Below are 143,126 nucleotides of genomic sequence, written 5' to 3' on the forward strand. Positions count from 1 at the left end.
TATTTAACCAGGTAGGCTAGTTGAGAACACCTTTATTTAACCAGGTAGACTAGTTGAGAACACCTTTATTTAACCAGGTAGGCTAGTTGAGAACACCTTTATTTAACCAGGTAGGCTAGTTGAGAACACCTTTATTTAACCAGGTAGGCTAGTTGAGAACACCTTTATTTAACCAGGTAGGCTAGTTGAGAACACCTTTATTTAACCAGGTAGACTAGTTGAGAACACCTTTATTTAACCAGGTAGGCCAGTTGAGAACACCTTTATTTAACCAGGTAGGCTAGTTGAGAACACCTTTATTTAACCAGTTAGGCTAGTTGAGAACACCTTTATTTAACCAGGTAGGCTAGTTGAGAACACCTTTATTTAACCAGGTAGGCTAGTTGAGAACACCTTTATTTAACCAGGTAGGCTAGTTGAGAACACCTTTATTTAACCAGGTAGGCTAGTTGAGAACACCTTTATTTAACCAGGTAGGCTAGTTGAGAACACCTTTATTTAACCAGGTAGGCTAGTTGAGAACACCTTTATTTAACCAGGTAGGCTAGTTGAGAACACCTTTATTTAACCAGGTAGGCTAGTTGAGAACACCTTTATTTAACCAGGTAGGCTAGTTGAGAACACCTTTATTTAACCAGGTAGGCTAGTTGAGAACACCTTTATTTAACCAGGTAGACTAGTTGAGAACACCTTTATTTAACCAGGTAGGCTAGTTGAGAACACCTTTATTTAACCAGGTAGGCTAGTTGAGAACACCTTTATTTAACCAGGTAGGCTAGTTGAGAACACCTTTATTTAACCAGGTAGGCTAGTTGAGAACACCTTTATTTAACCAGGTAGACTAGTTGAGAACACCTTTATTTAACCAGGTAGGCCAGTTGAGAACACCTTTATTTAACCAGGTAGGCTAGTTGAGAACACCTTTATTTAACCAGTTAGGCTAGTTGAGAACACCTTTATTTAACCAGGTAGGCTAGTTGAGAACACCTTTATTTAACCAGGTAGACTAGTTGAGAACACCTTTATTTAACCAGGTAGGCTAGTTGAGAACACCTTTATTTAACCAGGTAGGCTAGTTGAGAACACCTTTATTTAACCAGGTAGGCTAGTTGAGAACACCTTTATTTAACCAGGTAGGCTAGTTGAGAACACCTTTATTTAACCAGGTAGACTAGTTGAGAACACCTTTATTTAACCAGGTAGGCCAGTTGAGAACACCTTTATTTAACCAGGTAGGCTAGTTGAGAACACCTTTATTTAACCAGTTAGGCTAGTTGAGAACACCTTTATTTAACCAGGTAGGCTAGTTGAGAACACCTTTATTTAACCAGGTAGGCCAGTTGAGAACACCTTTATTTAACCAGGTAGGCCAGTTGAGAACACCTTTATTTAACCAGGTAGGCCAGTTGAGAACACCTTTATTTAACCAGGTAGGCTAGTTGAGAACACCTTTATTTAACCAGGTAGGCTAGTTGAGAACACCTTTATTTAACCAGGTAGGCCAGTTGAGAACACCTTTATTTAACCAGGTAGGCTAGTTGAGAACACCTTTATTTAACCAGGTAGGCTAGTTGAGAACACCTTTATTTAACCAGGTAGGCTAGTTGAGAACACCTTTATTTAACCAGGTAGGCCAGTTGAGAACACCTTTATTTAACCAGGTAGGCCAGTTGAGAACACCTTTATTTAACCAGGTAGGCTAGTTGAGAACACCTTTATTTAACCAGGTAGGCCAGTTGAGAACACCTTTATTTAACCAGGTAGGCTAGTTGAGAACACCTTTATTTAACCAGGTAGGCCAGTTGAGAACACCTTTATTTAACCAGGTAGGCCAGTTGAGAACACCTTTATTTAACCAGGTAGGCTAGTTGAGAACACCTTTATTTAACCAGGTAGGCTAGTTGAGAACACCTTTATTTAACCAGGTAGGCTAGTTAAGAACACCTTTATTTAACCAGGTAGGCTAGTTGAGAACACCTTTATTTAACCAGGTAGGCTAGTTGAGAACACCTTTATTTAACCAGGTAGGCTAGTTGAGAACACCTTTATTTAACCAGGTAGGCTAGTTGAGAACACCTTTATTTAACCAGGTAGGCTAGTTGAGAACACCTTTATTTAACCAGGTAGGCTAGTTGAGAACACCTTTATTTAACCAGGTAGGCTAGTTGAGAACACCTTTATTTAACCAGGTAGGCTAGTTGAGAACACCTTTATTTAACCAGGTAGGCTAGTTGAGAACACCTTTATTTAACCAGGTAGGCTAGTTGAGAACACCTTTATTTAACCAGGTAGGCTAGTTGAGAACACCTTTATTTAACCAGGTAGGCTAGTTGAGAACACCTTTATTTAACCAGGTAGGCTAGTTGAGAACAAGTTCTCATTTGCAACTGCGTCCTGGCCAAGATAAAGCAAAGCTGTTCGACTCATATAACAACACAGAGTTACACATGGAGTAAACAAAACATACAGTCAATAATACAGTATAAACAAGTCTATATACGATGTGAGCAAATGAGGTGAGATAAGGGAGGTAAAGGCAAAAAAGGCCATGGTGGCAAAGTAAATACAATATAGCAAGTAAAACACTGGAATGGTAGATATGCAATGGAAGAATGTGCAAAGTAGAAATAAAAATATTGGGGTGCAAAGGAGCAAAATAAATAAATAAATTAAATACAGTAGGGAAAGAGGTAGTTGTTTGGGCTAAATTATAGGTGGGCTATGTACAGGTGCAGTAATCTGTGAGCTGCTCTGACAGTTGGTGCTTAAAGCTAGTGAGGGAGATAAGTGTTTCCAGTTTCAGAGATTTTTGTAGTTCGTTCCAGTCATTGGCAGCAGAGAACTGGAAGGAGAGGCGGCCAAAGAAATAATTGGTTTTGGGGGTGACTAGAGAGATATACCTGCTGGAGCGCGTGCTACAGGTGGGAGATGCAATGGTGACCAGCGAGCTGAGATAAGGGGGGACTTTACCTAGCAGGGTCTTGTAGATGACATGGAGCCAGTGGGTTTGGCGACGAGTATGAAGCGAGGGCCAGCCAACGAGAGCGTACAGGTCGCAATGGTGGGTAGTATATGGGGCTTTGGTGACAAAACGGATTGCACTGTGATAGACTGCATCCAATTTGTTGAGTAGGGTATTGGAGGCTATTTTGTAAATGACATCGCCAAAGTCGAGGATTGGTAGGATGGTCAGTTTTACAAGGGTATGTTTGGCAGCATGAGTGAAGGATGCTTTGTTGCGAAATAGGAAGCCAATTCTAGATTTAACTTTGGATTGGAGATGTTTGATATGGGTCTGGAAGGAGAGTTTACAGTCTAACCAGACACCTAAGTATTTGTAGTTGTCCACGTATTCTAAGTCAGAGCCGTCCAGAGTAGTGATGTTGTACAGGCGGGCAGGTGCAGGCAGCGATCGGTTGAAGAGCATGCATTTAGTTTTACTTGTATTTAAGAGCAATTGGAGGCCACGGAAGGAGAGTTGTATGGCATTAAATGTGACACCAGGAAACGACATGTGATACCAGGAAACTACACATGACACCTTGAAACTACACATGATACCAGGAAACTACATGTGACACCAGGAAACTACACGTGAAAACATTTTGAGCTAGACAATAACCTCCCGGGGACCATGACACATCGTTCTGAGGATGTCTTCAAATCGTCTTCGGGGACGTCCCTGGAGCAAAACGTGACACCTCACAAAGCTGTAGCCTACATCGTGTAGTATTACAATGACTATCTACTGGACTCCTCCACAGTGTGTCTGGTGCTACAGATCCCTGAAGAGGGACTCCGGTGGGAATCTGACATCTTACACCTTAATGAGCTCAAAGATACTGTAGCTATCACTCGAAGGCCCTGGGCCAGAACTCCTCACGGGCCCTGTATCACATCTGTGTGTGTGGGTTAGTTTAGGATTCACATATGGTGTCCAGACTCCACTGCCTCTCTCCTCTCTTCCCTCTCCTCTGTCCCCTCCTCTCTTCCCTCTCTCCTCTCCCTCCTCTCTCCCTATCTTCCCTCTTCTCTCTCCTCTCTCCCCTCTCCTTTCTTCCCTCTCTCCCTCTCCCCTCTCTTCACTCTCAGTCTCCTCTCTTCTCTCTCCCTTCTCTTACATCTCCTCTCTCTCTCTTCTCTCTCCCTCTCCCCTCTCTTCCCTCCCCTCTCTTCCCTCCCCTCTCTCCCTCTTCTCTATTCCTTATCTTCCTGTCTCTCTATCTTTCTCTCTCCCATGAGACATAATCACACAGAAAAACTGTGAATACTATAGATGATGGTGACAACGGCGATGATGATGATGATGATGACGGTGATCTTCATCTCTCTTTCAGACTGGGAGGAGGAACAGGTCAGCAGTCCTAACATCCTGAGGCTCATCTACCAGGGTCGTTTTCTACATGGAAATGTCACACTAGGAGGTGAGAGCTCACACACACTCACTCACTCACACACACACAGTCACACTCACTCACACACACAGTCACACTCACTCACACTCACTCACTCACTCACTCACTCACTCACTCACTCACTCACTCACTCACTCACACACACACACACTCACACACACTCACTCACACACACAGTCACACTCACTCACACACACAGCCACACTCACTCACACACACAGCCACACTCACTCACACACACAGTCACACTCACTCACACACACAGTCACACTCACTCACACACACTCACACTCACTCACACACACACTCACACTCACTCACTCACACACACAGTCACACTCACTCACACACACAGTCACACACAGTCACACACACAGTCACACACACTCACACACACAGTCACACACAGTCACACACACAGTCACACTCACTCACACACACTCACACTCACTCACTCACACACACACTCACACTCACTCACTCACACACACAGTCACACTCACTCACACACTCTCACACTCACTCACTCACACACACACTCACACTCACTCACTCACACACACAGTCACACTCACTCACACACACAGTCACACACACAGTCACACACACTCACACACACTCACTCACACACACAGTCACACTCACACACACTCACACACACAGTCACAGTCACACACACAGTCACACACAGTCACAGTCACACACACAGTCACATTCACACACAGTCACACTCACACACACAGTCACACACACAGTCACACACAGTCACAGTCACACACACAGTCACACTCACACACACAGTCACACTCACACACACAGTCACAGTCACACTCAAACACACAGTCACAGTCACACACACAGTCACACACAGTCACACACAGTCACACACAGTCACACACAATCACACACACAGTCACACACAGTCACAGTCACACTCACCCACACAGTCACAGTCACACACACACACACAGTCACTCAGCTGGAGCAGTGTTGGGAAGCTGGTGTGTGTCTCCATGTAAGTCTCTGTTCCCCCTAGACTCCTGTCTCTGTTCCCCCTAGACTCCTGTCCTGAACAGAGAAACAGAGGACCCTCAGGCCTCAGGACAAGAGAGGAGAGAGGGAGAGAGGAGAATGGAGAGAGGGAGAGAGGAGAGAGGAGAGTGGAGAGAGGAGAGTGGAGAGAGGGAGAGAGGAGAGAGGAGAGAGTAGAGGAGGAGATAGAAGAGAGGAGAGAGGGAGAGAGGGAGAGAGGAGATAGAAGAGAGGGAGAGAGGAGAGAGGGAGAGAGGAGAGAGGAGAGAGGAGAGAGGGAGAGAGGGAGAGAGGAGAGAGGGAGAGAGGGAGAGAGAGGAGAGAGAGGAGAGAGGAGAGAGGAGAAAGGGAGAGAGGAGAGGGAGAGACAAACTTGCTTTGACTGGACAGGGTGGAGAGGAGAGAGGGAGAGACAAACTTGCTTTGACTGGACAGGGTGGAGAGGAAAGAGACTGGGCAGGAAAGGGAAGCACTGTGTTTGTGTTTGGGTAGACCTCAGACAGTGTTTACAGGAGGGGAGAGAGAGGGAGGGAGGGAGAGAAGAGAGAGGAGAGAGAGAGAGGGAGGGAGGGGAGAGAGAGGGAGGGAGGGAGAGAGGAGAGAGAGGGAGGGGAGAGAGAGGGAGGGGAGAGAGAGGGAGAGAGGGAGAGAGGAGAGAGAGGGAGGGGAGAGAGAGGGAGGGGAGAGAGAGGGAGGGAATGAGAGAGTGGTCAAACAAGGGAGACAGGGAAGGAGAGTGGGAAGGAGAGAGTGGTCAAACAAGGGAGACAGGGAAGGAGAGAGGGAAGGAGAGAGTGGTCAAACAAGGGAGACAGGGAAGGAGAGAGGGAAGGAGAGAGTGGTCAAACAAGGGAGAGAGGGAAGGAGAGAGGGAAGGAAAGAGTGGTCAAACAAGGGAGAGAGGGAAGGAGAGAGTGGTCAAACAAGGGAGAGAGGGAAGGAGAGAGTGGCCAAACAAGGGAAAGAGGGAAGGAGAGAGAGAAGGAGAGAGTGAAGGAGAGAGTGGCCAAACAAGGGAGAGAGGGAAGGAGAGAGTGAAGGAGAGAGTGGCCAAACAAGGGAGAGAGGGAAGGAGAGAGTGGTCAAACAAGGGAGAGAGGGAAGGAGAGAGGGAAGAGCAAGTGTTTGTTAGGCTGTTACCTTTCCTGTGGTTCCAAACTGTCTGTCGGTCTTTTGCTGCACTATGGGAGATACACAGCACATCTTGATAAATGGGTGGACGGTGTGTGTGTCTGTGTCTGTGTGTGTGTGTGTCTGTGTGTGTGTGTGTGTGTGTGTGTGTGTGTGTGTGTGTGTGTGTGTGTACTGATACTGTACTATGTCCTCAGTCATTTAAATCTCTCATGAAATAGAACACCTGGTCTAGACTTGAACACGGGAGAGAGAGAGTTTGAGAAAGAAGGAGGGGGAGAGGGACTGGAGGGAGAGGAGACTGAGGTGCAGATTATTCTGTTGAGAGTATATGAGAGTTAACGTCCTGACCTCATTTTGTGGGCAGTGTGTCTTCTCTTGAGAGCCAGGTCTGCCTACGGCGGCCAATAGCAAGGCTATGCTCACTGAGTCTGTACATAGTCAAAGATTTCCTTAATTTTGGGTCAGTCACAGTGGTCAGGTATTCTGCAACTGTGTGATCTCTGTGTAGAGCCAAATAGCATTCTAGTTTGCTCAGTTTTTTTGTTAATTCTTTCCAATGTGTCAAGTAATTCTCTTTTTGTTTTCTCATGATTTGGTTGGGTCTAATTGTGCTGATGTCCTGGAGCTCTGTAGGGTGTGTTTGTGTTTGTGAACAGAGCCCCAGGACCAGCTTGCTTAGGGGACTCTTCTCCAGGTTCATCTCTCTGTAGGTGATGGCTTTGTTATGGAAGGTTTGGTAATCACTTCCTTTTAGGTGGTTGTAGAATTTAACAGCTTTTGATCATTAGTGGGTATCGTCTCAATTCTACTCTGCATATATTATTTGGTATTTTACGTTGTACAGAATTGCCTTACAGAATTCTGCGTGCAGAGTCTCAATTTGTTTTTCGTCCCATTTTATGAATTCTTGGTTGGTGAGTGGACCCCAGACCTCACAACCAGACCTCACAACCATAAAGGGCAATGGGCTCTATGATTGATTCAAGTATTTTTAGCCAAATCCTAATTGGTATGTTGAATTTTATGTTTGATGGCATAGAATGCCCTTCTTGCCTTGTCTCTCAGATCGTTCACAGCTTTGTGGAAGTTACCTGTGGTGCTGATGTTTAGGCAGAGGTATGTATAGTTTTTTGTGTGCTCTAGGGTAACGTTGTCTAGATGGAATTTGTATTTGTGGTCCTGGCGACTGGACCTTTTTTGGAACACCATTATTTTGGTCTTACTGAGATTTACTGTCAGGGCCCAGGTCTGACAAAATCTGTGCAGAAGATCTAGGTGCTGCTGTAGGCCCTCCTTGGTTGGTGACAGAAGCACCAGATCATCAGCAAACAGTAGACATTTGACTTTAGATTCTAGTAGGGTGAGGCCGGGTGCTGCAGACTTTTCTAGTGCCCGCGCCAATTCGTTGATATATATGTTGAAGAGGGTGGGGCTTAAGCTGCATCCCTGTCTCACCTCCCGGCCCTGTGGAAAGAAACGTGTGATTTTTTTTGTGCCAATTTTAACCTCTCTCTCTCTCTCTCTCTCTCTCTCAGCTCTCTCTCTCTCTCTCTCTCTCTCTCTCTCTGCTCTCTCTCATAATATATTAGCAAGATGACCATAATGATATATTTGCATTGTAATAAGTATTTGTCTGTTGACTAACCTTTCTATCTTCCTCTCCTTCTCCCTCTCTTTATCTGTCCCTCTCTATCTCTTTCTCTCCCCTCTTCTCCCTCTCCCACCTCCTCCCCTCCTCTCCTTCCCCTCTCTCAGCTCTCAAATTACCCTTGGGAAAATCCACAGTGATGCATTTAGTTGCCAGAGAGACATTGCCCGAGCCAAACTCCCAAGGTAACAGGCTTTTCATTCATCTCTCCTGCCAGACTTTCAGTCATCCCTTGTTCCTTCCCCTCACTGGTCCCTTACGGGGACTTTCACACGCTAAAACTCTGATTAAATGCAGGACACTTACTTCCTTTATGAATGGCCAACACATTTAGCCTGTGCTTTGTATCAGCGTTAGTTTTGCCTACAATATAATACTACTTCCTGTTCCTGTAAGGATGTACCAGGAAGACATTACATTAGTTCATTTAGATAGACCTATGCGGTGATATACTTTAGGTAGAAGATTCTCTGTCAGTAGCACCTTGTGTGGAGAATGTAAAATGACATGTAATTACGTGACTTCTTTGAAATGTATTGTTACTGCTACTGTGTTACTGCTACTGTGTTACTGCTACTGTGTTACTGCTACTGTGTTACTGTGTTACTGCTACTGTGTTACTGCTACTGTGTTACTGTGTTACTGCTACTGTGTTACTGTGTTACTGCTACTGTGTTACTGCTACTGTGTTACTGTTACTGTGTTACTGCTACTGTGTTACTGCTACTGTGTTACTGTTACTGTGTTACTGTGTTACTGCTACTGTGTTACTGCTACTGTGTTAATGCTACTGTGTTACTGCTACTGTGTTACTGTGTTACTGCTACTGTGTTACTGTGTTACTGCTACTGTGTTACTGCTACTGTGTTACTGCTACTGTGTTACTGTGTTACTGCTACTGTGTTACTGCTACTGTGTTACTGCTACTGTGTTACTGTGTTACTGCTACTGTGTTACTGTTACTGTGTTACTGCTACTGTGTTACTGTTACTGTGTTACTGTGTTACTGCTACTGTGTTACTGCTACTGTGTTACTGCTACTGTGTTACTGTGTTACTGCTACTGTGTTACTGCTACTGTGTTACTGCTACTGTGTTACTGCTACTGTGTTACTGTGTTACTGCTACTGTGTTACTGCTACTGTGTTACTGCTACTGTGTTACTGCTACTGTGTTACTGTGTTACTGCTACTGTGTTACTGCTACTGTGTTATTGCTACTGTGTTACTGCTACTGTGTTACTGCTACTGTGTTACTGTGTTACTGCTACTGTGTTACTGCTACTGTGTTACTGCTACTGTGTTACTGTGTTGCTGCTACTGTGTTACTGCTACTGTGTTACTGCTACTGTGTTACTGTGTTACTGCTACTGTGTTACTGTGTTACTGCTACTGTGTTACTGTGTTACTGCTACTGTGTTACTGCTACTGTGTTACTGTGTTACTGCTACTGTGTTACTGTGTTACTGCTACTGTGTTACTGCTACTGTGTTACTGCTACTGTGTTACTGTGTTACTGCTACTGTGGTACTGTGTTACTGCTACTGTGTTACTGCTACTGTGTTACTGCTACTGTGTTACTGTGTTACTGCTACTGTGTTACTGCTACTGTGTTACTGTGTTACTGCTACTGTGTTACTGCTACTGTGTTACTGCTACTGTGTTACTGCTACTGTGTTACTGTGTTACTGCTACTGTGTTACTGCTACTGTGTTACTGCTACTGTGTTACTGCTACTGTGTTACTGCTACTGTGTTACTGTGTTACTGCTACTGTGTTACTGCTACTGTGTTACTGCTACTGTGTTACTGTGTTACTGCTACTGTGTTACTGTGTTACTGCTACTGTGTTACTGCTACTGTGTTACTGTGTTACTGCTACTGTGTTACTGTGTTACTGCTACTGTGTTACTGTGTTACTGCTACTGTGTTACTGCTACTGTGTTACTGTGTTACTGCTACTGTGTTACTGCTACTGTGTTACTGTGTTACTGCTACTGTGTTACTGTGTTACTGCTACTGTGTTACTGTGTTACTGCTACTGTGTTACTGCTACTGTGTTACTGCTACTGTGTTACTGCTACTGTGTTACTGTGTTACTGCTACTGTGTTACTGCTACTGTGTTACTGTTACTGTGTTACTGCTACTGTGTTACTGCTACTGTGTTACTGCTACTGTGTTACTGTTACTGTGTTACTGCTACTGTGTTACTGCTACTGTGTTACTGTGTTACTGCTACTGTTTTACTGTGTTACTGCTACTGTGTTACTGTGTTACTGTGTTACTGCTACTGTGTTACTGCTACTGTGTTACTGCTACTGTGTTACTGTGTTACTGCTACTGTGTTACTGTGTTACTGCTACTGTGTTACTGTGTTACTGTGTTACTGCTACTGTGTTACTGTGTTACTGCTACTGTGTTACTGCTACTGTGTTACTGTGTTACTGCTACTGTGTTACTGTGTTACTGTTACTGTGTTACTGTGTTACTGTGTTACTGCTACTGTGTTACTGCTACTGTGTTACTGCTACTGTGTTACTGTGTTACTGCTACTGTGTTACTGTGTTACTGCTACTGTGTTACTGTGTTACTGTGTTACTGTGTTACTGCTACTGTGTTACTGCTACTGTGTTACTGCTTCTGTGTTACTGTGTTACTGCTACTGTGTTACTGTGTTAATGCTACTGTGTTACTGCTACTGTGTTACTGTGTTACTGCTACTGTGTTACTGTGTTACTGCTACTGTGTTACTGCTACTGTGTTACTGTGTTACTGCTACTGTGTTACTGCTACTGTGTTACTGCTATTGTGTTACTGCTACTGTGTTACTGCTACTGTGTTAGTGTTACTGTGTTACTGCTACTGTGTTACTGCTACTGTGTTACTGCTACTGTGTTACTGTTACTGTGTTACTGCTACTGTGTTACTGCTACTGTGTTACTGTGTTACTGTGTTACTGTGCTACTGTGTTACTGCTACTGTGTTACTGTGTTACTGCTACTGTGTTACTGTGTTACTGCTACTGTGTTACTGCTACTGTGTTACTGTGTTACTGCTGCTGTGTTACTGCTACTGTGTTACTGCTACTGTGTTACTGCTACTGTGTTACTGTGTTACTGCTACTGTGTTACTGTGTTACTGCTACTGTGTTACTGCTACTGTGTTACTGCTACTGTGTTACTGTTACTGTGTTACTGCTACTGTGTTACTGCTACTGTGTTACTGTGCTACTGTGTTACTGTGTTACTGTGTTACTGCTACTGTGTTACTGTTACTGTGTTACTGTTACTGTTTTACTGCTACTGTGTTACTGCTACTGTGTTACTACTACTGTGTTACTGTGTTACTGTGTTACTGCTACTGTGTTACTGTTTTACTGCTACTGTGTTACTGTTACTGTGTTACTGTGTTACTGTTACTGTGTTACTGTGTTACTGCTACTGTGTTACTGTGTTACTGTTACTGTGTTACTGCTACTGTGTTACTGTTTTACTGCTACTGTGTTGCTGCTACTGTGTTGCTGTTACTGTTTTACTGCTACTGTGTTACTGTTACTGTGTTACTGCTACTGTGTTACTGCTACTGTGTTACTGCTACTGTGTTACTGTGTTACTGCTTCTGTGTTACTGTGTTACTGTGTTACTGCTACTGTGTTACTGTTTTACTGCTACTGTGTTACTGGTACTGTGTTACTGCTTCTGTGTTACTGCTACTGCGTTACTGTGTTACTGTGTTACTGTGTTACTGTGTTACTGCTACTGTGTTACTGTTACTGTGTTACTGTTACTGTTTTACTGCTACTGTGTTACTGCTACTGTGTTACTGTTACTGTGTTACTGTGTTGCTGTGTTGCTGCTACTGTGTTACTGTTTTACTGCTACTGTGTTACTGTTACTGTGTTACTGCTACTGTGTTACTGTTTTACTGCTACTGTGTTGCTGCTACTGTGTCGCTGTTACTGTGTTACTGCTACTGTGTTACTGTTTTACTGCTACTGTGTTACTGTTACTGTGTTACTGCTACTGTGTTACTGCTACTGTGTTACTGCTACTGTGTTACTGTGTTACTGCTACTGTGTTACTGTGTTACTGTGTTACTGTTACTGTGTTACTGCTACTGTGTTACTGTTTTACTGCTACTGTGTTACTGGTACTGTGTTACTGCTTCTGTGTTACTGCTACTGCGTTACTGTGTTACTGTGTTACTGTGTTACTGTGTTACTGCTACTGTGTTACTGTTTTACTGCTACTGTGTTACTGCTTCTGTGTTACTGCTACTGCATTACTGTGTTGCTGCTACTGTGTTTTACTGTGTTGACTCGATTTGTGTTCCTTCTGAGGTCTGACCGTGTGTTGACCGTGTGTTGACCGTGTCCTGACCGTGTCCTGACCGTGTCCTGACCGTGTCCTGACCGTGTGTTAACCGTGTCCTGACCGTGTCCTGACCGTGTCCTGACCGTGTGTTGACCGTGTCCTGACCGTTTGTTGAGCGTGTCCTGACCGTGTGTTGACCGTGTCCTGACCGTGTCCTGACCGCGTGTTGACCGTGTCCTGACCGTGTCCTGACCGTGTGTTGACCGCGTCCTGACCGTGTCCTGACCGTGTCCTGACTGTGTCCTGACCGTGTGTTATTGTGTTCCTCCTCAGGTCAGAGAAACAGAGAGAAGACTGGAGAGAGTAACTGCTGTGTCATCCTGTAAATACCCACCTCCCTCCCTCTTTAATCATCCACCCTGGATCCAACCAACACACTGGATGTCCTGCAGTCTCTCTATCATGCTGACACACACACACACACACACACACACGGTCTCCTGTGTATAGAGAAGATTCCCCCTCTATCACTTCTGTCCTTAAATCTTCCACTAGTTCATGGATGGATTAACTACTGTTTTATTACCCCACCAAGGTTCCAACCAATGACTGACTAACAAACAAACCAACCAACCAACCAACCAACCAACCAACCAACCAACCAACCACCTTGTTGTTGTTTGGCCATAATAACATGCTGTTGACTGTGTTTTGACAGTCAGTCCTTTCCTCCTTCTGTCAGATCGCTCATCCTTCCTGAACTAGGAGAAGCAAGACAGAATGTCCCTCCTCCATCTTCCCTTTTCTCCCTGAACGAGGGGACTATGAACTAGGGGAAAGAAAGACAGAATGTCCCTCCTCCATCTTCCCTTTTCTCCCTGAACGAGGGGACTAGGAACTAGGGGAAAGACAGACAGAATGTCCCTCCTCCATCTTCCCTTTTCTCCCTGAACGAGGGGACTGGGAACTAGGGGAAAGACAGACAGAATATCCCTCCCTCTCTTTTCTACGACCAAAGCGTAGGGTGTCGATCAAAAACGCCTCTTTTGAACCATTGGGTAAAATAATATGTTAATTGTGTAGATAATCCTCTAAGAAAACCAATACTCCAATATTCCATGTCTCTATCATGAGCCGTTTAAAGGTTATTGCACTTTTTTTTACCATGGTAGGATGGTCAGAATTAGGGTGACTAAATCAACAGAGGCCAGAGAAACAAAAGGGGCCAAAAAAATCCTGAAAATGTCACAACATGGCGTCAGCTCGATGCTGTCTGAGAATGAAGGCTACCTGACAGACTCACTTTTCCCCTTGAACTCATCTTTCTCTCTCATCTGCAGGACATAAAACAATATACAATTCAGATAGATATCTGTTTAGAGATATGACGTGTAGTATTTTCATATTTTAGTGTAACGCTTTTCATATTCATTCTAAATTTCTCTTCTTAAAAAATAAATAAAATGTTTTTTAGAATATTTTTCACAAAACCAAACGAGTCTCTGAAATGTCAACGGAGCTTTTTTTTTTCAAATCTTTTTTGACATTTATTTCACGTCTAATTCATTTTTTTTCTCGACCTGTAGAAACAACTTGGTAGACGACAACGACCACAACATTTTAAATCCTCAGAAGTTGTTACGAGAAACCTTGCACCTCTATGTCGGCAGAGTGCTTATTATCGGATGGATTAGGCTACAAAATCAGACTTAAAAAAATAAAATATATAATATATATATATATAATGAGCGATTCAGAACATGGATAATCATATTTGTCCTGGTAAAATGTATTTTATAACATAAGGAAGTGAATTTTTATTTCAAATGATCAAAAAGTGTGTTTGGACACTCTTCATAGTGTAGTTATCAGTCTTGAACTCTAAGATAAGGTAAAGAAACCATTCTGGAATAAATAATTATTTTCTTCCAAATCTCCTTTCTCCCTCCTCTCTTCTTCAGCCATTTTTTTTTAACAACACTGAACGCATGTGCCCCCTTAACCTCTGACCCCACGCCATCCCCCCGCCCCCTTAACCTCTGACCCCACGCCATCCCCCCACCCCCTTAACCTCTGACCCCCCGCCATCCCCCCGCCCCCTTAACCTCTGACCCCACGCCATCCCCCTGCCCCCTTAACCTCTGACCCCACGCCATCCCCCCGCCCCCTTAACCTCTGACCCCACGCCATCCCCCCACCCCCTTAACCTCTGACCCCACGCCACCCCCCCACCCCCTTAACCTCTGACCCCCCGCCATCCCCCCGCCCCCTTAACCTCTGACCCCACGCCATCCCCCCGCCCCCTTAACCTCTGACCCCACGCCATCCCCCCGCCCCCTTAACCTCTGACCCCACGCCATCCCCCCGCCCCCTTAACCTCGGACCCCCCTCCGCCGCCCACCACATCGAAAACCTGTAAAAAGAAAATGTTATTCTATTTTATATTTTTCCAATGGGATTAATATAAAAAATATATATATATAAAAAGAAGTTACCATATGTGTAGAATATATTTAATATGAATGTTATATTGAACAAGTTGAGGCCTATAGATCCAGTATGTTGATACAGTATCTTAGTGTCTGTGTGTACACCATGGGTTAGCTAGCTAGCTTTCTAGACAGTGGTTCAAACCGTTACCTTGGTGACAGGGTCTGCGTCCCGCCCCCCTCCCTCCGATTGGCTCCCGTTTTCCATATATAGTGCACTACTTTCAACCGTGGCCCGTAGAACCTGTGATAGGCTAGCGTCCTGTCCAGAGGGTGTACTTGTACATCAAGCTACCTCACGCTCCTGTCTTATGGGCTTTTCTAGCTCAGACAAGGCTACTTACTGACATAGGGACCGGGGTCCAAAGTAGTGCACTATTTAGGGGAAATAAGGTGCCAATTTAGGACGCAGACAACAAGCAGCAGAACAGAACCATCCTCCTAATCATTGACGTACAGAATTATTGTAAACATGTTATACTTCTCATTTTATTTTCTGTTTTTATTTTCAAATGTTCATAGTTTAATATAATCCTTATTTTTATTTTTAATTTTTATTTTTTTTGCTTTCTTGCAGCACTAGGTCTTAAAGGATACGTCCCAAATTGTATCATATTTCCCTGCATAGTGCACTACCCATATGGCTCTGGTCAAAAGTAGTGCACTTCGCAGGTGAATAGGATGCGATTTGGGACGTAGCCCAAAGAGTATAGTTTCTCAGCGATCAGAGTTTCAAGCTTGTACAGTGATAATATCAAAAATCATTTTTCAAACAGATTGTAAATAATAGTAATCTAGATGCTTCTTCTCTCTTGACCTTCTATACTTCACATGGAATACATACATCTGTCAAACAAATAAAGATGATTGAAAGTGCATCTGGTTTGATTGATTGATTGATTGATTGATTGATTTTAATTTATTTGATCGTTAAAAGTACAAGGTTTCTCCAGCCGGCGACAACGGTACGTCACAGGAGGCTGGTGGCACCTTAATCGTGGAGGACGGGGCTCGTGGTAATGACTGGAGCGGAATGGGTGGAATGGTATCAAATACATTAAACACAGGAGGTTGGTGTCACCATAATCAGGGAGGACAGGGCTCGTGGTAATGACTACTCCAGTACTACTCCAGTCATTACCACGAGCCCTGTCCTCCCTGATTATGGTGACACCAACCTCCTGTGTTTAATGTATTTGAATGGGTGGACTGGAGGACAGGGCTCGTGGTAATGACTGGAGTGGAATGGGTGGAATGGTATCAAATACATTAAACACAGGAGGTTGGTGTCACCATAATCAGGGAGGACAGGGCTCGTGGAAATGACTGGAGTGGAATGGGTGGACTGGAGGACAGGGCTCGTGGTAATGACTGGAGTGGAATGGGTGGAATGGTATCAAATACATTAAACACGTGTTTCTGATGCCATTCCATTCGCTCCATTCCAGCCATTATTATAATCCGTCCTCCCCTCAGCAGCCTCCACTGCAGTACATACATACAAAATGATGGAGGTTGAAAACACGATAACATGCTCAATTTAAAAACAGCGACAGTATCCTCATTTAGAACTATAACAGCAGAACAGAGGTCTCTGTTTAATAAGGGTCACCTCGAGAGACAAAAACACTAATCACACCGACATGCAATTTCTCAGATATGTTTTACGAGACTCCTTAGAGCTATTCTCTGAAGACAGTTTTCAGGTAGCTTGGTGACCCATTCAGTTAGCTTGGTGACCCATTGAGGTAGCTTGGTGACCCATTCAGGTAGCTTGGTGACCCATTCAGGTAGCTTGGTGATCCATTCAGGTAGCTTGGTGACCCATTCAGGTAGCTTGGTGACCCATTCAGGTAGCTTGGTGACCCATTCAGGTAGCTTGGTGATCCATTCAGGTAGCTTGGTGACCCATTCAGGTAGCTTGGTGACCCATTCAGGTTTCTTGGTGACCCATTCAGGTAGCTTGGTGACCCATTCAGGTAGCTTGGTGACCCATTCAGGTAGCTTGGTGATCCATTCAGGTAGCTTGGTGACCCATTCAGGTAGCTTGGTGACCCATTCAGTTAGCTTGGTAACCCATAGAACTGCAGCAGAGTATCTACAGGGAACAAAGTTAGTCGAGCTCCCTCTATTAGGGTACTGATGGGTGTCATTTATGCAACTCAAATAATAATAATAATAATAATATAATATATATTTAGGGCAATGCCGTGAAAGATGTTGTTGGTAATGCCCTCAACATAGTCTGGGTGACCCTTGGTTCCACCTTGAGCCATTTACTACATTAATCAAAGTGAGAGGGTTCAAGATGATTACAGGGAGTGAGTTTCAGAATAATCCTGACAAATGCATTCTGAGAGGTCTGGAGCTCATTCTTCATACCTTAGTGGGGGGGGGGGGGGGGGGGGGGGGAGACCTCTGTACCAAGAGTCACATGTATAACCACATTGACACTACACAAAGGGCCCTTGCCAGTGTCGGTGACGTTTGTCTATCCAGGAATCTAGACTTCCTAGCCAGAAACGTTCGTTTTTTTTAGTTGACCTCGGGGAGAGCTTTTAAGTCCGTACTTTTTTAAGGCCTACCTCGCATCCCAGGTATCCCAGGTAGCTCAGCGTATCTTTGGCAGTAACCACTGTGTCTCCCACCTTGACATAAAAAAAACGGGGATCTTCCAAGTTTGATCTTGGATCCAAACAGGATCGATCCGGTTTCTCCCAGGTGGCTTATTCATGTACTAACATTTAGAAGATCCGCACTTTTTCCAACCAAATGCATTGTGGGACGCAAGAGGCACAGCATCATCGACGTAGAGAAACAGGAACAGGCTGCTTTCAAGTAATTGATGTACAACCGGAAGAGGATGGGGTCCCATGTACGCTACCTTGTGGGATCCCATAGGTTATGGTTCTGGGTTTTGACAGAGGCCTGTCCACATCCACCCGTTTGATTAGGGCCCGTGAGATACTATTTGACCCACCCCGGGATGGCTGAGTTGTTAAAACACAGGGCTTGTAGTTTGAACAGATAGATGTATTACTTTACTGCAAAAGGGTCGACAACCCCTCTTCCTGGAGTGTCGCAGGTCCTGCGGGAGATTTTTTGTTCCAACACGTCGCCACACCTGACCAATTGATCTAATCGATCAGTTCAGTTGCTTGACCTCAATTTAACACAGCTGGTCTTCTAGGTTTGATTAATCCCCCCAAAAAACATGAAGTGGCTGCGGTGATCCAGGATCAGGGTTGCCTGGTTACCCCTTAATCTACCGTGTCGAAAGCCTTATGGAGATCTAGAATAGGCATTCCAGAACTCCCCCCCCTCCCCTCCACATCCACCTATTTCCTTATATGGTCAGTTAGGTGGAGTAGGTGTCTGTGGAGTGGATGACTTCTGTGATCATTACTCCTTACACAGAAAGTACATTGTGCCTTGTTACTTACACACACACACACACACACACACACACACACACACACAGCCCTCTGTTCTCCTGTAGTGCCACATGGGGAGCGGACAGACAGAGACACGGAGAGAAGGGATTGGTCCTTACAGTGACAGTACTACCACTCAGTACACCAATGTGAGTTTGTGCGGTTACATTACCCCAAGCCCAGCACAACAACAAAGGACTGTTTGTGATATTACACCATATTATGTATATTACACTGGCCTAATTTACTCTGTTTTAGAGCCCAAACTGGTCTAATTTACTCTGTTTTAGAGCCCGGACTGGCCTAATTTACTCCTGTTTTAGAGCCCAGACTGGCCTAATTTACTCTGTTTTAGAGCCCAAACTGGCCTAATTTACTCGGTTTTAGAGCCCAAACTGGCCTAATGTACTCTGTTTTAGAGCCCAAACTGGCCTAATGTACTCTGTTTTAGAGCCCAAACTGGCCTAATGTACTCGGTTTTAGAGCCCAAACTGGCCTAATGTACTCGGTTTTAGAGCCCAAACTGGCCTAATGTACTCGGTTTTAGAGCCCAAACTGGCCTAATGTACTCTGTTTTAGAGCCCAAACTGGCCTAATGTACTCTGTTTTAGAGCCCAAACTGGCCTAATGTACTCGGTTTTAGAGCCCAAACTGGCCTAATGTACTCGGTTTTAGAGCCCAAACTGGCCTAATGTACTCGGTTTTAGAGCCCAAACTGGCCTAATGTACTCTGTTTTAGAACCCAAACTGGCCTAATGTACTCTGTTTTAGAGCCCAAACTGGCCTAATGTACTCTGTTTTAGAGCCCAAACTGGCCTAATGTACTCTGTTTTAGAGCCCAAACTGGCCTAATGTACTCGGTTTTAGAGCCCAAACTGGCCTAATTTACTCTGTTTTAGAGCCCAAACTGGCCTAATGTACTCTGTTTTAGAGCCCAAACTGGCCTAATGTACTCGGTTTTAGAGCCCAAACTGGCCTAATGTACTCGGTTTTAGAGCCCAAACTGGCCTAATGTACTCTGTTTTAGAGCCCAAACTGGCCTAATGTACTCTGTTTTCGACATTGTAGAGGTTAAAGGTCAGCTAGTGACCTTCAGTGAACATCACCCCATTGTGATGACCATAATAATGTCATCATTGTGATGACCATAATAATGTCATCATTGTGATGACCATTAATAATATCATCATTGTGATGACCATAATAATGTCATCATTGTGATGACCATAATAATGTCATCATTGTGATGACCATAATAATGTCATCATTGTGATGACCGTAATAATGTCATCATTGTGATGACCATAATAATCATTGTATAGCCGATGTTATCCAAGGCAGTGAACATCAGACTATTGACTGGTAATTTTTCAACCTGACGTGCCCTTTTCTAATTGTCCCTGAGGTGATAAAAATGGTTATATATTCTAATGCAATTGAATGCATGAAGCTAATATGGGACTTTCAGTCACATGGGCCTTCTGAACCACTTTCCTATGGTAAAAGTCGTTTACATGTACTTAACGGGATAGTTCACCCAAATCCCTGTCAGCAGTCTATGGACGACGGCAATCCATGCTTTATTTCTTGTTTTCCTGGCACTGTTTCCAAATGCTAACGTTTTAGCATTTGTGGCACAAATCCAATGCAAGTCATGCTACCTGTGATAGCACTTTTGGCACATCATGTCCAAATCATCTATAGTGGATTTAGTTTGTGTATACAGGTAACTAACTGGTGGGAACACTAAAAGTTAACGTTCTCTGTCCTCTTCTCTGTCCTCTTCTCTGTCCTCTTCTCTGTCCTCCTCTCTGTCCTCACCAGCAGCATTCACAGGAGTTGCACTGTAGAGGTATCTGGCGCCATCTTCTGGCTACAACATGGCATGACTCTGGTTAAGAATAAATAAAAGACCAGCAGAGGGCTTTTTAAATTAGTTTTGTATGGAGGTAGAGTGTAGCCTCCTCTGTTTATTAGACATTATTCACACTGACAAACTGAAATGGTCCACACACACAGCGTGGTGAAGAAGGCGCAACAGCGCCTCTTAAAACTCAGGAGGCTGAAAAAATGTGGCTTAACACCTAAAACCATCACAAATTTTTACAGATGCACAATTGAGAGCATCCTTTCGAGCTGTATTACCGCCTGGTACGGCAACTACACCGCCCACATCCGCAAAGCTCTCCGGAGGGTGGTGCGGTCTGCCCAACGCATTACCAGGGGGCAAACCTTCCTCCCTCCTGGACACCTACAGCACCTGATGTCACAGGAATGCCATAAAGATTATCAAGGACATCAACCACCCGAGCCACTGCCTGTTCACCCCGCTATCATCCAGAAGGCGAGGTCAGTACAGGTGCATCAAAGCAGGGACCGAGAGACTGAAAAACAGCTTCTACCTCAAGGCCATCAGACTGTTAAACAGCCATCACTAGCACATCAGAGGCTGCTGCCTACAGACATAGATTATGAATCACTGGCCACTTTTAGAAGTGGATCACTAGCCACTTTAATAATGTTTCCATATCTTGCATTACTCATCTCATATGTATAAACTGCACTCCACACTATTCTACGGTATCTTAGTCACTTTTAAATTGTGTTTACATAGTACATCACCCATTTCATATGTATATATGGGGCAGCAGGGTAGTCTAGCGGTTAGAGTGTTGGACTAGTAACCGGAAGGTTGCAAGTTCAAATCCCCGAGCTGACAAGGTGAAAATCTGTATGAGGTTCCTAGGCCGTCATTGAAAATAAGAAGTTGTTCTTAATTAACTGACTTACTTAGATTTACGTGTATTTTGGGGTATATGTTAGATATTACTGCGCTGTCGGAGCTAGAAGCACAAGCATTTCACTACATACGCAATAACATCTGCTAAACATGTGTATGTGACCAATATTTATTTATTTATTTCAGATTAAACATAGAAGTAGAGTGTAGATTCCCCTGTTATACATGATCCATACTGGTTAAGAGTCAATATGGAGGTAGAGTGTAGATTCCCCTGCTATACATTATCCATACTGGTTAAGAGTCAATATGGAGGTAGAGTGTAGATTCCCCTGTTATACATTATCCATACTGGTTAAGAGTCAATATGGAGGTAGAGTGTAGATTCCCCTGCTATACATTATCCTTACAGGTTAAGAGTCAATATGGAGGTAGAGTGTAGATTCCCCTGTTATACATTATCCATACTGGTTAAGAGTCAATATGGAGGTAGAGTGTAGATTCCCCTGCTATACATTATCCATACTGGTTAAGAGTCAATATGGAGGTAGAGTGTAGATTCCCCTGTTATACATTATCCATACTGGTTAAGAGTCAATATGGCGGTAGAGTGTAGATTCCCCTGCTATACATTATCCATACTGGTTAAGAGTCAATATGGAGGTAGAGTGTAGATTCCCCTGTTATACATTATCCATACTGGTTAAGAGTCAATATGGAGGTAGAGTGTAGATTCCCCTGCTATACATTATCCTTACAGGTTAAGAGTCAATATGGAGGTAGAGTGTAGAGTGTAGATTCCCCTGTTATACATTATCCATACTGGTGAAGAGTCAATATGGAGGTAGTGTGTAGAGTGTAGATTCCCCTGTTATACATTATCCATACTGGTGAAGAGTCAATATGGAGGTAGAGTGTAGATTCCCCTGCTATACATTATCCATACTGGTTGAGAGTCAATATGGAGGTAGAGTGTAGATTCCCCTGTTATACATTATCCATACTGGTGAAGAGTCAATATGGAGGTAGAGTGTAGATTCCCCTGTTATACATTATCCATACTAGTTAAGAGTCAATATGGAGGTAGAGTGTAGAGTGTAGATTCCCCTGCTATACATTATCCATACTGGTTAAGAGTCAATATGGAGGTAGAGTGTAGAGTGTAGATTCCCCTGCTATACATTATCCATACTGGTTGAGAGTCAATATGGAGGTAGAGTGTAGATTCCCCTGCTATACATTATCCATACTGGTTAAGAGTCAATATGGAGGTAGAGTGTAGAGTGTAGATTCCCTTGTTATACATTATCCATACTAGTTAAGAGTCAATATGGAGGTAGAGTGGAGATTCCCCTGTTATACATTATCCATACTGGTTAAGAGTCTTAAGAGTCAATATGGAGGTGGAGTGTAGAGTGTAGATTCCCCTGTTATACATTATCCATACTGGTTAAGAGTCAATATGGAGGTAGAGTGTAGATTCCCCTGTTATACATTATCCAGACTGGTTAAGAGTCAATATGGAGGTAGAGTGTAGAGTGTAGATTCCCCTGTTATACATTATCCATACTGGTTAAGAGTCAATATGGCGGTAGAGTGTAGATTCCCCTGCTACACATTATCCATACTGGTTGAGAGTCAATATGGAGGTAGAGTGTAGATTCCCCTGCTATACATTATCCATACTGGTTAAGAGTCAATATGGAGGTAGAGTGTAGATTCCCCTGTTATACATTATCCATACTGGTGAAGAGTCAATATGGAGGTAGAGTGTAGAGTGTAGATTCCCCTGCTATACATTATCCATACTGGTTGAGAGTCAATATGGAGGTAGAGTGTAGATTCCCCTGTTATACATTATCCATACTGGTGAAGAGTCAATATGGAGGTAGAGTGTAGAGTGTAGATTCCCCTGTTATACATTATCCATACTGGTGAAGAGTCAATATGGAGGTAGAGTGTAGAGTGTAGATTCCCCTGTTATACATTATCCATACTGGTTGAGAGTCAATATGGAGGTAGAGTGTAGAGTGTAGATTCCCCTGTTATACATTATCCATACTGGTTAAGAGTCAATATGGAGGTAGAGTGTAGATTCCCCTGTTATACATTATCCATACTGGTTGAGAGTCAATATGGAGGTAGAGTGTAGAGTGTAGATTCCCCTGTTATACATTATCCATACTGGTTAAGAGTCAATATGGAGGTAGAATGTAGATTCCCCTGTTATACATTATCCATACTGGTTAAGAGTCAATATGGAGGTAGAGTGTAGATTCCCCTGTTATACATTATCCATACTGGTTAAGAGTCAATATGGAGGTAGAGTGTAGATTCCCCTGTTATACATTATCCATACTGGTTAAGAGTCAATATGGGGTTAGAGTGTGTCATCGTCAAACTTAATGATGGTGTTGGAGTCATGCCTGGCCGTGCATACATGAAAGGCACTTTTCTGCATTTGCTGTATGATCGATGAGAAACTCCATATTGCAAATGTACGCTCCCTTACTAGATGTCCGCGTTTGTAGAATTCGCCGATGGCGGGGGAGCTTGCACCGGGGCCAGATCTTCCGGGAAGTCATCGAACGGAGTCTTTCGGACATTCGGTTTCCGTTTTATTACATTTTCAAATTCTGGTCATTTTTCCGCTCTCCTGGTAAATTCCACCATATAGCGAATGGAATCTTATTGCAAATGTACAAAACATCACCAATCACGACATGGCCATTTCTCCTAAATGGAAAAGACTTTGAAGACGAAACTTGGTGAGCATAGGTTTGGCATAATGGGCAGTTGGCCCAGAAACAAGATGGCGTCGAGTCCTCAACGCTTTTTGAGTTAACGCCATTTTTCTGGGATTAAAAGTCAAAAACGAAAATAGAGCACTAATTTGACTGCTTCACATCAAAGTACATGAACCTACGGTGCCAGGAAAAAATGAACCAGCCATTTATCTATCATAATTTAAGAGAAATCATACAATGTACAATTGGTGATGCTCAAAACAATGTGTTTTTGTTCCAAAAAGTTACAGATCCAGATTGATTCTTGATTCCTGGAGCAACCGGAAGTGGTTAAATTCACACTAACGGTGTTTTGATATACCCAACCTGCAGTTTGTGAAAACAATGCCTTCAACCCTGTGTAAATCAGTCAATTCTTAACGTCAAGAGTTTAAACTCAGGATTCTGTAAAAGCCTACCCCAATGAGGATATGTGTTTACTTTCAGCTTCCTGTGCCAACTGGAAGTGCCTTAAATTGGGGACATAGGAGCTGTTTCGAAGGGTTAAAAATGTCACATCTTTCCAAAACTTCATACGTGTGATTAGGCAACCCTCATGAACTGTAAATCAGTCATTTCTCCCAACAGATGTCAAAGAAAAAACACTCTCTCACACACCACACACACACACACACACACACACACACACCAAGGATGGAGAGACATGGTGCGGGGCTTAAACTTGTTATGGCTGCAATCCCACTACCGGGATCGATATGACAATTACCAGTGAAAATAGAGGGCGCCAAATTCAAACCACAGACATCTCATAATTACAATTCCTAAAACATACATGTATTTTGTATAATTTTAAAGTTAATCTTGTTGTTAATCCCACCAAAGTGTCCGATTTCAAATATGCTTTTCAGCAAAAGCACTACAAACGATTATGTTAGGTCTCCACCAAACCACAATAAACACAGCCATTTTCCAGCAAAATATAGCATTCACAAAAAGTGGAAATAGAGATAAAAGTAATCACTAACCTTGAATTATCTTCATCAGATGGCACTCATAGGACTTCATGTTACACAATACATGTATGTTTTGTTTGATAACGTTCATATTTATATAAAAAAATCTGAGTTTACATTGGCGCGTTAGAGAGTGGAGAGTCATTTATTAACAGACTCTCTTATCCAGAGAGACTTACAGTAGTGAGTCATTTAGCAGACTCTCTTATCCAGAGAGACTGACAGTAGGGAGTCATTTAGCAGACTCTCGTTGGCGTATTAGATTCACCAGTTCCAAAAACATCAAGTGTGTAACGGCTGATTTCTTCCTCTGAAGAGGATCGGACCAAGATGCGGCGTGGTAGGTGGTAAGTGTCCATGTTATCATAAGAAAAACTCAACATGAACACAAAATATAAAATCAATAAATGTGAACAAACCGAAACAGTCCCGTAAGTAGTAGTAAGAAGGATCGGAGGACCAATGCGCAGCGTGGTAAGTGTTCATTATATTTATTTATAGCCCAGAACACTAAATAATAAAACAACAAAGAGAACGAAATGAAACCGAAACAGTCCTGTACGGTGCATACATAAAACACAGAACAGAAACACCCACGAAACACAGGTGGAAAAAGGCTACCTAAGTATGATTCTCAATCAGAGACAACTAATGACACCTGCCTCTGATTGAGAACCATACCAGGCCAAACGCAAAATACAACATAGAAAAACACCCAAACTCACTGCCCACCCAAACTCACGCCCTGACCATACTAAAATAAAGACAAAACAAAGGAAATAAAGGTCAGAACGTGATAGTACCCTCCCCCCCAAAGGTGCGGGCTCCGGCCACAAAACCTGAACCTATAGGGGAGGGTCTGGGTAGGCATCTGTCCGCGGTGGTGGCTCTGGCGCGGGACGTGGACCCCACGTCAACATAGTTTTGGTGCGCCTCTTAGTCCGCCTCCGTGGCCGATCTTGGACTGGGGACCCGAGCCACGGGTACCGAATGAATGGTAGACTCCGGCGGTGCCGGAGTGAAGGGCGGCTCTGGCAGCTCCTGGCTGACTGACGGCTCTGGCAGTTCCTGGCTGACTGACGGCTCAGGACAGACTGGCGGCTCTATCCTCTGTTTATTACACAGTATCCTCTGTTTATCATACATTACCCTCTGTTTATCATACATTATCATCGGTTCATTATACATTATCATCTGTTTATCATACATTATCATCTGTTTATCATACATTATCCTCTGTTTATTATACATTATCCCCAGTTTATAACTCATTATCCTCTGTTTAGCAGACATTATTATCTGTTTATCATACATTATCCTCTGTTTATTATACATTATCCTCTGTTTATTACACATTATCCATACTGGTTGAGAGTTAATCAGACAGCACAAATTAACTGGCTTTTAATTTTTTTTATTTACTGTTTGTTATGATACTATAAAATACAAATAAATGCCATTTTCAGAATGTCAAGTGCCATCTCTCCATCACATCCAGCAACGAGACCACTCAGTAGACGACGCAAGTCATATTTTAAAGATGAAACAGACATATATTTTTATACAATGATACAGAACCACGTGTGTGTGTGAGTCTCGTCTAGTGATAACAGCTACAGTTTTGAGTTGTCTGTTATATTCATAACCTGTTATAACCCTGAAATAACATGTTATATCTCTGAATGAACAGGTTATTACCCTGAAATAACATGTTATATCTCTGAATGAACAGGTTATTACCCTGAAATAACATGTTATATCTCTGAATGAACAGGTTATTACCCTGAAATAACACGTTATATCTCTGAATGAACAGGTTATTACCCTGAAATAACATGTTATATCTCTGAATGAACAGGTTATTACCCTGAAATAACATGTTATATCTCTGAATGAACAGGTTATTACCCTGAAATAACACGTTATATCTCTGAATGAACAGGTTATAACCTAACCCCTCATCTATTGATGACAGGCAGAATGTTGTTCTTCCAGCCCTGTCCCCAGCACCCCAGGATGGCTATCCTACTTGTATTATAACCTGTAATAACCCTCAGTGTGTGGTATCTCATCTCGTGATAACAGCCACAGTGTTGGGTTTACGCGGTTCAGTCCGGCTATTCCCCCAACGCTGTCTCCATCGCCCCAGGATGGTTTTGATCTCCTTGGTCCTGAAACAGTAGATGAACGGGTTGGCCACCGGGGGGAACAGGCTGTAGAATAGAAGGACCACTTCAGAACAAGTTGACTTTGTCAAAACAAATATTTTTTCCTTTATACAACCCCCCTTGAGAAACACTAACACACCCCTGGAGCAGGTTTATTGTCCTTTTGATTCTAACGTAAATGGGTATTCTGCCCTTTTCCCCAACCCTAGAAACATGGCGCACCTCTCTAATCTGTGGTCTACTTACCTACAGATGAGGCTGAGGCCGACGCGGAGATCAGGGGTAATTGTCAGGTTGGGCATGTAGGGCGTGGAGTAGACTATGAAGCGGGGGATGTAGTAGATAAGAATGAGACATCCCTGAGTACCACAGGTAGAGAAGGTTTTCCGTCTGCCCTGGGATAGAGAGGAGAAAGTTGGAGAAAATCGCTCAGTGGGTTAGGGTTAGGACAGAGATATGCAGTGGGTTAGGGTTAGGACAGAGAGACCCGGTGGGTTAGGGCTAGGGCAGAGAGACCCGGTGGGTTAGGGTTAGGGCAGAGATATGCAGTGGGTTAGGGTTAGGACAGAGAGATATGGTGGTTTAGGGTTAGGGCAGAGAGATATAGTGGGTTAGGGTTAGGGCAGAGAGACCCGGTGGGTTAGGGTTAGGGCAGAGATATGCAGTGGGTTAGGGTTAGGGCAGAGAGACCCGGTGGGTTAGGTTTAGGGCAGAGAGACCCGGTGGGTTAGGGTTAGGGCAGAGAGACACAGTGGGTTAGGGGTTAGGACAGAGATATATAGTGGGTTAGGACAGAGAGATATGGTGGGTTAGGGTTAGGACAGAGAGATGTAGTGGGTTAGGACAGAGATATATAGTGGGTTAGGGTTAGGACAGAGAGATGTAGTGGGTTAGGACAGAGAGATGTAGTGGGTTAGGACAGAGAGATGTAGTGGGTTAGGGTTAGGACAGAGAGATGTAGTGGGTTAGGACAGAGAGATGTAGTGGGTTAGGGTTAGGACGGAGAGATGCAGTGGGTTATGGGTTAGGGTTAGCGGAATGGGCTAGGGTTAGGGGTAAGGTTTAGGACAGAGTAGTTGGAATTAGGGACACAGGCAGAGACCCCCCCCCCCCCCTCCAACCCATACACATCCAGCCCCACCTTCCACACACACTGTATCTGACCTGTGCGTTGGCCATGCGCATCACGGTGACGATGATGCTGATGTAGGAGAAGATGATAAGGGAGAGGGGGACGAGGAGGACAAACATGGCCAGCCCATAGGAGCTATTATTGATCGCCACCATGTTGGAACAGGACAGCCTAGTCAGTGCTATAGCATCACAGTAGGCATGGAGGATATGGTTGGGACCACAGAATGACACTTTCTGGGAGATAAAAACAAACAAAGTCATTGTCAATGTCAACCCGGCCCAGATCCCAAAGTGCACCGTAGGTTCTAAAGATCAGGTCAACGCAACGCCTTCTCTGGTCTCTACTCCTCCCGGTACCGTGTCTGAGACACCGAAGCCTCTCACCATTAGCTCTGACAAATTGAAAACCTTAGTCATTGGCGACTACATTACCTGCAGTATTAGACTTAAAACGAATCATGCAGCGATCATACACTGTTTTCCAGGGGGCAGGGCTACCAACGTTAAGGCTAATCTGAAGATGGTGCTGGCTAAAGCTAAAACTGGCGAGTGTAGAGAGTATAGAGATATTGTTATCCACGTCGGCACCAACGATGTTAGGATTAAACAGTCAGAGTTCACCAAGTGCAACATAGCTTCTGCGTGTAAATCAGCTAGAAAGATGTGTCGGCATCGAGTAATTGTCTCTGGCCCCCTCCCAGTTAGGGGGAGTGATGAGCTCTACAGCAGAGTCTCACAACTCAATCGCTGGTTGAAAACTGTTTTCTGCCCCTCCCAAAATATAGAATATGTAGATAATTGGCCTTCTCTCTGGGACTCACCCACAAACAGGACCAAGCCTGACCTGCTGAGGAGTGACGGACTCCATCCTAGCTGGAGGGGTGCTCTCATCTTATCTACGAACATAGACAGGGCTCTAACTCCCCTAGCTCCACAATGAGATAGGGTGCAGGCAGGCAGCAGGCTGACTGAGACATGGCTTAAGCCTGATGAATTTACTGTGTTAAATGAGGCCTCGCCTCCTGGTTACACTAGTGACCGTATCCCCCGCGCATCGCGGAGGTGTTGCTAACATTCACGATAGCAAATTTCAATTGACAAAAAAAAAACTTCAATATTCACGTGAAAAAGTCCACAGACCCACTCCAAAAGGCTTTCGGAGCCATCATCGACTCAGTGGGTTTTGTCCAACATGTCTCCGGACCTACTCACTGTCACAGTCATACTCTGGACCTAGTTTTGTCCCATGGAATAAATGTCGTGGATCTTAATGTTTTTCCTCATAATCCTGGACTATCGGACCACCATTTTATTACGTTTGCAATTGCAACAAAGAATCTGCTCAGACCCCAACCAAGGAACATCAAAAGTCGTGCTATAAATTCTCTGACAACCCAAAGATTCCTAGATGCCCTTCCAGACTCCCTCCACCTACCAAGGACGCCAGAGAACAACAATCAATTAACCACTTAACTGAGGAACTCAATTTAACCTTCCCCAATACCCTAGATGCAGTCGCACCCCTAAAACCAAAAAACATTTGTCATAAGAAACTAGCTCCCTGGTATACAGAAAATAACCGTGCTCTGAAGCAAGGTTCCAGAAAATTTGACCGAAAATGGAGCTCCACCAAACTGGAAGTCTTCCGTCTAGCTTGGTGCAGTATCGAAGAGCCCTCACTGCTGCTCCATCATCCTATTTTTCCAACTTAATTGAGGAAAATAAGAACAATCCAAAATGGTTTTTTGGTACTGTCGCAAAGCTAACTAAATAGCAGCATTCCCCAAGAGAGGATGGCTTTCACTTCAGCAGTGATAAATTGATGAACTTCTTTGAGGAAAAAGATGATGATCATTAGACAGCAAATTACGGACTCCTCTTTAAATCTGCGTATTTCTCCAAAGCTCATTTGTCCTGAGTCTGCACAACACTGCCAGGACCTAGGACCAAGGGAGACACTCAAGTGTTATAGTACTATATCTCTTGACACAATGATAAAAATAATCATGGCCTCTAAACCTTCAAGCTGCATACTGGACCCTATTTCAACTAAACTACTGAAAGCGCTGCTTCCTGTTCTTGGCCCTCCTATGTTGAACATAATAAACTGCTCTCTATCCACCGGATGTGTATCAAACTCACTAAAAGTGGCAGTAATAAAGCCTCTCTTGAAATAGCCAAACCTTGACCCAGAAAATATAAAAAACTATCGGCCTATATCAAATCTCCAATTCCTAATTCACTGTCTTCCTGAAGACAAACAATGTATACGAAATGTTTCAGTCTGGTTTTAGACACCATCATAGCACTGAGACTGCACTTGTGATGGTGGTAAATGACCATTTAATGGTGTCAGACCGAGGCTCTGCATCTGTCCTCGTGCTCCAAGACCTTAGTGCTGCTTTTGATACCATCAATCACCACATTCGTTTGGAGAGATTGGATACCCAAATTGGTCTACATGGACAAGTTCTGGCCTGGTTTAGATCTTATCTGTCGGAAAGATATCAGTTTGTCTCTGTGAATGGTTTGTCCTCTGACAAATCAACTGTGTATTTCAGTGTTCATCAAAGCTCCGTTTTAGGACCACTATTGTTTTCACCTCATAGTTTACTTCTTGGTGATGTCATTTGGAAACATAATGTTAACTTTCACTCCTATTCGGACGACACACAGTTGTACATTTCGATGAAACATGGTGAAGCCCCAAAATTGCCCTCCCTGGAAGCCTGTAAGTTAGTGGATGGCAGCAAATGTAAAAGTTTTAAACTTGGACAAAACAGAGATGCTAGTTCTAGGTCCCAAGAAACAAAGAGAACTTCTGTTGAATCTGACAATGAATCTTGATGGTTGTACAGTCATATCAAATAAAACTGTGAAGGACCTCGGCGTTACTCTGGACCCTGATCTCTCTTTTGACGAACATATCAAGACTGGTTCAAGGACAGCTTACTTCCATCTATGTAACACTGCAAAAAAAAGTACAAATACGTTTGATTGATTGATTGATTGATTGAATGATTGATTGATTGATTGAATGATTGATTGATTGATTGAATGATTGATTGAACGATTGATTGATTGATTGATTGAATGATTGATTGATTGATTGATTGATTGAATGATTGATTGAACGATTGATTGATTGATTGATTGAATGATTGATTGATTGATTGAATGATTGATTGAACGATTGATTGATTGATTGATTGAATGATTGATTGATTGATTGATTGAAGGAACAACTCCCTCCCCTGGGACGCTCGCATCGATGAGGCAGAGTCCATTCGGTGTTGTGATTCTGAACAATCAGAGATTCAGCAACAATAATTATAGGTCTGACTATGTCTGACAGAGCTCATAGGCCCATCCTCCCCTGGGACGCTCGCATCGATGAGGCAGAGTCCATTCGGTGTTGTGATTCTGAACAATCAGAGATTCAGCAACAATAATTCTAGGTTTTCTATTTTCTATTCTATGTTTTGAGATGTTTTGACTGATGTTACGTCCATGCTAATGTGGCTGAAATTCTCTAGCTAGCTATCCAACAAAACTGTAGCGATGTATTTGAGAGACAACAATTGTTCATTTATGTGAAATTCATTTGGAGACTAAATCTAGTTTCCCTAATAGTGGCACACATGCATAAAACAACCAAGCCATCAATATCATGACAGTACCCTGCTGAAGTCTATGGTGACGATGCCAGGTGCCACTTGGGCTGATATCCAGGAAAAGACTGTTAGACCACTCATTGTCCGGTTGGTCATCAACATAGGATATCTGGAGAGGAGAGAGCAGGGGACAGAGGGAGAGAGATAGGAGGTATTGGGGAGAGAAGAAGAGAGAGAGAGAGAGAGAGAGAGAGAGAGGGATGGGGAGAGGGGGAGAGGGGGAGAGAAGATGAGAGAGTGAGATGGGGAAGAGGAAGGTACGGGGGAGAGAAGAAGACGGGGAGAGAGAGGGATGGTGAGAGGGGGAGAGAAGATGAGAGTGAGATGGGGAGAGAAGAAGAGAGTGAGATGGGGAAGAGGAAGGTATGGGGGAGAGAAGAAGAGGGGGAGAGAGAGGGATGGTGAGAGGGGGAGAGAAGATGAGAGTGAGATGGGGAAGAGGAAGGTATGGGGGAGAGAAGAAGAGAGAAAGTGAGAGAGGGATGGGGAGAGGGGGAGAGAAGATGAGAGAGTGAGATGGGGAGAGAAGAAGAGAGTGAGATGGGGAAGAGGAAGGTATGGGGGAGAGAAGAAGAGGGGGAGAGAGAGGGATGGTGAGATGGGGAGAGAAGAAGAGGGAAAGAAAGAGGGATGGGGGAGAGGACCAAAAAAATAATTAATTCTCCCATTTCACTTGTATGTATTTTTCATCAATGACATCATAACTCATATTAATGAGATATTGTTGTTGTTACCTGATAGCCAGGTACCGGCCCATAGCCATGGTTATCATGATGAGAGGGTTAAGGTTAGGGGTAGGGGGATTAGGGGATACCTAGTCAGTTGTACAACTGAATGCAATCAACTGAAATGTGTCTTCTGCATTTAACCCTCTGAATCAGAGAGGTGTGGGGTGCTGCCTTAATATAGATCTATGTTACCTGAGAGGGTGACATATTGCCAGGTACCGGTCCTTAGCCATGGTCATCATAATGAGAGAGTTAGGTTTAGGGTTATATAGATCTATGTTACCTGAGAGGGTGACATATTGCCAGGTACCGGTCCATAGCCATGGTCAACATAATGAGAGAGTTGAGCGTTCCAAAATAGTGGATCATTTGTTCCTGGAACATACAGGTATGGAAGGAGATCCTCCCGTCGTTCCACCACCACCGAGCTATCAGATTGGGAAGGGCCACTGTGGCAAAACCTGGAGAGGTGGGAAGGGGAGAGGAGAGGGAAGGAGAGGTGGGAAGGGTGGAGGAGGGGGAAGGAGAGGTGGGAAGGGGAGAGGAGGGGGAAGGAGAGATGGGAAGGGGAGAGGAGAGGGAAGGAGAGGTGGGAAGGGGTGAGGAGGGGGAAGGAGAGGTGGGAAGGGGAGAGGAGAGGGAAGGAGAGGTGGGAAGGGGAGAGGAGGGGGAAGGAGAGGTGGGAAGGGGAGAGGAGGGGGAAGGAGAGGTGGGAAGGGGAGAGGAGGGAGAAGGAGAGGTGGGAAGGGTGGAGGAGGGAGGAGGAGAGGTGGGAAGGGTGGAGGAGAGGGAAGGAGAGGTGGGAAGGGGTGAGGAGGGGGAAGGAGAGGTGGGAAGGGGAGAGGAGGGAGGAGGAGTGGTGGGAAGTGGAAAGGAGGGGGAAGGAGAGGTGGGATGGGGAGAGGAGGAGGGAGGGTGGAGGAGACCACATTAGACTATTGAGACACAGACAGGTAGGGAAGGAGATCCTCCCGTTGTTCCACCAGTATCGGATTATCAACGTGCAAACACCCCTCCTGTGGAAACACTCGGGACCTAGAGTTGTAGCCACTGACTCTAAGAGGGAAAATAGACACAGCGACCCTGTTAAAATTCTCATTACCTTCAATGGATGGGAGTAATCACTGATTAAAAATAACACATTTGTAGATGACTGTGACGACAGAGAGGGACTCTCCACGTGATTAAAGGAGGCAGGTATTGGGACACATTTTAACAGCACACTCTTTCTCTCATGAGCTCGCCTCTCTCATTGATGTCTGTGCCCAGCGAGACACATTTATACTCCCTCAGCAGTCACATTGGGGAAGGAAGGAGCAAGACAGAGTTCACATTTAAAAAGAACAGACATTCTAACATGACTCCTATATCTGACAGAACCAGGCTGAGTATCTTACCTATATCTGACAGAACCAGGCTGAGTATATGACCAATATCTGACAGAGCCAGGCTGAGTATCTTACCTATATCTGACAGAACCAGGCTGAGTATCTTACCTATATCTGACAGAACCAGGCTGAGTATATGACCAATATCTGACAGAGCCAGGCTGAGTATCTTACCTATATCTGACAGAACCAGGCTGAGTATCTTACCTATATCTGACAGAACCAGGCTGAGTATCTTACCTATATCTGACAGAGCCAGGCTGAGCATGATAATGTACATGGGTTTCTGCAGGCTGTGCTCCAGGGCAAACAGCACCACCAGCAGGAAGTTCCCCACCACCGTGGTCACATAGACGCAGAAGAAGAACCAGGCCACCAACTGGAAGAAGGATGGATGGAGCCCCGGGAAGCCCACGATCACAAACTCTGACACACGTGTGTAGTTCTCATCTACCTCAAACATACTGTATTGGGGAAGGTGTGGGGGTGGGGGGGATGGGGAGAGACAAAATCAGAGAGAAAACCTCTCATACATGAAAGATAGAGACACTAAAGCCGGTCCTGAAATGGTTAATTACTCATCTAAAATAGTTTCAGCTGCAGGAGAGAGAGAGAGAGAGAGAGAGAGAGAGAGAGAGAGAGAGAGAGAGAGAGAGAGAGAGAGGGAAAGAGTGAGGGAGAGGGATGTTGAAGACCCTGTTTGATCTCTCTCCATCCTTACCTCCCATGCAACATACATGAAGTGACACAAATATAAAGAGCCAGTCTACATCTCTCCATCCTTACCTCCCTCCCAACCAGAGCCCCCAGAGGTGTGTGCTGTGTCCCGTTCTGTACCTCCCAGCCTTATACCCAGCATGCTCTTTTGACAGGACAGCCAACAGCCAATAAAAAACCTGCCCTCTGCTGATGTCACTGTTGTTACTCCACTCATGTCCCTCACAGATATCCCTGGCCATCCCTCTCTAGGGCTGGGCAAGTCTTCTCTATCTAAACAGATATGGTGTAATGTGAACACGGTGTAATGTGAACATGGTGTAATGTGAACACAGTTTTAATGTGAACACGGTGTAATGTGAACACGGTGTAATGTGAACACAGTGTAATGTGTAATGTGAACACAGTGTAATGTGAACACGGTGTAATGTGAACACGGTGTAATGTGAACATGGTGTAATGTGAACACTGTGTAATGTGAACACAGTGTAATGTGAACACAGTGTAATGTGAACACGGTGTAATGTGAACACGGTGTAATGTGTAATGTGAACACAGTGTAATGTGAACACGGTGTAATGTGAACATGGTGTAATGTGAACACTGTGTAATGTGAACACAGTGTAATGTGAACACAGTGTAATGTGAACACGGTGTAATGTGAACACGGTGTAATGTGTAATGTGAACACAGTGTAATGTGAACACGGTGTAATGTGAACACGGTGTAATGTGTAATGTGAACATGGTGTAATGTGAACATGGTGTAATGTGAACACGGTGTAATGTGTAATGTGAACATGGTGTAATGTGAACACGGTGTAATGTGTAATGTGAACATGGTGTAATGTGAACACGGTGTAATGTGTAATGTGAACATGGTGTAATGTGAACACGGTGTAATGTGTAATGTGAACACGGTGTAATGTGAACATGGTGTAATGTGTAATGTGAACACAGTGTAATGTGTAATGTGAACACAGTGTAATGTGAACACAGTGTAATGTGAACACAGTGTAATGTGTAATGTGAACACAGTGTAATGTGAACATGGTGTAATGTGAACATGGTGTAATGTGAACACAGTGTAATGTGTAATGTGAACACTGTGTAATGTGTAATGTGAACACGGTGTAATGTGAACACGGTGTAATGTGAACGCGGTGTAATGTGAATACAGTGTAATGTGAACACAGTGTAATGTGTAATGTGAACACGGTGTAATGTGAACACGGTGTAATGTGAACATGGTGTAATGTGAACACAGTGTAATGTGAACATGGTGTAATGTGAACACGGTGTAATGTGAACATGGTGTAATGTGTAATGTGAACACGGTGTAATATGTAATGTAAACACAGTGTAATGTGTAATGTGAACACAGTGTAATGTGTAATGTGAACACGGTGTAATGTGTAGTGTGAACACAGTGTAATGTGAACACAGTGTAATGTGAAGACGGTGTAATGTGTAATGTGAACACAGTGTAATGTGTAATGTGAACACAGTGTAATGTGAACACAGTGTAATGTGAACACAGTGTAATGTGTAATGTGAACACAGTGTAATGTAAACACGGTGTAATGTGAACATGGTGTAATGTGAACATGGTGTAATGTGAACACAGTGTAATGTGTAATGTGAACACTGTGTAATGTGTAATGTGAACACGGTGTAATGTGAACACGGTGTAATGTGAACGCGGTGTAATGTGAATACAGTGTAATGTGAACACAGTGTAATGTGTAATGTGAACACGGTGTAATGTGAACACGGTGTAATGTGAACATGGTGTAATGTGAACACAGTGTAATGTGAACACGGTGTAATGTGAACACGGTGTAATGTGAACATGGTGTAATGTGTAATGTGAACACGGTGTAATATGTAATGTAAACACAGTGTAATGTGTAATGTGATCACTGTGTAAAGTGTAATGTGAACACGGTGTAATGTGTAGTGTGAACACAGTGTAATGTGAACACAGTGTAATGTGAACACGGTGTAATGTGTAATGTGAACACAGTGTAATGTGTAATGTGAACACAGTGTAATGTGAGCACAGTGTAATGTGAACACGGTGTAATGTGTAATGTGAACACGGTGTAATGTGTAATGTGAACACAGTGTAATGTGAACACAGTGTAATGTGAACACGGTGTAATGTGTAATGTGAACACAGTGTAATGTGAACACGGTGTAATGTGTAATGTGAACACGGTGTAATGTGAACACGGTGTAATGTGTAATGTGAACACGGTGTAATGTGAACACGGTGTAATGTGAACACGATGTAATGTGAGCACAGTGTAATGTGTAATGTAAACACGGTGTAATGTGTAATGTGAACACTGTGTAATGTGTAATGTGAACACAGTGTAATGTGAACACAGTGTAATGTGAACACGGTGTAATGTGAACACAGTGTAATGTGAACACAGTGTAATGTGAACACAGTGTAATGTGAACACAGTGTAATGTGAACACGGTGTAATGTGTAATGTGAACACAGTGTAATGTGTAATGTGAACACAGTGTAATGTGAACACAGTGTAATGTGAACACAGTGTAATGTGTAATGTGAACACAGTGTAATGTGAACACGGTGTAATGTGAACATGGTGTAATGTGAACATGGTGTAATGTGAACACTGTGTAATGTGTAATGTGAACACGGTGTAATGTGAACACGGCGTAATGTGAACGCGGTGTAATGTGAATACAGTGTAATGTGAACACAGTGTAATGTGTAATGTGAACACGGTGTAATGTGAACACGGTGTAATGTGAACATGGTGTAATGTGAACACAGTGTAATGTGAACATGGTGTAATGTGAACACGGTGTAATGTGAACATGGTGTAATGTGTAATGTGAACACGGTGTAATATGTAATGTAAACACAGTGTAATGTGTAATGTGAACACAGTGTAAAGTGTAATGTGAACACGGTGTAATGTGTAGTGTGAACACAGTGTAATGTGAACACAGTGTAATGTGAACACGGTGTAATGTGTAATGTGAACACAGTGTAATGTGTAATGTGAACACAGTGTAATGTGAACACAGTGTAATGTGAACACGGTGTAATGTGTAATGTGAACACGGTGTAATGTGTAATGTGAACACAGTGTAATGTGAACACAGTGTAATGTGAACACGGTGTAATGTGTAATGTGAACACGGTGTAATGTGAACACGGTGTAATGTGAACACGGTGTAATGTGAACACAGTGTAATGTGTAATGTGAACACAGTGTAATGTGAACACAGTGTAATGTGAAAACGGTGTAATGTGAACACAGTGTAATGTGAACACAGTGTAATGTGAACACAGTGTAATGTGTAATGTGAACATGGTGTAATGTGCAATGTGAACACGGTGTAATGTGAACACGGTGTAATGTGTAATGTGAACACGGTGTAATGTGAACATGGTGTAATGTGTAATGTGATACAGTGTAATGTGAACACGGTGTAATGTGAACACGGTGTAATGTGTAATGTGAACACGGTGTAATGTGTAATGTGAACACGGTGTAATGTGAACATGGTGTAATGTGTAATGTGAACACAGTGTAATGTGAACACGGTGTAATGTGAACACGGTATAATGTGTAATGTGAACACGGTGTAATGTGAACACGGTGTAATGTGAACACGGTGTAATGTGAACACAGTGTAATGTGTAATGTGAAGACAGTGTAATGTGTAATGTGAACAGGCTCTTATTTAGAAGACATTTTCATACAACCCCAACCGTTGGACCTCTCCCACTACATTGGTGGCAGCGGGGTCGATCCCTCCAAGAGTCTCAGGAAGCATTAGAGAATCGTGTACATGTTTGGAGCTTGGTGCACAGCGATGGCTAAAGGGCCAATCTGTAGTTCAAACAATAATGAAGTGCCAACCCCACCACATGTTTTGATAAACAGCAGAGGGATGGGCCTGGAGAAATACAACCATTCTCAAATTCCTAGACAGAGCCGTAATGGAAATCTGCAATTTAGTCATTTGGGGTATTACCGCCAGTAAAATACTGCAAAAAATGTTTTACTGCAGCGTACGGTAAATGATGGTGTATTGTGGGAAGGTTTTGTGGGCTGGGTTTGTATTTGTATTTATTTCCCTAACCCTTTATTATTGATCAATAATTCTGATTCGGACGATTAGTGATTATTTTCTATTTAACAGGCACTGTCATTTGTTTGGGGATGAATCACTGTGTGAGTCTTGGGTCCAAGGGGGGATGGTATAAAGGCAGAAAAATGACTCGCCTAAGTTTGTAAATATGTAAATTATTTTTGTTCACTTGTAAAATAAGATAAAAGATATGTTAGTAATGGTTGACAGCTACTCCAAATGTATTAAAGCCTTCCCACCGTGGGAAGCCCAGGCCCGTCGACCTGACCTTGGACTCTGATGACCCCGCAGACCTGACCTTGGACTCTGATGACCCCACAGACCTGACCTTGGACTCTGATGACCCCGCAGACCTGACCTTGGACTCTGATGACCCCGCAGACCTGACCTTGGACTCTGATGACCCCGGAGACCTGAACTTGGACTCTGATGACCCCGGAGACCTGAACGTGGACTCTGATGACCCCACAGACCTGAACGTGGACTCTGATGACCCCGCAGACCTGACCTTGGACTCTGATGACCCCACAGACCTGACCTTGGACTCTGATGATCCCGCAGACCTGACCTTGGACTCTGATGACCCCGGAGACCTGAACGTGGACTCTGATGACCCCGCAGACCTGACCTTGGACTCTGATGACCCCACAGACCTGACCTTGGACTCTGATGACCCCGCAGACCTGACCTTGGACTCTGATGACCCCGGAGACCTGAACGTGGACTCTGATGACCCCACAGACCTGACCTTGGACTCTGTTGACCCCGCTTACCTGAACGTGGACTCTGTTGACCCCGCCCACCTGACCTTGGACTCTGATGACCCCACTGGACTGAAGAGAAGAAGAAGAGGACATTAACGTTATGGGGTTTTCCCCAGGTCAAACACTGTCTTACAATTAACTAGTGATGTCTCTGTACTACAGAACGTGTCAGATTGTAGGGTTTGTAGACTGTCACCAGACAGAACGCATAACTCGTCGATCCTTGTCACGGATTGGCTATTGCAACAGATGACTACACCGGATTCCCCTCCTATCAGCTAAAAACAAGAAAAAGCTGCTCCAGTGAGCATGCGATCACCAACACTGGACCATTGAGGAGTGGAAAAACAAACCCTGGTCCGACGAATCCCATTTCCTGTTGCATCACGCTGATGGCAGAGTCAGTGTTTGGCTTAAGCAGTATGAATCCATCCATGGACCCATCCTGCCTGATGTCTGTCAACGGTACAGGCTGGGGGCGATGCAGTACCACCGTCAAATCTGCAATAACTGCATAATGCCATCGCGTCAGCATAGAGAAACATCCCTGTGGAGCATTTCCTACTTGTAGAATCCATGCCTCGAAGAATTCAGGCGGTTCTGGAGGCACAGGTGGGTCCGACCCGGTATTATTTTTTATTTATTTTTTTCATATTTTTTATTTATTTTTTATTTAACCTTTATTTAACCAGGTAGGCTAGTTGAGAACAAGTTCTCATTTACAATTGCGACCTGGCCAAGATAAAGCAAAGCAGTTCGACACATACAACGACACAGAGTTACACATGGAGTAAAGCAAACATACAGTCAATAATACAGTATAAACAAGTCTATATATGATGTGAGCAAATGAGGTGAGATAAGGGAGGTAAAGGCAAAAAAAGGCCATGGTGGCAAAGTAAATACAATATAGCAAGTAAAACACTGGAATGGTAGATTTGAAGTGGAAGAATGTGCAAAGTAGAAATAAAAATAATGGGGTGCAAAGGAGCAAAATAAATAAATAAATAAAATAAATACAGTAGGGAAAGAGGTAGTTGTTTGGGCTAAATTATAGGTGGGCTATGTACAGGTGCAGTAATCTGTGAGCTTCTCTGACAGTTGGTGCTTAAAGCTAGTGAGGGAGATAAGTGTTTTCAGTTTCATAGATTTTTGTAGTTTGTTCCAGTCATTGGCAGCAGAGAACTGGAAGGAGAGGCGGCCAAAGAAAGAATTGGTTTTGGGGGTGACCAGAGAGATATTCCTGCTGGAGCACGTGCTACAGGTGGGTGATGCTATGGTGACCAGCGAGCTGAGATAAGGGGGGACTTTACCTTGCAGGGTCTTGTAGATGACATGGAGCCAGTGGGTTTGGCGACGAGTATGAAGTGAGGGCCATCCAACGAGAGCGTACAGGTCGCAATGGTGGGTAGTATATGGGGCTTTGGTGACAAAACGGATGGCACTGTGATAGACTACATCCAGTTTGCTTAGTAGAGTGTTGGAGGCTAGTTTATAGATGACATCGCCGAAGTCAAGGATCGGTAGGATGGTCAGTTTTACGATGGTATGTTTGGCAGCATGAGTGAAGGAAGCTTTGTTGCGAAATAGGAAGCCGATTCTAGATTGAATTTTTGATTGGAGATGCTTAATGTGAGTCTGGAAGGAGAGTTTACTGTCTTGCCAGACACCTAGGTATTTGTAGTTGTCCACGTATTCAGTCAGAGCCATCCAGAGTAGTGATGCTGGATGGGGGGGCGGGCAGGTGCGGGCAGCAATCGGTTGAAGAGCATGCATTTATTTTTATTTGCGTTTAAGAGCAGTTGGAGGCCACGGAAGGAGAGTTGTATGGCATTGAAGCTCGTCTGGAGGTTAGTTAAGACAGTGTCCAAAGAAGGGCCAGAAGTATACAGAATGGTGTCGTCTGCATAGAGGTGGATTAGAGAATCACCAGCAGCAAGAGCGACATCATTGATTTATACAGAGAAGAGAGTCGGTCTGAGAATTGAACCCTGTGGCACCCCCATAGAGACTGCCAGAGGTCTGGACAACAGGCCCTCCGATTTGACACACTGAGCTATATCAGAGAAGTAGTTGGTAAACCAGGCAAGGCAATCATTTGAGAAACCAAGGCTGTTGAGTCTGCCAATAAGAATGTGGTGATTGACAGTCGAAAGCATTGGCCAGGTCGATGAATACTGCTGCACAGTAATGTCTCTTATCGATGGCGATTATGATGTCGTTTAGAACCTTGAGTTAAGGATCTTGAGCGTGGCTGAGGTGACCAGCTTGGAAACCAGATTGTATAGCGTAGATGGTACGATTGATTGAAAATGGTCAGTAATCTGTTTGTTAACTTGACTTTTGAAGACTTTAGAGATGCAGGGTAGGATAGATATAGATCTGTGGCAGTTTGGGTCTAGGGTGTCTCCCTCTTTGAAGAGGGGGATGACCACGGCAGCTTTCCAATCTTTGGGAATCTCAGACAATACAAAAGAGAGGTTGAACAGGCTAGTAATAGGGGTTGCAACAATTTCGGCAGATAATTTAAAAGAGAGGGTCCAGATTGTCTAGCCCGGCTGATTTGTAGAGGTCCAGATTTTGTAGCTCTTTCAGAACATCTGCTATCTGGATATGGGTGAAGGAGAAATGGGGGAGGTCTGGGCGGGTTGCTGTGGAGGGTGCCGGGCAGTTGACCGGGGTAGCGGTAGCCAGGTGGAAAGCATGGCCAGCTGTAGAGAAATGCTTATTGAAATTCTCAATTATAGTGGATTTGTTGGTTGTAACAGTGTTTCCTAGCCTCAGAGCAGTGGGTAGCTGGGAGGAGGTTCTCTTATTCTCCATGGACTTTACAGAGTCTCAGAACTTTTTTGAGTTTGTACTGCAGGAAACACATTTCTGTTCGAAAAAGCTTGCCTTAGCTTTCCTAACTGCCTGGGTATATTGGTTCCAGACTTCCCTGAAAAGTTGCATATCACGGGTGCTATTCGATGCTAATGCAGAACGCCACATTAGATCGGTGTACCTGATAAACTGTCCGGTGAGTTTATATATTCACTCCATATTGTACATTGTAATGCCCAGGGGGTAGTGTAGGAAGAGGTCAGACGCAGGAAACAGAGGGTTCAGAGTAGCGATACTTAGTTATTCACCACACAGGTGAAAACGACACCACTCAAACAAATGCCCCAAAACACAGGGGAACTAAACAGTCCCGAACACGTACAAGTAAAACCGTGACTTGCAGGCATGTAGAGAGTACACATAAAACAATCCCGCACACCCAGCAGGCGGGCCGGCTGGATAATAAAGCCCAACTCATCAACCTAACTAAACACAGGTGTAACTAATAAACAGACAAGGGGGAGGGAGAAAAGGATCAATGGTAGCTAGTAGGCCGGTGACGACGACCGCCGAGCGCCACCCGAACAGGAAGGGGAGCCACCTTCGTTAGGAGTTGTGGCATACATCATCTACTGTAAATGTGTTTATACTTCCTGTTTACTCTGCATAATTGCTCTGTTTTTTCTGCATATACTGAATGTGGATTAGGTGTCAACTCTTCGTCTTTCTATTCTGTCTGTTTATTGTGTTTATTTATTGTTGTCAGCATCATTTCTCCGTGTCAAATTCCTGGATCATGTAAATATACTTTCTGGAAAAAGGTCATTCTTATTCTGAGACTGTAAGACTATCACACAGCTGCCGCCAGTGTAGCGAGTGAAGAATAGCAGTTGGAGATCTGGGCGGAGGTCACTGTGCTTCAACAACTGGAGATCTGGACAGAGGTCACTGTGCTTCAACAACTGGAGATCTGGACAGATCTGGACAGAGGTCACTGTGCTTCAACAGCTGGAGATCTGGACGGAGGTCACTGTGCTTCAACAGCTGTAGATCTGGACGGAGGTCACTGTGCTTCAACAGCTGTAGATCTGGACGGAGGTCACTGCTTCAAAAGCTGTAGATCTGGACGGAGGTCACTGTGCTTCAACAGCTGGAGATCTGGACGGAGGTCACTGTGCTTCAACAGCTGTAGATCTGGACGGAGGTCACTGTGCTTCAACAGCTGGAGATCTGGACGGAGGTCACTGTGCTTCAACAGCTGGAGATCTGGACGGAGGTCACTGTGCTTCAAAAGCTGTAGATCTGGACGGAGGTCACTGTGCTTCAACAGCTTGAGATCTGGACGGAGGTCACTGTGCTTCAACAGCTGGAGATCTGGACGGAGGTCACTGTGCTTCAACAACTGGAAATCTGGACGGAGGTCACTGTGCTTCAACAGCTGTAGATCTGGATGGAGGTCACTGTGCTTCAACAGCTGTAGATCTGGATGGAGGTCACTGTGCTTCAACAGCTGTACATCTGGACGGAGGTCACTGTGCTTCAACAGCTGTAGATCTGGACGAAGGTCACTGTGCTTCAACAGCTGTAGATCTGGTCGGAGGTCACTGTGCTTCAACAGCTGGAGATCTGGACGGAGGTCACTGTGCTTCTGTTTGCTCTCTGGGATCTAGGTCAGTGTATAGGTCAGGGTCAGGGTCTAGGTCAGGATCTAGGTCAGGGTCTAGGTCAGGGTCTAGGTCAGGGTCTAGGTCAGGTTCTAGGTCAGGGTCAGGGTCAGGTTCAGGGTCATGGTCAGGGTCAGGGTCAGGGTCAGGTTCAGGGTCTAGGTCAGGGTCAGGGTAAGGGTCTAGGTCAGGGTCTAGGTCAGGGTCAGGTCTAGGTCAGGGTCTAGGTCTTAGGTCAGGGTCTAGGTCTAGGTCAGAGTCTAGGTCAGGGTTTAGGTCTAGGACTAGGTCAGGGTCTAGGTCGGGGTCTAGGTCAGGGTCTAGGTCAGGGTCTAGGTCAGGGTCTAGCTCAGGATCTAGGTCTAGGTCAGGGTTTGGGTCTGGGTCTAGGTCAGGGTCTAGGTCTGAGTAAAGTTCAGGGTCAGGGTCTAGGTCAGGGTCTAGGTCTGAGTCTAGGTCAGGGTCAGGGTCTAGTTCTAGGTCAGGGTCTAGGTCTAGGTCTGAGTCTAGGTCAGGGTCAGGGTCTAGGTCTAGGTCAGGGTCATGGTCAGGGTCAGGGTCAGGGTCTGGGTCTAGGTCAGGATCTAGGTCAGGGTCTTAGGTCAGGGTCTAGGTCAGGATCAGGGTCTAGGTCTGGGTCTAGGTCAGGGTCTAGGTCTGGGTCTAGGTCTGAGTCTAGGTCAGGGTCAGGGTCTAGGTCAGGGTCTAGGTCTGAGTCTAGGTCAGGATCAGGGTCTAGGTCTAGGTCTGGGTCTGTCAGGGTTAGGGTCAGGGTCTAGCTCTAATTCAGGGTCATGGTCAGAATCTAGGTCAGGGTCAGGGTCAGGGTCTAGGTCTAGGTCAGGGTCATGGTCAGGGTCTAGGTCAGGATCAGGGTCTAGGTAAGGGTCTGGGTCGGTGTCAGGGTCTAGGTCAGGGTCAGGGTCTAGGTCAGGGTCTAGGTCAGGGTCAGGGTCTGGGTCTGGGTCTAGGTCAGGGTCTAGGTCAGGGTCAGGGTCTAGGTCAGGGTCAGGGTCCGGGTCTGGGTCTAGGTCAGGGTCTAGGTCAGGGTCAGGGTCAGGGTCTAGGTCAGGGTCAGGGTCAGGGTCTAGGTCTGGATCTAGGTCAGGGTCTAGGTCTTGGTCAGGGTCTAGGCCAGGGTCTAGGTCAGGGTCAGGGTCTAGGCCAGGGTCTAGGTCAGGGTCAGGGTCTAGGTCAGGGTTAGGGTCAGGGTCTAGCTCTAATTCAGAGTCATGGTCAGGGTCTAGGTCAGGGTCAGGGTCAGGGTCTAGGTCTAGGTCAGTGTCTTGGTCAGGGTCTAGTTTAGGGTCAGGGTCTAAGTCAGGGTCTGGGTCAGTGTCAGGGTCTAGGTCAGGGTCAGGGTCAGGGTCTAGGTCAGGGTCAGGGTCAGGGTCAGGGTCAGGGTCAGGGTCAGGGTCTAGGTCAGGGTCTAGGTCAGGGTCAGGGTCTGGGTCTGGGTCTAGGTCAGGGTCTAGGTCAGGGTCAGGGTCTAGGTCAGGGTCAGGGTCTGGGTCAGGGTCAGGGTCTAGGTCAGGGTCAGGGTCTAGGTCAGGGTCAGGGTCTGGGTCTGGGTCTAGGTCAGGGTCTAGGTCAGGGTCAGGGTCAGGGTCAGGGTCTTGTTCTGGGTCTAGGTCAGGGTCTAGGTCAGGGTCAGGGTCTAGGCCACGGTCTAGGTCAGGGTCTAGGTCAGGGTCAGGGTCTAGGTCAGGGTCAGGGTCAGGGTCTAGGTCAGGGTCAGGGTCAGGTTCAGGCTCAGGGTCTAGGTCAGGGTCTAGGACAGGGTCAGTGTCTAGGTCAGGGTCAGGGTCTAGGTCAGGATCAGGGTCTTGGTCAGGGTCTGGGTCTAGGTCAGAGTCTAGGTCAGGGTCAGGGTCAAGGTCTATGTCATGGTCAGGGTCAGGGTCAAGGTCTAGGTCTGGGTCTAGGTCAGGGTCTAGGTCAGGGTCAGGGTCTAGGCCAGGGTCTAGGTCAGGGTCAAGGTCAGGGTCTAGGTCTAGGTCTAGGTCTAGGTCTAGGTCTAGGTCAGGGTCAGGGTCTAGGTCAGGGTCAGGGTCTAGGTCAGGGTCAGGGTCTGGGTCTGGGTCTAGGTCAGGGTCTAGGTCAGGGTCAGGGTCAGGGTCAGGGTCAGGGTCTAGGTCTGGGTCTAGGTCAGGGTCTATGTCAGGGTCAGGGTCTAGGCCACGGTCTAGGTCAGGGTCTAGGTCAGGGTCAGGGTCTAGGTCAGGGTCAGGGTCAGGGTCTAGGTCAGGGTCAGGGTCAGGTTCAGGCTCAGGGTCTATGTCAGGGTCTAGGTCAGGGTCAGGGTCTTGGTCAGGGTCTGGGTCTAGGTCAGAGTCTAGGTCAGGGTCAGGGTCAAGGTCTATGTCATGGTCAGGGTCAGGGTCAAGGTCTAGGTCTGGGTCTAGGTCAGGGTCTAGGTCAGGGTCAGGGTCTAGGCCAGGGTCTAGGTCAGGGTCAAGGTCAGGGTCTAGGTCTAGGTCTAGGTCTAGGTCTAGGTCTAGGTCTAGGTCTAGGTCTAGGTCAGGGTCAGGGTCAAGGTCTATGTCAGGGTCAGGGTCAGGGTCAAGGTCTAGGTCTGGGTCTAGGTCAGGGTCTAGGTCTAGGTCAGGGTCTAGGTCAGGGTCAGGGTCAGGTTCAGGGTCTAGGTCAGGGTCTAGGTCAGGGTCGGGGTCAGGGTCTAGGTCTGGGTCTAGGTCTGGGTCTAGGTCAGGGTCAGCGTCAGGTTCAGGGTTTAGGTCAGGGTCGGGGTCAGGGTCTAGGTCAGGGTCAGGTTACTGGAAGCATCAAAAGATTATTGTAGCGATCCTCACTAATGAGACACGTTACAATTTCCACCAAGTGTTATATCCATATTGGACCGTGTGTAGCCTGTTTGCCTTTCCCAAAAGTGACCCAGGATCAATGCTCGCCGCCTCCATTCCCTATATTATTTTAATGCTGCGACTCTGTTTCTAGAGAGTTTCAGAACCAGTCTCTCTAATCTCTCTTGTCTTCAGACAGTAGACTGTAAGGTTGATCAGAGAAGGTAACAACGGTGCTATAATCAGTAAGGTGCTACACTCAGACTCAGCCTCGGGTCTGTCCTCGTCAACAACCCAGAGGCTAACATGGGAGCGTAGTAACTTGACACCACAATGATGTTCAGCAGTCTCAGTAATGGGTAAATTATTCACTAGAATTAAGGGAAACTTCTCAGCGATGAGCCATAGAGCCAGAATGGTAGGCATCAGGATGTAAGGTTCAGGGTTGACATAGGCAGCCCTGATTAAGGCTATGTAATCACATTATTGAATGATTGGCTGCCAGCATGGAAGGCTGTCAAAGTCTGCCCAACCAAGCTCAATTCCTGAGAACACTATGAACCAGGAAGCTATTCTAACACAATTGGTCAGGATGCTGTGGTACCTAAGAGGGGTGCTGATGGAGATGGTTCAGTCCAAGGTTATCAGTGACAGGGACAGACACTCTGTGATGTCACCCAGGTGCTAGATGTATATGCTTGATATGCAGGAGTAGTAGGAGATTGTTTTGACTTCGGCCAGCAGGACAGAGATCATGGTGGTGCTGGAGATGGACATGATGGGTGGGCCAGCAGGACAGAGATCATGGTGGTGCTGGAGATGGACATGATGGGTGGGCCAGCAGGACAGAGATCATGGTGGTGCTGGAGATGGACATGATGGTGGGCCAGCAGGACAGAGATCATGGTGGTGCTGGAGATGGACATGATGGTGGGCCACTAGGACAGAGATCATGGTGGTGCAAGTGCTGGACATGATGGTGGGCCAGCAGGACAGAGATCATGGTGGTGGGCCAGTAGGACAGAGATCCTGGTGGTGGGCCAGCAGGACAGAGATCATGGTGGTGGGCCAGCAGGACAGAGATCATGGTGGTGCTGGAGATGGACATTATGGTGGGCCACTAGGACAGAGATCATGGTGGTGCTGGTGCTGGACATGATGGTGGGCCAGCAGGACAGAGATCATGGTGGTGCTTGTGCTGGACATGATGGTGGGCCAGCAGGACAGAGATCATGGTGGTGGGCCAGCAGGACAGAGATCATGGTGGTGGGCCAGCAGTGCCACACCAGAGGATGTGTGATCAGATCTGGTCAACTTAAATAGACCACCATGCTAAGGAAGGAGTGGTGAATAAGATTGGTGCAATCTCAGCTGATGGGTTGGCTGTCTGACCTGGCTTCACAAAATACATTTTCATTGGGGAATATTGGGCCTCTCCAATAACTTGTAGGGATGTAGTACAAGCCTCTAACAGCTGAGAAGCTGTCCTTCTACACAGGTGCCTATGTTATGAGCATGTACAGAAACACTTCTTTTTTTTTAAGTGACCATGGGTCAGGACTTTCTGGTCCCTGTCCTCCCGTTTCACTGCGCTCATGTTATCATCGATACATCAAATCAAATCAAATTTTATTGGTCACATACACATATTCAGCAGATGTTATTGTTAGCGTAGCGAAATGCTTGTGTCCCGAGCTCCAACAGTGCAGTAGTAATTCATAAAATGGGGGAGAAGAGACAGCCTTGTCTAGTCCCACATTTTCAGTAGTTTATTTAGAGAGCTTTGCAGCCAACTACAAGTTGGAACAAACTGGTTGACTTGCATTGGCCTTGTTGTTTAGCCCTTTGACATTAAAACGTTGTAACTCTTCTCTCTCTCATCTCTCTCATCTCTCTCTCTCTCTCTCTCTCTCTCTCCCTCTCTCCCTCTCTCTGTCTCTCTCTCTAACGTTCTCTCTCTCTCTCTGTCCTAATGAGTGCTCAGTAACAAGCAGAGCAGTATTCCCACCTGGTCTAGTGTTCCTGTCAAATTCCTCAGATTCATCGTCAACAAACAGGTGGTCATCAGAGACCTAATTAGAGTGTTGGCACACCTGGGATGGCTGAGTAATCACCTCACCTGTTTACATGTAGCCATGCAGGTGATGATGGAACTGTTGTTGTAACTTTAACTTTAGGCCACAAATTTGGCCCCAACACTTTATGTTTTCACTTCCAATAAAATAAAATTGTATTCGTCACATTCTTTGTGAAAAACAGGTGTAGACTAACAGTGAAATGTTTACTTCCCAACAATGCAGAGAGAAAAAAATAATAACACAAGGATTAAATACACAATGAGTAATGATAAATTGGCCAAATTACTCGGGGTACCAGTTTTCGGTCATTGGAAATGATGGCGGAAACATGTAGATAAAAAAACATGAGCTGGCGTACACCCAGAATGTGGAGGTGCTGACTAACAGCCTATAAACTATAAACTATCAAAATGAAGAAAGGCGCACACTCCGTGTATAAACTCCCAATAATTTAATGTTTTTTACCAACGTTTTCGGCATCCAACATTATGTACCCCCCAAAAAATGTAAGATCAGAGTAAAAAAAAAAACACAAAAAATTAGAAAAATTGATCCGGAGCTCATAAGACAGCTGCAACGCCATCATCTTCTACCATTACAACCATCATCTTCTACCATTACAACCATCATCTTCTACCATTACAACCATCATCTTCTACCATTACAACCATCATCTTCTACCATTACAACCATCATCTTCTACCATTACAACCATCATCTTCTACCATTACAACCATCATCTTCTACCATTACAACCATCATCTTCTACCATTACAACCATCATCTTCTACCATTACAACCATCATCTTCTACCATTACAATCATCATCTTCTACCATTACAACCATCATCTTCTACCATTACAACCATCATCTTCTATCATTACAACTATCATCTTCTACCATTACAACCATCATCTTCTACCATTACAATCATCATATTCTACCATTACAATCATCATCTTCTACCATTACAACCATCATCTTCTACCATTACAATCATCATCTTCTACCATTACAACTATCATCTTCTACCATTACAACCATCATCTTCTACCATTACAATCATCATATTCTACCATTACAACCATCATCTTCTACTATTACAACCATCATCTTCTACCATTACAATCATCATCTTCTACCATTACAATCATCATCTTCTACCATTACAACCATCATCTTCTACCATTACAACCATCATCTTCTACCATTACAATCGTCATCTTCTACCATTGCAATCATCATTACAACCATCATCTTCTACCATTACAACCATCATCTTCTACCATTACAATCATCATCTTCTACCATTGCAATCATCATTACAACCATCATCTTCTACCATTACAATCGTCATTACAACCATCATTACAACCATCATTACAACCACCATCTTCTACCATTAAAATCATCATTACAACCATCATTACAACCACCATCTTCTACCATTACAATCATCATTACAACCACCATTACAACCACCATCTTCTACCATTAAAATCATCATTACAACCATCATTACAACCATCATCTTCTACCATTACAATCATCATTACAACCATCATTACAACCATCATTACAACCACCATCTTCTACCATTAAAATCATCATTACAACCATCATTACAACCACCATCTTCTACCATTACAACCATCATTACAACCATCATTACAACCACCATCTTCTACCATTACAACCATCATCTTCTACCATTAGAATCTGATAGTCACAGTTCCTTCTTGCAGTATGAAGCAGATGAGACATTCAAAGTTGGGCCCTCTTGTGGGAATTGCCTGGGTATATATCTAGAGATAGCTTATACCTTGAAAATCATCAACTGTATCTTGCTCTGTTTAGAGCCAATTGGTTGACCGCTCCATGAGGGGCTCTAGGAGGATCCGTGAGGATTATCAATTCAATGAGAAAGCACTAATCCTGGTCCCTGATGATATTTATTAACCTTAATTAGAGAGGTGGGGGATTCAGGGAAAACCATTAGTCTAATAAATAGACCTCTGAACCAGGGGACTGTAGGTGTTGAGCCCAGGGGGAAAACATAGCTCCATAGCATTACATAGCGTTGCGTAGCATTGCATAGCATTGCATAGCGTTGCGTAGCATTGCATAGTGTTGCGTAGCATTGCATAGCACCTGAACCAAAACTTAGACCACGATACAAAAGTAATTAACTGTGACCTCCAAGTGGGTCCTGACCCATCATTTCTAGCCATGGTTTGGTGTGCAGAAATAGATGTTTAGTAATCAGAACCACTGTATCTAATGTAAATTAGAGACTTTTATTATGGCATCGCCATCTACAATTCATGTTGGGGCTCTTATTCTGAAAAAACCCTTCCCATACTCACCTGCGCGTGACAAGAGATTCACGTGAGAGATGTGTGAGTGACAAAGAAGTGAAGTGAGGAGATAACGTGTCGTTGTGTCGCTACAGTTTGTGCTGCTGCTACTTGGATGGATTAAAATCCATAGAAAGGAACTTGATCGTAACCCAATTCTTTATCATCGGTACCGGAGTGCTTTGGAGAAGGTGATAGATAATTAAGTCAATAAGTTAGGGCTACTAAAGTAGAATAGCTATACTATTCTACACACAGTTTTGGAAGGTCAAAATCCCCACCAGCATTTAGCAGACGCTCTTAATCAGAGTGACTCTCAGGAACTATTAGAGATAAATATCTGTCTCAAGGGCACATTGATAGATTTTTCACCTAGTAGGCTCAGGGATTTGAACTAGCAACCTTCCGGTTACTGGCCCAAGAACCTGGTTCTTGTTTAGGATCTGGTTCTTACCGTTTTTTCCAACTGCTTACACACAAAATCTTTTCATGTCACAGGATTTTTGAAACCTCTCACTCAAAGTGCAAAAACTACACACCAAATATCCAAAACCATAAGCTGTTTCTCTGCCTTGGACTCAGTTGTCAAATGCATGAAACACTTTTTTCAAAACATTACACACAATTCTCTACCTAAAACACAAAAATCTAACAGGAAGTGACTTACTTTCCTTTTCCAAACACAACCAGTCAAAATGCTACACTTATTCACCAGGTCACACACACACTCCTCACATGTGCAAACACTAATAGCTTAACTGATCACTAACCAATCACTGCTTTACTGTAGTATAGGCCTATAAATAGGTCAAAGGTCAGATGACCTGTTTTGAACAATGGATGCCAACAATGGACAGAGAGCAAGAGGAGTAGGAGGGAGAGGAAGAGGAAGGAAGAAGAGGGCGAGGGCAAAGAAGGGAAGGAAGGAGAGCCATCTCTGATGAGATTAGGGCAACACTTGTTGATCATGTGATCAACCACGATTTGACCATGAGAGAGGCTGGACTGAGAGTCCAGCCCAACTTGAGTCGATTTATAGTGGCGTCCATAATTTGAACCTTCAGAAATGAGAACAGGTATGCAACTATCTAATGACTATTTTAGCATTACAGTAATGTACTGTAAAATACGTATGACTGCATAGTATTGCATAAACATTTTGTAACTCTAAGCCATCCATTTACTGCACTGCATTGAATGAATGAGGTTGGTTATCATGCTGTACTACGTGTTGTTGTACATTGTTTACAGTTCCTATGCTGAACACATACTGTGTTTGAATTCTGTACAGACTGGAAAGGCAAAGACATCATGGAGGACGAGGACGCTTGTTTACAGATGTACAAGAGACTGCAATAATAAATATGGTTTTGGCCAACAATGCAATTAGTCATCCTCTATGATAACAATATTGGAGTATTGGAGCTGGATGCCCATGTAATTCACCATTAATTTATTTATGTGGATGAGGTTGGCTTCAACCTCACCAAAACCAGGGGCCGCGCCGCGGAAGAAATGTAATAGGACCGAGGGCAATGACCAATGTCCCTGGACAGCGTGGGGGTAATATAACTATGTGTGCTGCCATCACTCAAAACGGGGTCCTCCATCACAACGCCACACTGGGTCCGTACAACACCGGCCATATGCTCACTTTTCTGGATGCTGCTAGATTGGTGGGTTTATTGGACAATGTTAGTTTTCACCGAGCTGTTCTGGTACAAAACTGGTTTGCCACCCATCCAAAAGTTGTAGTTTTGTACCTACCCCCATATTCACCTTTTCTAAAGCCCATAGAGGAATCTTTCTCAGCCTGGCGCTGGAAAGTGTATGATCACCAACCCTATGCCCGCATGCCGCTTCTCCAGGCTATGTGGGGACATAGAGGTTGTCTCTGGCCAAGGATGGATACTGGGAGATACTTCCCTCCATGTGGGGACATAGAGGTTGCCTCTGTCCAAGGTTGGATACGCCATGCTAGGAGATACTTCCCTCCATGTGGGGACATAGAGGTTGCCTCTGTCTAAGGTTGGATACGCCGTGCTAGGAGATACTTCCCTCCATGTTTGGCAAGAGAAAACGTATCTTGTTATGTGGACGAAGTATTGTGGCCAGACCCAGGCCGGAGAAGAGATGAAGCGTGTTGACATGTGTTTATGGCATTTTGAATGCAGTGTTACATTTTGAAGGTGATATGAGGCATTTTCCATTTTTTGTGTGTGTGCAGTTTGGGAATTGTGTGTTTTGAAAAAAGGAGACAGTTTTGAAAACGTGTGTAAGCAGTGTAAGCAGTTGGAAAAAACTGTAAAGGATCCCTTTATATATAATTTTGTATTTTGTTCATCAGTCCATTGGTGATACCCCCCCCCCATGTCAGCTGTGACGTTTTCAAGATGGAGCTGAACGTGTAATGATGATGAATGGTCCCAACTTCAAACTAGGACTTTATGAGACAAGATGACAATGTTACCATTTATTTATTCTGTCATTGACAGCTACATATATTTTTTCACTTTGAAGTTTAGTAACGATACTAATGCAAGTGGAATACTTTAAGTGTTGTCAGTCCCAGTGTCACCAGTCAGTGTGTAAGTCAAAACAGCAGTTGTCCTCAGCTGACTGTGTGTGTGTGTGTGTGTGTGTGTGTGTGTGTGTGTGTGTGTGTGTGTGTGTGTGTGTGTGTGTGTCCGTCCCCAGCTGTCTACATGGAAACACTCTCTTCAGGTGTGTCAACATATTTTAATTGGCCCTCGGATGACCACCTGTTTGTTAACTCTGAAAACAGTGACATCAGGTGATTTTTTTTGTGACAATGCCAAAGCAAGTAAAAATAAACAGTAAACAAAAGTGAGACAAAACAACATCAACAAAAAAAGAAAGAAATGAAACAGTAACACATTGCACGAATGTTTGAAAAAGATCAAGACATAAATATGGGAGTTTATCAAAATCATCATATATTATCATTGTGTTAGCAATGTATAGTGTGTGCCAATGGCTGTAGTACATATAGTAAGGGGAAGATAAATACACAGATATATAGATAGTATTGACAATGTTGTTTGTGTTCCACTGGTTGCCCGTATCGCATTGCAACAGTCCACAAATCTTGCACACTGTGGTATTTCACCTGATGAATATGCTAGTTTGTCAATGTTTGATTTGGTTTCAAATTCTTTGTGGATCTGTGTAATCTGAGGGAAATATGTGTCTCTAATATGGTCATATATTGAGCAGGAGGTTAGGAAGTTCAGCTCAGTTTCCACCTCAATTTGTGGGCAGTGAGCACATAGCCTGTCTTCTCTTGAGAGCCAGGTCTGCCTTTTGGTGGCCTTTCTCAATAGCAAGGCTATGCTCACTGAGTCAGTACATAGTAAAGGATTATCTTAATTTGGGGTCAGTCACAAGGGTCAGGTATTCTGCCACTTTGCACTGTCTGTTTAGGGCAAGATAGTGTTCCAATTTGCTATGTTTTTGGGTTGATTATTTCCAGTGTGTCAAAGAGTAACTTTTTGCTTTTCATGATTTTGTTGGGTCTAAATCTGCTGCTGTCCTGGGGCTCTGCGGGGTCTGTTTGTGTTTGTGAACAGAGCCCCAGAACCAGCTGGCTGAGGGGACTCTAGGTTCATCTCTCTGTAGGTGATGTATTTGTGATGGAATGTGTGGGCATCGCTTCCTTTTAGGTGGTTGCAGAATTTTAGAATCTATTTTCTGGAGTTTGATAATTATTTTCATTGTTTGGACGTTTGCGTTGGACACAGAGTATAGTGTTTTTTTGCAGAGTCTCAATTTGGTATTGGCCCCATTTTGTGAATTCTTGGTTGGTGAGCGGACCCCAGACCTCACAACCATAAAGGGCAATGGGCTCTATAACAGACTGAATTATTTTTAGCCAGATCCTAATTGGGATGTTGAGTTTTAGGTTCCTTCAGAAGGCCCTTCTTGCCTTCTCTCTCAGATCGTTCACAGCCTTGTAGAAGTTACCTGTGGTGTGGATGTTTAGGCTGAGGTAGGTGTAATTCGTTGTTTTCTCTAGTAATTCTTTGTGGTGTCTAGATAAAATTAGTATTTGTTGTTTTGGATACTGGACCTTTTTTGGAGCACCATTATTTTTGCCTTACTGAGATTTACTGTCAGGACCCAGGTCTGTCAGGGCCCAGGTCTGTCAGGGCCCAGGTCTGTCAGGGCCCAAGTCTGGCAGAATCTGTGCAGAATATCTAGGTGCTGCTGTAGGCCCTCCTTGGTTAGGGACAGAAGCACCAGATCATCAGCAAACAGTAGACATTTGATTTCTGAGTCCAGTAGTGCTGGGTGCTGCAGAATGTTCTAGTGACCAATTCATTGATATAAAGAGGGCGGGGATGCATCTCTATCTCACTCCACGACCCCAAGGAAAGAAATTGGTGTCTTTTTCGCCCATTTTAACTGCACACTTGTTCTTTGTGTACATTGATCTCCTTCCTTCCTTCCTTTCTTCCTTTCTTCCCTCCCATCCACTTCTGTTTACACCACTGAACTAATGAGATATGTCGACGTTAGTATTCTGTAGAGAAGGCGGTATTCTCACAGGTCAGTTTTACTGTATCTGTCATCCTCTGCAGACTGGAGACAGTGTCAACAAACACCCCTCCCTGCCTCCCTCCCTTCCTCCCTCCCTGTGTCATCCTCTGCAGACTGGAGACAGTGGCAACAAACACCCCTCCCTGCCTCCCTCCCTTCCTCCCTCCCTGTGTCATCTTCTGCAGACTAGAGACACAGTGTCAACAAACACCCCTCCCTGGCTCCCTGCCTGCCTCCCTCCCTCCATCCCTCTCCTTCCTTCATCATCTGCAGAGAGAGTTTCTAAGCAGTATGGACAAACAGGTCCTCATTAGGTATCTCATTAGACTGACTGTGTACTCAGTAGGAGACTCGTGTGTTGACATATAGATAGAGGTCTAGTAGTCATCCTCTATGATAACACTGAATAACACAAAGAGTCAAATCTAGGCCTGATCTCTACAATGAGTCGATCTAGGCCCGATCTCCACATTGATTCGATCTAGGCCCACTCTCTACAATGATCTGATCTAAGCCCGATCTCCCCAACGAGCTCATCTAGGCCCGTTCTCTACAGTGATCCGTCCTAGGCACGATCTTTACAATGAATACGATCTAGACCTGATCTCTACAATGATCCGATCCAGGCCCGTTCTCTACCAACGATCCGATCTTTTCTCCAAAATAAGTAGCAGACGATATAGTACAGTGATCGCATACATTTTTAGAATGTGTATCCGCTGTCGGGATCAAGGTCCTGATGATGAGCCAATTAGAAGAATCTGGTGTGTTAGAGCATGCCAGGGAGCAGCTAGCATTGACCTGAGAGCAGACATTCATTACCTGTTTCCTACTTTCTCTCTCCTACCTCCTCCTTCCTCCTCTCCTTCCCTCTCCTACTTCCTCTCTTTCCCTCTCCTACCTCCTCTCATTCTCTCTCCTACCTCCTCTCATTCTCTCTCCTACTTCCTCTCATTCTCTCCCCTACCTCCTCTCATTCTCTCTCACTACCTCCTCTCATTCTCTCTCCTTCCTCCTCTCATTCTCTCTCCTACCTCCTCTCATTCTCTCTCCTACCTTCTTTTTTTCTCTCTCCTACCTCCTCTCATTCTCTCTCCTACCTCCTCTCATTCTCTCTCCTACCTTCTTTTTTTTCTCTCTCCTACCTTCTTTTTTTTCTCTCTCCTACCTCCTCTCATTCTCTCTCCTACCTCCTCTCATTCTCTCTCCTACCTTCTTTTTTTCTCTCTCCTACCTCCCATCTTTCCCTCTCCTTCCACCTCTCATTCTCTCCCCTACCTCCTCTCTTTCCCTCTCCTACCTCCTCTCTTTCTCTCTCCTACCTCCTCTCTTTCTCTAACCTACCTCCTCTCTTTCTCACTCCTTCCTCCTGTCTCAGCTAAGTATACATTATAGCCTATTCAGCCTATGGGGCTGGTACAATGTGGTTCTGAAAAAGTCCTATGACAACAACAGCAACATCAAGGGCAGTCAGCTCTGACATGTTGGTTGTGTTCCCCTGCTCAGACGTTGCTGAAGCATGCCCACTGGGCACACACTGGTTGAATCAACGTTGTTTCTATGCCATTTCAATGAATTTACATTGAACCAACGTGGAATAGATGTTGAATTGACATCTGTGGGATTTTACGCATCAGTTAACCACATCACGTTTGAGGAAAATATTATGATTATTAGAAAGCAAATTACGGACTCCTCTTTAAATCTGCGTATTCCTCCAAAGCTCAGTTGTCCTGAGTCTGCACAACTCTGCCAGGACCTAGGATCAAGAGAGACACTCAAGTGTTTTAGTACTATATCTCTTGACACAATGATGAAAATAATCATGGCCTCTAAACCTTCAAGCTGCATACTGGACCATATTCCAACTGAACTACTGAAAGAGCTGCTTCCTGTGCTTGGCACTCCTATGTTGAACATAATAAACGGCTCTCTATCCACCGGATGTGTACCAAACTCATTAAAAGTGGCAGTAATAAAACCTCTCTTGAAAAAGCCAAACCTTGACCCAGAAAATATTAAAAACTATCGGCCTATATCAAATCTCCCATTCCTCTCAAATGCTAGCAAACAATGTTGCGCAGCAACTCACTGCCTTCCTGAAGACAAATAATGTATACAAAACGCTTCAGTCAGGTTTTAGACACCATCATAGCACTGAGACTGCACTTGTGAAGGTGGTAAATGACCTTTTAATGGCGTCAGACCGAGGCTCTGCATCTGTCCTCGTGCTCCTAAGTGCTGCTTTTGATACCATCGATCACTGCATTCTTTTGGAGAGATTGGAAACCAAAATTGGTCTACAGGGACAAGTTCTGGCCCGGTTTAGATCTTATCTGTCGGAAAGATATCAGTTTGTCTCTGTGAATGGTTTGTCCTCTGACAAATCAACTGTAAATTTCGGTGTTCCTCAAGGTTCCGTTATGGGACCACTATTGTTGTCACTATATATTTTAGCTCTTGATGATGTCATTTGGAAACATAATGTTAACTTTCACTGCTATGCAGATGACACACAGCTGTACATTTCAATGAAACATGGTGAAGCCCCAAAATTGCTCTCGCTGGAACTTGTGTTTCAGACATAAGGAAGTGGATGGCTGCAAATGTTCTACTTTTAAACTCGGACAAAACAGAGATGCTAGTTCTATGTCCCAAGAAACAAAGAGATTTTCTGTTGAATCTGACAATTCATCTTGATGGTTGTACAGTTGTCTCAAATAAAACTGTGAAGGTCCTCGGTGTTACTCTGGACCCTGATCTCTCTTTTGACGAACATATCAAGACTGTTTCAAAGACAGCTTTTTTCCATCTATGTAACATTGCAAAAATAAGGGACTTTCTGTCCAAAAATGATGCAGAAAAATAAATCCATACTTTTGTCAGGGGTTAGACTACTGCAATGCTCTACTTTCTGGCTACCCGTATAAAGCACTAAATAAACTTCAGTTAGTGCTAAACACGGCTGCTAGAATCTTGACTAGAACCAAATAAATTGATCCTATTACTCCAGTGCTAGCCTCTCTACACTGGCTTCCTGGGATAGGGCTGATTTCAAGGTTTTACTGCTAACCTACAAAGCGTTACATGGGCTTGCTCCTACCTATCTTTCCGATTGGGTCCTGCCACACATACCTACACGTACACTACGGTCACAAGACGCAGGCCTCCTAACTGTCCCTAGAATTTCTAAGCAAACAGCTGGAGGCAGGGCTTTCTCCTATAGAGCTCCATTTTTATGGAATGGTCTGCCTACCCATGTGAGAGACATAGACTCGGTCTCAACTTTTAAGTCTTTATTGAAGACTCATCTCTTCGGTAGGTCCTATGATTGAGTGTAGTCTGGCATAGGGGTGTGAAGGTGAACGGAAAGGCTCTGGAGCAACGAACCGCACTTGCTGTCTCTGCCTGGCCGGTTCCCCTCTTTCCACTGGGATTCTCTGCCTCTAACCCTATTACAGGGGCTGAGTCACTGGCTTACTGTTGCTCTTTCATGCCGTCCCTAGGAGGGATGCTTCACTTGAGTGGGTTGAGTCACTAATGTGATCTTCCTGTCTGGGTTGGCGCCCCCCTTGGGGTTTGTGCCATGGTGGAGATCTTTGTGGGCTATACTCGGCCTTGTCTCAGGATGGTAGGTTGGTGGTTGAAGATATCCCTCTTGTGGTGTGGGGGCTGTGCTTTGGAAAAGTGGGTGGGGTTATATCCTGCCTGTTTGGCCCTGTCCGGGGGTGTCATCGGATGGGGCCACAGTGTCTCCTGACCACTCCTGTCTCAGCCTCCAGTATTTATGCTGCAGTAGTTCATGTGTTGGGGGGCTAGGGTCAGTTTGTTATATCTGAGGTATTTCTCCTTTCTTATCCGGTGTCCTGTGTGAATTTAAGTAGGCTCTCTCTAATTCCCTCTCTAATTCCATCTCTTTTTCTCTCTCCTTTCTTTCTTTCTTTCTTTCTTTCTTTCTTTCTTTCTTTCTTTCTTTCTTTCTTTCTCGGAGAAGGAGGACCTGAGCCCTAGGACCATGCCTCAGGACTACCTGGCCTGAACTCCTTACTGTCCCCAGTCCACCTGGCCGGGCTGCTGCTCCAGTTTCAACTGTTCTGCCTGCGGCTATGGAACCCTGACCTGTTCACCGGACGTGCAACCTGTCCCAGACCTGCTGTTTTCAACTCTCTAGAGACAGCAGGAGCGGTAGAGATACTCTGAATGTTCGGCTATGAAAAGCCAACTGACATTTACTCCTGAGGTGCTACCTTGTTGCACCCTCGACAACCAATGTGATTATTATTATTTGACCCTGCTGGTCATCTATGAACATTTGAACATCTTGGCCATGTTCTGTTATAAAATCCACCTGGCACAACCAGAAGAGGACTGGCCACCCCTCGTTGCCTGGTTCCTCTCTAGGTTTCTTCCTAGGTTTTGGCCTTTCTAGGGAGTTTTTCCTAGCCACCGTGCTTCTACAACTGCATTGCTTGCTGTTTGGGGTTTTAGGCTGGGTTTCTGTACAGCACTTTGTGACATCAGCTGATGTAAGAAGGGCTATATAAATAGATTTGATTTGATAGCAATCTGGTGACCGACAACACAGTCCAAAGATTAGTTGATTCATGATTCTGAGCTGGGGAATACAACCGTTTCACTTCACTAAATCTATGTCAAGTATTATTTCACATTTTAGATTTTACAAAACTAACATAATGTAGGCTATTTGTAAAACTAACATAATACATTATTATACGTGTCGTTAGCTGTTTCAGTGTTTCCCAAAAGGTCAACAACATTTAGGTTGTTGTCCGGATTCCTCTAATCAAAGGCTTGATGATGAGTTGATTAGCTGAATCAGGTGTGTTGGTGCAGTAACTAAAATGTGAATCCCTTTGGGATCCCAGGACCAGGATTGGGAACCAGTGATGTAACTCTATGTGTTGTACTAATGACCAACAGGTAATGATGATACAGTATATAAGTCTGTTGTCTCTGCCCAGGTACTCACACTAGACCTGGGCTGTCAGGTCCACCATATCACCTGAGGAGGTGGGTTCAACTTTACATTTACATGATAAACAGTGGCTTTAGTAGTTGATGGAGATGTTGACATTCTGGTATTTAGTTTGATGTCTGAAGTGAGTGGTTTAATTAACTATTTTTTAGCAACTGGTATCAAATGCAGTAACATTGAATACATAAATAAACACAATTTAAATATAATATTAATTAATTTATTATTATAAATTATTTGCAATTTACAATTTTGATGAACTTGGATAATTTCCTTTCTACTAACGATGCTTCAATTATGTTTTTGTCAACAGGTGAAGTAATGTACAGTTTTGAATATACCTTTATTTGTAATAATGTACTCATGGATAATGTATTTCCACAGATTATCACCAGCCAGAGGGAGACGTTAACACCTCCAGTCAGGATGAGTTCCCTGACCTCTGACCCTAACCAGACAGACGTCAACACCATCATCCGACCCCCTTACTTCTTCATCAGTGGTTTCATAGCCATCCCCGACATGAACTACTACTACATCTTCCTCTGTTTAGTTTACATCATCTCCCTGGTAAGGCCGTAGCTCTGGTCCAGGGTGTTACTAACCAGCTCTGGTCCAGGGTGTTACTACCCAGCTCTGGTCCAGGGTGTTACTAACCAGCTCTGGTCCAGGGTGTTACTAACCAGCTCTGGTCCAGGGTGTTACTAACTAGCTCTGGTCCAGGGTGTTACTAACTAGCTCTGGTCCAAGGTGTTACCACCTAGCTCTGGTCCAGGGTGTTACTTACTAGCTCTGGTCTAGGGTGTTACTGACTTAAGAACTTCAATTTTGGGTAATTTCTGCTGTGTGTGTGTGTGTGTGTGTGTGTGTGTGTGTGTGTGTGTGTGTGTGTGTGTGTGTGTGTGTGTGTGTGTGTGTGTGTGTGTGTGTGTGTGTGTGTGTGTGTGTGTGTGTGTGTGTGTGTGTGTGTTGGGTCTAGGTGGGCAACACCTTCGTCATGACTGGCATCTACGTGGACCGCAGTCTCCACAGGTAATCAGACCTCTTTAATCTCATTAACACAATACAGTGTATAACAGCCTTAATTGGACATTCTATCTTATTGAAGTCCCCGTTCCCCTGGACCTCACAGACATGTGTGTGGGAGCCTGCCCTGCTCCCCGTTCCCCTGGACCTCACAGACATGTGTGTGGGAGCCTGCCATGCTCCCCGATCTCCAAATCAAATTTTATTTGTCACATACACATGGTTAGCAGATGTTAATGCGAGTGTAGCGAAATGCTTGTGCTTCTAGTTCCGACAATGCAGTAATAACCAACAAGTAATCTAGCTAACAATTCCAAAACGACTACCTTATAGACACAAGTGTAAGGGGATAAAGAATATGTACATAAAGATATATGAATGAGTGATGGTACAGAGCGGCATAGGCAAGATACAGTAGATGGTATTGAGTACAGTATGTACAAATGAGATGAGTATGTAAACAAAGTGGCATAGTTAAAGTGGCTAGTGATACATGTATTACATAAAGATGCAGTAGATGATATAGAGTACAGTATATACGTATACATATGAGATGAATAATGTAGGGTATGTAAACATTATATTAGGTAGCATTGTTTAAAGTGGCTAGTGATATATTTACATCATTTCCCATCAATTCCCATTTTTAAAGTGGCTGGAGTTGAGTCAGTGTGTTGGCAGCAGCCACTCAATGTTAGTGGTGGCTGTTTAACAGTCTGATGGCCTTGAGATAGAAGCTGTTTTTCAGTCTCTCGGTCCCAGCTTTGATGCACCTGTACTGACCTCGCCTTCTGAATGATAGCGGGGTGAACAGGCAGTGGCTCGGGTGGTTGTTGTCCTTGATGATCTTTATGGCCTTCCTGTGACATCGGGTGGTGTAGGTGTCCTGGAGGGCAGGTAGTTTGCCCCGGGTGATGCGTTGTGCAGACCTCACTACCCTCTGGAGAGCCTTACGGTTGTGGGCGGAGCAGTTGCCGTACCAGGCGGTGATACAGCCCGCCAGGATGCTCTCGATTGCGCATCTGTAGAAGTTTGTGAGTGCTTTTGGTGACAAGCCGAATTTCTTCAGCCTCCTGAGATTGAAGAGGCGCTGCTGCGCCTTCTTCACCATGCTGTCTGTGTGGGTGGACCAATTCAGTTTGTCTGTGATGTGTACGCCGAGGAACTTAAAACTTGCTACCCTCTCCACCACTGTTCCATCGATGTGGATAGGGGGGTGTTCCCTCTGCTGTTTCCTGAAGTCCACAATCATCTCCTTAGTTTTGTTGACGTTGAGTGTGAGGTTATTTTCCTGACACCACACTCCGAGGGCCCTCACCTCCTCCCTGTAGGCCGTCTCGTCGTTGTTGGTAATCAAGCCTACCACTGTTGTGTCGTCCGCAAACTTGATGATTGAGTTGGAGGCGTGCGTGACCACGCAGTCGTGGGTGAACAGGGAGTACAGGAGAGGGCTCAGAACGCACCCTTGTGGGGCCCCTCCGTTACATAATACTTATATTATTATTATGTTACTTATAGTAACATATACTTATAGTTACTTATAGTGAATATAATATAATATAATAGAACCTGTAGTGACGCCCAGCACGTGAACGGTACATTGCTGTACATTGCTGTGTTCAACCTGGACCTCACAGACATGTGTCTGGGAGCCTGCCCTGCTCCCTGATCTCTGTTACATGATATTTATATTAATATTAAAAGATATCTATGTTCTGACCTTGCAGCCCCAAGTACATCGCTGTGTTCAACCTGGCCTTCACAGACGTGTGTGAAAGCACAGCCCTGGTTCCCAAGCTGCTGGATATGTTTCTGTTCAGCAGACAGCTCATCTCCTACGACCAGTGTCTCACGAGCCTCTTCTTCGTCTTCCTCTTCATCACCATGCAGTCCTTCAACCTCACCATCCTGTCCTATGACAGACTGGTGGCCATCTGCTACCCGCTCAGGTCTCAGATAATACATCACATTATTAACTCAATTAAAATAACATTCAGAAACACTATTTAATTTTACCCTTCTGGGATATTTTTTATTTATTTTGAATTGAATAATTTGATTTGACAATTTATTCAAATGTATTTATTAAATGTATTATATAAAAGAAATACGATTTAACATGGATTCACTGCTTTTAAAATCATATATAAGGATATAGTTACCTGACAGGGGAAACACCTTGATCACAAAGGAGGATTACCAGGGTGAGGTTCGGCCACTCTGGTCGTGCTGACCCCTGCAAGTTCTCCAAATGTGGGAATCTCGAACTGAATAATTATATATATGAAAAACATATAAAGACAAATCATATAAAACATTGGCGATAATAACACAATAAAGTCGAACATCTTTTCCCCCACAGAGATGCAATTAAATGACCAGAGGGGCTGTGTCATCAACTCTCAAAGTTCCATTGTAATGTTCTTTCCAGGTACCACATGATGATCACTCACAGGTCCATGCTCCAGCTGACGGGGGCCGCCTGGGCGTTTGCTGTGTTGATGGTGTTGATCTCTGTGTGTCTCATCACCCGGCTCTCTTTCTGTAGGTTAGTATGTAGCGTGTTGTAGTGCACCGACTCCACCGCAAAAGCATAGCTTCTGTGAAGCATAGATTTATCTGTTAAATCACATCAAACTATTGGTTTCAGACGTACGAACCTCCAGTCCAATGACTTGCTGGTGCAAAAAAATCAATTCATGATAAAATACAGTATAGTAGATATAAATATAGTCAAATATAATATATCCTTACGTTGATGAATGCTCCCGCTGTTTTATTGTCAGACTTGATCAAGACGTGCGGGTCAACACCTGCTCTTTCCATGACAGACCAGGTGAATCCAGGTTTAACCTATGATCCCTTATTGATGTCACTTGTTTAAACCTGATATTGATCCCTTCGCGCGCCAATCCCTTTAGCGGGATCGATTTGACAACACCCAGTGAAATTGCAGAGCGCCAAATTCAAACTTCAAGATAACAGAAAATATTAGTGTATTGCATCAAAATAAAGCTTAACTTGATGGGGGCTTGAGTGCGTAATGCTGGGGATCCTGGTGCCTCGAGCTCCAGGTGAGGCAGAGCGGGTGTGACAAGTCACTTGTTAAATCCACTTAAATCAGTGTAGATGAAGGGGAGGAGACATGTTACAGATGGTTTTTTAAGCCTTTAGACAAGCAAGACATGAATTATGTATGTGTGCCATTCTGTGGGTGAATGGGAAATACTAAATATTTAGGTGCCTTTGAACGGGGTAGGTGCCAGGCGCACCGGTTTGTGTCAAGAACTGAAATGCTGCTGAGTTTTTCATGCTCAACAATTTCCAGTGTGAATCTAGAATGGTCCAACACCCAAAGGACATCCAGCCAACTTGACACAACTGTGGGAAGCATTGGAGTCAACATGGGCCAGCATCCCTGTGGAATGCTTTCGACACCTCGTAGAGTCCATGCCCCAAAGAATTGAGGCTGTTCTGAGGGCAAAAGGAGCTTAAACTCAATATTAGGAAGGTGTTGCTAATGTTTTGTAAATTCAGTGCATACCACTTAACTTATTCGACATTTTGATGTGTTACAGCCTGAATTGAAAATATATTAATTTACATTTCTCAACCATCTACACACAATCAGGGATTAAAACCAACATTATTTTCCAAATGTTTTGTTCTGAGCAGAACCACTATTTTTGTTCCGACCAGCAAAACACATTTCTGAAGCAGTTTGATCTCCAAAAAGTTCTGGAATTGTTCCTTTATGTTCCTTTAATAACCTTCATCTTGAATGTGAGAGAAATTCCAGTGGCGGAGGTGTACCAATAGCTGGTCGAGAGTTTTTTTGACACATTTCTGTTGTTCGCTCTAATATCTGGGTAATAACATGGTATATAATGTATTGTATTGTAGGTCTCTGGTGATCAACAGCTACTTCTGTGACCACGGTCCTCTGTTCCGTCTGGCGGCCCCCTGTTCTAATGTGGTCCCTAACATAGCGATGAGCGAAATCAACCCCTGTATAGTTCTCTATCTCCCAATGATCTTCATCATATCATCATACATCTGCATAACACACGCCCTGTTCACCATCACACTGCCCCAGGACAGGTGAGAAGTAATACTGATTGGAATAAGTAAGTCTAGTCAGTAAGTAGACTTGTCCAAGCCAGAACGGCCCATATGCTGATTGGTGTGAGGCCTCAGAAATATGTTTTTAGTTATGGACTTGTTACAGGAATGATAAATGCTGGGAAATATTGAGAATGCAATTAAACTGTATAGATAATCACATGGTGTACTGACACACATTCTCTCCCTCTCTCTCGCTCTCGCTCGCTCTCTCGCTCTCTCTTTCTTTCTCTCTCTATGTCCACCTCTTTCTCTCTCTGTCTCCCTCTCTCACCCTCCACCTCTCTTTCTCTCTCTACATCTCTCACCCTCCACCTCTCTCTCTCTCTCCCTCTCTCACCCTCCACCTCTCTCTCCCTCTCTCTCCCTCTCTCACCCTCCACCTCTCTCTCCCTATCTCCCTCTCTCAATCCACTTCTTTCTGTCTCTCTGTCTCTCTCCCTCTACCTCTCTTTCTCTCACTCCCTCTCTCTGTCCACTTCTTTCTGTCTCTCTCTTTCTCTCCCTTCACGTCTCTCCCTCTCTCTCTTTCTTACCCTCTCTCACGCTCTCTTTCCCTCTCTTTATCTCTCTCTCTGTTCCCCTCTCTGTTCCTCTCTCTCTCTCTCTCTCTCTCTCTCTCTCTCTCTCTCTCTCTCTCTCTCTCTTTATCTCTCTCTCTGTTCCCCTCTCTGTTCCTCTCTCTCTCTCTCTCTCTCTCTCTCTCTCTCTCTCTCTCTCTCTCTCTCTCTCTCTCTCTCTCTCTCTCTCTCTTTCCCAGACTCAGAGCCATTAAGACATGTACCTCACACCTAATACTGGTGGCCATATTCTACCTGCCAATTATTTTCACGTACTCTCTCTACACCATCATACCAACCAACGTCCGCATCATCAACCTCTCCCTGACCTCGATACTGCCACCAATGCTTAATCCCATCATATACGTTCTGAAGACGGAGGAGTTTAAGGTATCAGTCAAGAAGATGCTCAGAAGAGGGGCACAAAGAGCTGTGACGCAGGTCAAACCAACATGAAGTTCTTGAATTTTTTCTCTTAAAAATGATATATTTACAGTGCCTTCTGAAAGTATTCACACCTAACAGCCATTTTCAAGTCTTGGCATAGATTTTCAAGGCGATTTAAGTCTAAGCTGTAACTAAGCCACTCAGGAACATTCACTGTCACCATGGTAAGCAATGCCAGTGTATATTTGATCTTATGTTTTGGGTTATTGTCTTGCTGAACGGTGAATTTGTCTTCCAGTGTCTTTTGGAAAGCAGACTGAACCAGCTTTTCCTCTCGGATTTAGCCGGTGCTTAGTTTCTTTTTATCCTAAAAAACTCTAGTCCTTGCCGATGACAAGCATACCTATAACATGTTGCAGCCACCACCATGCATGGAAATATGTGGTACTTTGTGATCTGTTGAGTTGGATTTACCCCAACCATAACACTTTGTATTCAGGACATAAAGTTAACTTCTTATCCATTTCTTTTTGCAGTTTTACTTTAGTGCCTTATTGAAAACAGGACTCCTGTCTTGGAATATCTTTATTCTGCACAGGTTTCCTTCTTTTCAGGCTGTAATTTAGGTTAGTATTGTGGAGTAACTACAATGCTGTTGATCCATCCTCAGTTTTCTCCTATCACAGCCATTCAAATCTGCAACTGTTTTATGGCAGCTTCCTTCCTCTCCTGCAACTGAGTTAGGAAGAACTCATGTATCATGACACAAGGCAAGACACAGATGCAGACACAGGAGGCAGATGGTTGGATGTTTATTAATCCAAAAGGAGGAGGTGGGGGTGTTGATACACCATCCAAAGTGTAATGAATAACTTCATCATGCTCAAAGGGATATTCAATGTCTTATTATTTGTTAATGTTGATTTTTACAAATCAACAAATAGGTGGTCTTCTTTGCGAGGCATTGGAAGACCTCCCTGGTCTTCGTGATTGAATCTGTGATTGAAAATCACTGCTCGACTGAGGGACCTTTCAGATAATTGCATATGTGGGATACAAAGGTTAGGTAAGCAATCAAAAATCATTTTAAACATTATTATTGCACACCGAGGGAGTCCATGCAACTTATTATGTGAGTTGTTAAGCACATTTTTACTCAAGAACGTATTTGGACTTGCCATTATAAAGGAGTTGAATACTTATTAACTCAAGATATTTCAGCTTTTAATTTGGAATTCATTTGTAAACATTTCTAAAAACATAAATTCCACGTTGACATTATGGGGTATTGTGTGGAGGCCAGTGACCCAAACATCTGAATGGAATCCATTTTAAATTCAGGCTGTAACACAACAACATGTGTGGTAATTCAAGAGGTGTGAATACATTCTGAAGGCTCAGTATATGATGTATATAAGCCTTTATAGCCATTCAATAAATAACATATATCAGTGTGATATCACGGTTTAATGTATTTAATGTGTATTTAGATATAGTTATATTTAGAAGTACTTGAAGTCTCAAATACATTTATATCTCTCTTTTACTATCTCGGTTGCTACTTATATATATTTCATTTTTCGATTGGAAGAAAGCTATGTGTAACTACAGTGGATCTGGCATAGTGAATGATTGCATTGTTGCTTCACTCAATGAAGTGAAGTGGTTTGAAAAACAAGTAAAATATGTACACTATATATAATACTGTACGTTTTCTTTCATTTGTTCTGGATTTTGGGACTATAAAATTATCCCTGGTGGCATGCCTGGTGGAATAAGTGTGTGTGTGAGAGCTGTGTATAAATTGACTATGCAAACAATTTGGGATTTTCCACACATTAATGTTTCTCATAAAAATAAGAAGTGATGCAGTCAGTCTCTCCTCAACTCTTAGCCAAGAGAGACTGCCATGCATAGTATTTATATCAGCCCTCTGATTACAGTTAAGAGCAACATGTGCCGCTCTGTTCTGGGCCAGCTGCAGCTAGGTCTTTCCTTGCATCACTGGACCCCATGACTGGACAATAATCAAGATCAGACTAAACTAGAGCCTGAAGAACTTTCTTTTTGGAGTGTGGTGTTAAAAAAAGCAGAGCATCTCTTTATTACGGACAGATCTCTCCCCATCTTTGCAACCATTGAATCTATATGCTTTGACCGTGACAGTTTACAATCTAAGGTAACACCAAGTAATTTAGTCTCCTCAACTTGTTCAACAGCCACACCATTCATTACCAGATTCAGCTGAGGTCTAGCACTTAAGGAATGATTTGTACCATATACAATGCTCTTAGTTTTAGAGATGTTCCGGACCAGTTTATTACTGGCCACCCATTCCATCCCAGAAACTCTTTGTTAAGGGTATCAGTGACAGCATTAGCTGTGGTTGCTGATGAGTATGTGGTTGAATCATCAGCATACATGGACACGCATATTTTGTTTAATGCCAGTGGCAGGTCATTGGTGAAAATAGAAAAGAGTAGAGGGCCTAGAGAGCTGCCCTGCGGTACACCACACTTTACATGTTTGACATTAGAGACGCTTCCATTAAAGATTTCCCTTTGAGTTCCATTGGATAGATAGCTCTGAATCCACGATATGTCAGAGATTGAAAAGTCATAGCACTTAAGTTTTTTCAACAACAGGTTATGGTCAATAATATCAATGGCTGCACTGAAAACTAACAGTACAGCTCCCAGAATCTTCTTATTATATATTTATTTCAACCAATCATCAGTCATTTGTGTCAGTGCAGTACATGTTGAGTTCCCCTCTCTATAAGCATGATGAAAAGTCTTGTTAATTTGTTTACAGAGAAAACGCATTGTATTTGGTCAAACACATTTTTTTCCAACAGTTTGCTAAGAGCTGGCAGCAAGCTTATATGTCTGCTGTTGGAATCAGTAAAGGCCGCTTTACCACTCTTGGGTAGCTGTTCTCCAGTGGACTCAATAGGCTGAGTGAAGGAGTGGGACTTGTTGAATCAATAGGCTGAGTGAATGAATGGGACCAGTGGACTCAATAGACTGAGTGAAGGAGGGGGACCAGTAGACTCAATAGGCTGAGTGAAGGAGTGGGACCAGTGGACTCAATAGGCTGAGTGAAGGAGTGGGACCAGTTGACTCAATAGGCTGAGTGAAGGAGTGGGACCAGTTGACTCAAAAGGCTGAGTTTAAGGAGTGGGACCAATTGACTCAATAGGCTGAGTGAAGGAGTGGGACCAGTTGACTCACTAGGCTGAGTGAAGGAGTGGGACCAGTGGAATCAATAGGCTGAGTGAAGGATGGGGACCAGTGGACTCAATAGGCTGAGTGAAGGAGTGGGACCAGTTGACTCAATAGGCTGAGTGAAGGAGGGGGACCAGTTGACTCAATAGGCTGAGTGAAGGAGTGGGACCAGTTGACTCAATGGGCTGAGTGAAGGAGGGGGACCAGTTGACTCAATAGACTGAGTGAAGGAGTGGGACCAGTGGACTCAATAAGCTGAGTGAATGAGTGGGACCAGTGGACTCAATGGGCTGAGTGAAGGAGTGGGACCTGTTGACTCAATAGGCTGAGTGAAGGAGTGGGACCAGTAGACTCAATAGGCTGAGTGAAGGAGTGGGACCAGTGGACTCAATAGGCTGAGTGAATGAGTGGGACCAGTGGACTCAATAGGCTGAGTGAAGGAGTGGGACCAGTGGACTCAATAGGCTGAGTGAAGGATTGGGACCAGTTGACTCAATACGCTGAGTGAAGGAGTGGGACCAGTTGACTCAATAGGCTGAGTGAAGGAGTGGGACCAGTGGACTCAATAGGCTGAGTGAATGAGTGGGACCAGTGGACTCAATGGGCTGAGTGAAGGAGTGGGACCAGTTTACTCAATAGGCTGAGTGAAGGAGTGGGACCAGTTGACTCAATAGGCTGAGTGAAGGAGTGAGACCAGTTGACTCAATAGGCTGAGTGAAGGAGTAGGACCAGTTGACTCAATAGGCTGAGTGAAGGAGGGGGACCAGTTGACTCAATAGGCTGAGTGAAGGAGTGGGACCAGTTGACTCAATAGGCTGAGTGAAGGAGGGGGACCAGTTGACTCAATAGACTGAGTGAAGGAGTGGGACCAGTGGACTCAATAGGCTGAGTGAATGAGTGGGACCAGTGGACTCAATGGGCTGAGTGAAGGAGTGGGACCTGTTGACTCAATAGGCTGAGTGAAGGAGTGGGACCAGTGGACTCAATAGGCTGAGTTTAAGGAGTGGGACCAATTGACTCAATAGGCTGAGTGAAGGAGGGGGACCAGTTGACTCAATAGACTGAGTGAAGGAGTGGGACACGTGGACTCAATAGGCTGAGTGAATGAGTGGGACCAGTGGACTCAATGGGCTGAGTGAAGGAGTGGGACCTGTTGACTCAATAGGCTGAGTGAAGGAGTGGGACCAGTAGACTCAATAGGCTGAGTGAAGGAGTGGGACCAGTGGACTCAATAGGCTGAGTGAATGAGTGGGACCAGTGGACTCAATAGGCTGAGTGAAGGAGTGGGACCAGTTGACTCAATAGGCTGAGTGAAGCAGTGGGACCAGTTGACTCAATAGGTTGAGTGAAGGAGTGGGACCAGTTGACTCAATAGGCTGAGTGAAGGAGTGGGACCAGTTGACTCAATAGGCTGAGTGAAGGAGTGGGACCAGTTGACTCAATAGGCTGAGTGAAGGAGGGGGACCAGTTTACTCAATAGGCTGAGTGAAGGAGTGGGACCAGTTGACTCAATAGGCTGAGTGAAGGAGTGGGACCTGTTGACTCAATAGGCTGAGTGAAGGAGTGGGACCAATTGACTCAATAGGCTGAGTGAAGGAGTGGGACCAGTTGACTCAATAGGCTGATTGAAGGAGTGGGACCAGTTGACTCAATAGGCTGAGTGAAGGAGTGGGACCAGTTGACTCAATAGGCTGAGTGAAGGAGTGGGACCAGTTGACTCAATAGGCTGAGTGAAGGAGTGGGACCAGTTGACTCAATAGGCTGAGTGAAGGAGTGGGACCAGTTGACTCAATAGGCTGAGTGAAGGAGTGGGACCAGATGACTCAATAGGCTGATTGAAGGAGTGGGACCAGTGGACTCAATAGGCTGAGTGAAGGAGGGGGACCAGTTGACTCAATAGGCTGAGTGAAGGAGGGGGACCAGTTGACTCAATAGGCTGAGTGAAGTAGTGGGACCAGTTGACTCAATAGGCTGAGCGAAGGAGGGGGACCAGTTGACTCAATAGGCTGAGTGAAGGAGGGGGACCAGTTGACTCAATAGGCTGAGTGAAGGAGTGGGACCAGTGGACTCAATAGGCTGAGTGAAGGAGGTGGACCAGTGGACTCAATAGGCTGAGTGAATGAGTGGGACCAGTTGACTCAATAGGCTGAGTGAAGGAGGAGCGGATTCCAATAACCTTCTTTTCAAAGTGGTTGAAAAAGTTGTCCGCAGAGAGGGAGGGGGCATGGGTTGGAGGATTAAGGAGAGAGGAGGTGGAAGATAGTTTCCTAGTGTTAGAGAAAGTGGCTTTAGCAATGGATACAGAGGAAGAGAAGGTAAAGAAGGGAGTGGAAGGATGTTAGGTCCTCCGGACATTTTCACTCGGCTTCCTGTTCAATAAACTCACAATGAGTTACTCAGCTTCCTGTTCAATAAACTCACAATGAGTTACCCAGCTTCCTGTTCAATAAACTCACAATGAGTTACTCAGCTTCCTGTTCAATAAACTCACAATGAGTCACTCAGCTTCCTGTTCAATAAACTCACAATGAGTCACTCAGCTTCCTGTTCAATAAACTCACAATGAGTCACTCAGCTTCCCGTTCAATAAACTCACAATGAGTCACTCAGCCACGGAGAAGGAAGGGAGGGCAGAGACAGGGGACAGAAAAAGAAACAAAGTAGTGAGACCTGGAGGAGGGTTAGAGTGAGATTAGTAGGAGAACAGAGACCTGGGGGGTTAGAGGGAGATTAGTAGGAGAACAGAGACCTGGAGGGGGTTACAGTGAGATTAGTAGGAGAACAGAGACCTGGAGGGGGTTAGAGGGAGATTAGTAGGAGAACAGAGACCTGGGGGGTTAGAGGGAGATTAGTAGGAGAACAGAGACCTGGAGGGGGTTAGAGGGAGATTAGTAGGAGAACAGAGACCTGGGGGGTTAGAGGGAGATTAGTAGGAGAACAGAGACCTGGAGGGTGTTACAGTGAGATTAGTAGGAGAACAGAGACCTGGGGGGTTAGAGGGAGATTAGTAGGAGAACAGAGACCTGGAGGGGGTTAGAGTGAGATTAGTAGGAGAACAGAGACCTGGGGGGTTAGAGGGAGATTAGTAGGAGAACAGAGACCTGGAGGGGGTTACAGTGAGATTAGTAGGAGAACAGAGACCTGGAGGGGGTTAGAGGGAGATTAGTAGGAGAACAGAGACCTGGGGGGTTAGAGGGAGATTAGTAGGAGAACAGAGACCTGGAGGGGGTTAGAGGGAGATTAGTAGGAGAACAGAGACCTGGAGGGGGTTAGAGGGAGATTAGTAGGAGAACAGAGACCTGGAGGGGGTTAGAGGGAGATTAGTAGGAGAACAGAGACCTGGAGGGGGTTAGAGGGAGATTAGTAGGAGAACAGAGACCTGGGGGGTTAGAGGGAGATTAGTAGGAGAACAGAGACCTGGAGGGTGTTACAGTGAGATTAGTAGGAGAACAGAGACCTGGGGGGTTAGAGGGAGATTAGTAGGAGAACAGAGACCTGGGGGGTTAGAGGGAGATTAGTAGGAGAACGGAGACCTGGGGGGTTAGAGGGAGATTAGTAGGAGAACAGAGACCTGGAGGGGGTTACAGTGAGATTAGTAGGAGAACAGAGACCTGGGGGGTTAGAGGGAGATTAGTAGGAGAACGGAGACCTGGAGGAGGGTTACAGTGAGATTAGTAGGAGAACGGAGACCTGGAGGGGGTTACAGTGAGATTAGTAGGAGAACAGAGACCTGGAGGGGGTTACCGTGAGATTAGTAGGAGAACAGAGACCTGGAGGAGGGTTACAGTGAGATTAGTAGGAGAACGGAGACCTGGAGGGGTTTAGAGGGAGATTAGTAGGAGAACAGAGACCTGGAGGGGGTTAGAGGGAGATTAGTAGGAGAACAGAGACCTGGAGGGGGTTAGAGGGAGATTAGTAGGAGAACAGAGACCTGGAAGGGGTTACAGTGAGATTAGTAGGAGAACAGAGACCTGGAGGAGGTTAGAGGGAGATTAGTAGGAGAACAGAGACCTGGAGGGGGTTAGAGGGAGATTAGTAGGAGAACAGAGACCTGGAGGGGGTTACAGTGAGATCAGTAGGAGAACAGAGACCTGGAGGGGGTTAGAGGGAGATTAGTAGGAGAACAGAGACCTGGAGGGGGTTAGAGGGAGATTAGTAGGAGAACAGAGACCTGGAGGGGGTTACAGTGAGATCAGTAGGAGAACAGAGACCTGGAGGGGGTTAGAGTGAGATCAGTAGGAGACCTGGAGGGGGTTACAGTGAGATTAGTAGGAGAACAGAGACCTGGAGGGGGTTACAGTGAAATCAGTAGGAGAACAGAGACCTGGAGGGGGTTACAGTGAGATTAGTAGGAGAACAGAGACCTGGAGGGTGTTAGAGGGAGATTAGTAGGAGAACAGAGACCTGGAGGGGGTTAGAGGGAGATTAGTAGGAGAACGGAGACCTGGCGGGGGTTACAGTGAGATTAGTAGGAGAACAGAGACCTGGAGGGTGTTACAGTGAGATTAGTAGGAGAACAGAGACCTGGGGGGTTAGAGGGAGATTAGTAGGAGAACAGAGACCTGGAGGGGGTTAGAGGGAGATTAGTAGGAGAACAGAGACCTGGAGGGGGTTACAGTGAGATCAGTAGGAGAACAGAGACCTGGAGGGGGTTAGAGTGAGATCAGTAGGAGAACGGAGACCTGGAGGGGGTTACAGTGAGATTAGTAGGAGAACAGAGACCTGGAGGGGGTTACAGTGAAATCAGTAGGAGAACAGAGACCTGGAGGGGGTTACAGTGAGATTAGTAGGAGAACAGAGACCTGGAGGGGGTTACAGTGAGATTAGTAGGAGAACAGAGACCTGGAGGAGGGTTACAGTGAGATTAGTAGGAGAACAGAGACCTGGAGGGGGTTACAGTGAGATTAGCAGGAGAACATAGACCTGGAGGAGGGTTACAGTGAGATTAGTAAGAGAACACAGACCTGGAGGGGGTTACAGTGAGATTAGTAGGAGAACAGAGACCTGGAGGGGGTTACAGTGAGATTAGTAGGAGAACAGAGACCTGGAGGGGGTTACAGTGAGATTAGTAGGAGAACAGAGACCTGGAGGGGGTTACAGTGAGATTAGTAGGAGAACATAGACCTGGAGGAGGGTTACAGTGAGATTAGTAAGAGAACAGAGACCTGGAGGGGGTTACAGTGAGATTAGTAGGAGAACGGAGACCTGGAGGGGGTTACAGTGAGATTACCAGGAGAACACAGACCTGGAGGGGGTTACAATGAGATTAGAAGGAGAACAGAGACCTGGAGAGGGGTTACAGTGAGATTAGTAGGAGAATAGCCTCTAGTAAAGATGAGGTCAAACGTATTGCCTACCTTGTGAGTGGGAGGTGACTGAAAAAGGGTGAAGTCAAAGAGGCAAGGAGGGGAAAGAGATGTCGGGAGTTTGAAGTCGCCAACGACGAGGAGCGAGGGATCCATCGTCAGGAAATTCGTTTATTAAGGTGTCAAGCTCATTGGGCAACTCTCTAAGGTGACCTGGTTGGCAACAGATGACGATAATGTTAAGCTTGAGTGGACAAGGGACAGTGACAGCCATGGAATTCAAATCAGGAGATGGACAGGTGAGAGAGGGGGAGTAAAGAGTCTCCACTTTGGAGGCATGAGTAGCCCTATGCCATCACCGTGACGACCAGATGCTCTCGGACTGTGAGAGAAAATATCGTCAGATGAAGAGAGAGCAGCTGGAGTAACAGTGTTCTCTGGTGTAGAGAACAGACAAACTGTGGCTTTCAAACCAGGGATTTCTTGGCTAATTAAAGTTAAACAGTATTTCTTCTCATACAGTAGATTAGCATTTATGAACTACACATTGACATATCCATCCCAAAGTGGGATGTGTAAAATACTTGTTGCCAAAGAGAATGTCTTTAAGGCCCGGCTCAAGACTGTACTGTTCAGAAAAGGACCTTTATTAAATCAGCACTCAAGTCCTCCTGATCTGACGACACCTGTATATAGCTTTGTTTGTTCTCTGTGTCCTATGTTCTCTGTGTTCTATGTTAACTCTGTCCTATATTATCTCTGTCCTATATTATCTGTGTCCTATATTATCTGTGTCCTATGTTCTCTTTGTCCTATGTTAACTCTGTCCTATATTATCTCTGTCCTATATATGATCTGTGTCCTATATTATCTCTGTCCTATATTATCTGTGTCCTATGTTAACTGTGTCCTATGTTATGTGTCCTATGTTATCTGTGTCCTATTTTAACTGTGTCCTATATTATCTGTGTCCTATGTTATCTCTGTCCTATATTATCTGTGTCCTATACTATCTGTGTCCTATATTATCTGTGTCCTATATTATCTGTGTCATATGTTATCTCTGTCCTATATTATCTCTGTCCTATATTATCTGTGTCCTATGTTAACTGTGTCCTATACTATCTCTGTCCTATATTATTTGTGTCCTATATTATATGTGTCCTATGTTATCTCTGTCCTATATTATCTCTGTCTTATATTTTATGTGTCCTATATTAACTGTGTCCTATGTTATCTCTGTCCTATATTATATCTGTGTCCTATGTTATCTCTGTCCTATATTATATGTGTCCTATGTTATCTGTGTCCTATGTTCTCTGTGTCCTATGTTCTCTGTGTCCTATGTTTTCTGTGTCCTATGTTCTCTGTGTCCTATGTTTTCCTGATTCATCTAATCAAAGGCTTGATGATGAGTTGATTAGCTGAATCAGGTGTGTTGGTGCAGTAACTAAAATGTGAATCCCTTTGGGATCCCAGGACCAGGATTGGGAACCAGTGATGTAACTCTATGTGTTGTACTAATGACCAACAGGTAATGATGATACAGTATATAAGTCTGTTGTCTTTGCCCAGGTACTCACACTAGACCTGGGCTGTCAGGTCCACCATATCACCTGAGGAGGTGGGTTCAACTTTACATTTACATGATAAACAGTGGCTTTAGTAGTTGATGGAGATGTTGACATTCTGGTATTTAGTTTGATGTCTGAAGTGAGTGGTTTAATTAACTATTTTTTAGCAACTGGTATCAAATGCAGTAACATTGAATACATACATAAATACAATTTAAATATAATATTAATTAATTTATTATTATAAATTATTTGCAATTTACAATTTTGATGAACTTGGATAATTTTCTTTCCACTAACGATGCTTCAATTATGTTTTTGTCAACAGGTGAAGTAATGTACAGTTTTGAATATATCTTTATTTGTAATAATGTATTTCCACAGATTATCACCAGCCAGAGGGAGACGTTAACACCTCCAGTCAGGATGAGTTCCCTGACCTCTGACCCTAACCAGACAGACGTCAACACCATCATCCGACCCCCTTACTTCTTCATCAGTGGTTTCATAGCCATCCCCGACATGAACTACTACTACATCTTCCTCTGTTTTGTTTACATCATCTCTCTGGTAAGGCTGTAGCTCTGGTCCAGGGTGTTACTAACTAGCTCTAGTCCATGGTGTTACTAACTAGCTCTGGTCCAGGCTGTTACTAAATACTTCTGTTGCAGGGTGTTACTAACCAGCTCTGGTCCAGGGTGTTACTAACTAGCTCTGGTCCAGGGTGATACTAACTAGCTCTGGTCCAGGGTGTTACTAACTAGCTCTGGTCCAGGGTGATACTGACTAGCTCTGGTCCAGGGTGTTACTAACTAGATCTGGTCCAGGGTGTTACTAACTAGCTCTGGTCCAGGGTGGTACTAACTAGCTCTGGTCCAGGGTGGTACAAACTAGCTCTGGTCCAGGGTGTTACTAACTACTTCTGGTCAAGGGTGTTACTAACCAGCTCTGGTCCAGGGTGTTACTAAATACTTCTGGTCCAGGGTGTTACTAACTAGCTCTGGTCCAGGGTGGGACTAACCAGCTCTGGTCCAGGGTGTTACTAACTTCTTCTGGTCCAGGGTGTTACTAACTAGCTCTGGTCCAGTGTGTTACTAACTAGCTAGTTGTTCACTTTCCTCAGGAAAGCACACTTAAGGAAACGTAATATAATATACATTTCCATTTTGGGTCATTTCCACTGTGTGTGTGTGTGTGTGTGTGTGTGCGTGTGTGTGTGTGTGTGTGTGTGTGTGTGTGTGTGTGTGTGTGTGTGTGTGTGTGTGTGTGTGTGTGTGTGTGTTGGTTCTAGGTGGGCAACACCTTCGTCATGACTGGCATCTACGTGGACCGCAGTCTCCACAGGTAATCAGACCTCTTTAATCTCATTAACACAATACAGTGTATAACAGCCTTAATTGGACATTCTATCTTATTGAAGTCCCCGTTCCCCTGGACCTCACAGACATGTGTGTGGGAGCCTGCCCTGCTCCCCGATCTCCGTTACGTGATATTTATATTAATCCCGTTACCGGGATCATTTTCGTCAACATCCGCTGAATTGCAAAGCGCCAAATTCAAATTAAATTACTCAAATGTTTTAATTTTCATGAAATCACAAGTGCAATATAGCAAAACACAGCTTAGCTTGTTGTTAATCCACCTGGCATGTCAGATTTCCAAAAAGCTTTTCGGCGAAAGCATACCAAGAGTTTATGTAAGGACATCTCTCTCAGTAGACAAAACATTACCAACAGCTAGCAGCCAAGTAGATTGGTCACGAAAGTCAGAAAAGCAATAAAATGAATTGCTTACCTTTGATGATCTTCGGATGTTTGCACTCGCGAGACTCCCAGTTACACAATAAATGTTCCTTTTGCTCCATAAAGATTATTTTTATGTCCAAAATACCTCCATTTGTTGGGCGCGTTATGTTCAGAAATCCACAGGCTCGAGCGGTCAAGTCCGGGCAGACGAAAATTCCAAATAGTATCCGTAAAGTTTGTAGAAACATGTCAAATGTTTTTTATAATCAATCCTCAGGTTGTTTTTACAATATATAATCGATAATATTTCAACCGGGACTGTAGCTTCTTCAATAGGAGAGAGAGAGAAAATGTCTACTCCAAGCTGTTGCACATGCAAAACGCTGCTGGCACCCAGCCATCCAATGACACGATGTGGCTCATTTTTCAAAATAAAAGCCTGAGACTATGTCTAAAGACTGGTCACGCCATGGGGAAGTCATAGGAAAAAGAATCTGGTTGATGGAGCGAAGGCAGGCTATGGAACAGAGAGCTTTCAGGAAAAACAGAATTTCTGGGTTGGATTTTCCTCATGTTTTCGCCTGCAATATCAGTTCTGTTATACTCACAGACAATATTTTGACCGTTTTGGAAACTTTAGAGTGTTTTATATCCTAATCTGACAATTATATGCATATTCTAGATTCTGGGCCTGAGAAATAGGCAGATTCATTTGGGTACGTTTTTCATCCAAACATCAAAATACTGCCCCCTACACTCCACAGGTTAATATTAAAATACATTTATGTTCTGACCTTACAACCCCAAGTACATTGCTGTGTTCAACCTGGCCTTCACAGACATATGTCTGGGAGCCTGCCCTGCTCCCCGATCTCTGTTACGTGATATTTACATTAATATTAAAGTATATCTATGTTCTGACCTTACAGCCCCAAGTACATCGCTGTGTTCAACCTGGCCTTCACAGACGTGTGTGAAAGCACGGCCCTGGTTCCCAAGCTGCTGGATATGTTTCTGTTCAGCAGACAGCTCATCTCCTACGACCAGTGTCTCACGAGCCTCTTCTTCGTCTTCCTCTTCATCACCATGCAGTCCTTCAACCTCACCATCCTGTCCTATGACAGACTGGTGGCCATCTGCTGCCCACTCAGGTCTCAGATAATACAGTGCCTTGCGAAAGTATTCGGCCCCCTTGAACTTTGCGACCTAATCTTGCACGCCCAATTTTTCAGTTTTTGATTTGTTAAAAAAGTTTGAAATATCCAATAAATGTCGTTCCACTTCATGATTGTGTCCCACTTGTTGTTGATTCTTCTGAAAAAAATACAGTTTTATATCTTTATGTTTGAAGCCTGAAATGTGGCAAAAGGTCGCAAAGTTCAAGGGGGCCGAAAACTTTTGCAAGGCACTGTACATCACATTATTAACACAATTAAAATAACATTCAGAAACACTATTTAATTTGACCCTTCTGGGATAATTTTTTTTTATTTTGAATTGAATAATTTGATTTGACAATTTATTCAAATGTATTTATTAAATGTATTATATTTAAAAAAAATACGATTTAACATGGATTCACTTCTTTTAAAATCATATATAAGGATATAGTTACCTGAAAGGGGAAACACCTTGATCACAAAGGAGGATTACCAGGGTGAGGTTCGGCCACTCTGGTCGTGCTGACCCCTGCAAGTTCTCCTAATGTTGGAATCTCGACTGAATAATTATATATATGAAAAACATATAAAGACAAATCATATAAAACATTGACGATAATAACACAATAAAGTTGAACATCTTTTCCCCTACAGAGATGCAATTAAATGACCAGAGGGGCTGTGTCATCAACTCTCAAAGTTCCATTGTAATGTTCTTTCCAGGTACCACATGATGATCACTCACAGGTCCATGCTCCAGCTGACGGGGGCCGCCTGGACGTTTGCTGTGTTGATGGTGTTGATCTCTGTGTGTCTCATCACCCGGCTCTCTTTCTGTAGGTTAGTATGTATCGTATTGGGTTTAGTGCACCGACTCCACTGCAAAAGCATAGCTTCTGTGAAGTATAGATTTATCTGTTAAATCATGTCAAACTATTGGTTTAATTAAGTGCATTTCAAATTTTACTTTACAGTAAACCAATAACACAAAGGAGATAAACAAACAGAATGTCACGTTGTCGTTGTCATCTGTCAGGTTCTTGTAAAAGTTGATGGCTCAATGTTGTCATGAACTCGGTTCCTCTTCAATGCTAATTCAACAGTAACTAATTCTAACTAACTAATTAACTAACTAACTAACTAACTAACTAACTAACTAACTAACTAACGAACTCCAACAGATAAGGAGGTGAACCTATAGCTGACAACATCTCTAAAAAGGTTTCTAAAAACCCTGGATTAGCAGAAGACAACGTTTCTGTTGTTCTCCTTAATATCTGGGTAATAACATGGTATATAATGTATTGTATTGTAGGTCTCTGGTGATCGACAGCTACCACTGTGACCACGGTCCTCTGTTCCGTCTGGCGGCCCCCTGTTCTAACGTGTTCCCTAATCAGATGATGGCGTTTCTCAACCCCTGTATAGTTCTCTATCTCCCCATGGTCTTCATCATATCATCATACATCTGCATAACACACGCCCTGTTCACCATCACACTGCCCCAGGACAGGTGAGAAGTAATACTGATTGGAATAAGTAAATCAAGTCAGTAAGTAGACTTGTCCAAGCCAGAACGGCCCATATGCTGATTGGTGTGAGGCCTCAGAAATATGTTTTTAGTTATGGACTTGTTACAGGAATGATAAATGCTGGGAAATATTGAGAATGCAATTAAACTGGATAAATTCTCTCTCTCTCTCTCTCTCTCTCTCCTCTCTTTCTCTCTCTCCCTCCCTCCCTCCCTCCCTCCCTCCCTCCCTCTCTTTCTCTCTCCCTCTATTCTTTCTCTCCACCTCTAACTCTCTCTCTCCCGCTCTCTCTCTCTCTCTCTCTCTCTCTCTCTCTCCCAGACTCAGAGCCATAAAGACATGTACCTCACACCTAATACTGGTGGCCATATTCTACCTGCCAGTTATTTTAACATACCTCCTCCAATCCCTCATACCAACCAACGCCCGGATCATCAACCTCTCCCTGACCTCGATACTGCCACCAATGCTCAATCCCATCGTATACGTTCTGAAGACGGAGGAGTTTAAGGTATCGGTCAAGAAGATGCTCAGAAGAGGGTCCCAAAGAGCTGTGACGCAGGTCAAACCAACATGAAGTACTTGAATTATTTTTCTTAACAATAATAATATTTACAGTGCCTTCAGAAAGTATTCATACCTAAACAACCATTTTCAAGTCTTGCCATAGATTTTCAAGGCGATTTAAGTTTAAACTGTAACTAAGCCACTCAGGAACATTCAATATCATCTTGATAAGCCAGTGGATATTTGATCTTGTGTTTTATGGATATTGTAGTTATTATATATATACATATATTATAGTTTTATTATTGTCCAGCTGAAAGGGTCATTTGTCTCCCAGTGTCTGTTGGAAGTCAGACTGAAGCAGGGTTTCCTCTAGGATTTTGCCTTCATCTTTATCCTAAAAACTCTCTAGTCCTTGGCGATGACAAGCATACCCATAACGTGTTGCAGCCACCACCATGTTGGAAATAGGAAGAGTCAGTGATGTGTTGGCTCAACCATAACGCAATGTAATCAGGACATAAAGTTCATTTCTTTTTTTTTCTTTTTTTTTTTCTTTTTTTCTGCATTGGAAAACCTCCCTGGTCTTAGTGGTTGAATCTGTGTTTGAAATGCACTGCTCGACTGACGAACCTTACTGACAGTGTCGGTAGAGAGATTTGGTATATTTACTATAACTCCACGTTGAAAGTTGAAACGCTATTTATCCAAAAGTGAAAATGCTGCCCCCTACACCTTAACAAGTTAAGCACATTTTTACTCCAGAACGTATTTGGACTTGCTATTATAAAGGAGTTGAATACTTATCAACTCAAGAAACTTCAGCTTTTAATTTTGAATTCATTAGTAAACATTTCTAAAAACATAATTCCAATTTGACATTATGGGGTATTGTGTGGAGGCCAGTGATCCAAACATCTGAATGGAATCCATTTTAAATTCAGGCTGTAACACAACAACATGTGTGGGGTGTGAAGAGGTGTGAATACATTCTGAAGGCTCAGTATATGATGTATATAAGCCTTTATAGCCATTCAATAAATAACATATATCAGTGTGATATCACGGTTTAATGTATTTAATGTGTATTTAGATATAGTTATATTTAGAAGTACTTGAAGTCTCAAATACATTTATATCTCTCTTTTGCTATCTCGGTTGCTACTTATATATATTTCATTTTTCGATTGGAAGAAAGCTATGTGTAACTACAGTGGATCTGGCATAGTGAATGATTGCATTGTTGCTTCACTCAATGAAGTGAAGTGGTATGAAAAACAAGTAAAATATGTACACTATATATAATACTGTACGTTTTCTTTCATTTGTTCTGGATTTTGGGATTATCCCTGGTGGCATGCCTGGTGGGATAAGTGTGTGTGTGTCAGAGCTGTGTGTAAATTGACTATGCAAACAATTTGGGATTTTCCACACATTAATGTTTCTCATAAAAATAAGAAGTGATGCAGTCAGTCTCTCCTCAACTCTTAGCCAAGAGAGACTGCCATGCATAGTATTTATATCAGCCCTCTGATTACAATTAAGAGCAACATGTGCCGCTCTGTTCTGAGCCAGCTGCAGCTAGGTCTTTCCTTGCATCACTGGACCCCATGACTGGACAATAATCAAGATCAGACTAAACTAGAGCCTGAAGAACTTTCTTTTTGGAGTGTGGTTTTAAAAAAGCAGAGCATCTCTTCATCTTTGCAACCATTGAATCTATATGCTTTGACCGTGACAGTTTACAATCTAAGGTAACACCAAGTAATTTAGTCTCCTCAACTTGTTCAACAGCCACACCATTCATTACCAGATTCAGCTGAGGTCTAGCACTTAAGGAATGATTTGTACCATATACAATGCTCTTAGTTTTAGAGATGTTCCGGACCAGTTTATTACTGGCCACCCATTCCATCCCAGAAACTCTTTGTTAAGGGTATCAGTGACAGCATTAGCTGTGGTTGCTGATGAGTATGTGGTTGAATCATCAGCATACATGGACATGCATATTTTGTTTAATGCCAGTGGCAGGTCATTGGTGAAAATAGAAAAGAGTAGAGGGCCTAGAGAGCTGCCCTGCGGTACACCACACTTTACATGTTTGACATTAGAGACGCTTCCATTAAAGATTTCCCTTTGAGTTCCATTGGATAGATAGCTCTGAATCCACGATATGTCAGAGATTGAAAAGTCATAGCACTTAAGTTTTTTCAACAACAGGTTATGGTCAATAATATCAATGGCTGCACTGAAAACTAACAGTACAGCTCCCACAATCTTCTTATTATATATTTATTTCAACCAATCATCAGTCATTTGTGTCAGTGCAGTACATGTTGAGTTCCCCTCTCTATAAGCATGCTGAAAAGTCTTGTTAATTTGTTTACAGAGAAAACGCATTGTATTTGGTCAAACACAATTTTTTCCAACAGTTTGCTAAGAGCTGGCAGCAAGCTTATATGTCTGCTGTTGGAATCAGTAAAGGCCGCTTTACCACTCTTGGGTAGCTGTTCTCCAGTGGACTCAATAGGCTGAGTGAAGGAGTGGGACTTGTTGAATCAATAGGCTGAGTGAATGAATGGGACCAGTGGACTCAATAGAATGAGTGAAGGAGGGGGACCAGTAGACTCAATAGGCTGAGTGAAGGAGTGGGACCAGTGGACTCAATAGGCTGAGTGAAGGAGTGGGACCAGTTGACTCAATAGGCTGAGTGAAGGAGTGGGACCAGTTGACTCAAAAGGCTGAGTGAAGGAGGGGGACCAGTTGACTCAATAGGCTGAGTGAAGGAGTGGGACCAGTTGACTCACTAGGCTGAGTGAAGGAGTGGGACCAGTGGAATCAATAGGCTGAGTGAAGGATGGGGACCAGTGGACTCAATAGGCTGAGTGAAGGAGTGGGACCAGTTGACTCAATAGGCTGAGTGAAGGAGGGGGACCAGTTGACTCAATAGGCTGAGTGAAGGAGTGGGACCAGTTGACTCAATGGGCTGAGTGAAGGAGGGGGACCAGTTGACTCAATAGACTGAGTGAAGGAGTGGGACCAGTGGACTCAATAAGCTGAGTGAATGAGTGGGACCAGTGGACTCAGTGGGCTGAGTGAAGGAGTGGGACCAGTTGACTCAATAGGCTGAGTGAAGGAGTGGGACCAGTAGACTCAATAGGCTGAGTGAAGGAGTGGGACCAGTGGACTCAATAGGCTGAGGGAATGAGTGGGACCAGTGGACTCAATAGGCTGAGTGAAGGAGTGGGACCAGTGGACTCAATAGGCTGAGTGAAGGAGTGGGACCAGTTGATTCAATAGGCTGAGTGAAGGAGTGGGACCAGTTGACTCAATAGGCTGAGTGAAGGAGTGGGACCAGTTGACTCAATACGCTGAGTGAAGGAGTGGGACCAGTTGACTCAATAGGCTGAGTGAAGGAGTGGGACCAGTGGACTCAATAGGCTGAGTGAATGAGTGGGACCAGTTGACTCAATGGGCTGAGTGAAGGAGTGGGACCAGTGGACTCAATAGGCTGAGTGAATGAGTGGGACCAGTGGACTCAATGGGCTGAGTGAAGGAGTGGGACCAGTTGACTCAATAGGCTGAGTGAAGGAGTGGGACCAGTTGACTCAATAGGCTGAGTGAAGGAGTGAGACCAGTTGACTCAATAGGCTGAGTGAAGGAGTGGGACCAGTTGACTCAATAGGCTGAGTGAAGGAGGGGGACCAGTTGACTCAATAGGCTGAGTGAAGGAGTGGGACCAGTTGACTCAATAGGCTGAGTGAAGGAGGGGGACCAGTTGACTCAATAGACTGAGTGAAGGAATGGGACCTGTGGACTCAATAGGCTGAGTGAATGAGTGGGACCAGTGGACTCAATGGGCTGAGTGAAGGAGTGGGACCTGTTGACTCAATAGGCTGAGTGAAGGAGTGGGACCAGTAGACTCAATAGGCTGAGTGAAGGAGTGGGACCAGTGGACTCAATAGGCTGAGTTTAAGGAGTGGGACCAATTGACTCAATAGGCTGAGTGAAGGAGGGGGACCAGTTGACTCAATAGACTGAGTGAAGTATTGGGACACGTGGACTCAATAGGCTGAGTGAATGAGTGGGACCAGTGGACTCAATGGGCTGAGTGAAGGAGTGGGACCTGTTGACTCAATAGGCTGAGTGAAGGAGTGGGACCAGTAGACTCAATAGGCTGAGTGAAGGAGTGGGACCAGTGGACTCAATAGGCTGAGTGAATGAGTGGGAACAGTGGACTCAATAGGCTGAGTGAAGGAGTGGGACCAGTTGACTCAATAGGCTGAGTGAAGCAGTGGGACCAGTTGACTCAATAGGCTGAGTGAAGGAGTGGGACCAGTTGACTCAATAGGCTGAGTGAAGGAGTGGGACCAGTTGACTCAATAGGCTGAGTGAAGGAGTGGGACCAGTTGACTCAATAGGCTGAGTGAAGGAGGGGGACCAGTTTACTCAATAGGCTGAGTGAAGGAGTGGGACCAGTTGACTCAATAGGCTGAGTGAAGGAGTGGGACCTGTTGACTCAATAGGCTGAGTGAAGGAGTGGGACCAGTAGACTCAATAGGCTGAGTGAAGGAGTGGTACCAATTGGACTCAATAGGCTGAGTGAATGAGTGGGACCAGTGGACTCAATAGGCTGAGTGAAGGAGTGGGACCAGTGGACTCAATAGGCTGAGTGAAGGAGTGAGACCAGTTGACTCAATAGGCTGAGTGAAGGAGTGGGACCAGTTGACTCAATAGGCTGAGTGAAGGAGTGGGACCAGTTGACTCAATAGGCTGAGTGAAGGACTGGGACCAATTGACTCAATAGGCTGAGTGAAGGAGTGGGACCAGTTGACTCAATAGGCTGATTGAAGGAGTGGGACCAGTTGACTCAATAGGCTGAGTGAAGGAGTGGGACCAGTTGACTCAATAGGCTGAGTGAAGGAGTGGGACCAGTTGACTCAATAGGCTGAGTGAAGGAGTGGGACCAGTTGACTCAATAGGCTGAGTGAAGGAGTGGGACCAGATGACTCAATAGGCTGATTGAAGGAGTGGGACCAGTGGACTCAATAGGCTGAGTGAAGGAGGTGGACCAGTTGACTCAATAGGCTGAGTGAAGGAGGGGGACCAGTTGACTCAATAGGCTGAGTGAAGCAGTGGGACCAGTTGACTCAATAGGCTGAGTGAAGGAGTGGGACCAGTTGACTCAATAGGCTGAGTGAAGGAGTGGGACCAGTTGACTCAATAGGCTGAGTGAAGGAGTGGGACCAGTGGACTCAATAGGCTGAGTGAAGGAGGTGGACCAGTGGACTCAATAGGCTGAGTGAATGAGTGGGACCAGTTGACTCAATAGGCTGAGTGAAGGAGGAGCGGATTCCAATAACCTTCTTTTCAAAGTGGTTGAAAAAGTTGTCCGCAGAGAGGGAGGGGGCATGGGTTGGAGGATTAAGGAGAGAGGAGGTGGAAGATAGTTTCCTAGTGTTAGAGAAAGTGGCTTTAGCAATGGATACAGAGGAAGAGAACGTAAAGAAGGGAGTGGAAGGATGTTAGGTCCTCCGGACATTTTCACTCGGCTTCCTGTTCAATAAACTCACAATGAGTTACTCAGCTTCCTGTTCAATAAACTCACAATGAGTTACTCAGCTTCCTGTTCAATAAACTCACAATGAGTTACTCAGCTTCCTGTTCAATAAACTCACAATGAGTCACTCAGCTTCCTGTTCAATAAACTCACAATGAGTTACTCAGCTTCCCGTTCAATAAACTCACAATGAGTTACTCAGCTTCCTGTTCAATAAACTCACAATGAGTCACTCAGCTTCCTGTTCTGTAAACTCACAATGAGTCACTCAGCTTCCCGTTCAATAAACTCACAATGAGTCACTCAGCTTCCTGTTCAATAAACTCACAATGAGTCACTCAGCTTCCTGTTCAATAAACTCACAATGAGTCACTCAGCTTCCTGTTCAATAAACTCACAATGAGTCACTCAGCTTCCTGTTCTATAAACTCACAATGAGTCACTCAGCTTCCTGTTCAATAAACTAGCAATGAGTCACTCAGCTTCCTGTTCAATAAACTCACAATGAGCCACTCAGCTTCCTGTTCAATAAACTCACAATGAGTCACTCAGCTTCCCGTTCAATAAACTCACAATGAGTCACTCAGCTTCCTGTTCAATAAACTCACAATGAGTCACTCAGCTTCCTGTTCAATAAACTCACAATGAGTCACTCAGCCACGGAGAAGGAAGGGAGGGCAGAGACAGGGGACAGAAAAATAAACTAAGTAGTGAGACCTGGAGGAGGGTTAGAGTGAGATTAGTAGGAGAACAGAGACCTGGGGGGTTAGAGGGAGATTAGTAGGAGAACAGAGACCTGGAGGGGGTTACAGTGAGATTAGTAGGAGAACAGAGACCTGGAGGGGGTTAGAGGGAGATTAGTAGGAAAACAGAGACCTGGGGGGTTAGAGGGAGATTAGTAGGAGAACAGAGACCTGGAGGGGGTTAGAGGGAGATTAGTAGGAGAACAGAGACCTGGAGGGGGTTAGAGGGAGATTAGTAGGAGAACAGAGACCTGGAGGGGGTTAGAGGGAGATTAGTAGGAGAACAGAGACCTGGAGGGGGTTAGAGGGAGATTAGTAGGAGAACAGAGACCTGGGGGGTTAGAGGGAGATTAGTAGGAGAACAGAGACCTGGAGGGGGTTAAATTGAGATTAGTAGGAGAACAGAGACCTGGGGGGTTAGAGGGAGATTAGTAGGAGAACGGAGACCTGGGGGGTTAGAGGGAGATTAGTAGGAGAACGGAGACCTGGGGGGTTAGAGGGAGATTAGTAGGAGAACGGAGACCTGGGGGTTACAGTGAGATTAAGTAGGAGAACAGAGACCTGGAGGGGGTTACCGTGAGATTAGTAGGAGAACAGAGACCTGGAGGAGGGTTACAGTAAGATTAGTAGGAGAACGGAGACCTGGAGGGGGTTAGAGGGAGATTAGTAGGAGAACAGAGACCTGGAGGGGGTTAGAGGGAGATTAGTAGGAGAACAGAGACCTGGAGGGGGTTAGAGGGAGATTAGTAGGAGAACAGAGACCTGGAGGGGGTTAGAGGGAGATTAGTAGGAGAACAGAGACCTGGCGGGGGTTACAGTGAGATTAGTAGGAGAACAGAGACCTGGAAGGGGTTACAGTGAGATTAGTAGGAGAACAGAGACCTGGAGGAGGTTAGAGGGAGATTAGTAGGAGAACAGAGACCTGGAGGGGGTTAGAGGGAGATTAGTAGGAGAACAGAGACCTGGAGGGGGTTAGAGGGAGATTAGTAGGAGAACAGAGACCTGGAGGGGGTTAGAGGGAGATTAGTAGGAGAACAGAGACCTGGAGGGGGTTACAGTGAGATTAGTAGGAGAACAGAGACCTGGAGGGGGTTACATTGAGATTAGTAGGAGAACAGAGACCTGGAGGGGGTTACAGTGAGATTAGTAGGAGAACAGAGACCTGGAAGAGGGTTACAGTGAGATTAGTAGGAGAACAGAGACCTGGAGGGGGTTAGAGTGAGATCAGTAGGAGAATGGAGACCTGGAGGGGGTTACAGTGAGATTAGTAGGAGAACAGAGACCTGGAGGGGGTTACAGTGAGATTAGTAGGACAACAGAGACCTGGAGGGGGTTACATTGAGATTAGTAGGAGAACAGAGACCTGGAGGGGGTTACAGTGAGATTAGTAGGAGAACAGAGACCTGGAGGAGGGTTACATTGAGATTAGTAGGAGAACAGAGACCTGGAGGGGGTTACAGTGAGATTAGTAGGAGAACAGAGACCTGGAGGGGGTTACAGTGAGATTACCAGGAGAACACAGACCTGGAGGGGGTTACAATGAGATTAGAAGGAGAACAGAGACCTGGAGAGGGGTTACAGTGAGATTAGTAGGAGAACAGAGACCTGGTGGGGGTTACAGTGAGATTAGTAGGAGAACAGAGACCTGGAGGGGGGTTACAGTGAGATTAGTAGGAGAACAGCCTCTAGTAAAGATGAGGTCAAACTTATTGCCTACCTTGTGAGTGGGAGGTGACTGAAAAAGGGTGAAGTCAAAGAGGAAAGGAGGGGAAAGAGAGATTTGGGGAAAAATTAGTCGAAGGCAGATGTCGGGAGTTTGAAGTCGCCAACGACGAGGAGCGGCGATCCATCGTCAGGAAATTTGTTTATTAAGGTGTCAAGCTCATTGGGCAACTCTCTAAGGTGACCTGGTTGGCAACAGATGACGATAATGTGAAGCTTGAGTGGACAAGTGACAGTGACAGCCATGGAATTCAAATGAGGAGATGGACAGGTGAGAGAGAGGTGGAGAAAAGAGTCTCCACTTTGGAGACATGAGTAGCCCTGTGCCATCACCGTGACGACCAGATGCTCTCGGACTGTGAGAGGAAAATATCGTCAGATGAAGAGAGAGCAGCTGGAGTAACAGTGTTCTCTGGTGTAGAGAACAGACAAACTGTGGCTTTCAAACTAGGGATTGCTTGGCTAATTAAAATTAAACAGTATTTATTCTCATACAGTAGATTAGCATTTATGAACTACACATTGACATATCCATCCCAAAGTGGGATGTGTAAAATACTTGTTGCCAAAGAGAATGTCTATAAGGCCCGGCTCAAGACTGTGCTGTTCAGAAAAGAACCTTTATTAAATCAGCACTCAAGTCCTCCTGATCTGACGACACCGATAGCTTTGTTTGTTCTCTGTGTCCTATGTTAACTCTGTCCTATATTATCTCTGTCCTATATTATCTGTGTCCTATATTATCTCTGTCCTATGTTATCTGTGTCCTATATTATCTGTGTCCTATATTATCTGTGTCCTATATTATCTCTGTCCTACGTTCTCTGTGTCCTATATTATCTCTGTCCTACATTCTCTGTGTCCTATATTATCTGTGTCCTATTATATGTGTCCTATATTATCTATTTTCAATGACGGCCTAGGAACAGTGGGTTAACTGCCTGTTCAGGGGCAGAACAACAGATTTGTACCTTGCCAGCTCGGGGATTTGAACTTGCAACCTTCCGGTTACTAGACCAACGCTCTAACCACTAGGCTACCCTGCCTAGTATCCTATGTTTGCCTGATTCATCTAATCAAAGGCTTGATGATGAGTTGATTAACTGAATCAGGTGTGTTGGTGCAGTAACTAAAATGTGAATCCCTTTGGGATCCCAGGACCAGGATTGGGAACCAGTGATGTAACTCTATGTGTTGTACTAATGACCAACAGGTAATGATGATACAGTATATAAGCCTGTTGTCTCTGCCCAGGTACTCACACTAGACCTGGGCTGTCAGGTCCACCATATCACCTGAGGAGGTGGGTTCAACTTTACATTTACATGATAAACAGTGGCTTTAGTAGTTGATGGAGATGTTGACATTCTGGTATTTAGTTTGATGTCTGAAGTGAGTGGTTTAATTAACTATTTTTTAGCAACTGGTATCAAATGTAGTAACATTGAATACATAAATAAACACAATTTAAATATAATATTAATTAATTTATTATTATAAATTATTTGCAATTTACAATTTTGATGAACTTGGATAATTTCCTTTCTACTAACGATGCTTCAATTATGTTTTTGTCAACAGGTGAAGTAATGTACAGTTTTGAATATATCTTTATTTGTAATAATGTACTCATGGATAAAGTATTTCCACAGATTATCACCAGCCAGAGGGAGACGTTAACACCTCCAGTCAGGATGAGTTCCCTGACCTCTGACCCTAACCAGACAGACGTCAACACCATCATCCGACCCCCTTACTTCTTCATCAGTGGTTTCATAGCCATCCCCGACATGAACTACTACTACATCTTCCTCTGTTTTGTTTACATCATCTCCCTGGTAAGGCCGTAGCTCTGGTCCAGGGTGTTACTAACCAGCTCTGGTCCAGGGTGTTACTAACTACTTCTGGTCCAGGGTGGTACAAACCAGCTCTGGTCCAGGGTGTTACTAATTTCTTCTGGTCCAGGGTGGTACTAACCAGCTCTGGTCCAGGGTGTTACTAATTTCTTCTGGTCCAGGGTGGTACTAACCAGCTCTGGTCCAGGGTGTTACTAATTTCTTCTGGTCCAGGGTGTTACTAATTTCTTCTGGTCCAGGGTGGTACAAACCAGCTCTGGTCCAGGGTGGTACAAACCAGCTCTGGTCCAGGGTGGTACAAACCAACTCTGGTCCAGGGTGGTACAAACCAGCTCTGGTCCAGGGTGTTACTAATTTCTTCTGGTCCAGGGTGGTACTAACCAGCTCTGGTCCAGGGTGTTACTAATTTCTTCTGGTCCAGGGTGGTACTAACCAGCTCTGGTCCAGGGTGTTACTAATTTCTTCTGGTCCAGGGTGTAACTAATTTCTTCTGGTCCAGGGTGGTACTAACCAGCTCTGGTCCAGGGTTTTACTAACCAGCTCTGGTCCAGGGTGTTACTAACCAGCTCTGGTCCAGGGTGTTACTAACTACTTCTGGTCCAGGGTGGTACTAACTTCTTCTGGTCCAGGGTGTTACTAACTAGCTAGTTGTTCACTTTCCTCAGGAAAGCACACTTAAGGAAACGTAATATAATATACATTTCCATTTTGGGTCATTTCCGCTGTGTGTGTGTGTGTGTGTGTGTGTGTGTCTGTGGGTGTGTGTGTGTGTGTGTCTCTGTGTGTCTCTGTGTGTGTCTCTGTGTGTGTGTGTGTGTGTGTGTGTGTGTGTGTGCGTGTGTGTGTGTGTGTGTGTGTGTGTGTGTGTGTGTGTTGGTTCTAGGTGGGCAACACCTTCGTCATGACTGGCATCTACGTGGACCGCAGTCTCCACAGGTAATCAGACCTCTTTAATCTCATTAACACAATACAGTGTATAACAGCCTTAATTGGACAGTCTATCTTATTCAAGTGTGTGGGAGCCTGCCCTGCTCCCCGTTCCAATGGACCTCACAGACATGTGTGTGGGGGTCTGCCCTTCTCCCCGTTCCCCTGGACCTCACAGACATGTGTGTGGGGGTCTGCCCTTCTCCCCGTTCCCCTGGACCTCACAGACATGTGTGTGGGGGTCTGCCCTTCTCCCCGTTCCCCTGGACCTCACAGACATGTGTGTGGTGGTCTGCCCTTCTCCCCGTTCCCCTGGACCTCACAGACATGTGTGTGGGGGTCTGCCCTTCTCCCCGTTCCCCTGGACCTCACAGACATGTGTGTGGGAGCCTGCCCTGCTCCCCGTTCCCCTAACCCTCACAGACATGTGTCTGGGAGCCTGCCCTGCTCCCCGATCTCTGTTACGTGATATTTACATTAATATTAAAGTATATCTATGTTCTGACCTTACAGCCCCAAGTACATTGCTGTGTTCAACCTGGCCTTCACAGACGTGTGTGAAAGCACGGCCCTGGTTCCCAAGCTGCTGGATATGTTTCTGTTCAGCAGACAGCTCATCTCCTACGACCAGTGTCTCACTAGCCTCTTCTTCGTCTTCCTCTTCATCACCATGCAGTCCTTCAACCTCACCATCCTCTCCTATGACAGACTGGTGGCCATCTGCTACCCGCTCAGGTCTCAGATAATACATCACATTATTAACTCAATTAAAATAACATTCAGAAACACTATTTAATTTTACCCTTCTGGGTTAATTTTTTTACATTTTAAATTGAATAATTTGATTTGACAATTTATTCAAATGTATTTATTAAATGTATTATATAAAAGAAATACGATTTAACATGGATTCACTGCTTTTAAAATCATATATAAGGATATAGTTACCTGACAGGGGAAACACCTTGATCACAAAGGAGGATTACCAGGGTGAGGTTCGGCCACTCTGGTCGTGCTGACCCCTGCAAGTTCTCCAAATGTGGGAATCTCGACTGAATAATTATATATATGAAAAACATATAAAGACAAATCATATAAAACATTGACGATAATAACTCAATAAAGTTGAAAATCTTTTCCCCCATGGAGATGCTATTAAATGACCAGAGGGGCTGTGTCATCAACTCTCAAAGTTCCATTGTAATGTTCTTTCCAGGTACCACATGATGATCACTCACAGGTCCATGCTCCAGCTGACGGGGGCCGCCTGGACATTTGCTGTGTTGATGGTGTTGATCTCTGTGTGTCTCATCACCCGGCTCTCTTTCTGTAGGTTAGTATGTATCGTATTGGGTTTAGTGCACCGACTCCACCGCAAAAGCATAGCTTCTGTGAAGTATAGATTTATCTGTTAAATCATGTCAAACTATTGGTTTAATTAAGTGCATTTCAAATTTTACTTTACAGTAAACCAATAACACAAAGGAGATAAACAAACAGAATGTCACGTCGTCGTTGTCATCTGTCAGGTTCTTGTAAAAGTTGATGGCTCAATGTTGTCATGAACTCGGTTCCTCTTCAATGCTAATTCAACAGTAACTAATTCTAACTAACTAATTAACTAACTAACTAACTAATTAACTAACTAACTAACTAACTCCAACAGATAAGGAGGTGAACCTAACAACAACATCTCTAAAAATGTTTCTAAAAACCCTGGATTAGCAGAAGACAACGTTTCTGTTGTTCTCCTTAAAACCTGTTAAATCTACCCCCACCTTTTTTGAAAATTCTGTTAAAAATCGCGCAACTTTTCAGCGTCCTGCTACTCATGCCAGGAATATAGTATATGCATATGATTAGTATGTGTGGATAGAAAACACTCTGAAGTTTATAAAACTGGTTAAATCACGGCTGTGACTATAACAGAGCGTGTGTTTCATTGAAAAACGCAAGAAAAACTGCTCTCTGAAAGCAAAAAATAATTTCCATAAGTCACTTCCACCAGTTGTTAAAGGAGAACAGAATTTAATGGAAATTTGCCTGCACTTCATACAAATTCCGCACGATGGCGCCATTGTACTAATTTTCAATCGAATTAATTGTTGGAAAATCCATCTGTCTGACCCCAAGTTTTCCAGTCTTCACCCGGATGCAGTTCAAGGAGAGATCAGATTGCATTGTTTTTGAAGTGAGGACCTATTGAAGAGACATCGCCCTGTAATCGTTTTGATAGATTATAAACGTTTACTAATACCTAAAGTTGGATTACAAAAGGATTTCGAAGTGTTTTGTGAAAGTTTATCGTCGACTTTTTTAATTTTAAAAAATTACGCAGCGTTTAAAAACGATGAATTTTTCTGAATGACACTACTTCTATACAAAGCTATTTTGGGTATATATGGACCGATTTAAACGAAAAAAAGACCCAATAGTGATGTTTATGGGGCATATAGGAGTGCCAAGAAAGAAGCTCGTCTAAGGTAATGAATGTTTTATATTTTATTTCTGCGTTTTGGGTAGCGCCGTCTATCGCAAAATCTGTTGTTTACGTGTCGAGCTGGCATTTTGGGGGGTGCATGCTATCAGATAATAGCTTCTGATGCTTTCGCCGAAAAGCATTTTAAAAATCTGACTTGCTGGCTAGGTTCACAACGAGTGTAGCTTTAATTTAATACCCTGCTTGTGAATTTTGATCAAGGTTTGAGTTTTAACGAGTACATTTAGCATTTAGCGTAGCGCATTTGCATTTCCAGGTGCCTACTTGGGACATGTGCGTCTCAAGTAGATTCAAGAAGTTATATCTGGGTAATAACATGGTATATAATGTATTGTATTGTAGGTCTCTGGTGATCGACAGCTACCTCTGTGACCACGGTCCCCTGTTCCGTCTGGCGGCCCCCTGTTCTAACGTGTTCCCTAATCAGATGATGGCGTTTCTCAACCCCTGTATAGTTCTCTATCTCCCCATGGTCTTCATCATATCATCATACATCTGTATAACACACGCCCTGTTCACCATCACACTGCCCCAGGACAGGTGAGAAGTAATACTGATTGGAATAAGTAAGTCAAGTCAGTAAGTAGACTTGTCCAAGCCAGAACGGCCCATATGCTGATTGGTGTGAGGCCTCAGAAATATGTTTTTAGTTATGGACTTGTTACAGGAATGATAAATGCTGGGAAATATTGAGAATGAAATTAAACTGGATAAATTCTCTTTCTCTCTCTCTCTCTCTCTCTCCTCTCTTTCTCTCTCTCCCTCCCTCCCTCCCTCCTTTCCCTCCACCTCTAACTCTCTCTCTCCCTCTCTCTCTCTCTCTGTCTCTCTCTCTCTCTCTTTCCCAGACTCAGAGCCATAAAGACATGTACCTCACACCTAATACTGGTGGCCATATTCTACCTGCCAGTTATTTTAACATACCTCCTCCATTCCCTCATACCAACCAACGCCCGGATCATCAACCTCTCCCTGACCTCGATACTGCCACCAATGCTCAATCCCATCATATACGTTCTGAAGACGGAGGAGTTTAAGGTATCGGTCAAGAAGATGCTCAGAAGAGGGTCCCAAAGGGCTGTGACGCAGGTCAAACCAACATGAAGTACTTGAATTATTTTTCTTAAGAATAATAATACTTACAGTGCCTTCAGAAAGTATTCATACCTAAACAACCATTTTTAAGTCTTGCCATAGATTTTCAAGCCAATTTAAGTTTAAACTGTAACTAAGCCACTCAGGAACATTCAGTGTCATCTTGATAAGCCAGTGGATATTTGATCTTGTGTTTTATGGATATTGTAGTTATTATATATATACATATATTATAGTTTTATTATTGTCCAGCTGAAAGGGTCATTTGTCTCCCAGTGTCTGTTGGAAGTCAGACTGAAGCAGGGTTTCCTCTAGGATTTTGCCTTCATCTTTATCCTAAAAACTCTCTAGTCCTTGGCGATGACAAGCATACCCATAACGTGTTGCAGCCACCACCATGTTGGAAATAGGAAGAGTCAGTGATGTGTTGGCTCAACCATAACGCAATGTATTCAGGACATGAAGTTCATTTCTTTTTTAAATTTTTTTTTCTTCTTTTTTTCTGCATTGGAAAACCTCCCTGGTCTTAGTGGTTGAATCTGTGTTTGAAATGCACTGCTCGACTGACGAACCTTACTGACAGTGTCGGTAGAGAGATTTGGTATATTTACTATAACTCCACGTTGAAAGTTGAAACGATATTTATCCAAAAGTGAAAATGCCGCCCCCTACACCTTAACAAGTTAAGCACATTTTTACTCCAGAACGTATTTGGACTTGCTATTATAAAGGAGTTGAATACTTATCAACTCAAGAAACTTCAGCTTTTAATTTTGAATTCATTAGTAAACATTTCTAAAAACATAATTCCAATTTGACATTATGGGGTATTGTGTGGAGGCCAGTGATCCAAACATCTGAATGGAATCCATTTTAAATTCAGGCTGTAACACAACAACATGTGTGGGGTGTGAAGAGGTGTGAATACATTCTGAAGGCTCAGTATATGATGTATATAAGCCTTTATAGCCATTCAATAAATAACATATATCAGTGTGATATCACGGTTTAATGTATTTAATGTGTATTTAGATATAGTTATATTTAGAAGTACTTGAAGTCTCAAATACGTTTATATCTCTCTTTTGCTATCTCGGTTGCTACTTATATATATTTCATTTTTTGATTGGAAGAAAGCTATGTGTAACTACAGTGGATCTGGCATAGTGAATGATTGCATTGTTGCTTCACTCAATGAAGTGAAGTGGTACGAACAAACAAATAAAGTACGATATTTACACGATGTGTTTTAAAGAGCTGCTGAACTCATCGATTCTGTTTTTCTGCTGCCCCTTAGGAATGCAATAAAATGCTAATTAATTACTTAAAAATCATACAATGTGATTTTCTGGATTTTTGTTTTAGATTCCGTCTCTCACAGTTGAAGTGTACCTATGATAAAAATTACAGACCTCTACGTGCTTTGTAAGTAGGAAAACCTGTAAAATCGGCAGTGTATCAAATACTTGTTCTCCCCACTGTATATACTCTCCTTCTGGTCCATCTCCCTTCAGCAGACTCCAGACAGAAATTAACTGCTAGTTAAATCTGGTACAACGCATCTGTTTTTGTTGTACATTGTCCTCAAATAAACCTGATAATAATTTAAACTAAGAACTCTTTCAGATACTGTCAGGGCTGCAAAGTGTCTGTCCTCGTTTTAAAGAGATTTGCCGGTACTTTTGTGCAATTTTTATACAGTAGTTCAGAAAGTACTGCTCACGAGCCAAAAGTGGTCCCCTAAAATTGCACACTATGTCGCATATGTGCAGATATGTGCACCACGTCATTGGTCTTTCTCTCTCGATCTACTGTGGGTGCATAATGTGCCTCTTGCTAGCTGTCACTCATATGGAGAGTTGAACTCCAATTGCTAGGGGGCTGGCCCAAGTGGGGGAAAATATAGACAAAATGGAACAGCACAACTTCAAGAAAACATTTGCTTTTCAAACTAGGGCCTGGGTGGCTAATTGAGGTAAGACAGTAATTCTGCTCATTGATTATGCATGTATGAACTACACATTGGCCCAAAATGTGAGATTTAAAAAATACTTAGTAATCGCCAAAGTTCCGGAGCATGTCTTTAAGGCCCGGCTCAAGACTGTGCTGTTCAGAAAAGGACCTTTATTAAATCAGCACTCAAGTCCTCCTGATCTGACGACGCCTGTATATAGCTTTGTTTGTCCTCTGTGTTCTATGTTCTCTGTGTTCTATGTTCTCTGTGTCCTATTTTTCTGTGTTCTATGTTCTGTGTTATCTGTGTTCTGTTTTCTGTGTCCTATTTTTGCTGTGTTCTGTGTTCTCTGTGTTCTGTGTGTTCTATGTTCTCTGTGTTCTCTGTTCTATTTTTACTGTGTTCTATGTTCTCTGTGTTCTATGTTCTCTGTGTTCTGTGTTCTATGTTTTCTGTGTTCTGTGTTCTCTGTGTTCTATGCTCTCTGTGTTTTGGATTGCTTTCGTGCTTTCATTATTATTACTATGAGTTATCTTGATGATTCCATAAACCATGACGTCATTCTAAGCACATCCCTTACAGTTCTAGGGCTAACCCTTGTTATTCATGTGAGTGGTTGGTCCAGGAGAGTGGTTGGCCCAGGAGAGTGGTTGGCTCAGGTTTTGTGTTTGGCCCATTTGAGTTTCTGACTCAGGCGAGTCTTTGGCCCAGGTGAATCTTTGGCCCAGGTGAGTCTTTGGGCCCTTGGGTTGTTTGACCCAGTTGAGTATTTGGCTCAGGTGAGTCTTTGGGCCCTTGGGGTGTTTGACCCAGTTGAGTCTTTGGCCCAGGTGTTTCCATCCCTGTGAGGTAGAGATTTTTGATATTATTTTTTTTATTTTTTATTTCACCTTTATTTAACCAGGTAGGCAAGTTGAAAACAAGTTCTCATTTACAACTGCGACCTGGCCAAGAATAAAGCAAAGCAGTTCGGCACATACAACGACACAGAGTTACACATGGAGTAAAACAAACATACAGTCAATAATACAGTATAAACAAGTCTAAATAAGATGTGAGCAAATGAGGTGAGATAAGGGAGGTAAAGGCAAAAAAAAGGCCATGGTGGCAAAGTAAATACAATATAGCAAGTAAAGCAATGGAATGGTAGATTTGCAATGGAAGAATGTGAAAAGTAGAAATAAAAATAATGGGGTGTAAAGGAGCAAAATAAATAAATTAATTAAATACAGTAGGGAAAGAGGTAGTTGTTTGGGCTAAATTATAGTAATCTGTGAGCTGCTCTAACAGCTGGTGCTTAAAGCTAGTGAGGGAGATAAGTGTTTCCAGTTTCAGAGATTTTTGTAGTTCGTTCCAGTCATTGGCAGCAGAGAACTGGAAGGAGAGGCGGCCAAAGAAATAATTGGTTTTGGGGGTGACCAGAGAGATATTCCTGCTGGAGCGCGTGCTACAGGTGGGTGATGCTATGGTGACCAGCGAGCTGAGATAAGGGGGGACTTTACCTAGCAGGGTCTTGTAGATGACATGGAGCCAGTGGGTTTGGCGACGAGTATGAAGCGAGGGACAGCCAACGAGAGCGTACAGTTTGCAATGGTGGGTAGTATATGGGGCGTTGGGGACAAAACGGATGGCACTGTGACAGACTGCATCCAATTTGCTGAGTAGAGTGTTGGAGGCTATTTTGTAAATGACATCGTCGAGGATTGGTAGGATGGTCAGTTTTACAAGGGTATGTTTGGCAGCATGAGTGAAGGATGCTTTGAAGGATGAGTGAAGGATGCTTTGTTGCAAAATAGGACGCCAATTCTAGATTTAACTTTGGATTGGAGATGTTTGATGTGGGTCTGGAAGGAGAGTTTACAGTCTAACCAGACACCTAGGTATTTGTAGTTGTCCACGTATAAGTCAGAGCCGTCCAGAGTAGTGATGTTGGACAGGCGGGCAGGTGCAGGCAGCGATCGGTTGAAGAGCATGCATTTAGTTTTACTTGTATTTAAGAACAATTGGAGGACATGGAAGGAGAGTTGTATGGCATTGAAGCTTGCCTAGAGGGTTGTTAACACAGTGTCCAAAGAAGGGCCAGAAGTATACCGAATGGTGTCATCTGCGTAGAGGTGGATCAGAGACTCACCAGCAGTAAGAGTGACATCATTGATGTATACAGAGAAGAGAGTCGGTCCAAGAATTGAACCCTGTGGCACCCCCATAGAGACTGCCAGAGGTCCGGACAACAGACCCTCCGATTTGACACACTGAACTCTATCAGAGAAGTAGTTGGTGAACCAGGCAAGGCAATCATTTGAGAAACCAAGGTTGTCGATTCTGCCGATGAGGATGTGGTGATTGACAGAGTCGAAAGCCTTGGCCAGATCAATGAATACGGCTGCACAGTAATGTTTCTTATCAATGGCGGTTAAGATATCGTTTAGGACCTTGAGCGTGGCTGAGGTGCACCCATGACCAGCTCTAAAACCAGATTGCATAGCAGAGACGGTATGGTGAGATTCGAAATGGTCGGTAATCTGTTTGTTGACTTGGCTTTCGAAGACCTTATAAAGGCATGGTAGGATAGATATAGGTCTGTAGCAGTTTGGGTCATGAGTGTCCCCCCCTTTGAAGAGGGGGATGACCACAGCTGCTTTCCAATCTTTGGGAATCTCAGACGACACAAAACAGAGGTTGAACAGGCTAGTAATAGGGGTTGCAACAATGTTGGCAGATAATTTTAGAAAGAGAGGGTTCAGATTGTCTAGCCTGGCTGATTTGTAGGGGTCCAGATTTTTCAGCTCTTTCAGAACATCAGCTGACTGGATTTGGGAGAAGGAGAAATGGGGAAGGCTTGGGCGAGTTGCTGCGGGGGGTGCAGTGCTGTTGACTGGGGTAGGGTTAGCCAGGTGGAAGCATAGCCAGCTGTAGAAAAATGCTTATTGAAATTCTCAATTATAGTGGATTTATCGGTGGTGACAGTGTTTCCTATCTTCAGTGCAGTGGGCAGCTGGAAGGAGGTGTTCTTATTCTCCATGGACTTTACAGTGTCCCAGAACTTTTTTGAGTTAGTGTTGCAGGAAGCAAATTTCTGCTTGAAAAAGCTAGCCTTGGCTTTTCTAACTGCCTGTGTATAATGGTTTCTAGCTTCCCTGAACAGCTGCATATCACGGGGGCTGTTTGATGCTAATGCAGAACGCCATAGGATGTTTTTGTGTTGGTTAAGGGCAGTCAGGTCTGGGGAGAACCAATGGCTATAGCTGTTCCTGGTTCTAAATTTCTTGAATGGGGCATGCTTATTTAAGATGGTGAGGAAGGCGTTTAAAAAAAATAACCAGGCATCCTCTACTGACGGAATGAGATCAATATTCTTCCAGGATACCCCGGCCAGGTCGATTAGAAAGGCCTGCTCGCTGAAGTGTTTCAGGGAGCGTTTGACAGTGATGATATTAGGTCGTTTGACTGCTGACCCATTACGGATGCAGGCAATGAGGCAGTGATCGCTGAGATCTTGGTTGAAGACAGCAGAGGTGTATTTAGAAGGCAAGTTGGTTAGGATGATATCTAAGAGGGTGCCCGTGTTTACGGTTTTGGGGAGGTACCTGGTAGGTTCATTGATAAATTGTGTGAGATTGAGGGCATCAAGCTTAGATTGTAGGATGGCTGGGGTGTTAAGCATGTTCCAGTTTAGGTCGCTTAGCAGCACGAGCTCTGAAGACAGATGGGGAGCAATCAGTTCACATATGGTGTCCAGAGCACAGCTGGGGGCAGAGGGTGGTCTATAGCAGGCGGCAACGGTGAGAGACTTGTTTTTGGAGAGGTGGATTTTTAAAAGTAGAAGTTTTTAAAAGTAGAACCTGGATAGTAGGACAGAACTCTGCAGGCTATCTTTGCAGTAGATTGCAACACCGCCCCCTTTGGCAGTTCTATCGTGTCTGAAAATGTTGTAGTTAGGGATGATCATTTCAGAATTTTTGGTGGTCTTCCTAAACCAGGATTCAGACACAGCTAGAACATCAGGGTTGGCAGAGTGTGCTAAAGCAGTGAATAAAACAAACTTAGGGAGGAGGCTTCTAATGTTAACATGAATAAAACCAAGGCTATTACGGTTACAGAAGTCATCAAAAGAGAGCGCCTGGGGAATGCTACTACAGATGTAGGATTCTAATTTGAGCTAGTCCCCCACAGCAGGAAAATCATTTTGTGATTGGGATTATACACCTATATTTTTTTTTGATGCAGTTGATACATTTTTCGAAAGGGAAGTACGAAATATGAATTTGAAAATATCAAACTTTAGAAGCCTTTTTTTAACCTCAAAAACACTACAAGTTTTACATTTCCTGAGTTGCAGGAAAGTTCTCCCGCAACAACAGGGTGATCAAATGAAGATCCTAAATCTGGACATGGACAGCTGAATGTTAACCCCGCACCTCCATGATCACCATGGAGATCCTAGTATTAGATTCTATACATTATTATTCGTGTCAGTGTTTCAGTGTTTCCCAAAGGGTCAACAACATTTAGGTTGTTGTCCGGATTCATCTAATCAAAGGCTTGATGATGAGTTGATTAGCTGAATCAGGTGTGTTGGTGCAGTAACTAAAATGTGAATCCCTTTGGGTTCCCAGGACCAGGATTGGGAACCAGTGATGTAACTCTATGTGTTGTACTAATGACCAACAGGTATTGATGATACAGTATATAAGCCTGTTGTCTCTGCCCAGGTACTCACACTAGACCTGGGCTGTCAGGTCCACCATATCACCTGAGGAGGTGGGTTCAACTTTACATGATAAACAGTGGCTTTAGTAGTTTATTTTTATATTTTTCCTTTATTTAACTAGGCAAGTCAGTTAAGAACAAATTCTTATTTTTAATGACGGCCTAGGAACAGTGGGTTAACTGCCTGTTCAGGGGCAGAACGACAGATTTGTACCTTGTCAGCTCAGGGGTTTTGAACTTGCAACCTTTTGGTTACTAGTCCAACGCTCTAACCACTAGGCTCCCCTGCCGCCCCAGTTGATGGAGATGTTGACATTCTGGTATTTAGTTTTGATGTCTGATGTTGGGGAGTATTTTTTTCTAGCCGTGTATAAAATGCATGAATTGAATCTAATGTGTTTTACGCTTCTCCCACGCTTCTTTATCTTCGAAAATGATTTGAATAATTAGTTAGGTTCAATTTATTTTACTATTTGAATAATGACAAGTAACTGGTTGACGATGATGATTGCCACGGTCTTCCTCTGTGTTGTCAGTTGTGTCAGCAGCATCACAGTATGAAGAGGAATCACAGGGACTTTGTTGGCTTGTTGATTCAAGATCTTGCTGGCTGATGCTTACTGTATCAGAAGTTTTATGCTACATTATGTAAAATGAAAAATGCCTTAAAATAAATTAGCGTCATTAATTTACTTGTCTTTTGTAGTCGTAACTTGTTTAGTTGTTGTATTCTTAACTTACACTCGTTCATCTCTCCCCGGATCACAGGGAGTTATTTTACTACGACACCACTTTAACATTCTTCTTTCATTGTTCTCTCTGCATGTTCCTGCAAACAGACCTTTCATTGTTCTCTCTGCATGTTCCCGCAAACAGACCTTTCATTGTTCTCTCTGCATGTTCCTGCAAACAGCCCAAGTTAAGACAAGCAGACCAGGAGTGTATCTTAACCGTTGATCCATCCTGATTCCTGCAGCATGGCTCACGAGCAGTCAGTCCTTGTCTCTTCCAATGCCACATTCGTCCGTCCGTCATATTTCTACATTAATGGTTTCGAGAACATCCCTCACATCAAATACTACTACGTGTTCCTGGGTCTGGTCTACGCCGTGACAGTCCTGGCTAACTCCTTCATCATGACAGTTATCTACCTGGCCAGGAACCTCCACACGGCCAAGTATGTTGTTAGCTCCAACACAAGGTTTGGTCAAGAGTATTCTAATATCACATCCATATTTGCATTTGATTTTCTAAACAAAGGGACCAGTGATTCTATCTTAGCAACAGCGTTGGTCTCATCAATCTGTTTACTTTCAAAAGCCTGAGCATTGCACATGAATAGGACATTTTCCTAACCACCCCTCCTCCCCCCCCCATCTTTAACCTAGGTACGTCGTAGTCTTCAACCTGGCTGTGACAGACCTGTGTGGGAGCACGGCTCTCATCCCTAAGCTCATAGAGACTTTTCTGTTTGAGAAGCAGTACATCTCCTACGAGGCCTGTCTCAGCAGCATGTTCTTTGTCTATGTCTTCATGACTATGCAGTCTCTCTCTCTCCTCACCCTGGCCTACGACAGGTTCGTTGCCATCGTCTTTCCTCTCAGGTAAGCATAAATGTTCAAAAGACAGAGCTTTCTTCATTTTTTTAAATTCATATTTTTATCATTGGCGCTAGCAATGACAGGGTTGTGAGTTTGATTCCCGCTGGGGCCACCCATCACTGTTGTAAGTTGCTTCGGATACAAGCTTCTGCCAAATGACATATATTATTTAATTTTTCTTCTCAGGTACCATGTTATTGTGACCAGAACGGCCATGGTGATGATCCTAGTAGTACTGTGGCTGTTCACGCTGGCTTTGATATCCTTCACTGTTAGCCTCATAACTCGCCTCTCCTTCTGTGGCTCTCTGGTGATAAAGAGCTTCTTCTGTGACCACGGCCCAACCTATGCACTGTCCTGCAACAACAACTCTCTCAACAACATCATGGCTTGGGTCTGTTTCCTGGTGGTAATGTGTATCCCCATCGTACTGATAGTCCTCACGTATTTCTGCATTGCCATCGCGTTGATCAGGATCGCCACGGGGGAGGAGAGGGGTAAAGCCATGAGAACATGCACCTCTCACCTAATTCTGGTGGCCATCTTCTATCTGCCCATGGTGGGTAATAACATAGCTGCAGTAGTCAGCTACATACATCCTAATGCCAGGATCATCAACAACTCATTGACCCAGACCTTGCCTTCTATGTTGAACCCCATCATATACTCACTGAGGACAGAGGAGGTCATGGATGCCATCAGAAAGCTATACAAAAGGAGCACTGGGAAACTGAACACAATAAGAAGTTGACCTGTCACAATAAAAAAAATACAAATTAATAAATGACTTAAGTGTGTAAATAGTTTCTAGTCTGAAAATATATCTCATTTTATTTACACCCCCCCCCCCCCCCTCCCCCTCTCCTTTCAATCCTAGTCTCATTTTAATATGGCTGCGATTGATGAGTTTCCTTCAATTTAGAGAGGAAAATTGGGGGTTATACTGCCACCCTGTGGTTAAAGTCTGTAACATGTGGTACTGTAAACAAAAGGCCCAGTGTTGAACTACAAGGTTGAATGTGATGGAAGTAAAAAAAAAAAAAAAAGTACAAATAAATAAAAATAAGACGAAGAAAACCAATGATGGGGACATATACTGTTTTTTAATGTCAAAATGAATACAAGCACATTAAAATGTGCCTGTTAACTCTGCCACTATAGGAACTGATCTCTCTCTCTCTCTAGGGCAAGCACACACCCATCCACCCTTTAACCAATTATAAGCTGTGAATGAAATGTGAATGTTGTAGCTTTTCAACACATACACACACACACACACACACACACACACACACACACACAGCCCTAAACCACATGATTGATTTAGAGAAGAGAATCGTCAGTTATTAATCTTGACGCATCAGGAAAGCCCAGAGGGAAAACAGTCTGAGAAACGGTTCTGCTGTCATAACAAACACTGTGACAAACAGTCTGTGCTCTAAGCAGTGTGATAGTACGGTGTTTTAACTGTGTCTTTTCCCACAACTTGATGAGTTGAGATCCATCTACAGCTTTAAGTGTAATGTTGTGAACCACCAGTCGGCACGGACCCAGTCGGCACGGACACAGTCGGCAAGGACACAGTCGGCACGGACACAGTCGGCACGGACCCTGTCGGCACGGACCCTGTCGGCACGGACCCTGTCGGCACGGACACTGTCGGCACGGACACTGTCGGCACGGACACTGTCGGCACGGACACTGTCGGCACGGACACTGTCGGCACGGACACAGTCGGCACGGACACAGTCGGCACGGACACAGTCTTGGGCTGTGGCCCCAAAAATCTCAGTTGCGATCCACCATTTGGGAAAGACTGTTTTAGACACGTTAACCAATTATAATGTCAGCGGCAAAACTAAAACGTTGATATCTCAGTTATCAGTCCAGATACGAAAACACCCAAACCACCCGATGCTCTTCTAGGCAGACTCTGTAGACGGCCTCTGCTTCATCAGCTGTTCCTTCCGGGCCTTCTGGAAGGTCATCATACAGTCTTTAAAGGTCTGGACCTGTCTCTGACACTTCCTCCAGTCCTGGTGCTCGGCCATGCACTCCTGTACGGCGTAGTGCAGCTCCCCACATCCTGTCCTGCTGATCATCTGGTCCACTGGGTCCTCCTCATCCTGGTCCTCGCTGGGGCGACGACTCCGGTCGTGGGGTGAAGGGGAGGCCATTACCTAAGGAAGCTCTGTCTGGGAGGGTGTAGGGGATAGAGCATAGAGGGGTTAATGGGATTAGAGACAGAGGCTGTCTTGAAAGAGATCAGGGGTGTATTTACTAGGAACCAAAGTCAAATCGTATTTGTCACATACACGTGTTTAGCAGATGGAACAAACAGGGGGTGGACCTAACTGAATTTGGGCAATAGACACTCGTTTCCGTTGCACAGTAATGAAAACACACCAGCACATCATGACAGATCTCACGCAAAAAAAAAATATATATTACCAAAACAATATAATCAAAAACAATATCACGATAATTAACAATCGTTTTTCCCCCCCAGCTTCACTGGTAAACAAGGGCTGTAACATGGTGTGTGTGGGAACACTAACCCTGTGCCTGTAAAGGTGTGTAGTAATTGATTTGTAATTATTTCTCACTGATATGTTTCTAAACCCCGGCCAGAAGATAAAGAAGTCTGCGTCTGGTCTATACCCCTCTGTTGGATACTCATTTCGTAGTTAAAATACTCAAAAGTCGTGTCTTTCGTATTTTGGAGAAACGACGACAGTTTACACAAACGGAGAAAAGTTCCGCCATCACACGAGTCACATCTATACGTCGGTGAGTAACGAAAGTATATTGAAGCAAATCACTAAATAAAATCGGAAAGCTAACGCAAAGATCACAAGCAACAGCCAATATTAGCCTGAAGTTAAACATTCAGACATATCATAATCGTTGTCTCTCTTGAAAGCAGTACCTTGAATGTTTATCCTAGAGTTGAATACATTCACATTACCCCCGTGGATTTCATAACATGGGGGACGTATTTAAAGAATGGACAGGAAGGAGTTACATTTAAATGTGCACGGCCTACTTAGGACGAGCATAATTTCTGTTCCGCGTAGAAGGCCTACACCTACCAACTGCTCACGAGATCTACACTGTGTTTCGTTTGTGGAAATAAATGAATTAACTTTGTTAAATATAAATTATATATTTTGTTTCTGTGTGGAAAAAAACATGCAATTGTCATATTCTGAGGTATAAAAATATAGGACCTAAAATCAGTTGAGGGCAGTGAAGTGCTAGTGGTTAGAGTGTAGGGGGGGCAGGAAGCCTAGAGGTTAGAGTGTAGAAGCGGCAGGTAGTCTAGTGGTTAGAGTGTAGGGGGGGCAGGTAGCCTAGTGGTTAGAGTGTAGGGGGGTTAGGTAGCCTAGTGGTTAGAGTGTAGGGGCGGCAGGTAGCCTAGCGGTTAGAGTGTAGGGACGGCAGGTAGCCTAGTGGTTAGAGTGTAGGGACGGCAGGGTAGCCTAGTGGTTAGAGTGTAGGGGCGGCAGGTAGTCTAGCGGTTAGAGTGTTAGGACAGTAATCCCCGAGCTGACAAGGTAAAAATCTGTCGTTCTGCCCCTGAACAGGCAGTTAACCCACTGTTCATAGACCAGTTAACCCACTGTTCCTAGACCAGTTAACCCACTGTTCCTAGACCAGTTAACCCACTGTTCCTAGACCAGTTAACCCACTGTTCCTAGACCAGTTAACCCTCATTGTAAATAAAAATGTGTTCTTTACTGACTTGCCAAGTTAAATAAAGGTTCAATTAAACAATATATATAGATATACATTTATATTTTTTAGACCCCTAGGTTGTAAATGTTTCACCCCACAGAATATAGGCTATATATATATCCCCTCTTTGGGATTGGGTTGGCAGGTCGCATCCAAGTTTTCATGTGCACACACCGCCACCTACTGTACTGGAGTGTGAGGCCACCTACACTAAATTCTCTTTGTTAGTCCTGTTCCTCTAAGAAAGTGAAATAGAGCACCAAGACACCCTCCCCTTTCCTCTCCCCACTACACCATACAAACTCCAAAGTGGCAAAACAACTTCCTGTTTTCTACGTTCCATACACAACTTCCTGTGTTCTACGTTCCATACTCCCCACCTCTTCCTTTACTGACCAGAGCACACGATAAAAATACTATACTATACTAGCATTCCACTATCTTTTTAAAATACTACTAGCATTCCACTACCTTTTAAAATACTACTAGCATTCCACTACCTTTGCCAAAGATCGAGACCTTTTGCCTGGATCAATGACTTGACTGCCCTGCGGCCCAACGGGACCTGCATATCTACCCCCCTCTCTCCTCACAGCACTCTTACCCACCACATCAGCCTTCTTCCCTGCGGCCCAGTGGGACCTGCATATCTACCCCCCTCTCTCCTCACAGCACTCTTACCCACCACATCAGCCTTCTTCCCCGCGGCCCAACAGGACCTGCACATCTACCCCCCTCTCTTCTCACTGCACTCACCGCATCGGCCTCCTCATGACCCACCACACCCACGTGTACGGGAACCCAGCAAAAGCACCACTCCAATCCTCTCCCATCCTCTCCCATCCTCTCCAATCCCATTAGTAGCGCCATCTTCTCCACAAACAAGTCTCCCCTATTCGACCTGCCAGTCTTCACACTACTCAACACTGAATCGGAACAGATCCACGCTCTGAGTGGTTTCACCTCCTCCACCCATCTCAAACCTATAATCAACTCGGCCATAATAAGTTAACCGCTTGCGTACTCTAACATTGAAATCTGGGATATACACCACTGCCCCCACCCTACCACTGACTAGATCTTTTCAACTATCTGTATAAATTCTTAAAAACAAATAAAAACATATTTGTTTTTAAGAATTTATACAGATAGTTGAAAAGATCTAGTCAGTGGTATATATATACAGTTGAATTCGGAAGTTTACATGCACCTTAGTTAAATACATTTGAACTCAGTTTTTCACTATTCCTAACATTTAATCCCAATAAAAATCCCCTGTCTTAGGTATGTTAGGATCACCACTTTATTTCAAGAATGTGAAATGTCAGTGTAGTGGCTTCCTTTCCTCTTTACCATAGCCACTGCCCAAGCCTGAGGCGGGGTTGTTTGGTACCCATACAGTCCACACTCAAGGTTTCCAAACGGCCAAACATTCAATGACATCCAGGGATATGACGCAACAAAAATGTTAATTCTTCTTATATCTAACAAATAAATGATTCTCCAATCAATTTAAAGCATAGAATACTTGATATGGAAAATACATATTATGACCTGTCTGTGTCTGTATGTCTGTATGGTCAAAAAACTCCCGCTCCCGCATCTAGCAAGGACTCCGCTCCGTATGTTCAGTCTTTTATACAAATATGTCCAAATCGGCTCTAATAGTCAGAATAATAGTAGAGAGAATTATTTATTTCAGCTTTTACTTCTTTCATCACATTCCCAGTGGGTCAGAAGTTTACATACACTCAATTAGTATTTGGTAGCATTGCCTTTAAATTGTTTAACTTGGGTCAAACGTTTCGGGTAGCCTTCCACAAGCTTCTCACAATAAGTTGGGTGAATTTTGGCCCATTCCTCCTGACAGAACTGGTGTAACTGAGTCAGGTTTGTAGGCTTCCTTGCTCGCACACGCTTTTTCAGTTCTGCCCACACATTTTCTATAGGATTGAGGTCATGGCTTTGTGATGGCCACTCCAATACCTTGACTTTGTTGTCCTTAAGCCATTTTGCCACAACTTTGGAAGTATGCTTGGGGTCATTGTTCATTTGGAAGACCCATTTGCGACCAAGCTTTAACTTCCTGACTGATATCTTGAATGTTGCTTCAATATATCCACATAGTTTGATGATACCATCTATTTTGTGAAGTGCACCAATCCCTCCTGCATCAAAGCACCCCCACAAAATGATGCTGCCAGCCCCGTGCTTCACGGTTGGGATGGTGTTCTTCGGCTTGCAAGCCTCCCCATTTTTTCTCCAAACATAACGATGGTCATTATGGTCATTATGGCGGTTTTGGGGCAGCGGCTTCTTCCTTGCTGATCGGCCTTTCAGGTTATGTCGATATAGGACTCGTTTTACTGTGGATATAGATACTTTTGTACCTGTTTCCTCCAGCATCTTCACAAGGTTCTTTGCTGTTGTTCTGGGATTGATTTGCACTTTTCTCACCAAAGTACGTTCTAGGAGACAGAACTCCTCTCCTTCCTGAGCGGTATGATGGCTGCGTGGTCCCATGGTGTTTATACTTGCGTACTATTGTTTGTACAGATGAACCTGGTACCTTCAGGCGTTTGGAAATTGCTCCCAAGGATGAACCAGACTGTGGAGGTCTAAAAAAAAATTCTGAGGTCTTGGCTGATTTCTTTTGATTTTCCCACGATGTAAAGCAAAGAGACACTGAGTTTGAAGGTAGGCCTTGAAATACATCCACAGGTACACCTCCAATTGACTCAAATGATGTCAATTAGCCTATCAGAAGCTTCTAAAGCCATGACATCATTTTCTGTAATTTTCCAAGTTGTTTAAAGGCACAGTCTTCTTAGTGTATGTAAACTTCTGACCCACTGGAATTGTGATACAGTGTATTATAAGTGAAATAATCTGTCTGTAAACAATTGTTGGAAAAATGACTTGCGTCATGCACAAGGTGGATGTCCCAACCGACTTGCCAAAACTATAGTTTGCTAGCACGAAATTTGTGGAGTGGTTGAAAAACGAGTTTTAATGACTCCAACCTGAGTTCCTCTGGAGATGGTAGAACCTTCAAGATGGACAACCATCTCTGCAGCACATCACCAATCAGGGCATTATGGTAGAGTGGCCAGATGGATGCCACTCCTCGTAAAAGACACATCACAGCCTGCTTGTAGTTTGCCAAAAGACACCTGAAGGGCTCTGTGTCACGACTTCCGCCGAAGTTGGCTCCCCTGCCTGTTCGGGCGGTGCTCGGCGGTCGTCGTAGCCGCTACCGATCCCTTTTTCGTTTGTCTGTTGGTTTTGTCTTAATAGTTTCCCCTGTGTGTATTCTGGTTTAATTAGCTTCCCTATATGTAGTAGTTGTTTTGTGCGGGATTGTCTTTTGTTACGTGTGTACATGTTAGGTCGTGGTGTATTTTATTTTCTATACTGGACACCCTGTGGTTTTGGGTTGTCTGGTATAGTGTCCTGAACCCTGTATTGTATTGGGCTTATCAGTTTGGTGTGCAATAGTAAAGCACTTTACTCCGTTACTCTCTCTCTGCGTCTGATTCCTGCACAACACCTAGTCCCGCGTGACACTCTGACCACGAGAAACAAGATTCTCTCGTCTCATGAAACCAAGATTGAACTCTTTGGCCTGAATGCCAAGCGTCACGTCTGCCGGAAACCTGGCACCATCCCAATGGTGAAGCATGGTGGTGGCAGCAGCCTCATGCTGTGGGGATGTTTTTCATGAGCATAGTGTTGTGTACCGTGACAGTGAAGCCTGTAGAGCTATTTATTAGGTAACGTGTTAGTGTGAAAAGTAGGGAATTAGCTAGGGAAACTGACAGCTTAAATGACTTTACATACACTTTACATACACTGACTCTAATAAAAACTAACTTGCACTGAAAAAAATGTCAGAATATCGATTTTTGATTATTGATTATTATTATTGATTATTATTGATTGAGGTTTAGTGTGATCAAAAAGAGCTAGCTATCAACGTACGACTTTTTGCCATCTCGCTCTCTAACAGTACATCAATGGTACATCATCTACTTCTGTTGAAATGGACAAAACAAATGCTACAAAACATTTGTTGTTCATAGCGATAGGAAGTAGCTATTATAACTACGTGACAGATAGCTAGAAGCTAGAGCTGAAATGGCTGTAGTAGCTACTAGCTAACATTAGCTAACGTTCAATGTCAGTTACACCACTAGCTCAGCACTGGGGATCAACACTAGTTTCGTTTTTTCCTGTTAAGGTAAACAGCAGTTACCTTGTCAACTATATCAACTGAAGAGTAGCCAGTTCCTGTTCAGCTTGCTTTTACAACTCAAAGAAAGAGCGCAACACACACACAGATAGCAGCTGCCTGTGTTAATCTCTCTCATACCTTTCCAGCAGCCTTTCAGAAGCTTTGCCTTCACACAGCCTGTCCGCCCGCTCTGTAGTGTCCGCGTGGTCCTAAATCCAGCCAGCTACAAAGCCAGCTTCACATGGTCTACCCGACCACTCTGAGGTGTCCGCGTGGTCCTAAATCCAGCCAGCTACAAAGCCAGCTTCACATGGTCTACCCGACCACTCTGAGGTGTCCGCGTTGTCCTAAATCCAGCCAGCTACAAAGCCAGCTTCACATGGTCTACCCGACCACTCTGAGGTGTCCGCGTGGTCCTAAATCCAGCCAGCTACAAAGCCAGCTTCACATGGTCTACCCGAACACTCTGAGGTGTCCGCGTGGTCCTAAATCCAGCCAGCTACAAAGCCAGCTTCACATGTTCTACCCGACCACTCTGTAGTGTCCGCGTGGTCCTAAATCCAGCCAGCTACAAAGCCAGCTTCATATGGTCTACCCGACCACTCTGAGGTGTCCGCGTGGTCCTAAATCCAGCCAGCTACAAAGCCAGCTTCACATGGTCTACCCGACCACTCTGTAGTGTCCGCGTGGTCCTAAATCCAGCCAGCTACAAAGCCAGCTTCACATGGTCTACCCGACCACTCTGAGGTGTCCGCGTGGTCCTAAATCCAGCCAGCTACAAAGCCAGCTTCACATGTTCTACCCGACCACTCTGAGGTGTCCGCGTGGTCCTAAATCCAGCCAGCTACAAAGCCAGCTTCACATGGTCTACCCGACCACTCTGAGGTGTCCGCGTGGTCCTAAATCCAGCCAGCTACAAAGCCAGCTTCACATGGTCTACCCGACCACTCTGTAGTGTCCGCGTGGTCCTAAATCCAGCCAGCTACAAAGCCAGCTTCACATGGTCTACCCGACCACTCTAAGGTGTCCGCGTGGTCCTAAATCCAGCCAGCTACAAAGCCAGCTTCACATGTTCTACCCGACCACTCTGAGGTGTCCGCATGGTCCTAAATCCAGCCAGCTACAAAGCCAGCTTCACATGGTCTACCCGACCACTCTGAGGCGTCCGCGTGGTCCTAAATCCAGCCAGCTACAAAGCCAGCTTCACATGGTCTACCCGACCACTCTGTAGTGTCCGCGTGGTCCTAAATCCAGCCAGCTACAAAGCCAGCTTCACATGGTCTACCCGACCACTCTGTAGTGTCCGCGTGGTCCTAAATCCAGCCAGCTACAAAGCCAGCTTCACATGGTCTACCCGACCACTCTGTAGTGTCCGCGTGGTCCTAAATCCAGCCAGCTACAAAGCCAGCTTCACATGGTCTACCCGACCACTTTGTAGTGTCCGCGTGGTCCTAAATCCAGCCAGCTACAAAGCCAGCTTCACATGGTCTACCCGACCACTCTGTAGTGTCCGAGCGGTCCTAAATCCAGCCAGCTACAAAGCCAGCTTCACATGGTCTACCCGACCACTCTGTAGTGTCCGCGTGGTCCTAAATCCAGCCAGCTACAAAGCCAGCTTCACATGGTCTACCCGACCACTCTGTAGTGTCCGCGTGGTCCTAAATCCAGCCAGCTACGAAGCCAGCTTCACATGGTCTACCCGACCACTCTTTAGTGTCCGCGTGGTCCTAAATCCAGCCAGCTACGAAGCCAGCTTCACATGGTCTACCCGACCACTCTTTAGTGTCCGCGTGGTCCTAAATCCAGCCAGCTACGAAGCCAGCTTCACATGGTCTACCCGACCACTCTGACGTGTCCGCGTGGTCCTAAATCCAGCCAGCTACAAAGCCAGCTTCACATGGTCTACCCGACCACTCTGAGGCGTCCGCGTGGTCCTAAATCCAGCCAGCTACAAAGCCAGCTTCACATGGTCTACCCGACCACTCTGTAGTGTCCGCGTGGTCCTAAATCCAGCCAGCTACAAAGCCAGCTTCACATGGTCTACCCGACCACTCTGAGGCGTCCGCGTGGTCCTAAATCCAGCCAGCTACAAAGCCAGCTTCACATGGTCTACCCGACCACTCTGTAGTGTCCGCGTGGTCCTAAATCCAGCCAGCTACAAAGCCAGTTTCACATGGTCTACCCGACCACTCTGAGGTGTCCGCGTGGTCCTAAATCCAGCCAGCTACAAAGCCAGCTTCACATGGTCTACCCGACCACTCTGAGGCGTCCGCGTGGTCCTAAATCCAGCCAGCAACAAAGCCAGCTTCACATGTTCTACCCGACCACTCTGAGGCGTCCGCGTGGTCCTAAATCCAGCCAGCTACAAAGCCAGCTTCACATGTTCTACCCGACCACTCTGAGGCGTCCGCGTGGTCCTAAATCCAGCCAGCTATAAAGCCAGCTTCACATGGTCTACCCGACCACTCTGAGGCGTCCGCGTGGTCCTAAATCCAGCCAGCTACAAAGCCAGCTTCACATGGTCTACCCGACCACTCTGAGGCGTCCGCGTGGTCCTAAATCCAGCCAGCTACAAAGCCAGCTTCACATGGTCTACCCGACCACTCTGAGGCGTCCGCGTGGTCCTAAATCCAGCCAGCTAGAAAGCCAGCTTCACATGGTCTACCCGACCACTCTGAGGCGTCCGCGTGGTCCTAAATCCAGCCAGCTACAAAGCCAGCTTCACATGGTCTACCCGACCACTCTGAGGCGTCCGCGTGGTCCTAAATCCAGCCAGCTACAAAGCCAGCTTCACATGGTCTACCCGACCACTCTGAGGCGTCCGCGTGGTCCTAAATCCAGCCAGCTACAAAGCCAGCTTCACATGGTCTACCCGACCACTCTGAGGCGTCCGCGTGGTCCTAAATCCAGCCAGCTACAAAGCCAGCTTCACATGGTCTACCCGACCTCTCTGAGGCGTCCGCGTGGTCCTAAATCCAGCCAGCTACAAAGCCAGCTTCACATGGTCTACCCGACCACTCTGAGGCGTCCGCGTGGTCCTAAATCCAGCCAGCTACAAAGCCAGCTTCACATGGTCTACCCGACCACTCTGAGGCGTCCGCGTGGTCCTAAATCCAGCCAGCTACAAAGCCAGCTTCACATGGTCTACCCGACCACCCTGAGGCGTCCGCGTGGTCCTAAATCCAGCCAGCTACAAAGCCAGCTTCACATGGTCTACCCGACCACTCTGAGGTGTCCGCATGGTCCTAAAACACACAATGCCACTTTTTGTTTCACAATGCAATGATAAAGCTGGGGGGGCGAAAATGCCATTTCTGAAGGTGTGTGTGTGTGTGTGGGGGGGGGGGGGGGGGGGGGGGGGTGGGGGGGGGTCATGACCCCCACCGTCCCCGGTGAAAGTTGCTCCCCTGATATACTCTACCACCTTCTGCTCAATTGTCCATCTGTATGCCCTCTGCTCACCCACTCCTCATTCCCAGCATTCCCCAGTTGCTGTGACCGCAGGATGTCCTTCTAAACTCCCTTTCAACCTCGCCCGGTATGCTAGTGCAAGTTTCTCCCCTAGGGCTTCCTAGGAGAGATCTTTTCATTAAAGTATGCTAATCATGTAGCCTCGTGGCATAGCAGTCATCAGTCTGGTAATATGAGGCTACTAATCATTTCCTATTGTTCCACATCCTCTTGAGGATTTTAACCCCATAGAAAAGCTCAAACCTCACGGGACACACTGTGCTGCTCTGTTTCCTTGCTGTTTAATTACTGCCTGACTGAGACAGTAAACAAACAACAGATAAATAATGTCATTCCAGAACTAACAGAAGACAAACATGTCATTCCAGAATTCTACTCTATAGTCTAGTCCTACTTTACTGTGGAATAGTCCTATTCTACTCGATAGTCTAGTCCTACTTTATTGTGGAATAGTCCTGTTCTCCTCGATAGTCTAGTCCTACTTACTGTGGAATAGTCCTGTTCTCCTCTATAGTCTAGTCCTACTTTATTGTGGAATAGTCCTGTTCTCCTCTATAGTCTAGTCCTACTTACTGTGGAATAGTCCTGTTCTCCTCTATAGTCTAGTCCTACTTACTGTGGAATAGTCCTATCCTACTCTATAGTCTAGTCCTACTTTATTGTGGAATAGTCCTGTTCTCCTCTATAGTCTAGGTTTACTTACTGTAGAATAGTCCTGTTCTCATCTATAGTCTAGTCCTACTTACTGATATGAATTACAGACGAGTCGACCTTAGTGTTGATGGTCCTGTTCTGTCTGTTTTCTGTCTTCCACCACGCACGGCAGTTTGAGGTTATGTCAGAGATGGTCTCTCTGTCTCTCTGTCTCTCTCTGTCTCTCTGTCTCTCTATCTCTCTCCGTCTCTCTCTCTCTGTCTCTCTGTCTCTCTCTGTCTCTCTCTGACTCTCTCTGTCTCTCTGTCTCTCTATCTCTCTGTCTCTCTCTGTCTCTCTCTCTCTATCTCTCTGTCTCTCTGTCTCTCTCTCTGTCTCTCTCTGTCTCTCTCTCTCTCTCTCTCTCTCTCTGTGTCTCAATTCAATTCAATTCAATTCAAGGGCTTTATTGGCATGGGAAACATGTGTTAACATTGCCAAAGCAAGTGAGGTAGACAACATACAAAGTGAAAATATAAAGTGAAAAACAACAAAAATGAACAGTAAACATTACACATACAGAGGTTTCAAAACAGTAAAGACATTACAAATGTCATATTATATATATATATATACAGTATTTTAACAATGTACAGTGCCTTGCGAAAGTATTCAGCCCCCTTGAACTTTGCAAACTTTTGCCACATTTCAGGCTTCAAACATAAAGATATAAAACTGTATTTTTTTTATGAAGAATCAACAACAAGTGGGACACAATCATGAAGTGGAACGACATTTATTGGATATTTCAAACTTTTTTAACAAATCAAAAACTGAAAAATTGGGCGTGCAAAATTATTCAGCCCTTTACTTTCAGTGCAGCAAACTCTCTCCAGAAGTTCAGTGAGGATCTCTGAATGATCCAATGTTGACCTAAATGACTAATGATGAGAAATACAATCCACCTGTGTGTAATCAAGTCTCCGTTTAAATGCACCTGCACTGTGATAGTCTTAGAGGTCCGTTAAAAGCGCAGAGAGCATCATGAAGAACAAGGAACACACCAGGCAGGTCCGAGATACTGTTGTGAAGAAGTTTAAAGCCAGATTTGGATACAAAAATATTTCCCAAGCTTTAAACATCCCAAGGAGCACTGTGCAAGCGATAATATTGAAATGGAAGGAGTATCAGACCACTGCAAATCTACCAAGACCTGGCCGTCCCTCTAAACTTTCAGCTCATACAAGGAGAAGACTGATCAGAGATGCAGCCAAGAGGCCCATGATCACTATGGATGAACTGCAGAGATCTACAGCTGAGGTGGGAGACTCTGTCCATAGGACAACAATCAGTCGTATATTGCACAAATCTGGCCTTTATGGAAGAGTGGCAAGAAGAAAGCCATTTCTTAAAGATATCCATAAAAAGTGTTGTTTAAAGTTTGCCACAAGCCACCTGGGAGACACACCAAACATGTGGAAGAAGGTGCTCTGGTCAGATGAAAACAAAATTGAACTTTTTGGCAACAATGCAAAACGTTATGTTTGGCGTAAAAGCAACACAGCTGAACACACCATCCCCACTGTCAAACATGGTGGTGGCAGCATCATGGTTTGGGCCTGCTTTTCTTCAGCAGGGACAGGGAAGATGGTTAAAATTGATGGGAAGATGGATGGAGCCAAATACAGGACCATTCTGGAAGAAAACCTGATGGAGTCTGCAAAAGACCTGAGACTGGGACAGAGAATTGTCTTCCAACAAGACAATGATCCAAAACATAATGCAAAATCTACAATGGAATGGTTCAAAAATAAACATATCCAGGTGTTAGAATGGCCAAGTCAAAGGTCAGACCTGAATCCAATCGAGAATCTGTGGAAAGAACTGAAAACTGCTGTTCACAAATGCTCTCCATCCAACCTCACTGAGCTCGAGCTGTTTTGCAAGGAGGAATGGGAAAAAATGTCAGTCTCTCGATGTGCAAAACTGATAGAGACATACCCCAAGCGACTTACAGCTGTAATCGCAGCAAAAGGTGGCGCTACAAAGTATTAACTTAAGGGGGCTGAATAATTTTGCACGCCCAATTTTTCAGTTTTTGATTTGTTAAAAAAGTTTGAAATATCCAATAAATGTCGTTCCACTTCATGATTGTGTCCCACTTGTTGTTGATTCTTCACAAAAAAATACAGTTTTATATCTTTATGTTTGAAGCCTGAAATGTGGCAAAAGGTCGCAAAGTTCAAGGGGGCCGAATACTTTCGCAAGGCACTGTACAAATGGTTAAAGGACACAAGATAAAATAAATAAGCATAAATATGGGTTGTATTTACAATGGTGTGTGTTCTTCACTGGTTGCCCTTTTCTCGTGGCAACAGGTCACAAATCTTGCTGCTGTGGTGGCACACTGTGGAATTTCACCCAGTAGATATGGGAGTTTATCAAAATAGGATTTGTTTTCTAATTCTTTGTGGATCTGTGTAATCTGAGGGAAATATGTCTCTCTAATATGGTCATACATTGGGCAGATGGTTAGGAAGTGCAGCTCAGTTTCCACCTCATTTTGTGGGCAGTGAGCACATAGCCTGTCTTCTCTTGAGAGCCATGTCTGCCTACGGCGGCCTTTCTCAATAGCAAGGCTATGCTCACTGAGTCTGTACATAGTCAAAGCTTTCCTTAATTTTGGGTCAGTCACAGTGGTCAGGTATTCTGCCGCTGTGTACTCTCTGTGTAGGGCCAAATAGCATTCTAGTTTGCTCTGTTTTTTTGTTAATTCTTTCCAATGTGTTAAGTAATTATCTTTTTGTTTTCTCATGATTTGGTTGGGTCTAATTGTGCTGCTGTCCTGGGGCTCTGTAGGGTGTGTTTGTGTTTGTGAACAGAGCCCCAGGACCAGCTGGCTTAGGGGACTCTTCTCCAGGTTCATCTCTCTGTAGGTGATGGCTTTGTTATGGAAGGTTTGGGAATCGCTTCCTTTTAGGTGGTTGTAAAATTTAACAGCTCTTTTCTGGATTTTGATAATTAGTGGGTATCGGCCTAATTCTGCTCTGCATGCATTATTTGGTGTTCTACGTTGTACACGGAGGATATTTTTGCAGAATTCTGCGTGCAGAGTCTCAATTTGGTGTTTGTCCCATTTTGTGAAGTCTTGGTTGGTGAGCGGACCCCAGACCTCACAACCATAAAGGGCAATGGGCTCTATGACTGATTCAAGTCTCTCGATCTCTCTATCTCTCTGTCTCTCTATCTCTCTGTCTCTCTATCTATCTATCTCTCTGTCTCTCTATCTCTCTATCTCTCTATCTCTCTGTCTCTCTATCTCTCTGTCTCTATCTCTCTGTCTCTCTATCTCTCTGTCTCTCTGTCTCTCTGTGTCCCTGTGTCTGTCCGTGATCCCTGCAGTAACACCAACAGCTGTATCTGTATGTATATAAGCCCCCGAATGTCCCCAAAGAGACGTAATTAAAATGGCAAATATACTCTCCAATTTATGGAAGTTATCGTGAGAGTTTACTTGAACTAATTGTTGTTTTTCCACCATTCTGCTCTTGAGGTTGTCTTTCAAAATAATTGTATACCAAGTAGCCAGAGAAAGGTTAAATAAATCATTTCCAATTATATTTATGGCTTTATAAACCAACAGCACATAGACCTACAGAGTGCCTCGGGCCTGCTTGTCAAACCCTCATGGTGTGTTACTAGAAGCATCAACTGTCTCTCTGTCTCTGTCTCTCTGTCTCTCTGTCTCTCTGTCTCCCTGTCTCTCTGTCTCTCTGTCTCTCTATCCGTCATGGTGTGTTACTAGAAGCATCAACTGTCTCTCTCTCTCTCTGTCTCCCTGTCTCTCTGTCTCCCTGTCTCCCTGTCTCTCTGTCTCTCTGTCTCCCTGTCTCTCTGTCTCTGTCTCTCTATCCCTCATGGTGTGTTACTAGAAGCATCAACTGTCTCTCTCTCTCTCTGTCTCTCTGTCTCCCTGTCTCTCTGTCTCTATGTCTCTCCATCTCTGTCTCTCTGTCTCTCTGTCTCTCTCTGTCTCTCTATCCCTCATGGTGTGTTACTAGAAGCGCTGAGACATTTTATGACACAGATGCATAAAAAAAACAGACAGAAAAATATTAGTCAGTAGCCCAGTCAATAGAGGAATTCTGTCTTTGGAGCCAATTGATAGAAAGATAAGTCATTTTTATAGTGTAATTGAATGTAAGTTAGAAGTTGACTGATAGCGTCATGAAATGGGTTTCCGTGGCCGATCCGCCTCACACAAGCCTAAGATCACCATGTGCAATGCCAAGCGTCGGCCTTGAGTGGTGTGAAGCTCTCCGCCGTTGGACTCTGGATCAGTGGAAACGCGTTTTCTGTAGTGATGAATCCAATGGACAAATCTGGGTTTGACAGATGACAGGAGAACTCTACCTGCCCCAATGCATTGTGACAACTGTAAAGTTTGGTGGAGGAGGAATAATGGTCTGGGGATGTTTTTCATGGTTCATGCTTCGGGCCCCTTAGTTCCAGTGGAGGGAAATCTTAACGCTACATTATACAATTCATATTCAGGAAACTGAAATGTCCTCAAAGAGGTAATTCATCTTGCAGCAGTCATAAAACATGTAAAATGTACAATGAATAGCAAAGGATATTTACACAAACAAAATAGTGAAAGTGCTAAGTGCAATTAGTCCGACAATTGTTAAAAGTTACAGAATGATACAGCATTCGGAATAAATCCGGCCCTATTTTTTTATTTTTTTATTTTTTACCTTAGTTAGTCTGTACCTGCATCTAGAGGGAAGGAGCTGGAATTCAGGATGGAGTGGATGGGAAGAGATGGAGGGCTCTGTCCAGGTAGAGAGATGGAGGGCTCTGTCCAGGTAGAGAGATGGAGGGCTCTGACCAGGTAGAGAGATGGAGGGCTCTGACCAGGTAGAGAGATGGAGGGCTCTGACCAGGTAGAGAGATGGAGGCCTCTGACCAGGTAGAGAGATGGAGGGCTCTGCCCAGGTAGAGAGATGAAGGGCTCTGCCCAGGTAGAGAGATGGAGGGCTCTGCCCAGGTAGAGAGATGGAGGGCTCTGCCCAGGTAGAGAGATGGAGGGCTCTGCCCAGATAGAGAGATGGAGGGCTCTGACCAGGTAGAGAGATGGAGGGCTCTGCCCAGGTAGAGAGATGGAGGGCTCTGCCCAGGTAGAGAGATGGAGGGCTCTGCCCAGATAGAGAGATGGAGGGCTCTGACCAGGTAGAGAGATGGAGGGCTCTGCCCAGGTAGAGAGATGGAGGCCTCTGACCAGGTAGAGAGATGGAGGGCTCTGACCAGGTAGAGAGATGGAGGGCTCTGACCAGGTAGAGAGATGGAGAGGATGGGAAGAGGGAGGCCTCTGTCCAGGTAGAGAGATGGAGGGCTCTGTCCAGGTAGAGAGATGGAGGGCTCTGACCAGGTAGAGAGATGGAGGGCTCTGCCCAGGTAGAGAGATGAAGGGCTCTGTCCAGGTAGAGACATGGAGAGCTCTGACCAGGTAGAGAGATGGAGGCCTCTGACCAGGTAGAGAGATGGAGGGCTCTGTCCAGGTAGAGAGATGGAGGGCTCTGACCAGGTAGAGAGATGGAGGGCTCTGCCCAGGTAGAGAGATGAAGGGCTCTCCAGGTAGAGAGATGGAGAGCTCTGACCAGGTAGAGAGATGGAGGGCTCTGACCAGGTAGAGAGATGGAGGGCTCTGACCAGGTAGAGAGATGGAGGGCTCTGCCCAGGTAGAGAGATGGAGGGCTCTGCCCAGGTAGAGAGATGGGGGGCTCTGACCAGGTAGAGAGATGGAGGGCTCTGACCAGGTAGAGAGATGGAGGGCTCTGTCCAGGTAGAGAGATGGAGAGCTCTGACCAGGTAGAGAGATGGAGGGCTCTGACCAGGTAGAGAGATGGAGGGCTCTGACCAGGTAGAGAGATGGAGGGCTCTGCCCAGGTAGAGAGATGGAGGGCTCTGCCCAGGTAGAGAGATGGGGGGCTCTGACCAGGTAGAGAGATGGAGGGCTCTGACCAGGTAGAGAGATGGAGGGCTCTGTCCAGGTAGAGAGATGGAGGGCTCTGACCAGGTAGAGAGATGAAGGGCTCTGTCCAGGTAGAGAGATGGAGAGCTCTGACCAGGTAGAGAGATGGAGGGCTCTGACCAGGTAGAGAGATGGAGGGCTCTGACCAGGTAGAGAGATGGAGGGCTCTGCCCAGGTAGAGAGATGGAGGGCTCTGCCCAGGTAGAGAGATGGAGGCCTCTGCCCAGGTAAAGAGATGGAGGGCTCTGCCCAGGTAGAGAGATGGAGGGCTCTGTCCAGGTAGAGAGATGGAGGGCTCTGACCAGGTAGAGAGATGGAGGCCTCTGCCCAGGTAGAGAGATGGAGGCCTCTGCCCAGGTAGAGAGATGGAGGGCTCTGCCCAGGTAGAGAGATGGAGGGCTCTGCCCAGGTAGAGAGATGGAGGGCTCTGCCCAGGTAGAGAGATGGAGGGCTCTGCCCAGATAGAGAGATGGAGGCCTCTGCCCAGGTAAAGAGATGGAGGGCTCTGCCCAGGTAGAGAGATGGAGGGCTCTGCCCAGGTAGAGAGATGGAGGGCTCTGCCCAGGTAGAGAGATGGAGGGCTCTGCCCAGGTAGAGAGATGGAGGGCTCTGCCCAGGTAGAGAGATGGAGGGCTCTGACCAGGTAGAGAGATGGAGGGCTCTGCTCAGGTAGAGAGATGGAGGCCTCTGACCAGGTGGAGAGATGGAGGGCTCTGACCAGGTAGAGAGATGGAGGGCTCTGACCAGGTAGAGAGATGGAGTGGATGGGAAGAGATGGAGGCCTCTGTCCAGGTAGAGAGATGGAGGGCTCTGCCCAGGTAGAGAGATGGAGGCCTCTGACCAGGTAGAGAGATGGAGGCCTCTGCCCAGGTAAAGAGATGGAGGGCTCTGCCCAGGTAGAGAGATGGAGGGCTCTGCCCAGGTAGAGAGATGGAGGGCTCTGCCCAGGTAGAGAGATGGAGGCCTCTGACCAGGTAGAGAGATGGAGGCCTCTGCCCAGGTAAAGAGATGGAGGGCTCTGCCCAGGTAGAGAGATGGAGGGCTCTGCCCAGGTAGAGAGATGGAGGGCTCTGCCCAGGTAGAGAGATGGAGGGCTCTGCCTAGGTAGAGAGATGGAGGGCTCTGCCCAGGTAGAGAGATGGAGGGCTCTGACCAGGTAGAGAGATGGAGGGCTCTGCCCAGGTAGAGAGATGGAGGCCTCTGACCAGGTGGAGAGATGGAGGGCTCTGACCAGGTAGAGAGATGGAGGGCTCTGACCAGGTAGAGAGATGGAGTGGATGGGAAGAGATGGAGGCCTCTGTCCAGGTAGAGAGATGGAGGGCTCTGCCCAGGTAGAGAGATGGAGGCCTCTGACCAGGTAGAGAGATGGAGGCCTCTGACCAGGTAGAGAGATGGAGGGCTCTGACCAGGTAGAGAGATGGAGGGCTCTGCCCAGGTAGAGAGATGGAGGCCTCTGCCCAGGTAGAGAGATGGAGGGCTCTGACCAGGTAGAGAGATGGAGGGCTCTGACCAGGTAGAGAGATGGAGGGCTCTGCCCAGGTAGAGAGATGGAGGGCTCTGCCCAGGTAGAGAGATGGAGGCCTCTGCCCAGGTAAAGAGATGGAGGGCTCTGCCCAGGTAGAGAGATGGAGGGCTCTGCCCAGGTAGAGAGATGGAGGGCTCTGCCCAGGTAGAGAGATGGAGGGCTCTGCCCAGGTAGAGAGATGGAGGGCTCTGCCCAGGTAGAGAGATGGAGGGCTCTGCCCAGGTAGAGAGATGGAGGGCTCTGACCAGGTAGAGAGATGGAGGGCTCTGCTCAGGTAGAGAGATGGAGGCCTCTGACCAGGTGGAGAGATGGAGGGCTCTGACCAGGTAGAGAGATGGAGGGCTCTGACCAGGTAGAGAGATGGAGTGGATGGGAAGAGATGGAGGCCTCTGTCCAGGTAGAGAGATGGAGGGCTCTGCCCAGGTAGAGAGATGGAGGCCTCTGACCAGGTAGAGAGATGGAGGCCTCTGCCCAGGTAAAGAGATGGAGGGCTCTGCCCAGGTAGAGAGATGGAGGGCTCTGCCCAGGTAGAGAGATGGAGGGCTCTGCCCAGGTAGAGAGATGGAGGCCTCTGACCAGGTAGAGAGATGGAGGCCTCTGCCCAGGTAAAGAGATGGAGGGCTCTGCCCAGGTAGAGAGATGGAGGGCTCTGCCCAGGTAGAGAGATGGAGGGCTCTGCCCAGGTAGAGAGATGGAGGGCTCTGCCTAGGTAGAGAGATGGAGGGCTCTGCCCAGGTAGAGAGATGGAGGGCTCTGACCAGGTAGAGAGATGGAGGGCTCTGCCCAGGTAGAGAGATGGAGGCCTCTGACCAGGTGGAGAGATGGAGGGCTCTGACCAGGTAGAGAGATGGAGGGCTCTGACCAGGTAGAGAGATGGAGTGGATGGGAAGAGATGGAGGCCTCTGTCCAGGTAGAGAGATGGAGGGCTCTGCCCAGGTAGAGAGATGGAGGCCTCTGACCAGGTAGAGAGATGGAGGCCTCTGACCAGGTAGAGAGATGGAGGGCTCTGACCAGGTAGAGAGATGGAGGGCTCTGCCCAGGTAGAGAGATGGAGGCCTCTGCCCAGGTAGAGAGATGGAGGGCTCTGACCAGGTAGAGAGATGGAGGGCTCTGACCAGGTAGAGAGATGGAGGGCTCTGCCCAGGTAGAGAGATGGAGGGCTCTGCCCAGGTAGAGAGATGGAGGCCTCTGCCCAGGTAAAGAGATGGAGGGCTCTGCCCAGGTAGAGAGATGGAGGGCTCTGTCCAGGTAGAGAGATGGAGGGCTCTGACCAGGTAGAGAGATGGAGGCCTCTGCCCAGGTAGAGAGATGGAGGGCTCTGCCCAGGTAGAGAGATGGAGGGCTCTGCCCAGGTAGAGAGATGGAGGCCTCTGCCCAGGTAAAGAGATGGAGGGCTCTGCCCAGGTAGAGAGATGGAGGGCTCTGTCCAGGTAGAGAGATGGAGGGCTCTGACCAGGTAGAGAGATGGAGGCCTCTGCCCAGGTAGAGAGATGGAGGCCTCTGCCCAGGTAAAGAGATGGAGGGCTCTGCCCAGGTAGAGAGATGGAGGGCTCTGCCCAGGTAGAGAGATGGAGGGCTCTGCCCAGGTAGAGAGATGGAGGGCTCTGCCCAGGTAGAGAGATGGAGGGCTCTGCCCAGATAGAGAGATGGAGGCCTCTGCCCAGGTAAAGAGATGGAGGGCTCTGCCCAGGTAGAGAGATGGAGGGCTCTGCCCAGGTAGAGAGATGGAGGGCTCTGCCCAGGTAGAGAGATGGAGGGCTCTGCCCAGGTAGAGAGATGGAGGGCTCTGCCCAGGTAGAGAGATGGAGGGCTCTGACCAGGTAGAGAGATGGAGGGCTCTGACCAGGTAGAGAGATGGAGGGCTCTGACCAGGTAGAGAGATGGAGTGGATGGGAAGAGATGGAGGCCTCTGTCCAGGTAGAGAGATGGAGGGCTCTGCCCAGGTAGAGAGATGGAGGCCTCTGACCAGGTAGAGAGATGGAGGCCTCTGACCAGGTAGAGAGATGGAGGGCTCTGACCAGGTAGAGAGATGGAGGGCTCTGCCCAGGTAGAGAGATGGAGGCCTCTGCCCAGGTAGAGAGATGGAGGGCTCTGCCCAGGTAGAGAGATGGAGGGCTCTGCCCAGGTAGAGAGATGGAGGGCTCTAACCAGGTAGAGAGATGACAGTTGTTGCTGTTGCTGCCCCATGATTGTTCCAGTCCTGACTTTCGTTGCCCAACCTTTTTTTCTGTGTAACCTTGATATTCCCAAACCAGCAGGTCAAGCAGACAGAATGCTCTCTATGAATGATTTATAAAAGAGAACCATGATGGTCAGATCAGTTTCTGTAGGAAATACAGTCTCTGTTGGCCTTTCTCAAGAAATAGCATCAGTCCACTGATCCCAGGACAGCTTGTTGTCAAGGACTAGCCCAAGGTATTTGTACTCCTCCTCTATTTCAACAGGCTCACCTTTCATCAGTGATGTTTATGTGCATGGTAGTGTTCCTTCCAAAGACAATCACCATGTCCTTTGTTTTTGATGTATTTCATATTGAGATGGGATGACTCACATCAGACGACAGTAAAATCATTCAGATCCCCTTTGAGAAGACTGACCAATCGTCAACATATTTAATCATCTGTCCCTCTCTCTGACCGGTATGCAAATTGGAAGGGGGTCAAGAAGGTGACTGGTGGGGTGTTTGATGATGTGTTCCTTGATGATCTTTTCAAGAGATGTAATCAAGACAAGAGATCAGAGCGACAGGTCTGTAATCATTTGATGCAGACAGATGAGAGGTTTTTGGGGACAGGTAACAACAATAGATTTTTTTTCCCCATAACGATGGAATTTCCAATGTATCCAGAGACCACTGAAAGAGAGAGCTGAAGACACCTCTCAGCTGAACAGTGTTTCAAGACACGACCACTTATGTTATCAGGCCCCGGGCTCTTTTGTGCTCCAGCGCTTTTGAACACACGTTGTGCAACTTCCAAATCGATGACAAGCACGCTCTTGGTTGCCATGACACCCTCCTCCAGACAGGCCAGGGGACCGGCGGCCGACCCCTGTTTTCAAAGCGGTGTGTAAAAACGAATTTACTTCCTTGGTTGTAGTGAGGCCATCACCCTCTCGTCCAGGCAGGGATCGATAAGGGGCCGTTTGGCATATTCTTAATGCCCAACCAGGCAGACCGAGAGTCTCCCTGTGACATTATCTGTTGCACCCTATCCTTGTACTGACATCTCACCTCTCTCTGTACCTCTTTTCGTTTGAGTGGATTCTTGGAGGCTTGTTTCTTCTTATTGAGCACCACTTTCAATTCTTTGGTCACCCATGCTGTGGTTTCTCCACCCTCCTCCAGGTGTCATCCATCTTCCCCATTATCCCCTGTGTATTTATACCTGTATTCTCTGTTTGTCTATTGCCAGTTCGTTTTGGTTCTCAAATCTACCAGCGTTTTTCCCCTTTCTCCTGTCTTGTCTATATTCCTGTTTTCTAGTTTTCTCGGTTTTGTCCTTTCTGCCTGCTCTGATCCTGAGCCTGTCTACCGTCCTGTACCTTTGCCCCACTAATCTGGATTATCGACCTCTGCCTGCCCTGACCCTGAGCCTGCCTGCCGTCCTGTACCTTTGCCTGCCCGTGTTCGAATGAATAAACTTTTGTTACTTCAACATTGTCTGTACCTGGGTCTTACCTTCAAACATGATAGTACGAACTGGCAATGACTGACCCAGCACACTTGGACCAGCTGCGCAACGCCATAGCCTCCCAAGGAGCTGTCATTGGAAGGCACGAGGAGTTGATTTGTGGTCTGATGGAAGGGTTTCAGGCCGTGGCTGAACGTCACGACCAAGCTTTGGACACATTACAGGAGCAAGTCCATGGGTTGTCTACTAGGCAGCCTACCGTGATGGTAGCTTCCCACCCCCTCATGTAACCCAGCAGGTAGCACCACCGTCACCACGGTTTCCTGGGAACCCCGCTTACCTCCCCCGGAGCGCTTCCATGGAGAGTTGGGCACCTGTCGGGCGTTTCTCGCTCAGTTTTCCCTCATCATGGAGCTGCAGCCTTCCCCTATCTCTCTGACCACTCTAAGATAGCGTACCTCACGCTGATGTCCGGGAAGGCCCTCACTTGGGCTACGGCTGTTTTGGAACAAGCCGGCCATATGCTTCAGTCTGGAGGGATTCGTGGAGGATGTGACATTTTTTTCCAGAGGCTCTGTTGTCCTGGAGAGAGGCTGCCCGGAAGTTTCTCCAGCTTCGGGCAGTACTCCCTCAGTGTGGCAGACTATCGGATGGAGGTCCGCACGCTAGCAGCGGAGAGTACCTGGAACTCAGAAACGCTGTTCGACACGTTCCTGCACAGATTATCGGAGGAGGTAAAGGATTAGCTTGCAGCCCGAGAAATACCAACGGATCCCACTCATCGCTTTAACCATCCAGATGGATGGTCGGCTACAGGAACGTAGGAGTCCGATTGCGGTCCCAATCGCTCACTTAAGGATCCCACCTTGCATCTGATGAAATCCGCAAGTCCCCGGCGTCTATGTCCCCAAGAGGATCCGAGCTTACCCGAGTCCCTCCAAGAGCCTCCGGAGACAGCCGATTCACTTCTTCCTCAGCCGAACGCGTACGCAGACTTGAGACCCAGAGTTGTCTGTATTGTGGTACCGGTCATTATGTGTCTACCTGTCCCTTCGAGAGACCTAGCTCATTCGTTGGAGTGAGTACTCTGGTGAGTCTTAAAGAAAACATTTTGTCTCCCCTTACTCGCCCCTGTCTCCTGCAGAGGGGCAACCAGTCCAAGTCTCTCCAGGTACTCATCGACTCGGGGGCCGATGTGAGTCTCATGGACGTTACCCTGGTGTCCGAGCTGGGTATCCCCACTCAACCCCTCTCCATTCCCATGGGTGTTAGAGTGCTGGGCGGGCGCTCTATCGGCCGGGTGACCCAGCAGACCACCACCGTCAACCTACGAGTGTCGGGGAACCACAGTGAGACGATCCAATTCCTGCTAATTGAGTCTCCACTGGTTCCCCTGGTATTGGGATTCTCTTGGCTCCAGCGACAAAATCCCTCTATTGACTGGGCTACTGGTGCCATCTTGGGCAGGAGTCCTTTCTGCCACACTCATTGCCTGAAGTCAGCTCTGCCTGCCCCGGGACATCTTCCCGGGTGCTTGGAATTGGCCCCTAACCTCTCCGCCAGCCCCGCGGAGTACCAGGACCTCCGGGAGGGGTTCAGTAAAGTCCGGGCCACTTCGCTTCCACAGCACCAACCGGTGTCTAAGATGGTCAAGCCAGATGCGCTGGCACGCCACTATAGCCCCTCGGCTACACCTCCGGAAGTCGAAAACTTTCCCAGCTGCTCCAAGATTATTAGCCCCTCTGATGTTGTCCTCTGTTGTTTGTCCTCTGTTGTTTGTCCTCTGTTGCCCCGTACCCTCCATATACTTCCTACCTTTCCTGTGTCTAGAATTAAACTCACAGTCTTTTGTCTCAAGTTATTGAGTGAAGTTAAGAAAGAGGGTCAGCTGCATTGACCTTGTTTGCTCTTGGATGGATAAACAACTGTCCCAAAATGCTTGAGGAATTCACTGGGCAGTTAGAAGGAGCGTAGTAACACTGACAGTAGCTCTATATCAGGAGTGCACATTTTTATTATTTAATCTTAGTTTTTACACCATCTACCATTTATCAGAACACAGACTCTGCCTTTGTGCTCCTTACCAGTAGCTTCACTGTCTCTGTCCATACGAGTGATAGTGAAGCCGTCATGGGTGACGTCAGAGTCGGGTGTTGGAAGCGTTCCACAGGGATGCTGGCCCATGTTGACTCCAATGCTTCCCACAGTTGTGTCAAGTTGACTGGATGTCCTTTGGGTGGTGGACCATTCTTGAAACTCACAGGAAACTGTTGAGCATGACAAACCCCAGCAGATTACCCCTATAATGGTTATGTAGGCATTAGGTATTCAGGTATTAGCAAAGCTTCTCAGAGTAGGAGTTCCTTCTGATTGGCTCCAGGAGTGCGTTACCACCCAGAGGTCCTCGCTGTCAGGTCAGGGGTCGTTCGACCGCACAGTCCTCTTCATACTCACTGAAGAGTGAATCAAAGCACGGTCAGGGCTTACAACCGCCCTCGGTAGAGCCCTTCGACTTCATTGATGGCACCTTAGGCCTGTGTGTGTGAGAGAGAGAGAGAGAGACAGAGCGAGAGATACTCAAGTAGATTAGCAGAGCCAGATTCCCAGTATTCAAAGCACAATCGGGTCGTATGACCGTCCCATTCAAGGCCGTTTTACTGCAAGGCAGCCTGGGTTTAACTCTTGTCTGATTCCCAGTGGTTAAACCACACAGGGTCACACAACCCACCGTGGGAATATTGATTCGATGAAAACATATTGATTACTTTCCCTCAGGGGAAGAGAGAGATATAGGGGGAGGGGGGGCGGAGGGGAAGAGAGAGATATAGGGGGAGGGGGGGCGGAGGGGAAGCGAGAGATATAGGGGGAGGGGGGGCGGAGGGGAAGAGAGAGATATAGGGGGAGGGGGGGCGGAGGGGAAGAGAGAGATATAGGGGGAGGGGGGGCGGAGGGGAAGAGAGAGATATAGGGGGAGGGGGGGCGGAGGGTAAGAGAGAGATATAGGGGGAGGGGGGGCGTAGGGGAAGAGAGAGATATAGGGGGAGGGGGGGCGGAGGGGAAGAGAGAGATATAGGGGGAGGGGGGGCGGAGGGGAAGAGAGAGATATAGGGGGAGGGGGGGCGGAGGGGAAGAGAGAGATATAGGGGGAGGAGGGGAGGAGGCGAGAGAGATATAGGGGGAGGGGGGGGCGGAGGGAGAGATATAGGGGGAGGGGGGGTGGAGGGGAAGAGAGAGATATAGGGGGAGGAGGGGAGGGGGCGAGAGAGATATAGGGGGAGGGGGGCGGAGGGGGAGAGAGAGAGAGATAGGGGGAGGGGGGGCGGAGGGGGAGAGAGAGAGATATACGGGGGGGGCGGAGGAAGAGAGAGATATAGGGGGGGCGGAGGGAGAGAGAGATATAGGGGGAGGGGGGGTGGAGGGAGAGAGAGATATACGGGGGGGGAGGAGGGAGAGAGAGATATAGGGGGAGAGGGGCGGAGGGAGAGAGAGATATACGGGGGGGGGAAGAGAGAGATATAGGGGGAGGGGGGGAGGGGAAGAGAGAGATATAGGGGGAGGGGGGAGGGGAAGAGAGAGATATACGGGGGGGAAGAGAGAGATATAGGGGGAGGGGGGGAGGGGAAGAGAGAGATATAGGGGGAGGGCGGTGCGGAGGGAGAGAGAGATATAGGGGGAGGGGGGGGCAGAGGGAGAGAGAGACAGAGAAAGAAAGGGAGATGGGATGAATGACAACTTGCAAGTAGACAGATAATTGAGGGCACAGGAAAGTCTGTTAAAAAGTTGCAATTCTCTATTCAAAGAACGACTGCCATTAAAAATCAACGAAAACGCTTTGAAAATGTGGCATCGATATGAATCATAAACATTTATTCTAGTGTCCAAATTGACTACAAAGTCTATTGAAAGTGTAATTTTGGTAATAATGTCAGAAAATCCGTGAATCATAACTGGTAAATGAAGGTTGAGTTTTGATTGAACGATGTACATTTGCCCTATGAGACTGAGATGTAAAGAGTGAGAGACTGAGTGAGAGACTGAGTGAGAGACTGAGTGAGAGACTGGGTGAGAGACTGAGTGAGAGACTGAGTGAGAGACTGGGTGAGAGGTAGAGATGTAAAGAGTGAGAGACTGAGTGAGAGACTGAGTGAGAGACTGAGTGAGAGGTAGAGATGTAAAGAGTGAGAGACTGAGTGAGAGACTGGGTGAGAGATGTTAAGAGTGAGAGACTGGGTGAGAGATGTTAAGAGTGAGAGACTGGGTGAGAGGTAGAGATGTAAAGAGTGAGAGACTGAGTGAGAGACTGGGTGAGAGATGTTAAGAGTGAGAGACTGGGTGAGAGATGTTAAGAGTGAGAGACTGGGTGAGAGGTAGAGATGTTAAGAGTGAGAGACTGAGTGAGAGACTGGGTGAGAGATGTTAAGAGTGAGAGACTGGGTGAGAGGTAGAGATGTTAAGAGTGAGAGACTGAGTAAGAGACTGGGTGAGAGATGTTAAGAGTGAGAGACTGGGTGAGAGGTAGAGATGTTAAGAGTGAGAGACTGAGTGAGAGACTGGGTGAGAGATGTTAAGAGTGAGAGACTGGGTGAGAGGTAGAGATGTTAAGACTGAGAGACTGAGTGAGAGACTGGGTGAGAGATGTTAAGAGTGAGAGACTGGGTGAGAGAGAGATGATAAGAGTGAGAGACTGGGTGAGAGGTAGAGATGTTAAGAGTGAGAGACTGAGTGAGAGACTGGGTGAGAGAGAGATGTTAAGAGTGAGAGACTGGGTGAGAGAGAGATGATAAGAGTGAGAGACTGGGTGAGAGGTAGAGATGTTAAGAGTGAGAGACTGAGTGAGAGACTGGGTGAGAGAGAGATGTTAAGAGTGAGAGACTGAGTGAGAGACTGGGTGAGAGAGATGTTAAGAGTGAGAGACTGGGTGAGAGGTAGAGATAATAAGAGTGAGAGACTGGGTGAGAGAGAGATGTTAAGAGTGAGAGACTGAGTGAGAGACTGGGTGAGAGAGAGATGTTAAGAGTGAGAGACTGGGTGAGAGGTAGAGATGTTAAGAGTGAGTGAGTGAGAGTCTGGGTGAGATAGATGTTAAGAGTGAGAGACTGAGTGAGAGAGATGTTAAGAGTGAAAGTCTGGGTGAGAGAGATGTTAAGAGTGAGAGACTGAGTGAGAGATGTTAAGAGTGAGAGTCTGGGTGAGAGGTAGAGATGTTAAGAGTGAGAGACTGGGTGAGAGGTAGAGATGTTAAGAGTGAGAGACTGAGTGAGAGACTGGGTGAGAGAGAGATGTTAAGAGTGAGAGACTGAGTGAGAGACTGGGTGAGAGAGATGTTAAGAGTGAGAGACTGGGTGAGAGGTAGAGATGTTAAGAGTGAGAGACTGGGTGAGAGGTAGAGATAATAAGCGTGAGAGACTGGGTGAGAGAGAGGTGATACGAGTGAGAGACTGGGTGAGAGACTGGGTGAGAGAGAGATGTTAAGAGTGAGAGACTGAGTGAGAGACTGGGTGAGAGAGAGATGTTAAGAGTGAGAGACTGGGTGAGAGGTAGAGATGTTAAGAGTGAGAGACTGAGTGAGAGTCTGGGTAAGAGAGATGTTAAGAGTGAGAGACTGAGTGAGAGAGATGTTAAGAGTGGAAGTCTGGGTGAGAGAGATGTTAAGAGTGAGAGACTGAGTGAGAGACTGGGTGAGAGAGAGATGTTAAGAGTGAGAGACTGGGTGAGAGGTAGAGATGTTAAGAGTGAGGGACTGTGTGAGAGGTAGAGATGATAAGAGTGAGAGACTGGGTGAGAGGTAGAGATGTTAGGAGTGAGAGACTGGGTGAGAGGGAGATGTTAAGAGTGAGAGAGAGAGATGAAGGAAGAGATGTTAAGAGTGAGAGACTGGGTGAGAGAGAGATGTTAATAGTGAGAGACTGGGTGAGAGAGATGTTAAGAGTGAGAGACTGAGTGAGAGAGATATGTTAAGAGTGAGAGAGAGAGATGAAGATAGAGATGTTAAGAGTGAGAGACTGGGTGAGAGAGAGATGTTAAGAGTGAGAGACTGGGTGAGAGAGAGATGTTAAGAGTGAGAGACTGGGTGAGAGAGAGATGTTAAGAGTGAGAGAGAGAGATGAAGGTAGAGATGTTAAGAGTGAGAGACTGGGTGAGAGAGAGATGTTAAGAGTGAGAGAGAGAGAGATGAAGGTAGAGATGATAAGAGTGAGAGATTGGGTGACAGGTAGAGAGATATTACGAGTGAGAGAGAGAGAGATGTTAAGAGTGGGAGACTGGGTGAGAGAGAGATGTTAAGTGAGAGACTGGGTGAGAGAGATGTTAAGAGTGAGAGAGAGAGATGAAGGTAGAGAAAAGATGAGTCAAGGGTTTTCATAAGGCAAGGACAGCCTCAGCCTGGCAGAGTGGACAGTAATTCATATTTTCTTTGTGTCCCTTCTTTTCTTCATCTTTCCCCCTCTGTTATTTTTTTCTGCTGGCCTCAGGCTAAATCCTGCCCCTGTGGCCTTAGAAAGCCACTCAGCTGGAGAAAACCATTTACCTGGAGAGGGAAAGAGGGGGAGAGAGAGAGGGAGAGAGAGAGTGAGAGAGACAGAGAGAGAGAGACAGAGTGAGAGAGAGAGAGAGAGAGAAGGAAAGGTAAAGCGAAAAGGTATATGTACAGTACGTGTTTGTCAGAGAGAGGAGGAGGAGAATAGGAGGGAGGAGGAGAGGAGGAGAAGAAAAGAGCAGGAGGAGAGAGGAGGAGGGGAGGAGAGGAGAAGAGAAGAGCAGGAGGAGAGGAGGAGGAGAAGAGAAGAGCAGGAGGATGGGAGGAGGAGAGGAGGAGTTGAGGAGAAGAGAAGAGCAGGAGGAGAGGAGAGGATGAGAGGAGGAGAAGAGAAGAGCAGGAGGAGAGGAGGAGAAGAGAAGAGCAGGAGGAGAGGAGGAGAAGAGAAGAGCAGGAGGAGGGGAGGAGGAGAGGAGGAGAAGAGAAGAGCAGGAGGAGGGGAGGAGGAGAGGAGGAGTTGAGGAGAAGAGAAGAGCAGGAGGAGAGGAGAGGATGAGAGGAGGAGTAGGAGAGGAGAAGATGAGGGGAGGGGGAGAGGAGGAGAAGAGAAGAGCAGGAGGAGAGGAGGAGAGGAGGATTAGGAGAGGAGGAGAAGAGGAGTAGGAGAGGAGGAGAAGAGGTGGAGGAGGGGAGTAGTAGGAGAGGAGGAGAGGAGGAGAGGAGGAGAGGAGAAGAGGAGGAGGAGGAGAGCAGGAGGAGAGGAGGAGAGGAGGAGGAGAGCAGGAGGAGAGGAGGAGAAGGGGAAGAGGAGTGCAGGAGGAGAGGAGGAGGGGAGGATGTGTCATCAATCAGACACCACTAGACACAGTACTGTAAGAGGGTTTTGAAATGTGTGTGCGTGTGACACATGTACTGAAGGCAAGCACATCTATCCTTGTCATTAGGAGGCTGTGGGACTGAACTGAATTGTGCTTCATATCAGATAATTCTCCAAGAGAATGTCAGGCCATCTGTCTATGAGCTGAAGTTGAAGCACAGCTGGGTCATGCAGCAAGACAATGCTCTAAAACACACAATCAAGTCTACATGAAAATGGTTGAAAAGCTACTAATTTGGAAGTTTGGAATGGCCTAGTCAAAGTCCAGACAGTACAGAGCCAAAACAACAAAAAATGGGACACTATCCTAATTTTTATTGGCCAGTCTGTGATATGGCTTTTTCTTTGCGACTCTGCCTAGGCCAGCATATCGGAGTCGCCTCTTCACTGTGGACGTTGAGACTGGTGTTTTGCGGATACTATTTAATGAAGCTGCCAGTTGAGGACTTGTGAGGCGTCTGTTTCTCAAACTAGACACTCTAATGTACTCTTGCTCTGTTGTGCACCGGGTCCTCCCACTCTTTCTATTCTGGTTAGAGCGAGTTTGCGCTGTTCTGTGAAGGGAGTAGTACACAGCGTTATACGAGATCTTCAGATTCTTGGCAATTTCTCACATGGAATAGCCTTCATTTCTCAGAACAAGAATAGACTGACGAGTTTCAGAAGAAAGGCCTTTGTTTCTGACCATTTTGAGCCTGTAATCGAACCCACAAATGCTGACCCTCCAGATACTCAACTAGTCTAAAGAAGGTCAGTTTTATTGCTTCTTTAATCAGGACAACAGTTTTCAGCTGTGCTAACATAATTGCAAAAGGGTTTTCTAATGATTAATTAGCCTTTTAAAATGATAAACTTGTATTATCTAACACAATGTGTCGTTGGAACACAGGGGTGATGGTTGCTGATAATGGACCTCTGTACGCCTATGTAGATATTCCATTATTAAGAATCAGCTGTTTCCAGCTACAATAGTCATTTACAACATTAACACTGTATTTCTGATCAATTTCATGTTATTTTAATGGACAAAAAAAATGTATTTTTAAAAAAAAAAGACATTTCTAAGTGATCCCAAACTTTTGAACGGTAGTGTGTGTTCTTTTGTAACTAAACACTCTGAGAATGACCCGGAACGATAGAACTCTGTTGGTTGGAGATGTGGGAATGATTATGGTTTAGAACTAGAATCCCTATCGAGTGTGAGTCAAAGCTGTCGGAGATATGCCCCTTTCACAAATTCTATTCTATGATGTGTATTCTATGATGTGTATTCTATGGTGTATTCTATGATGTGTATTCTATGATGTGTATTCTATGATGTGTATTCTATGATGTGCATTCTATGATGCCTATTCTATGATGTGTATTCTATGATGTGCATTCTATGATGCCTATTCTATGATGTGTATTCTATGATGTGTATTCTATGATGCCTATTCTATGATGTGTATTCTATGATGTGTATTCTATGATGTGTATTCTATGATGTGTATTCTATGATGTGTATTCTATGATGCGTATTCTATGATGTGTATTCTATGATGTCTATTCTATGATGTGTATTCTATGATGTGTATTCTATGATGTGTATTCTATGATGTGTATTCTATGATGCCTATTCTATGATGCCTATTCTATGATGAGTACTACCACCTTGAAGCTTCAAATGAGAAACACCTTCATGCTGGAAGAGATAAGAGATGTTCAAGGACTCGTAGTGTCTCTAATATTCAGCCTGGATGTAAATCTCCAGTCTGTTAATTCATTAACGAGGGTCAGACCTTGCTAAGCGCCTGCAGATCAGAGCCAGGTGCAACACTCAGAGATCGTCTCAGTTTCCTAATAGATGGAATTACCTGATTAATTGATTAGTGGAGTTCATGTAATATGGCTTGAGAGAAACAGACAGACAGACAGACAGACAGAGACAGAGAGAGACAGAGACAGACAGAAAGAGAGAGTGAGAGACAGACAGAGAGAGAGAGTGAGAGACAGACAGAGAGAGAGAGTAAGCGAGAGAGACAGACAGACAGAAAGAGAGAGTGAGAGACAGACACAGAGAGAGAGAGTGAGCGAGAGAGACAGAGAGAGACAGAAAGAGAGAGTGAGAGACAGACACAGAGAGAGAGAGTGAGCGAGAGAGACAGAGAGAGACAGAAAGAGAGAGAGAGACAGACAGAGAGAGACGGACGGACGGAACATGAACGTTGTGGTAATTGTCTCCTATTTACCACTTTGGCAAGTTACATTTCTCTTCACATTTAGCTGTGAAGTTACTGTGACACTTTCAAACACAGTATATAGCTGTAGAGAAGAAGAAAGAGAAGGAAGGAGGAAGAGAAAGAAGAAGAAAGAGGAGGAAGGAGGCAGGAGGAAGGAAGGAGGAAGAGAAAGAAGAAGAAAGAGGCGGAAGAGAAAGAAGAAGAAAGAGGAAGGAAGGAGGGAGAGAAAGAAGAAGAAAGAGGAGGAAGGAGGATGGAAGGTGGAAGAGAAAGAAGAAGAAAGAGGAGAAAGGAGGAGGGAAGGAGGGAGAGAAAGAAGAAGAAAGAGGAGGAAGGAGGGAGAGAAAGAAGAAGAAAGGGGAGGAAGGAGGATGGAAGGTGGAAGAGAAAGAAGAAGAAAGAGGAGAAAGGAGGAGGGAAGGAGGAAGAGAAAGAAGAAGAAAGAGGAGGAAGGAGAATGAAGGAGGAAGATAAAGAAGAAGAAAGAGGAGGAAGGAGAATGAAGGAGGAAGAGAAAGACGAAGAAAGAGGAGGAAGGAGGAAGAGAAAGAAGAAGAAAGAGGAAGGAAGGTGGAAGAGAAAGAAGAAGAAAGAGGAGGAAGGAGGAAGAGAAAGAAGAAGAAAGAGGAGGAAGGAGGGAGAGAAAGAAGAAGAAAGAGGAGGAAGGAGGATGGAAGGTGGAAGAGAAAGAAGAAGAAAGAGGAGGAAGGAGGAAGGAAGGAGGAAGAGAAAGAAGAAGAAAGAGGAAGGAAGGAGGAAGAGAAAGAAGAAGAAAGAGGAAGGAAGGTGGAAGAGAAAGAAGAAGAAAGAGGAGGAAGGAGGAAGAGAAAGAAGAAGAAAGAGGAGGAAGGAGGGAGAGAAAGAAGAAGAAAGAGGAGGAAGGAGGATGGAAGGTGGAAGAGAAAGAAGAAGAAAGAGGAGGAAGGAGGAAGGTGGAAGATAAAGAAGAAGAAAGAGGAGGAAGGAGAATGAAGGAGGAAGAGAAAGACGAAGAAAGAGGGGGAAGGAGGAAGGAAGGAGGAAGAGAAAGAAGAAGAAAGAGGAGGAAGGAGGAAGGAAGGAGGAAGAGAAAGAAGAAGAAAGAGGAGAAAGGAGGAGGGAAGGAGGGAGAGAAAGAAGAAGAAAGAGGAGGAAGGAGGGAGAGAAAGAAGAAGAAAGGGGAGGAAGGAGGATGGAAGGTGGAAGAGAAAGAAGAAGAAAGAGGAGAAAGGAGGAGGGAAGGAGGAAGAGAAAGAAGAAGAAAGAGGAGGAAGGAGAATGAAGGAGGAAGATAAAGAAGAAGAAAGAGGAGGAAGGAGAATGAAGGAGGAAGAGAAAGACGAAGAAAGAGGGGGAAGGAGGAAGGAAGGAGGAAGAGAAAGAAGAAGAAAGAGGAGGAAGGAGGAAGGAAGGAGGAAGAGAAAGAAGAAGAAAGAGGAAGGAAGGTGGAAGAGAAAGAAGAAGAAAGAGGAGGAAGGAGGAAGAGAAAGAAGAAGAAAGAGGAGGAAGGAGGGAGAGAAAGAAGAAGAAAGAGGAGGAAGGAGGATGGAAGGTGGAAGAGAAAGAAGAAGAAAGAGGAGGAAGGAGGAAGGTGGAAGATAAAGAAGAAGAAAGAGGAGGAAGGAGAATGAAGGAGGAAGAGAAAGACGAAGAAAGAGGGGGAAGGAGGAAGGAAGGAGGAAGAGAAAGAAGAAGAAAGAGGAGGAAGGAGGAAGGAAGGAGGAAGAGAAAGAAGAAGAAAGAGGAAGGAAGGTGGAAGAGAAAGAAGAAGAAAGAGGAGGAAGGAGGAAGAGAAAGAAGAAGAAAGAGGAAGGAGGAAGAGAAAGAGAAAGAAGAAGAAAGAGGAAGGAGGAAGAGAAAGAGAAAGAAGAAGAAAGAGGAGGAAGGAGGAAGAGAAAGAAGAAGAAAGAGGAAGGAGGAAGAGAAAGAGAAAGAAGAAGAAAGAGGCGGAAGAGAAAGAAGAAGAAAGAGGAAGGAGGAAGAGAAAGAAGAAGAAAGAGGAGGAAGGAGGAAGAGAAAGAAGAAGAAAGAGGAAGGAGGAATAGAAAGAAGAAGAAAGAGGAGGAAGGAGGAAGAGAAAGAAGAAGAAAGAGGAAGGAGGAAGAGAAAGAGAAAGAAGAAGAAAGAGGAGGAAGGAGGAAGAGAAAGAAGAAGAAAGAGGAAGGAGGAAGAGAAAGAAGAAGAAAGAGGAGGAAGGAGGAAGAGAAAGAAGAAGAAAGAGGAAGGAGGAAGAGAAAGAGAAAGAAGAAGAAAGAGGAGGAAGAGAAAGAAGAAGAAGGAGGAAGGAGGAAGAGAAAGAAGAAGAAAGAGGAGGAGAAGGAAAAGCGCATCACCAGGTGAAAGGGAATATGTTTGATGAGAGAGAGAGAATCAAACGCATAAGTGAAACAAGATAGTTTCATGTTGTTGTGTGCAATTGCATATTGCACTGAGGCTAGTGCTGTATGGTCGCTGTCCATGGTGCTGATCTCTGCCTAGTCGACCGCTGGTGCTGAAACTGACAGCTGTGTGTGTGTGTGTGTGAGAGAGAATTATCTGAGGTCAAACTGATGTTACCCAGTCACAGTGACCCTCCTTATCACTTAGACACCCCCCCCCCCCCACCCCCCCACCCCCCATCCCCGGGAGACCGGTCTTACTGAATCCCGTTTGACCTTGTCGTTTTTAAAAAAAGCAAACAGCTGCAGTCATCTATCTGCAGAGGCTGCTCATTAACTGTGGCGCGCGGCGAGCCGATGGGTTTATTAGTCTATCATCATTCTCATGGTCTTTAGTCACGGCTCTGATGAGATTAAACCACAGGGGGTTGGTGGCACCTTAATTGGGGAGGACGGGGCTCGTGGTAATGGATGAAGTGGAATCAGTGGAACGGTATCAAGTGCGTGGTTTCCATGGTTTCCAGGTGTCTGATGCCAGTCCATTTGCTCCGATTCCAGACATTGTTATGAGCCGTCCTCCCCTCAGCAGCCTCCTGCCGGATCAAACTATATTTTTTCGTTCTGCCATAATCATGTCATCATTTAGCTCTCCCATCCCGTCTGCCCGACGACGTACTGGAGCACACTTAGACGACGCACTGGAGCACACTTAGACGACGCACTGGAGCACACTTAGACGACGTACTGGAGCACACTTAGACGACGCACTGGAGCACACTTAGACGACGTACTGGAGCACACTTAGACGACGTACTGGAGCACACTTAGACGACGTACTGGAGCACACTTAGACGACGTACTGGAGCACACTTAGACGACGTACTGGAGCACACTTAGACGACGTACTGGAGCACACTTAGACGACGTACTGGAGCACACTTAGACGACGTACTGGAGCACACTTAGACGACGTACTGGAGCACACTTAGGTCGTGCTGAAACGTCCTCCTACGCCGCGACCGACAGCCTTGTTCTTAAGCTCGGTTGGTAATGTGACAGAGATGTTTCTCCAACAAAAAGTGCTTCAGCGTTTCTCCCATCTTTTTCATATTGTCCCTCATAACGACCGTGGTAGAATGGGTTCCATAGATTATTCATCATCACTTTCCTTTACTCGTTTATTATGGGGGAATAGGCCTCCTATTTAGTTATTCTCTTTAGGAACTGCAGAGTAGCCCTGGTCCTATAGGCTCTACCTCCTGACATCTCCTGGTGAGTTATGTCGCTGAGGGATCTGTCTCTGTCGCATGTAACACGTGGCTCACTGTTCAACAGAAAGAGACGTCACAGTCACAGACCTCTACTGGACTGCTTAGTTCTTTATTCGACTGGATCGTTTAGTTTTGATATACGTTATAGCTCCTTCAAACCTCATATTTGCCCTCATCTCTAATAGCATGTGAAATGTCACAAATGAATAAAGTCGAGCAGATTGTTAGTTTTACAATAGGCTCCATTATGTTTGTTTTACAATAGGCTACATTATGTTAGTTTTACAATAGACTACATTATGTTAGTTTTACAATAGAGTAAGTTATGTTAGTTTTACAATAGGCTCCATTATGTTTGTTTTACAATAGACTAAGTTATGTTAGTTTTACAATAGGCGACACTTAGTTCGTCTGACAACAGGCGACACTGTTAGTTTCACAATTGGCTACATTGGTGGTTTGTAGTGTAGCCCGCTACGTTTATGTTGTTGTTTATGTTGTCGTCTCTTTGAACCAAACAAGGATTTCCTCCGGGAGAAAAATAATGTTAGTGTAATATATTGAGAAGTTAAGACCTTTGCATTTGTACATTATTTTGGGGAAATGATTTTTATCATTAAAGGGCCATGAGATTCCTTATTAACATCAGTTCACAACAGTAAAGGGTTGTTAGACATCACTACACATGGGAGTATACGATGTCACCTTAACACTTGGGGATTGGTCAACCTCCCAGTCTGGATTGGTCCACCTCCCAGTCTGGATTGGTCCACCTCCCAGTCTGGATTGGTCAACCTCCCAGTCTGGATTGGTCAACCACCCAGTCTGGATTGGTCAACCTCCCAGTCTGGATTGGTCAACCTCCCAGTCTGGATTGGTCAACCTCCCAGTCTGGATTGGTCAACCTCCCAGTCTGTATTGGATTGGTCAACCTCCCAGTCTGTATTGGTCAACCTCCCAGTCTGGATTGGATTGGTCAACCTCCCAGTATGGATTGGTCCACCTCCCAGTCTGGATTGGTCAACCTCCCATTCTGGATTGGTCCACCTCCCAGTCTGGATTGGTCAACCACCCAGTCTGGATTGGTCAACCTCCCAGTCTGGATTGGTCAACCTCCCAGTCTGGATTGGTCAACCTCCCAGTCTGGATTGGTCAACCTCCCAGTCTGTATTGGATTGGTCAACCTCCCAGTCTGTATTGGTCAACCTCCCAGTCTGGATTGGATTGGTCAACCTCCCAGTCTGGATTGGTCCACCTCCCAGTCTGGATTGGTCAACCTCCCATTCTGGATTGGTCCACCTCCCAGTCTGGATTGGTCAACCTCCCAGTCTGGATTGGTCCACCTCACAGTCTGGATTGGTCAACCTCCCAGTCTGGATTGGTCAACCTCCCAGTCTGGATTGGTCAACCTCCCAGTCTGTATTGGTCAACCTCCCAGTCTGGATTGGATTGGTCAACCTCCCAGTCTGGATTGGTCCATCTCCCAGTCTGGATTGGTCAACCTCCCAGTCTGGATTGGTCCACCTCCCAGTCTGGATTGGTCAACCTCCCCATCTGGATTGGTCAACCTCCCAGTCTGGATTGGTCAACCTCCCAGTCTGTATTGGTCAACCTCCCAGTCTGGATTGGTCCACCTCCCAGTCTGGCTGGCATCGTATTTACACATCCTTTAATCCATCTCTTTTTCACTCTCCCTTTTTCTCACTCACTCTCTCTCTCTCTCACTCACTCACTCACTCACTCACTCACTCACTCACTCACTCACTCACTCACTCACTCACTCACTCACTCACTCACTCACTCACTCACTCACTCACTCACTCACTCACTCACTCACTCACTCACTCACTCACTCACTCACTCACTCACTCACTCAAACACACAC

The 143,126-nt window shown here is 45.3% G+C and overlaps 6 protein-coding genes and 4 pseudogenes across 8 annotated transcripts in view; 7 read left to right on the forward strand and 3 right to left on the reverse strand.

Annotated features, from left to right (window-relative positions):
• Nucleotides 1-13,983, forward strand: part of LOC118966684 (ubiquitin-like protein 3) — a 58,293-nt gene extending 44,310 nt beyond the window's left edge. For both annotated transcript variants that reach the window (XM_036989488.1, XM_036989489.1), the window contains exons 3-5: nucleotides 4,338-4,424; nucleotides 8,337-8,414; nucleotides 12,874-13,983. In XM_036989488.1, coding sequence (XP_036845383.1) covers nucleotides 4,338-4,424; nucleotides 8,337-8,414; nucleotides 12,874-12,926 — 218 coding nt within the window. In that variant the 3' untranslated portion in view covers nucleotides 12,927-13,983. The remainder of the gene's footprint in view (nucleotides 1-4,337; nucleotides 4,425-8,336; nucleotides 8,415-12,873) is intronic.
• A 12,428-nt stretch (nucleotides 13,984-26,411) lies between these two features.
• LOC110534827 (olfactory receptor 1-like) lies at nucleotides 26,412-34,518 on the reverse strand. Its single transcript, XM_036934546.1, has 6 exons — nucleotides 34,296-34,518; nucleotides 32,951-33,128; nucleotides 31,946-32,048; nucleotides 28,296-28,499; nucleotides 27,397-27,526; nucleotides 26,412-27,195 (listed from the first exon to the last, which is right to left on the reverse strand). Exons 1-6 carry the CDS (start codon nucleotides 34,516-34,518, stop codon nucleotides 27,032-27,034), a joined length of 1,002 nt encoding a protein of 333 aa, XP_036790441.1. The 3' UTR covers nucleotides 26,412-27,031.
• A 12,548-nt stretch (nucleotides 34,519-47,066) lies between these two features.
• On the reverse strand, nucleotides 47,067-47,743 carry LOC110534828 (annotated as a pseudogene).
• A 13,041-nt stretch (nucleotides 47,744-60,784) lies between these two features.
• LOC110534829 (olfactory receptor 146-like) lies at nucleotides 60,785-67,719 on the forward strand. The gene is made up of 6 exons (XM_021619770.2): nucleotides 60,785-61,528; nucleotides 61,938-61,990; nucleotides 63,712-63,933; nucleotides 64,416-64,532; nucleotides 65,888-66,085; nucleotides 66,867-67,719. Exons 1-6 carry the CDS (start codon nucleotides 61,214-61,216, stop codon nucleotides 67,120-67,122), a joined length of 1,161 nt encoding a protein of 386 aa, XP_021475445.2. The 5' UTR covers nucleotides 60,785-61,213; the 3' UTR covers nucleotides 67,123-67,719.
• LOC118937049 lies at nucleotides 64,139-64,265 on the forward strand (annotated as a pseudogene).
• Nucleotides 67,720-77,475: 9,756 nt separating the features above from the next.
• Nucleotides 77,476-82,305, forward strand: LOC118936910 (olfactory receptor 145-like). Its single transcript, XM_036934564.1, has 6 exons — nucleotides 77,476-77,730; nucleotides 78,452-78,504; nucleotides 79,835-80,056; nucleotides 80,789-80,905; nucleotides 81,381-81,578; nucleotides 81,919-82,305. The coding sequence occupies exons 1-6, from the start codon at nucleotides 77,497-77,499 to the stop codon at nucleotides 82,172-82,174; spliced, it is 1,080 nt and encodes a 359-aa protein (XP_036790459.1). The 5' UTR covers nucleotides 77,476-77,496; the 3' UTR covers nucleotides 82,175-82,305.
• Nucleotides 80,513-80,638, forward strand: LOC118937051 (annotated as a pseudogene).
• Nucleotides 82,306-91,786: 9,481 nt separating the features above from the next.
• On the forward strand, nucleotides 91,787-106,616 carry LOC110534830. Its single transcript, XM_036934547.1, has 10 exons — nucleotides 91,787-91,967; nucleotides 92,869-92,921; nucleotides 93,426-93,647; nucleotides 94,129-94,245; nucleotides 95,755-95,952; nucleotides 96,261-96,515; nucleotides 104,148-104,348; nucleotides 104,560-104,775; nucleotides 104,959-105,518; nucleotides 106,312-106,616. The coding sequence occupies exons 1-10, from the start codon at nucleotides 91,824-91,826 to the stop codon at nucleotides 106,614-106,616; spliced, it is 2,271 nt and encodes a 756-aa protein (XP_036790442.1). The 5' UTR covers nucleotides 91,787-91,823.
• On the forward strand, nucleotides 93,853-93,978 carry LOC118937045 (annotated as a pseudogene).
• Nucleotides 105,854-107,807, reverse strand: LOC110533269 (cytochrome c oxidase assembly factor 4 homolog, mitochondrial). 2 transcript variants are annotated; one of them, XR_005053547.1, is made up of 3 exons: nucleotides 107,702-107,788; nucleotides 106,609-106,967; nucleotides 105,854-106,492 (listed from the first exon to the last, which is right to left on the reverse strand). XR_005053547.1 is itself a non-coding variant. In XM_021617353.2 (2 exons), the coding sequence occupies exon 2, from the start codon at nucleotides 106,947-106,949 to the stop codon at nucleotides 106,695-106,697; it is 255 nt and encodes an 84-aa protein (XP_021473028.1). In that variant the 5' UTR covers nucleotides 106,950-106,967; nucleotides 107,702-107,807; the 3' UTR covers nucleotides 105,854-106,694. The 2 variants fall into 2 exon arrangements, 1 of the variants encoding a protein (XP_021473028.1); XM_021617353.2 differs by having other exon boundaries at nucleotides 105,854-106,967; nucleotides 107,702-107,807.
• Between the last annotated feature and the right edge of the window lie 35,319 nt (nucleotides 107,808-143,126).

Source organism: Oncorhynchus mykiss, chromosome 10 (assembly GCF_013265735.2).
Source record: "Oncorhynchus mykiss isolate Arlee chromosome 10, USDA_OmykA_1.1, whole genome shotgun sequence".
Classification (NCBI taxonomy): domain Eukaryota; kingdom Metazoa; phylum Chordata; class Actinopteri; order Salmoniformes; family Salmonidae; genus Oncorhynchus; species Oncorhynchus mykiss.

Coding starts and splice junctions, on each gene's coding strand:
- LOC110534827 (XM_036934546.1), bottom strand. CDS start 34,518: ATGTTTGAGGTAGATGAGAACTACACACGTGTGTCAGAGTTTGTGATC. Junction 32,049..32,950: donor GCAATATGTCACCCTCTCAG/GTAACATAGATC, acceptor TCTCCTCTCCAG/ATATCCTATGTTGATGACCA. Junction 28,500..31,945: donor TCACCATAGACTTCAGCAGG/GTACTGTCATGA, acceptor TTTATCTCCCAG/AAAGTGTCATTCTGTGGTCC.
- LOC110534829 (XM_021619770.2), top strand. CDS start 61,214: ATGAACTTGGATAATTTCCTTTCTACTAACGATGCTTCAATTATGTTT. Junction 63,934..64,415: donor GCCATCTGCTACCCGCTCAG/GTCTCAGATAAT, acceptor TGTTCTTTCCAG/GTACCACATGATGATCACTC. Junction 66,086..66,866: donor ATCACACTGCCCCAGGACAG/GTGAGAAGTAAT, acceptor TCTCTTTCCCAG/ACTCAGAGCCATTAAGACAT.
- LOC118936910 (XM_036934564.1), top strand. CDS start 77,497: ATGTACAGTTTTGAATATATCTTTATTTGTAATAATGTATTTCCACAG. Junction 78,505..79,834: donor GTGGACCGCAGTCTCCACAG/GTAATCAGACCT, acceptor CTGACCTTACAG/CCCCAAGTACATCGCTGTGT. Junction 80,906..81,380: donor ACCCGGCTCTCTTTCTGTAG/GTTAGTATGTAT, acceptor ATTGTATTGTAG/GTCTCTGGTGATCGACAGCT.
- LOC110534830 (XM_036934547.1), top strand. CDS start 91,824: ATGAGTTCCCTGACCTCTGACCCTAACCAGACAGACGTCAACACCATC. Junction 92,922..93,425: donor GTGGACCGCAGTCTCCACAG/GTAATCAGACCT, acceptor CTGACCTTACAG/CCCCAAGTACATTGCTGTGT. Junction 94,246..95,754: donor ACCCGGCTCTCTTTCTGTAG/GTTAGTATGTAT, acceptor ATTGTATTGTAG/GTCTCTGGTGATCGACAGCT.
- LOC110533269 (XM_021617353.2), bottom strand. CDS start 106,949: ATGGCCTCCCCTTCACCCCACGACCGGAGTCGTCGCCCCAGCGAGGAC.